Raw genomic sequence first — 144179 nt, forward strand, 5'->3', positions numbered from 1 at the left:
TTGATTCCACTTGGCGGCGCTGTGTGTATAACAAAATAATAACATTAAGATGTCTTCAGGTCGGGACGTTTTATTTACAGGTGAAGGTTTGGATTTTTAGGAGCATGTGCAGGGGAGTTATTAAGCATTCATTTATTTGTATTAGGTTCATTTTGTCTTCTTATTATTGATATTTGACTGATTCATTAAAAGCAGACAATTATGTTTTAGGTTAATTTTTTACCTGACATGTTTCGGCGAGTCTTTTGCCTTCTTCAGAGTGTCGCATGATGGTGTCTTGAGACCCGTCTTTATCAGCTGATGTTCCATGAGGGTGTGACTTACCTGTCAAAAAAATGAAAAAATCAGAGCAGTAAAAGAACAAGCACAACATGAACATTACAAATCAGCAATCACTGACCACTGCAAAAGGGAAAACCACATCATGGACCGGGAGAAGGGCAGGGTCATCCGCACCGAAGAGAACAAACAACAGCGCTGGATCAGAGAGGCCATTGAGATCTGCAAGCGAGGCATAAAAACCATGAACAGAGACAAGGGAGCCTTCATCCTCTCTACCACCTGGAGCAGCATTTTGGCGGAGTGAACGGACAGCGGGGGGCGTGACTTGCCTTCATTCTTGTGACAGGTAAGTCACGCCCTCATGGAACATCAGCTGATAAAGACGGGCCACAAGACACCATCATGTGACACTCTGAAGAAGGCGAAAGACTTTCGTATTGTGACATCCTCAAGGCCTAAACACTCATCCGAGCAAATGTAAGGTAGATTTTGTTAACCTGCCCGGAGAAAAAAATCAACGAAAATAATTTGTATTTGTTTTAACCAGTTGGTGGCGCTACCACTGCGATCAAAAATAAGTTGGCAGCCGTCTTCAGGGCCTGAATATCCTCAAATGTGAAAAATTTCGAGAAGATGGATCATCTGAATCATTTTGCAGGAACTTTTGTTGCCACGGAGAATAATCAGACTCTGCGGCACCGTAATAGCCACGCCCTTCGAAGGAAAGTCACAAAAATAGGGATAGAGTAAGATCAATGTCTTGAGTCTTTTCTAGCCAATTTTCAATCAGATTCGTTAAAAGGGCACCGTGCAGTACGTCAAAATGTAAAAAATGATATTGATTGGCGCAAGGTGTATAACTGAATATAAACATATAGATGTCTTCAGGTACAGACTCTTTATGTACATGTGAAGTTTTGGATTTTTAGCAGCATGTGCAGGAGAGTTATTAAGCATTTTGTCCATTGCGGCGAAGGAAATCTTAAGTGAAAACTTTGATGCCCCGCCCCCGTCATATAGTATTTCGGAAACAAAAAATTTTAGCCCCAGTGTTTGTCCCAGGTCTTCAGATGCTACAGACAGAATTTTAAGGCAATCAGATGAAGCCTTTAGGATCAGGGTGCAAAAGAATGACCCCTGTAAACATGCAAAAAAGGGCAAAAGTCGGACTTTCAAAAATTCATAACTCACTTCTTGTTCATATTAGACGTTAAAATATCAAATTTTTCGCCATGCCCGATGAGACTGCCAAGTTTGGTGAGTTTTTGTGCATGTTTCGGGGGTCAAAAATGCGATCGAACAATCGGAAAAATAATAATAATAATAATTTCTACAAAAACAATAGGGACTTCACAGCGGTCGCTGCTCAGGCCCTAATAATAATAATAATAATAATAATAATAAAAGTAATAATATTTTCTTCAAAAACAATAGGGACCTCGCCGCGGTCGCTGCTCGGGCCCCAATAATAATTTCTACACAAAGTCCATTGTGGTGACCCGCCCCCTTTTAAGTAAATTCAAAATGGCCGACTTCCTGTAAAACCTAGCTCATTGCTCCAAGAGACTTTTTTGTAGGTCTTGGTCTTATACATACAGTGAACCCTCGCTACTTCGCGGTTCACCTTTCGCGGGTTCAGTGCTTCGCGGGTCTAAAAAATATTCGGGGGCATTGTAGTTTCGCAGAGCGGCACGACGGGGCGCTGGAGCGGTTAGACGGCCGGCGTGCGCCGAAGAAGAGCGTGGGCGAAGAGGAGAGTGGACGAAGAAGAGCACGTTCCCCCGGACACGATCGGTGGCGACGTTTCGCGCGGTTCGGACCGTACCAGAGCTCCGGCCAGCGTGCGTGGCAGTTAAGCCGTAGAGGAGCACCTTCCCCGGGCACGGGCGGTGCCAAGCGGCCCCTAAGTTTAACCGAATGGAAGCTCCGGAGGAGGAGGGCATGCTCGCGTCACAGTAAGCCGAAGAGGAGCACCTTCCCCGGGCACGGGCGGTTCCAAGCGGCCCCTAAGTTTAACCGAATGGAAGCTCCGGAGGAGGAGGGCATGCTCGCGTCACAGTAAGCCGAAGGGGAGCACCTTCCCCGGGCACGGGCGGTTCCAAGCGGCCCCTAAGTTTAACCGAATGGAAGCTCCGGAGGAGGAGGGCATGCTCGCGTCACAGTAAGCCGAAGAGGAGCACCTTCCCCGGGCACGGGCGGTGCCAAGCGGCCCCTAAGTTTAACCGAATGGAAGCTCCGGGGGAGGAGGACGGGCGTGTGTCACAGTTAAGCCAAATTGGAGCACCTCTTCTGCCCGGGCACGAGCGGAGCGCGAGGCTGTCAGTTATGAATGAATAAATGAATAAATAAATAAAGAATGCTACCTTTCATTTCACAGGGCACACCGGACGGCGTACCAGCAGGTAAAAGTCGGAGTAATTAAATAAATACAAAAAGAATGGCTGGGGAATAAAAAAATAATACGTTTTAATAATAATTTGGTTTTTTTGTTATAACATGAATTTCACTCTCTCTCTCCCCGTATATATATATATATATATATATATATATATATATATTTATATATTTATTATATATATTGTATATTTTTTTTAAGCATTTTTGAAGGTGCGCCGCTACTTCGCGGATTTTCAGTTTTCGCGGGTGGTCTCGGTCCCCATTAACCGCGATAACCAAGGGTTCACTGTACTCCATAAAATTTACAAAAAGCGAGGTGAAACACTCAACCAGAGCTGCTTTTTTTTAACATTTCTCGAGGGCCATGGCGAGCCATTTCAAAAAAGCTGCACAACTAACTTATAAAATATTGATAAATTTGCTCGGCCTGATGTGTGTGTAAAGTTTTACGAGTTGTCGTTCATATTTAGAACCTCATAATCAGCTTTGTTTTATTGCCGAACAGTGCAATGCCACTCCCACAACTTTTCACGAAAAATCACGAATTTCGTATTGTGACATCCTCATGGCCGAAACAGTAATCCGAGCATATATGAGGGCGACCTTGTTGAGTTGCACGGAGAAAAACATCCAAGAAAATAACTTGTATTAGCTTTTACCAGTTGGTGGCGCTACTACTACGATGTAAAATAAGTTGGTAGATGTCTTCAGGGCTGAAGTATCCTCAAATGTGTACAACTTCGAGAAGATAGGATCATCTGAGTCATGTTGCCGGAGCTTTTGTTGCCACAGAGTACAATTGGACTTTTCAGCACCTTAATAGCCACGCCTTTTGCCAAAACGTCACAAAATTCGGCAGAGAGTAAGATCATTGTCTTGAGTCTTTTCTGACTAATTTTCAGTCGGATTCGTCAAAAGGGCACCGTGCAGTACGTGAAAATTAAAATAAAAACAAATTTTTGATTCCACTTGGCGGCACTGTGTGTATAACAAAATAATAACATTAAGATGTCTTCAGGTCGGGACGTTTTATTTACAGGTGAAGGTTTGGATTTTTAGGAGCATGTGCAGGGGAGTTATTAAGCATTCATTTATTTGTATTAGGTTCATTTTGTCTTCTTATTATTGATATTTGACTGATTCATTAAAAGCAGACAATTATGTTTTAGGTTAATTTTTTACCTGACATGTTTCGGCGAGTCTTTCGCCTTCTTCAGAGTGTCGCATGATGGTGTCTTGAGCTGATGTTCCATGAGGGTGTGACTTACCTGTCAAAAAAATGAAAAAATCAGAGCAGTAAAAGAACAAGCACAACATGAACATTACAAATCAGCAATCACTGACCACTGCAAAAGGGAAAACCACATCATGGACCGGGAGAAGGGCAGGGTCATCCGCACAGAAGAGAACAAACAACAGCGCTGGATCAGAGAGGCCATTGAGATCTGCAAGCGAGGCATAAAAACCATGAACAGAGACAAGGGAGCCTTCATCCTCTCTACCACCTGGACCAGCATCTTGGCGGAGTGAACGGACAGCGGGGGGCGTGACTTGCCTTCATTCTTGTGACAGGTAAGTCACGCCCTCATGGAACATCAGCTGATAAAGACGGGTCACAAGACACCATCATGTGACACTCTGAAGAAGGCGAAAGACTTTCGTATTGTGACATGCTCAAGGCCTAAACACTCATCCGAGCAAATATAAGGTAGATTTTGTTAACCTGCCCGGAGAAAAACATCAACGAAAATAATTTGTATTTGTTTTAACCAGTTGGTGGCGCTACCACTGCGATCAAAAATAAGTTGGCAGCCGTCTTCAGGGCCTGAATATCCTCAAATGTGAAAGATTTCCAGAAGATGGATCATCTGAATCATTTTGCAGGAACTTTTGTTGCCACGGAGAATAATCAGACTCTGCGGCACCGTAATAGCCACGCCCTTTGAAGGAAAGTCATAAAAATAGGGATAGAGTAAGATCAATGTCTTGAGTCTTTTCTAGCCAATTTTCAATCGGATTCGTTAAAAGGGCACCGTGCAGTACGTCAAAATGTAAAAATTTATATTGATTGGCGCAAGGTGTATAACTGAATATAAACATATAGATGTCTTCAGGTACCGACTCTTTATGTACATGTGAAGTTTTGGATTTTTAGCAGCACGTGCAGGAGAGTTATTAAGCATTTTGTCCATTGCGGCGAAGGAAATCTTAAGTGAAAACTTTGAAGCCCCGCCCCCGTCATATAGTATTTCGGAAACAAAAAATTTTAGCCCCAGTGTTTGTCCCAGGTCTTAAGATGCTCCAGACAGAACTTTAAGGCAATCAGATGAAGCCTTTAGGATCAGGGTGCAAAAGAATGACCCCTGTAAACATGCAAAAAAGGGCAAAAGTCGGACTTTCAAAAATTCATAACTCACTTCCTGTTCATATTAGACGTTAAAAAATATAAAATTTTTCGCCATGCCCGATGAGACTGCCAAGTTTGGTGAGTTTTTGTGCATGTTTCGGGGGTCAAAAATGCGATCGAACAATCGGAAAAATAATAATAATAATAATTTCTACAAAAACAATAGGGACTTCGCAGCGGTCGCTGCTCAGGCCCTAATAATAATAATAATAATAATAATAAAAGTAATAATAATTTCTACAAAAACAATAGGGACCTCGACGCGGTCGCTGCTCGGGCCCCAATAATAATTTCTACACAAAGTCCATTGTGGAGACCCGCCCCCTTTTAAGTAAATTCAAAATGGCCGACTTCCTGTAAAACCTAGCTCATTGCTCCAAGAGACTTTTTTGTAGGTCTTGGTCTTATACATACAGTGAACCCTAGCTACTTCGAGGTTCACCTTTCGCGGGTTCAGTGCTTCGCGGGTCTAAAAAATATTCGGGGGCATTGTAGTTTCGCCGAGCGGCACGACGGGGCGCTGGAGCGGTTAGACGGCCGGCGGGCGCCGAAGAAGAGCGTGGGCAAAGAGGAGAGTGGACGAAGAAGAGCACGTTCACCCGGACACGATCGGTGGCGACGTTTCGCGCGGTTCGGACCGTACCAGAGCACCGGCCGGCGTGCGTGGCAGTTAAGCCGTAGAGGAGCACCTTCCCCGGGCACGGGCGGTTCCAAGCGGCCCCTGAGTTTAACCGAATGGAAGCTCCGGAGGAGGAGGGCATGCTCGCGTCACAGTAAGCCGAAGAGGAGCACCTTCCCCGGGCACGGGCGGTTCCAAGCGGCCCCTAAGTTTAACCGAATGGAAGCTCCGGAGGAGGAGGGCATGCTCGCGTCACAGTAAGCCGAAGAGGAGCACCTTCCCCGGGCACGGGCGGTGCCAAGCGGCCCCTAAGTTTAACCGAATGGAAGCTCCGGGGGAGGAGGGCGGGCGTGTGTCACAGTTAAGCCGAATTGGAGCACCTCTTCTGCCCGGGCACGAGCGGAGCGCGAGGCTGTCAGTTATGAATGAATAAATGAATAAATAAATAAAGAATGCCACCTTTCATTTCACAGGGCACACCGGACGGCGTACCAGCAGGTAAAAGTCGGAGTAATTAAATAAATACAAAAAGAATGGTTGGGGAATAAAAAAATAATACGTTTTAATAATAATTTGTTTTTTTTGTTATAACATGAATTTCACTCTCTCTCTCTCTCTCTCCCCCCGTATATATATATATATATATATATATATATATATATATATATATATATATATATATATATATATTTATTATATATATTGTATATTTTTTTTAAGCATTTTTGAAGGTGCGCCGCTACTTCGCGGATTTTCAGTTTTCGCGGGTGGTCTCGGTCCCCATTAACCGCGATAACCGAGGGTTCACTGTACTCCATAAAATTTACAAAAAGCGAGGTGAAACACTCAACCAGGGCTGCTTTTTTGAACATTTCTCGAGGGCCATGGTGAGCCATTTCAAAAAAGCTGCACAACTCACGTATAAAATATTGATAAATTTGCTCGGCCTGATGTGTGTGTAAAGTTTCACGAGTTGTTGTTCATATTTAGAACCTCATAATCAGCGTTGTTTTATTGCCGAACAGTGCAATGCCACTCCCACAACTTTTCATGAAAAAGGACAAATTTCGTATTATGACATCCTCATGGCCCGAAACAGTCATCCGAGCATATATGAGGGCGACCTTGTTGAGTTGCACGGAGAAAAACATCCAAGAAAATAACTTGTATTAGCTATTAGCAGTTGGTGGCGCTACTACTACGATGAAAAATAAGTTGGTAGATGTCTTCAGGGCTTAAGTATCCTCAAATGTGTGCAACTTCGAGAAGATAGGATCATCTGAGTCATGTTGCTGGAGCTTTTGTTGCCACAGAGTACAATCGGACTTTTCAGCACCGTAATAGCCACGCCTTTTGCCAAAACGTCACAAAATTCGGCAGAGAGTAAGATCATTGTCTAGACTCTTTTCTGACTAATTTTCAGTCGGATTCGTCAAAAGGGCACCGTGCAGTACGTGAAAATTAAAATAAAAAAAATTTTTTGATTCCACTTGGCGGCACTGTGTGTATAACAAAATAATAACATTAAGATGTCTTCAGGTCGGGACGTTTTATTTACAGGTGAAGGTTTGGATTTTTAGGAGCATGTGCAGGGGAGTTATTAAGCATTCATTTATTTGTATTAGGTTCATTTTGTCTTCTTATTATTGATATTTGACTGATTCATTAAAAGCAGACAATTATGTTTTAGGATAATTTTTTACCTGACATGTTTTGGCGAGTCTTTCGCCTTCTTCAGAGTGTCGCATGATGGTGTCTTGAGCTGATGTTCCATGAGGGTGTGGCTTACCTGTCAAAAAAATGAAAAAAATCAGAGCAGTAAAAGAACAAGCACAACATGAACATTACAAATCAGCAATCACTGACCACTGCAAAAGGGAAAACCACATCATGGACCGGGAGAAGGGCAGGGTCATCCGCACAGAAGAGAACAAACAACAGCGCTGGATCAGAGAGGCCATTGAGATCTGCAAGCGAGGCATAAAAACCATGAACAGAGACAAGGGAGCCTTCATCCTCTCTACCACCTGGACCAGCATCTTGGCGGAGTGAACGGACAGCGGGGGGCGTGACTTGCCTTCATTCTTGTGACAGGTAAGTCACGCCCTCATGGAACATCAGCTGATAAAGACGGGTCACAAGACACCATCATGTGACACTCTGAAGAAGGCGAAAGACTTTTGTATTGTGACATGCTCAAGGCCTAAACACTCATCCGAGCAAATATAAGGTAGATTTTGTTAACCTGCCCGGAGAAAAACATCAACAAAAATAATTTGTATTTGTTTTAACCAGTTGGTGGCGCTACCACTGCGATCAAAAATAAGTTGGCAGCCGTCTTCAGGGCCTGAATATCCTCAAATGTGAAAAATTTCGAGAAGATGGATCATCTGAATCATTTTGCAGGAACTTTTGTTGCCACGGAGAATAATCAGACTCTGCGGCACCGTAATAGCCACGCCCTTCGAAGGAAAGTCACAAAAATAGGGATAGAGTAAGATCAATGTCTTGAGTCTTTTCTAGCCAATTTTCAATCAGATTCGTTAAAAGGGCACCGTGCAGTACGTCAAAATGTAAAAAATGATATTGATTGGCGCAAGGTGTATAACTGAATATAAACATATAGATGTCTTCAGGTACAGACTCTTTATGTACATGTGAAGTTTTGGATTTTTAGCAGCATGTGCAGGAGAGTTATTAAGCATTTTGTCCATTGCGGCGAAAGAAATCTTAAGTGAAAACTTTGAAGCCCCGCCCCTGTCATATAGTATTTCGGAAACAAAAAATTTTAGCCCCAGTGTTTGTCCCAGGTCTTCAGATGCTACAGACAGAATTTTAAGGCAATCAGATGAAGCCTTTAGGATCAGGGTGCAAAAGAATGACCCCTGTAAACATGCAAAAAAGGGCAAAAGTCGGACTTTCAAAAATTCATAACTCACTTCCTGTTCATATTAGACGTTAAAATATCAAATTTTTCGCCATGCCCGATGAGACTGCCAAGTTTGGTGAGTTTTTGTGCATGTTTCGGGGGTCAAAAATGCGATCGAACAATCGGAAAAATAATAATAATAATAATTTCTACAAAAACAATAGGGACTTCGCAGCGGTCGCTGCTCAGGCCCTAATAATAATAATAATAATAATATTATTAATAATAAAAGTAATAATATTTTCTACAAAAACAATAGGGACCTCGCAGCCGTCGCAGCTCGGGCCCTAATAACAATTTCTAGAAAAACAATAGGGACCTCGCAGCGGTCACTGCTCGGGCCCTAATAATAATAATAAAAATAATAATAATTTCCACAAAAACAATGGGGACCTCGTAGCGGTCGCTGCTCGGGCCCTAATAATAATTTCTTCAAAAACAATAGGGACCTCGCCGCCGTCGCTGCTCGGGCCCCAATAATAATTTCTACACAAAGTCCATTGTGGTGACCCGCCCCCTTTTAAGTAAATTAAAAATGGCCGACTTCCTGTAAAACCTAGCTCATTGCTCCAAGAGACTTTTTTGTAGGTCTTGGTCTTATACATACAGTGAACCCTCGCTACTTCGCGGTTCACCTTTCGCGGGTTCAGTGCTTCGCGGGTCTAAAAAATATTCGGGGGCATTGTAGTTTCGCCGAGCGGCACGACGGGGCGCTGGAGCAGTTAGACGGCCGGCGTGCGCCGAAGAAGAGCGTGGGCGAAGAGGAGAGTGGACGAAGAAGAGCACGTTCCCCCGGACACGATCGGTGGCGACGTTTCGCGCGGTTTGAACCGTACCAGAGCTCCGGCCGGCGTGCGTGGCAGTTAAGCCGTAGAGGAACACCTTCCCCGGGCACGGGCGGTGCCAAGCGGCCCCTAAGTTTAACCGAATGGAAGCTCCGGAGGAGGAGGGCATGCTCGCGTCACAGTAAGCCGAAGAGGAGCACCTTCCCCGGGCACGGGCGGTTCCAAGCGGCCCCTAAGGTTAACCGAATGGAAGCTCCGGAGGAGGAGGGCATGCTCGCGTCACAGTAAGCCGAAGAGGAGCACCTTCCACGGGCACGGGCGGTTCCAAGCGGCCCCTAAGTTTAACCGAATGGAAGCTCCGGAGGAGGAGGGGATGCTCGCGTCACAGTAAGCCGAAGAGGAGCACCTTCCCCGGGCACGGGCGGTTTCAAGCGGCCCCTAAGTTTAACTGAATGGAAGCTCCGGAGGAGGAGGGTATGCTCGCGTCACAGTAAGCCGAAGAGGAGCACCTTCCCCGGGCACGGGCGGTGCCAAGCGGCCCCTAAGTTTAACCGAATGGAAGTTCCGGGGGAGGAGGGCGGGCGTGTGTCACAGTTAAGCCGAATTGGAGCACCTCTTCCGCCCGGGCACGAGCGGAGCGCGAGGCTGTCAGTTATGAATGAATAAATGAATAAATAAATAAAGAATGCCACCTTTCATTTCACAGGGCACACCGGACGGCGTACCAGCAGGTAAAAGTCGGAGTAATTAAATAAATACAAAAAGAATGGCTGGGGAATTAAAAAATAATATGTTTTAATAATAATTTGTTTTTTTTTGTTGTAACATGAATTTCACTCTCTCTCTCCCCGTATATATATATATATATATATATATATATATATATATATATATATATATATATATATATATATATATATATAAATTTGCTCGGCCTGATGTGTGTGTAAAGTTTCACGAGTTGTCGTTCATATTTACAACCTCATAATCAGCGTTGTTTTATTGCCGAACAGTGCAATGCCACTCCCACAACCTTTCACGAAAAAGGACGAATTTCGTATTGTGACATCCTCATGGCCGAAACAGTAATCCGAGCATATATGAGGGCGACCTTGTTGAGTTGCACGGAGAAAAACATCCAAGAAAATAACTTGTATTAGCTTTTACCAGTTGGTGGCGCTACTACTACGATGAAAAATAAGTTGGTAGAAGTCTTCAGGGCTGAAGTATCCTCAAATGTGTACAACTTCGAGAAGATAGGATCATCTGAGTCATGTTGCCGGAGCTTTTGTTGTCACAAAGTACAATCGGACTTTTCAGCACCGTAATAGCCACGCCTTTTGCCAAAACGTCACAAAATTCGGCAGAGAGTAAGATCATTGTCTTGAGTCTTTTCTGACTAATTTTCAGTCGGATTCGTCAGAAGGGCACCGTGCAGTACGTGAAAATTAAAATAAAAACAAATTTTTGATTCCACTTGGCGGCGCTGTGTGTAAAACAAAATAATAACATTAAGATGTCTTCAGGTCGGGACGTTTTATTTACAGGTGAAGGTTTGGATTTTTAGGAGCATGTGCAGGGGAGTTATTAAGCATTCATTTATTTGTATTAGGTTCATTTTGTCTTCTTATTATTGATATTTGACTGATTCATTAAAAGCAGACATTTATGTTTTAGGTTAATTTTTTACCTGACATGTTTCGGCGAGTCTTTCGCCTTCTTCAGAGTGTCGCATGATGGTGTCTTGAGACCAGTCTTTATCAGCTGATGTTCCATGAGGGTGTGACTTACCTGTCAAAAAAATTAAAAAATCAGAGCAGTAAAAGAACAAGCACAACATGAACATTACAAATCAGCAATCACTGACCACTGCAAAAGGGAAAACCACATCATGGACCGGGAGAAGGGCAGGGTCATCCGCACAGAAGAGAACAAACTACAGCGCTGGATCAGAGAGGCCATTGAGATCTGCAAGCGAGGCATAAAAACCATGAACAGAGACAAGGGAGCCTTCATCCTCTCTACCACCTGGAGCAGCGTCTTGGCGGAGTGAATGGACAGCGGGGGGCGTGACTTGCCTTCATTCTTGTGACAGGTAAGGCACGCCTTCATGGAACATCAGCTGATAAAGACAGGTCACAAGACACCATCACAGGGTTCGAAGTTAACTTTAAAAACTGCTTGCCCATAGGGCAAGTGCCACTAAAATTTGCCTTGCCCGAGTGGCCAAATTACTTGCCCAACTTGGGCAAGTGACAATTTTTTTTCTCTTGCCCTGAGTGACTTTTTGTATGACAAAGTGTCTAATTACAAATTGCATGAATTTTTTGTTCGGACAGTTCCCGCCTAGAAAGAATTAAAAATACGTTACAATCATAAGGGTTGCTTATAGAAAAATGTATCATGTATTAACACATTAATTAGGTGTCTGCTGACCCAGGATTATGTTATTGTTATGTTATGTTATATATGAAAGAGAATGTGGAATGACACTGAACGATGGAAGGTGGAAGGATGTGGAAAGATTGTGAATGACATTGAATGATTTGGAATGACACTGAAAGATTTTGAATAATACTGAATGACACTGAATGAAGTAAAACTTTCTGGGAACGGGCCAATTCAAGATAGCTGCCGCACTGTGGGGGAGGCTTTGGTACCAAATTTGGAAAGAGACCCAAACGGTTGGGTCCATTTTATATCAGTGTGGGGGTGAAACGTTGGTCTCGGCGGAGCTGTCTGAATATTGGAGAAGTTAGAAGACAAAGTAAAACAGAACAATTAAAATCACTCTTCAAATACATATTGTTTGGTGGGCAGAGCATGATTTACAGCTCACCATTTTATTGCATGCACCAAGCATGTTATACATTTTTCTGTCCATGGGATGGCGTAGTCAAGAAAAATGAAGCATCTCGAAGCCCATTCGTGTGTGAAGTATTTCCCTGCAGGGCTTGGCTGCTTTATGGGGCTTCATTTTGCCATCACTAGTTTTAGATAGTTTTAATTTTTGAAAGAGCATTTTTGTTTTAGTATTAAGGTAGGCCAGAAATGGAATGAAATGCAGAGATAGAAATGACACAGGAAAAATTTGGCTAGAAGGGCTATAATTTTCATTAAAGCAGAGAAGAAAATAGAAACTACAAAAAACATTGATGTGTACTTGTCCACTTTAAGGTAGAACTGGTTGAAGTGAAATGAGTCACAAGATTGGAAAAATAGGAAATAAAATAGAATTAACATGTTCATTTTTGTGATAAGAAATTTGTGATTAGGTGAAAAGGGGGAAAAAAAGAGATTTACAGGCTTTTCAAATAAAACAACCTAATTTAAATTGGCCAACTTGTAAAATGGAAAAGAAAATTCTAAATTATGCACAGAAAGCATGAACGTGTTGGGCAGAAGGAAGGAAAAAGAAAAGAAAGAAAGGAGGAAGCAGTAAGTCTTGTTACAAAACATTAACTTTTCAGGACGAGTTGTGGTAGCAATGGAGGATCACGTGACGTAAAAAGTCAAACATAAAAGTGTGTGTAGAAGGAGTTCTACATCAACATGCGTTTTACTCATTAGGCCGTGATACACTGACAAAATTGGACTTCAATAGAATTAATAAGCACGGGCGAATTCAAACAAACGTCAAAACTTTAAAGGGGCGCATTGTCAGTGATAAGAAAGAGAAAAGATATTGCCAGACCACTTTTCTGTAAAAACTTTCCTTGGGACGCCTCGGTGACCCCCATTAAATCCCTGACCCTTCATAGATAAAGTTGAGGCCCAGTGCCTCTCAGGGCTGTAATTTATGTGGCAGAGAAAGGTCCAACAAGCCTTGGTAATCTTTAAAACAGTATCGTCATGGCCATGGAATGGGTTGTGTATGTTGGAACTTGTGAAGATACACTACAAGATTGTATCGACAAAGCATCTTAACGCACTACCAAATTATTATAAGCCATTTGAGCAAAACAGTGACTGCAAAAAATGACTTCATTAGCCTGGGTTACTGCAGGAACCAGGGCAAAATGAATTCATTTGCATATTTAGTCACAACAATTTGGATTTCGTGGCAGAGAACCACTTAGAGTGTGATTAAGAGCTTTCACTGCTGCTTTAAGGAATCAAAAAATTACATTCTTTTCCCACCACATTCACATTGCACGCCGGCCTAATTGTCACAGGGACACATTATACTGATAAGTTGCGGTGCATTTCAGCCCAGCGTCATTTTTTCCCCGCATCATCTAGGAGGCGCCACACGACTGTGGAGCCGTCCAAATTATCACCAAACCGCGACTTGACCTTCCTCCCGACTGGAGGAACTCAGACTTGTAACACAGACCAGGTGGGCATTCCAGACTGATAAGAAGTAAAAGTGTTTGAGAACCAAGGTCGCAGCCTGAAATCAAACTGACTTTTATGCGATGGGAGTACTAACATTGTGATACCAACGGATAAGAGATTGTTAGGATAAGCAGGAAGAGCGTAGGCGGGTGTGAGCTAATTAAAATTTGGGGTTTCCCATCTTGTATGAGTTGTATGGTTACAATGTGGACTGACAATCAAGATAAATGTTCATGCGTTCTGTCGACATTGGGCTTTAAAAACCACAACAGGAAAAGAAAAGTTGTGCATAAAGCACGTCTAAAATAGTTATTTGTGAACGCAAAATTCACTTAACAGAAAATGACACAATTACAATTGGAAACTGCCTCGCCTTTATATCGACACAGCGCAGCTAAAAGGGAAAATGAACACACCCCCACACGCAGAAAATCAACTTGACAATTTGATCCCACGCCAGGGAAAAAGGTACCAGTAATTGAACGCACACATTGGGAGAACAAAGGTGCAAACATTGCTGAGGACAGGATCAGCAAATTGGCAGATGGCAAATCCTGGCTGCCTAATTCATTGATTGGAAAAGTAATAAGAGTGACACACGAGCATAACCATGTGTCAAGAGAGGGGTAGTATGATATGAAATTGTTCCCACATACAGACTTTTCAACAAAAAACTTTTTTTTAGACAGTGTTATTTGTTTGAGATGCAATATTGTTTGGTTGTAATTCATATGTTTTCAAAATGGATTAAGTTGTTTCCGACAACATATGTTGATGCTAAAACAGTTGGAAAAAGTGTTGTGTAATCAAATTGTCAGGTTCAATCACCTAAGCATTCACTGAACATAGGCTAAATGAATGGAAGGAAGACAAGAGTTGATCTTTTACTCGCGAGGAGAACGAACGGAGGTGTGCTCAGTTACATCTCCAAATTCGTTCTGGAGCACACTCCGCCGAGCCCTCTATTTTATTAGGGAAGTCCCTAACAATACAATGTATTTGCACTAAGGGATGAAGGGGGGAGCACCAGCAGGAACATGTAAACATCTCAGACACAAGAGGAAAGACAGACATCAATGGCAGTCATCCACTGATTGAAAAGGCAGATATGCCCTTTTAGTGCTCTGGTACTAAAGTCTCAGTCCTTTTGTTTCAGAGGTGTGTCTCAGCACACCTCCTTTGATGTTGCAGACGTTGATCCAGTCTTCAGGCATCCGCTTCTCTGTGAAGTCTTCTCATCCATATGGTCAAACATGGGTCACGCTGTGGAACAATTCTTTTGCAATACTAATAGAGTAAAATATGGGATAAAATACATCTTCAACCTAACACAAATTATCCTGACATTTGGAATTTCAAGAAGTGATTTGAAGTGAAAATTATGCATTTGTGAATGATGTTGTAACAAGTGGGACAGTTGTTGCAAAATTGACTCAAAGCGTCATTGTGCATACAGTCTGCAGGACTTGTGGAACGCACTAATGGGACTGTTAAGGGCAGACTTATCAAGACAATGAGGGAAAAAAAGGAGACAATGACCAGACTGTGTTTCAATCACAGCAATGAGGATAGTGCCAGCCGAAGTTAGGACACTATCCCCTATCGACTCTCAGGTTCATCAGAACCACCAGCGACTGGCACATCAGTCCCAGTCCACATGGGAAACATGTTTTGACCAAAAAAAAAAAAAAAAAAAAAAGACGCAATTACTGGTCAGTGTGTTCTGATCCACAGAGAAATCACGTCCGTGTGGGAGACCAACTCTTCTTCAAGGTGCTGAAACGACTTCGTTGGGACAAGTGAATGCTGAGATGGCCCTCGCCAGATGATTGCAGTGACCCCGACGGCAGCAAAGGTCACGGGGCGTGGCAGCTGGATCCACCAGTTGCAGTACAAGCTTCTCCGGTTTCCAGCTAAAGGCCGAGCAACGCGAATCCCTCGAACAGGAGCCCACCTGAGTCACAATATCGGACCACACGCACATCGGAACCGCACAACCAGCCACAGATACGAATGTTGAAGCCACAGAACAAAAAGATTAGATATTGTTTGGAAATTAATGACGTACATAAAGAATTTTAGCCTTGATTGGAGAACATTACTGCATTTACATTTTTAATAAAATGAAACAATTATTGATGTTATGACCACTACGAAGAATTTGAAAGACAATATATCGGGATAATTATGGTTTTCATTTTTGTTATGTGTAGTCTGTTCATGTTGCATTATTCTTATGACAAAGATGATTATTAACTGCATGTTTGTTGCCCAAATGTACCATTACAACCTGATTGATGTTGAGAATGACGAATTCGAACTGGACAATGACAAACTCGAACTGGACACTGAAACCTAAATAACACATGGACCCTTTTGCCCCTGCCCCCACACATGCACACACATACACCACACACGAAGATCCGGGAGGTAAAGACGGCTGTCCCCTCCTACAACGAGGCAAGGGCCTCCATCAAGTCGCCGCAGAGACAAGCTCTGCGTGGAGACAAGCTCTGCGTGGAGACAGTTTTGTTATTTTTCACTAGGTATATTGAAGTTTTTTTATGTTTTATTCCCAAGTGACCAACATACCATGAGAATCTCGTTCCACGCCGGAAGGGAGGAGGGGAATTTTGTCCCTACTGAGGGTTTTCGCCCCTCCACGGATGACCACACTGTTGTATGATTTCATTATGATGATCTGTCTTAAAGCCGTAAGGACATGATTTAAACCCACAAACGGGGGAATGTGAGATGGGATGAGGATATGTAAATAGTTTGTGTATTTCTAATCATGTTTTTATACACTATTTGTATCAGTTATAATTGCGCACACACACACAGACACTCACATTATTGCTTTAGCACACACGCGCACAACTGGAACACACGCACACACTTTAGTTTCGAATTCCTGACTGACTACTGTGGTTGATTGCTTCCTGCCTGCCTGCTAGAATTTCAGACAGACCTCCATTGTCTGCTTAGGTTGCTGATAAAAGACCGAACGGGTGGTAGAGAGTGAGAGAGAGTGCGCGAGATTGAACTGGCAAGACGCCTGCTTCACCTCCTGACTTCCTCTCCCATTCGCGAATGGTCAAAAACAAAACTCTAACTGGTTTGGTCTGGATTTATGCCACCTTCAGTCTAAAAATGGCGTCAGGACGTTTTAAACCTGACAGTTGCCTTGAGATCTCCGAGCTCGAACTGCCCTATTCCCACCTTGATCACAAGCTCCCATGAACCACTTGGACAGGGTTGCCTGTGTCCTTCTCGTTGATGTCCTTTGTGGCTCCATTCCTTTTCAGTGCTCCTAAAACAAAAAAGACAAGAAGTCAACTTAGTAAAGCTATTTAATGATTGTGAAACCTTATGGGACATGCTGAAATGTCTTCACACCACAATCCCTTAAAAAAAAAAAAAATATATATATATATATTACCGTATAGAACATCAGAAAAAGGCAGGTCTCGGCGCTTGTTCTTGCTACGATGTCCAAAGAGATTGTACTTCAGAGACAGAGGATTTGTCATGATGAACGCCATCATTGTTCTGACACTATCGTCCAATCCACCAATACCTGCAACCATTATAACATGGGTGTCACTCGATCCAGATAATCATCACACACTTAAAAATATTTTGGCAGTTAAACTGGGTATGATAAACGTCACAGGAAAGGAATTGTCGATTAAGTGAACAGCTTCGGTAACGCCATATACACTCAAAGGGCAAGAGCCCAACATTCTACCAAAATGATTATGATTAGGGAGGTAACGATTCACTCTAGCCCCGATTCGATTTTTGATTTTCAGTTCCCGATTTCGATTCGATATTTTAATTGTTTTAAGTTGCTGCCACGTTTGTCTCTGTGCGCTCGTGTGATGCTGCAGCGATCCACAAACAAAATATGTCTATACGTCTTGTGCATTTTGAATGGAACCAAAAAACAATACACGATGCCAAATTGTACTATTATTATGAAACTGCCTATGAGTAGTAAAAGAAATACTTGTAAAAATATTTCACATTTTTAGAGCCCCAATACATTCTTTTAAATATAGAAGGGACTGAAATCATGTGAAAATTGAGTCTTTTTCTCAGTTTCCGACTTGGGGTGAACACATTCGGCTTATCATAGTTGCAGTTGACCATCTTGAACTCTGAAGTCTTTCAACTCGGCCTTCCGAATCAGGGTTTTAGAGGTGGGGCTATTTAGTGATACAGTAGGATGGTTTGATCTCTGTAGCTCCAGAATCAGGAATGTACTGGGACTGGGGTTCCTACTTGGGTTTAGGGTACCTAATTTTATATTTCAAGAAATTAAATAATTATTTTAATTTTGAAGATAATACATTAAAATTTCATCATTTTCATACCTGCATTAGATCCTGCAGTAGACTCACAGACTCAACACGTTGGACGTACTCAAGGACCTTCTGCAGCGCCTCTCTTGGTTAGGAAGCTTTTTCTCTGTGACAATCCATGGGGAGGTGTAGATGGTACTTCGTCATCACAGGCTTCAGACTCGTCACTTGAGAAAACATCCCTGCAATGGATGCATAGACACTTGGGCATGAATGTCATTTAACAACAAAAGCTAGAACAAAAAGCTTTGCATTTAAAAGAATACATCTGTGATGGGGAAGCCAGGTTAAAGTGTTCATTTTATAATTATGTAATTAGCTGCAGGTTAGTCTAGTGAAGGTGTAATCACTTCTATTTTGGAGCATAGCTTTTGCTCTGTCCAATCATTGCCTCACCGGCTGAAACCCACATTCGGGTATTTTACAAACCAAAAACTTAAATACCTGTACAGCTCTCATTTTTAACTTATTTTCTCTAACCTTTACCCACAAAATTTGAATATTCAAAATAAAAGTACACAAAGAAGTCACAATTTTTCCACATTAGTTACTTACGTAGTTCCTCTCAAATGCAGCTCAACACTGCATTGAATTAGAGCTTGATAAGCCTAAACACAAAACATACAAAGCACATTGTGGCATGATTCTGAATGAGCCAATCTAGCATTTCAACATCTGTTCAACTGTTGGAACTATTATCTGACTCTATTAACCAACATTCATCCAACAATTATGCGCGCTCGTTTTGGACACTGCATTGAATTAGAGCTTGATAAACCCACACACAAAACATACAAAGCACATTGTGGCATGATTCTGAATGAGCCAATCTAGCATTTCAATATCTGTTCAACTTTCATCTTGAATTTCTATTATTTAAATAACAGGCAACATTCAACAGTTAATATGTTTTGCTTTACTTACCCAAATCAAACACATCACAAAAAAGCCTTAAATGAGCTAGTGGAGTAGATTGTATTAATTTGAGTGAAAGCTTAAGTCTTTTGGAGAATTTTGGAGAGAGATCGAGGGACACTGTGTTTAGCGTCGTAGGCCCAATGCTAACAATATGTAGCTCGTTGTAAAGGTCCTCATAAAAATAAATAAAACACACAACGCTTATCAGTATTATTAAAAGGGTGATTATAATGTACTTAAGTTTTCCCCAAAATAATTCGAGTACGTACGTTGTTGATATACCCTCTGTGTTCTCGTCACTTATCATTTTAGCATACTGTGTTTTAGCTAACGCACCAAGCAGTTTTCCAACACAGGCAACCTTGAAAAATTACAAAACACATTGTAAAGTAAGTCTAAAAAATGAGAGCCAGACATTTACCCAAGATTAATTAATTAATTCAATTATCGTTCGGGACTCACCGTGCTTTCAGCTCTTCTGCCGCACCTCAAAGACCGCGTAGCTTGCATTCGCTCCTTTTCTCACAGTTTGAATATGCTGCCTTCAAAAGAATCTGTAATTTTGACAACTCCGAATTGAATCTACAAAAATCAAGCAATAAGGTAGAAATAACTTCAAATATACTTTGAATAAAGATCTTTCACAGCATACAGAATTAATAAAATAACATTAATTAATAATGTTGATTTTGTTTATTTAAAAAAAAGTAACTGTGTTGACTGTTGGATGTGGCTGACAATGCTGGACCTGCCTTGTCAAATAGTTCATAGATGACAATCTTAGCTGTCTGGTATATTATAAAATGTTATCTTGTCCCTTAAGGGTTATTAAGTCACAGTTGGGGGTACATGTAAATTCACAAAATATAACGTCCAGCCTTGTTAAATTTAGCATAGATAAATACATGAATTTAATTTTAATAAATCAATCAATCCTCTGTACTGCTTCTTGTCCTCACAAGGGTCCCCGGGAGTGCTGGAGCCTATCCCAGCTGTCTTCGGGCAGTCGACAGGGTACACCCTGAACTGGTTGCCAGTCAATCGCAGGGCACACAGAGACAAGCAACCATCCGCTCTCACACTCAGACCTTGGACCAGTGACCAATCAACCTATCATGGATGTTTTTGGAAAGTGGGAGGAAACCGGCGAAAACCCTAGCAGGCACAGGGAGAACCTTGCACTTCTGTACTGTGATGCGGACTTGCTAACCAGTCCGCCACCGTGCCGCTTGTTCTAAAGAGTCCCAGAAAATAAAAACACCCGTCCATTAGTCAAAAGCGGAAAAAGTCCAACAACAACCCGACCATAATTTGCATTGTTCCATAAGTTAAATCAATGTCAAACCTAATAAAAGCTGACTTCTGGTCCTCAAAAATCCTACACTTATTTTAGTCCTTTCACAATCTCGCAGCATAGGCTCCATGGCCATGTCTCTATCGTTTTGGCATCCATTGAATAGTTCTACTGAGAATAGTCTTCGGGTGGTTACTATTAGCATAGCATGCATTAAATATCAAAAAGGCTCCAGAACAAATTTTCAAACCCATGCCCGCTTAGCTCATCTATAACCCATAACAGGACCCAGACATGGTTGACCAGCTCTAACCTATGCCCACTTATCCCACACATAACCCAAACAGGACCGATAAATGGTGACCACTTCTAACCCATGCCCACTTAGCCCACACATAACCCAAATAGGACCCAGACATGGTTGACCAGCTCTAACCCACGCCCACTTGGCCCATATACAGCCCATATGAGACCCTCACATGGTTGACCAGTTCTAACCCATGCCCACTTAGCCCACACATAACCCAAATAGGACCTATAAATGGTTTCAGTAGTAGATTCAGTAGTTTTTATCATTACAGCATTTTCCCCTCTGTATAATGGACAGACATTAGGAGTCTTTCCTTACACTTAGATACGTTTATACTGTGTATATTTGCATGCTTTTTATGAATGTCTGCTGCTAATGTTATACATTAACGGCTACATTACGCCGCCGACTCTGTGTGAGCTATATCTTTGCTGCTGTAACACCTCAAATTTCCCCATTGTGGGACTAATAAAGGACATCTTTATCTTTATCTTTACCAGTTCTAACCCATGCCCACTTAGCCCATACACAACCCGTATTGCACCCACAACATTTGCCCAGTTTAAGCCCATGCCCACCAATCCCAGATGGCGCCCACATGGAACCCTGTACCATTGCCCACTTCTAGCCCATTCCCACTTGGTACCCAGGAATCCCGCATTTACCCCATTTGGGGCCCAGTTGGACATGTTGGCTGGGTACAGTACTTTTATTCTTGCAGTATTTTTATCATTGCAGTATTTTCAATCATTCAGTATTTTTTTTTATCATTGCAGCGTTTTTATTTATTTCCCCTCTGAACCATAGACAGGCATTAGGAGTGTTTCCTTACACTTGTATATGTTGTGGGCTGTAAGTGTGTATATACATGGGGATCTGTGTATATACGTATATACTGTGTATATTTGCATGCTTTTTATGAATGCCTGCTGCCAATGTTATACATTAACGGCTACATTACGTCGGTGCCACTGTGTGATGTATATCTTTGCTGCTGTAACACTGCAAATGTCCCCGTTATGGGACAATTAAAAGACATCTTTATCTTTAGAAATTGAAGATTCACTTGCGAGGCCATTTTCAACACGGACCTTTCAAGAGAAGCTATATCGTCCAACACTCGGTCAGTGCTGTCTAAGTGCTTTTCTGTATATTGTTTGTCCACCCGTGGTGTCATAAATTATGGTATTATGAGGGGGATTTATTCAAGTAGGACGAAGTAGGACTTCATTGAAGGCCCAGGTGTGAAATGCATGGCCCTCCACTGGTTCAAATAATATCTAAAACTAAATTACCAGTTACATGTGCAATTTCAATATTCAACAATTATCTCAACAAAAAAGGACAATCTGAATTTTTTTTAAATGCACAATAAAACAGAAAAGCCATTTCCGGGTATTTTACAATTCAGTCTTCATTGGGGAAAAAACATTCAACAATTTGCTTTTCTTATTTAATACATAGTTCAGCACAGCAGGTGGCGGACAAGCACCTTAAAACGTCATTCGCCTACACAAGGAAGAAGAACATGCCCGAGGCGCTCCCGTGTCCTCGTCTTTCGGTCAACCTGAGAATAATGTTCTTGAGGATTAAAGTTTATAAATGTAAGTATGATGTGATTTTTTATTTTATTTTATGTTGTTGAACAGTGTTTTTGTTTATTTTATAATTTCGTCATTAAAAGGCTGTGGCGGTTGGAGAGTCAGCTTCGTGTTAGGGCGTGTTAAAGATCCCGATACCCACACTACACCCTCATTGAAGTATATACGAGTAAAATTATTCGAGCGCGCAGCCAAAGTATATTGTTCACTATTATTTGCGGACTTAACCAAAATCCCATTGAACTGGCGATGTTCGGTGGAATTCTTGTGCCCATGCTGAAAAAAATTATACACACAGCGCCGCCAAGTGGAATCAAAAATTTTTTTTAATTTTAATTTTCACGTACTGCACGGTGCCCTTTTGACGAATCCGACTGAAAATTAGTCAGAAAAGACTCACTTACTCTCTGCCGAATTTTGTGACGTTTTGGCAAAAGGCGTGGCTATTACGGTGCTGAAAAGTCCGATTGTACTCTGTGGCAACAAAAGCTCCGGCAACATTACTCAGATGATACTATCTTCTCGAAGTTGTACACATTTGAGGATACTTCAGCCCTGAAGACATCCACCAACTTATTTTTCATCGTAGTAGTAGCGCCACCAACTGGTAAAAGCTAATACAAGTTATTTTTTTGGATGTTTTTCTCCGTGCAACTCAACAAGGTCGCCCTCATATATGCTCGGATGACTGTTTCGGCCATGAGGATGTCACAATACGAAATTCATCCTTTTTCGTGAAAAGTTGTGGGCAATAAAACAACGCTGATTATGAGGTTCTAAATATGAACGACAACTCGTGAAACTTTACACACACATCAGGGAGAGCAAATTTATCAATATTTTATACGTTAGTTGTGCAGCTATTTTGAAATGGCTCGCCATGGCCCTCGAGAAATGTTAAAAAAAGCAGCCCTGGTTGAGTGTTTCACCTCGCTTTTTGTAAATTTTATGGAGTACAGTGAACCCTCGGTTATCGCGGTTAATGGGGACCGAGACCACCCGCGAAAACTGAAAATCCGCGAAGTAGCGGCGCACCTTCAAAAATGCTTAAAAAAAAATACAATATATATAATAAATATATATATATATATATACGGGGAGAGAGAGAGAGAGTGAAATTCATGTTAGAACAAAAAAACCAAATTATTATTAAAACGTATTATTTTTTTATTCCCCAGCCATTCTTTTTGTATTTATTTAATTACTCAGACTTTTACCTGCTGGTACGCCGTCTGGTGTGCCCTGTGAAATGAAAGGTGCCATTCTTTATTTATTTATTTATTTATTCATTTATTCATTCATAACTGACAGCTTCGCGCTCCGCTCGTGCCCGGGCGGAAGAGGTGCTCCAATTCGGCTTAACTGTGACACACGCCCACCCTCCTCCCCCGGAGCTTCCATTCGGTTAAACTTAGGGGCCGCTTGGCACCGCCCGTGCCCGGGGAAGGTGCTCCTCTTCGGCTTACTGTGACGCGAGCATGCCCTCCTCCTCCGGAGCTTCCATTCGGTTAAACTTAGGGGCCGCTTGGAACCGCCCGTGGCCGGGGAAGGTGCTCCTCTTCGGCTTACTGTGACGCGAGCATGCCCTCCTCCTCCGGAGCTTCCATTCGGTTAAACTTAGGGGCCGCTTGGAACCGCCCGTGCCCGGGGAAGGTGCTCCTCTTCGGCTTACTGTGACGCGAGCATGCCCTCCTCCTCCGGAGCTTCCATTCGGTTAAACTTAGGGGCCGCTTGGCACCGCCCGTGCCCGGGGAAGGTGCTCCTCTACGGCTTAACTGCCACGCGAGCATGCCCTCCTCCTCCGGAGCTTCCAATCGGTTAAACTTAGGGGCCGCTTGGCACCGCCCGTGCCCGGGGAAGGTGCTCCTCTACGGCTTAACTGCCACGCACGCCGGCCGGAGCTCTGGTACTGTCCGAACCGCGCGAAACGTCGCCACCGATCGTGTCCGGGGGAACGTGCTCTTCTTCGTCCACTCTCCTCTTCGCCCACGCTCTTCTTTGGTGCACGCCGGCCGTCTAACCGCTCCAGCGCCCCGTCGTGCCGCTCGGCGAAACTACAATGCCCCCGAATATTTTTTAGACCCGCGAAGCACTGAACCCGCGAAAGGTGAACCGCCAAGTAGCGAGGGTTCACTGTATGTATAAGACCAAGACCTACAAAAAAGACTCTTGGAGCAATGAGCTAGGTTTTACAGGAAGTCGGCCATTTTGAATTTACTTAAAAGGGGGCGGGTCACCACAATGGACTTTGTGTAGAAATTATTATTGGGGCCCGAGCAGCGACCGCGGCGAGGTCCCTATTGTTTTTGTAGAAATTATTATTAGGGCCCGAGCAGCGACCGCTACGAGGTCCCCATTGTTTTTGTGGAAATTATTATTATTATTATTATTAGGGCCCGAGCAGTGACCTGTTTATTTTTTTTAAGCATTTTTGAAGGTGCGCCGCTACTTCGCGGATTTTCAGTTTTCGCGGGTGGTCTCGGTCCCCATTAACCGCGATAACCGAGGGTTCACTGTACTCCATAAAATTTACAAAAAGCGAGGTGAAACACTCAACCAGAGCTGCTTTTTTTAACATTTCTCGAGGGCCATGGCGAGCCATTTCAAAAAAGCTGCACAACTAACGTATAAAATATTGATAAATTTGCTCGGCCTGATGTGTGTGTAAAGTTTTACAAGTTGTCGTTCATATTTAGAACCTCATAATCAGCTTTGTTTTGTTGCCGAACAGTGCAATGCCACTCCCACAACTTTTCATGAAAAAGGACGAATTTCGTATTGTGACATCCTCATGGCCGAAACAGTCATCCGAGCATATATGAGGGCGACCTTGTTGAGTTGCACGGAGAAAAACATCCAAGAAAATAACTTGTATTAGCTTTTACCAGTTGGTTGCGCTACTACTACGATGTAAAATAAGTTGGTAGATGTCTTCAGGGCTGAAGTATCCTCAAATGTGTACAACTTCGAGAAGATAGGATCATCTGAGTCATGTTGCCGGAGCTTTTGTTGCCACAGAGTACAATCGGACTTTTCAGCACCTTAATAGCCACGCCTTTTGCCAAAACGTCACAAAATTCGGCAGAGAGTAAGATCATTGTCTTGAATCTTTTCTGACTCATTTTCAGTCGGATTCGTCAAAAGGGCACCGTGCAGTACGTGAAAATTAAAATAAAAACAAATTTTTGATTCCACTTGGCGGCACTGTGTGTATAACAAAATAATAACATTAAGATGTCTTCAGGTCGGGACGTTTTATTTACAGGTGAAGGTTTGGATTTTTAGGAGCATGTGCAGGGGAGTTATTAAGCATTCATTTATTTGTATTAGGTTCATTTTGTCTTCTTATTATTGATATTTGACTGATTCATTAAAAGCAGACAATTATGTTTTAGGTTAATTTTTTACCTGACATGTTTCGGCGAGTCTTTCGCCTTCTTCAGAGTGTCGCATGATGGTGTCTTGAGCTGATGTTCCATGAGGGTGTGACTTACCTGTCAAAACAATGAAAAAATCAGAGCAGTAAAAGAACAAGCACAACATGAACATTACAAATCAGCAATCACTGACCACTGCAAAAGGGAAAACCACATCATGGACCGGGAGAAGGGCAGGGTCATCCGCACAGAAGAGAACAAACAACAGCGCTGGATCAGAGAGGCCATTGAGATCTGCAAGCGAGGCATAAAAACCATGAACAGAGACAAGGGAGCCTTCATCCTCTCTACCACCTGGACCAGCATCTTGGCGGAGTGAACGGACAGCGGGGGGCGTGACTTGCCTTCATTCTTGTGACAGGTAAGTCACGCCCTCATGGAACATCAGCTGATAAAGACGGGTCACAAGACAGCATCATGTGACACTCTGAAGAAGGCGAAAGACTTTCGTATTGTGACATGCTCAAGGCCTAAACACTCATCCGAGCAAATATAAGGTAGATTTTGTTCACCTGCCCGGAGAAAAACATCAACGAAAATAATTTGTATTTGTTTTAACCAGTTGGTAGCACTACCACTGCGATCAAAAATAAGTTGGCAGCCGTCTTCAGGGCCTGAATATCCTCAAATGTGAAAGATTTCCAGAAGATGGATCATCTGAATCATTTTGCAGGAACTTTTGTTGCCACGGAGAATAATCAGACTCTGCGGCACCGTAATAGCCACGCCCTTTGAAGGAAAGTCGTAAAAATAGGGATAGAGTAAGATCAATGTCTTGAGTCTTTTCTAGCCAATTTTCAATCGGATTCGTTAAAAGGGCACCGAGCAGTACGTCAAAATGTAAAAATTGATATTGATTGGCGCAAGGTGTATAACTGAATATAAACATATAGATGTCTTCAGGTACCGACTCTTTATGTACATGTGAAGTTTTGGATTTTTAGCAGCATGTGCAGGAGAGTTATTAAGCATTTTGTCCATTGCGGCGAAGGAAATCTTAAGTGAAAACTTTGAAGCCCCGCCCCCGTCATATAGTATTTCGGAAACAAAAAATTTTAGCCCCAGTGTTTGTCCCAGGTCTTAAGATGCTCCAGACAGAACTTTAAGGCAATCAGATGAAGCCTTTAGGATCAGGGTGCAAAAGAATGACCCCTGTAAACATGCAAAAAAGGGCAAAAGTCGGACTTTCAAAAATTCATAACTCACTTCCTGTTCATATTAGACGTTAAAAAATATAAAATTTTTCGCCATGCCCGATGAGACTGCCAAGTTTGGTGAGTTTTTGTGCATGTTTCGGGGGTCAAAAATGCGATCGAACAATCGGAAAAATAATAATAATACTAATTTCTACAAAAACAATAGGGAATTCGCAGCGGTCGCTGCTCAGGCCCTAATAATAATAATAATAATAATAATAATAATAAAAGTAATAATATTTTCGACAAAAGCAATAGGGACCTCGCCGTGGTCGCTGCTCAGGCCCCAATAATAATTTCTACACAAAGTCCATTGTGGTGACCCGCCCCCTTTTAAGTAAATTCAAAATGGCCGACTTCCTGTAAAACCTAGCTCATTGCTCCAAGAGACTTTTTTGTAGGTCTTGGTCTTATACATACAGTGAACCCTCGCTACTTCGCGGTTCACCTTTCGCGGGTTCAGTGCTTCGCGGGTCTAAAAAATATTCGGGGGCATTGTAGTTTCGCCAAGCGGCACGACGGGGCGCTGGAGCGGTTAGACGGCCGGCGTGCGCCGAAGAAGAGCGTGGGCGAAGAGGAGAGTGGACGAAGAAGAGCACGTTCCCCCGGACACGATCGGTGGCGACGTTTCGCGCGGTTCGGACCGTACCAGAGCTCCGGCCGGCGTGCGTGGCAGTTAAGCCGTAGAGGAGCACCTTCCCCGGGCACGGGCGGTGCCAAGCGGCCCCTAAGTTTAACCGATTGGAAGCTCCGGAGGAGGAGGGCATGTTCGCGTCACAGTAAGCCGAAGAGGAGCACCTTCCCCGGGCACGGGCGGTTCCAAGCGGCCCCTAAGTTTAACCGAATGGAAGCTCCGGAGGAGGAGGGCATGCTCGCGTCACAGTAAGCCGAAGAGAAGCCCCTTCCCCGGGCACGGGCGGTTCCAAGCGGCCCCTAAGTTTAACCGAATGGAAGCTCCGGAGGAGGAGGGCATGCTCGCGTCACAGTAAGCCGAAGAGGAGCACCTTCCCCGGGCACGGCGGTGCCAAGCGGCCCCTAAGTTTAACCGAATGGAAGCTCCGGGGGAGGAGGGCGGGCGTGTGTCACAGTTAAGCCGAATTGGAGCACCTCTTCTGCCCGGGCACGAGCGGAGCGCGAGGCTGTCAGTTATGAATGAATAAATGAATAAATAAATAAAGAATGCCACCTTTCATTTCACAGGGCACACCGGACGGCGTACCAGCAGGTAAAAGTCGGAGTAATTAAATAAATACAAAAAGAATGGCTGGGGAATAAAAAAATAATACGTTTTAATAATAATTTGGTTTTTTTGTTATAACATGAATTTCACTCTCTCTCTCTCTCTCCCCCCGTATATATATATATATATATATATATATATATATATATATATATATATATATATATTTATATATTTATTATATATATTGTATTTTTTTTTAAGCATTTTTGAAGGTGCGCCGCTACTTCGCGGATTTTCAGTTTTCGCGGGTGGTCTCGGTCCCCATTAACCGCGATAACCGAGGGTTCACTGTACTCCATAAAATTTACAAAAAGCGAGGTGAAACACTCAACCAGAGCTGCTTTTTTTTTAACATTTCTCGAGGGCCATGGCGAGCCATTTAAAAAAAGCTGCACAACTAACGTATAAAATATTGATAAATTTGCTCGGCCTGATGTGTGTGTAAAGTTTTACGAGTTGTCGTTCATATTTAGAACCTCATAATCAGCTTTGTTTTATTGCCGAACAGTGCAATGCCACTCCCACAACTTTTCACGAAAAATCACGAATTTCGTATTGTGACATCCTCATGGCCGAAACAGTCATCCGAGCATATATGAGGGCGACCTTGTTGAGTTGCACGGAGAAAAACATCCAAGAAAATAACTTGTATTAGCTTTTACCAGTTGGTGGCGCTACTACTACGATGTAAAATAAGTTGGTAGATGTCTTCAGGGCTGAAGTATCCTCAAATGTGTACAACTTCGAGAAGATAGGATCATCTGAGTCATGTTGCCGGAGCTTTTGTTGCCACAGAGTACAATCGGACTTTTCAGCACCTTAATAGCCACGCCTTTTGCCAAAACGTCACAAAATTCGGCAGAGAGTAAGATCATTGTCTTGAGTCTATTCTGACTAATTTTCAGTCGGATTCGTCAAAAGGGCACCGTGCAGTACGTGAAAATTAAAATAAAAACAAATTTTTGATTCCACTTGGCGGCACTGTGTGTATAACAAAATAATAACATTAAGATGTCTTCAGGTCGGGACGTTTTATTTACAGGTGAAGGTGTCAGGATTGCCTTATGGCAAGGAGGAGGTGGACCCAATAGGCGAGGAGGCAGGGAAATGGATGATGTTAAGGGGAATTTATTGAAGGGATCAAACGAGGACAAACAGCGAGGCAGGATACAAACAACAAGGGCAAACAGGACGCGACTAACTGGGACAAGGATAAAGGGCCGGAACGAGGACGGAAACGAGAACCAGAGCAGGAACGAGATCTAGGAGCGGTCGTGACAGTCCGTGACGCAGCAACAGGGAGCCAAACGGGATAATGACCCGACACTGGGTTGAGGGCATGGGAGGTATAAATAGTCCGGTAATCAGGGGAGCAGATGGGGAGCAGGTGTGTGATCGTGAACTGGGAACAGGTGCGTGGCTGGTGAGAACGAAAACAATAACACAAAGCACATGGCAGGGAGGTGACGAAAACAATAACAAAAGACACATGGCAGGGAGGTGACGAAAACAATAACAAAAGGCTGTCATGCCCGACGCGTATCATGACAGTACCCCCCCTCAAGGGACGGATTCCAGCCGTCCCCAAGAATAACAAAAACGAAAAAACCATGTCCCAAAAACAAGGGTGGGCGGAAGGGGTCGGGAGGTGGGTCAACGACCCGTGATCGAGGCCGGTCTGGCGGATGCCCGGGGGGCCAGACCAGCGAGTCCTTTCGTGGCCCTTCAGGGGGCCGTGCGGGTGGCCAGACCAATACGTCCCGATGGGGCCATTCAGGCGGACGTCCGGGACGACCCGAACTCCACCTTGAGTCCGCTGATGGGGCTGAGACGAGGGGCGGCGGCGGGACGCTGGGTGCTGCAGAGGACGGAGCTTGGACCGGCGTTGAGGCGGGCGCAGCCGAGGCAGGAACTTGGAGTGATGGCGGGACGTCGGACGCCGCCGAGACGGAGACGAGGCATGGTGGAACGCCGGACCCCGCCGGAGCCGGGACGAGACGTGGCGGTGGGACGTCGACCGCCGTCGAGGCAGGCACTTGGTGCGGCGGCTGGTCGTCGACCGCCGTCGAGGCAGGCACTTGGTGCGGCGGCTGGTCGTCGAACCCCGCCGAGACCGGAACATGGAGCGGCGGCTGGTCGTCGAACCCCGCCGAGACAGGAACGTGGAGCGGCGGCGGCGGCTGGTCGTCGAACCCCGCCGAGACAGGAACGTGGAGCGGCGGCGGCGGCTGGTCGTCGAACCCCGCCGGGACAGGAACGCGGAGCGGCGGCTGGTCGTCGAACCACGCCGAGACAGGAACGTGGAGCGGCGGCTGGTCCTCGAACCCCGCCGAGACAGGAACGTGGAGCGGCGGCTGGTCCTCGAACCCCGCCGAGACAGGAACGTGGAGCGGCGGCTGGTCCTCGAACCCCGCCGAGACCGGAACGTGGAGCGGCGGCTGGTCGTCGAACCCCGCCGAGACAGGAACGTGGCATGGCGGCTGGTCCTCGAACCCTGCAGAGACAGGAAAGTGGAGCGGCGGCTGGTTGTCAAGCCCCGCCGGGACAGGAACGTGGAGTGGTGGCGGTTCGTCGGATGCCGCCGAGGCAAGGGCGGCAGGCGGCGGCTGGTCCTCCAACCCCGCTGAGACAGGAACGTGGCACGGCGGCTGGTCCTCCAACCCCGCCGAGACAGGAACGTGGAGCGGCGGCTGGTCCTCGAACCCCGCCGAGACAGGAACGTGGAGCGGCGGCTGGTCCTCGAACCCCGCCGAGACCGGAACGTGGCACGGCGGCTGGTCCTCCAACCCCGCTGAGACAGGAACGTGGAGCGGCGGCGCTTCGTCGGGAGCCGCTGTGACAGAGACGAGAAGCGACGGCGGGTCGTCGTCCACCGCCCAGGCAGGAAACTGGAGCGCCGGCGAATCGTCGAGTTCCGCCGAAAAAGGAGCTTGGGGCGACGGCGGATCGTCGAGCACCGCCGAGGGAGTGACGGGAAGCAATGGCGTGTCCTCGGGCGCCGCCGGGACAGGGAATTGGGTTGGCGGCGGGCCGTCTGGCACCGCCGAAGCAGGGATTTGTGGCGGACGCATGGCGTGCTCCGCCGGAACAGGGACTTGTGGCGGACGCAGGACGTGCTCCGCCAGAGCAGGGACTTGTGGCGGAGGCATGGCGTGCTCCGCCGGAACAGGGACTTGGGGCGGACGCATGGAGTGCTCCGCCGGAACAGGGACTTGGGGCGGACGCATGGAGTGCTCCGCCGGAACAGGGACTGGTGGCGGACGCAGGACGTGCTCCGCCAGAACAGGGACTTGTGGCGGACACAGAACGTGCTCCGCCAGAACAGGGACTTGTGGCGGACGCATGGCGTGCTCCGCAGGAACAGGGACTGGTGGCGGACGCAGGGCGTGCTCCGCCGGACCAGGGACTTGTGGCGGACGCCGAACGTGCTCCGCCAGAACTGGGACTGGTGGCGGACGCAGGGCGTGCTCCGCCGGAACAGGGACTTGTGGCGGACGCAGGACGTGCTCCGCCGGAACAGGGACTGATGGCGGACACCGGGCGTGCTCCGCCGGGATAGGGACTTGTGGCGGACGCAGGACGTGCTCCGCCGGAACAGGGACTTGTGGCGGACGCAGGACATGCTCCGCCGGAACAGGGACTGGTGGCGGACGCAGGGCGTGCTCCGCCGGACCAGGGACTTGTGGCGGACGCCGAACGTGCTCCGCCAGAACTGGGACTTGTGGCGGACGCATGGCGTGCTCCGCCGGAACAGGGACTGGTGGCGGACGCAGGGCGTGCTCCGCCGGAACAGGGACTTGTGGCGGACGCAGGGCGTGCTCCGCCGGAACAGGGGCTGGTGGCGGACGCAGGACGTGCTCCGCCAGAACAGGGACTTGTGGCGGTGGCGAGGCGCCGGAGGGGGGGTCAGCAGCTCTCAGGAGGCCAGAACGGGCCCCCCCAGCTTGGGGTGAGCCGGGACGGGGCGTATCAACTGGCGGGGAGCCGGAACGGGGTTCAGCAGCTGGCAGGAAGTCCGGACGGGACTCAACAGCTGGGGAGGAGCCGGAACAGGACTCATCCGCTGGCGGGGAGCCGGCACTTGACTCATCCGCTGGCGTGGAGCCGGAACGGGGCTCGGCAGCTGGCGGGGAGCCGGGAAGGGGCTCGGCAGCTGGCGGGGCGCCGGAATGGGGCTCAGCAGCTAGCGGGGAGCCGAGACGGGGCTCAGCAGCTGGCAGAGCGCCGGGACGGGGCTCGGCAGCTGGCGGGGAACCGGGAAGGGGCTCGGCAGCTGGCGGGGAGCCGGGAAGGGGCTCGGCAGCTACCGGGGAGCCGGAACAGGGTTCAGCAGCTGGCGAGGAGCCGGGATGGGACGCTGCGGCTGGGGGGCAGCCGGGAAGGGACGCTGCGGCTGGCGGGGAGCCGGGAAGGGACTCAGCAGCTGGCGGGCAGCCGGGAAGGGACGCTGCGGCTGGCGGGGAGCCGGGGAGGGACTCAGCCGCTGGCGGGCAGCCGGGAAGGGGCGCTGCGGCTGGCGGGGAGCCGGGAAGGGACTCAGCAGCTGGCGGGGAGCCGTGGCAGGGCTCAGCAGCTGGCGGGGAGACTGCATGGGCTGCTGCAGCTGGCGTGGAGGCGACATGGGTTGCGGCAGCTGACGTGGAGGCGTGACCCCTTTCAGCCTGCTTTCTGTCAGCCAGCTGGGCCTGCAGCGAGAGAGACTGCCTCATGCTCTCCACCGTCTGGACCTTCAGCGCCGCGATCTGGGCTGTCAGCTCCTTGAGAGTCTCCCGGGATGGTGCCTCGGCGGCGCCCTTCGCCGCTATCGAGGCCACCCGCTCCGCTATCTGGGCCATTTGTGCACTCAGCTCAGTGCGGCGGGAGTCCAGCATGTAGACGACACTTGCGAGCTCGTCCTCGTAAGCGGGGTAAGCGGGTAGCGTGGCAGACGTGGTGCTGAGCTGATCGGCGGGTTGGTGGGGGGGGTCCGTGCGGCGGTGTCCATGACGCCGCCGCGAGCCCCTCGCTGGGTCCTTTTTTCTGGGTCGGGTCATTCTGTCAGGATTGCCTTATGGCAAGGAGGAGGTGGACCCAATAGGCGAGGAGGCAGGGAAATGGATGATGTTAAGGGGAATTTATTGAAGGGATCAAACGAGGACAAACAGCGAGGCAGGATACAAACAACAAGGGCAAACAGGACGCGACTAACTGGGACAAGGATAAAGGGCCGGAACGAGGACGGAAACGAGAACCAGAGCAGGAACGAGATCTAGGAGCGGTCGTGACAGTCCGTGACGCAGCAACAGGGAGCCAAACGGGATAATGACCCGACACTGGGTTGAGGGCATGGGAGGTATAAATAGTCCGGTAATCAGGGGAGCAGATGGGGAGCAGGTGTGTGATCGTGAACTGGGAACAGGTGCGTGGCTGGTGAGAACGAAAACAATAACACAAAGCACATGGCAGGGAGGTGACGAAAACAATAACAAAAGACACATGGCAGGGAGGTGACGAAAACAATAACAAAAGGCTGTCATGCCCGACGCGTATCATGACAGAAGGTTTGGATTTTTAGGAGCATGTGCAGGGGAGTTATTAAGCATTCATTTATTTGTATTAGGTTAATTTTGTCTTCTTATTATTGATATTTGACTGATTCATTAAAAGCAGACAATTATGTTTTAGGTTAATTTTTTACCTGACATGTTTCGGCGAGTCTTTCGCCTTCTTCAGAGTGTCGCATGATGGTGTCTTGAGACCCGTCTTTATCAGCTGATGTTCCATGAGGGTGTGACTTACCTGTCAAAAAAATGAAAAATCAGAGCAGTAAAAGAACAAGCACAACATGAACATTACAAATCAGCAATCACTGACCACTGCAAAAGCGAAAACCACATCATGGACCGGGAGAAGGGCAGGGTCATCCGCACCGAAGAGAACAAACAACAGCGCTGGATCAGAGAGGCCATTGAGATCTGCAAGCGAGGCATAAAAACCATGAACAGAGACAAGGGAGCCTTCATCCTCTCTACCACCTGGAGCAGCATTTTGGCGGAGTGAACGGACAGCGGGGGGCGTGACTTGCCTTCATTCTTGTGACAGGTAAGTCACGCCCTCATGGAACATCAGCTGATAAAGACGGGTCACAAGACACCATCATGTGACACTCTGAAGAAGGCGAAAGACTTTCGTATTGTGACATGCTCAAGGCCTAAACACTCATCCGAGCAAATATAAGGTAGATTTTGTTCACCTGCCCGGAGAAAAACATCAACGAAAATAATTTGTATTTGTTTTAACCAGTTGGTGGCGCTACCACTGCGATCAAAAATAAGTTGGCAGCCGTCTTCAGGGCCTGAATATCCTCAAATGTGAAAGATTTCCAGAAGATGGATCATCTGAATCATTTTGCAGGAACTTTTTTTGCCACGGAGAATAATCAGACTCTGCGGCACCGTAATAGCCACGCCCTTTGAAGGAAAGTCATAAAAATAGGGATAGAGTAAGATCAATGTCTTGAGTCTTTTCTAGCCAATTTTCAATCGGATTCGTTAAAAGGGCACCGTGCAGTACGTCAAAATGTAAAAAATGATATTGATTGGCGCAAGGTGTATAACTGAATATAAACTTATAGATGTCTTCAGGTACAGACTCTTTATGTACATGTGAAGTTTTGGATATTTAGCAGCATGTGCAGGAGAGTTATTAAGCATTTTGTCCATTGCGGCGAAGGAAATCTTAAGTGAAAACTTTGAAGCCCCGCCCCCGTCATATAGTATTTCGGAAACAAAAAATTTTAGCCCCAGTGTTTGTCCCAGGTCTTCAGATGCTACAGACAGAATTTTAAGGCAATCAGATGAAGCCTTTAGGATCAGGGTGCAAAAGAATGACCCCTGTAAACATGCAAAAAAGGGCAAAAGTCGGACTTTCAAAAATTCATAACTCACTTCCTGTTCATATTAGACGTTAAAATATCAAATTTTTCGCCATGCCCGATGAGACTGCCAAGTTTGGTGAGTTTTTGTGCATGTTTCGGGGGTCAAAAATGCGATCGAACAATCGGAAAAATAATAATAATAATAATTTCTACAAAAACAATAGGGACTTCGCAGCGGTCGCTGCTCAGGCCCTAATAATAATAATAATAATAATAATAAAAGTAATAATGTTTTCTACAAAAACAATAGGGACCTCGCCGCGGTCGCTGCTCGGGCCCCAATAATAATTTCTACACAAAGTCCATTGTGGTGACCCGCCCCCTTTTAAGTAAATTCAAAATGGCCGACTTCCTGTAAAACCTAGCTCATTGCTCCAAGAGACTTTTTTGTAGGTCTTGGTCTTATACATACAGTGAACCCTCGCTACTTCGCGGTTCACCTTTCGCGGGTTCAGTGCTTCGCGGGTCTAAAAAATATTCTGGGGCATTGTAGTTTCGCCGAGCGGCACGACGGGTCGCTGGAGAGATTAGACGGCCGGCGTGCGCCGAAGAAGAGCGTGGGCGAAGAGGAGAGTGGACGAAGAAGAGCACGTTCCCCCGGACACGATCGGTGGCGACGTTTCGCGCGGTTCGGACCGTACCAGAGCTCCGGCCGGCGTGCGTGGCAGTTAAGCCGTAGAGGAGCACCTTCCCCGGGCACGGGCGGTTCCAAGCGGCCCCTAAGTTTAACCGAATGGAAGCTCCGGAGGAGGAGGGCATGCTCACGTCACAGTAAGCCGAAGAGGAGCACCTTCCCCGGGCACGGGCGGTGCCAAGCGGCCCCTAAGTTTAACCGAATGGAAGCTCCGGGGGAGGAGGGCGGGCGTGTGTCACAGTTAAGCCAAATTGGAGCACCTCTTCTGCCCGGGCACGAGCGGAGCGCGAGGCTGTCAGTTATGAATGAATAAATGAATAAATAAATAAAGAATGCCACCTTTCATTTCACAGGGCACACCGGACGGCGTACCAGCAGGTAAAAGTCGGAGTAATTAAATAAATACAAAAAGAATGGCTGGGGAATAAAAAAATAATACGTTTTAATAATAATTTGGTTTTTTTGTTATAACATGAATTTCACTCTCTCTCTCCCCGTATATATATATATATATATATTTATTATATATATTGTATATTTTTTTTAAGCATTTTTGAAGGTGCGCCGCTACTTCGCGGATTTTCAGTTTTCGCGGGTGGTCTCGGTCCCCATTAACCGCGATAACCGAGGGTTCACTGTACTCCATAAAATTTACAAAAAGCGAGGTGAAACACTCAACCAGAGCTGCTTTTTTTAACATTTCTCGAGGGCCATGGCGAGCCATTTCAAAAAAGCTGCACAACTAACGTATAAAATATTGATAAATTTGCTCGGCCTGATGTGTGTGTAAAGTTTTACGAGTTGTCGTTCATATTTAGAACCTAATAATCAGCTTTGTTTTATTGCCGAACAGTGCAATGCCACTCCCACAACTTTTCACGAAAAAGGACGAATTTCGTATTGTGACATCCTCATGGCCGAAACAGTCATCCGAGCATATATGAGGGCGACCTTGTTGAGTTGCACGGAGAAAAACATCCAAGAAAATAACTTGTATTAGCTTTTACCAGTTGGTGGCGCTACTACTACGATGTAAAATAAGTTGGTAGATGTCTTCAGGGCTGAAGTATCCTCAAATGTGTACAATTCGAGAAGATAGGATCATCTGAGTCATGTTGCCGGAGCTTTTGTTGCCACAGAGTACAATCGGACTTTTCAGCACCTTAATAGCCACGCCTTTTGCCAAAACGTCACAAAATTCGGCAGAGAGTAAGATCATTGTCTTGAGTCTTTTCTGACTAATTTTCAGTCGGATTCGTCAAAAGGGCACCGTGCAGTACGTGAAAATTAAAATAAAAACAAATTTTTGATTCCACTTGGCGGCACTGTGTGTATAACAAAATAATAACATTACGATGTCTTCAGGTCGGGACGTTTTATTTACAGGTGAAGGTTTGGATTTTTAGGAGCATGTGCAGGGGAGTTATTAAGCATTCATTTATTTGTATTAGGTTCATTTTGTCTTCTTATTATTGATATTTGACTGATTCATTAAAAGCAGACAATTATGTTTTAGGTTAATTTTTTACCTGACATGTTTCGGCGAGTCTTTCGCCTTCTTCAGAGTGTCGCATGATGGTGTCTTGAGCTGATGTTCCATGAGGGTGTGACTTACCTGTCAAAAAAATGAAAAAAATCAGAGCAGTAAAAGAACAAGCACAACATGAACATTACAAATCAGCAATCACTGACCACTGCAAAAGGGAAAACCACATCATGGACCGGGAGAAGGGCAGGGTCATCCGCACAGAAGAGAACAAACAACAGCGCTGGATCAGAGAGGCCATTGAGATCTGCAAGCGAGGCATAAAAACCATGAACAGAGACAAGGGAGCCTTCATCCTCTCTACCACCTGGACCAGCATCTTGGCGGAGTGAACGGACAGCGGGGGGCGTGACTTGCCTTCATTCTTGTGACAGGTAAGTCACGCCCTCATGGAACATCAGCTGATAAAGACGGGTCACAAGACACCATCATGTGACACTCTGAAGAAGGCGAAAGACTTTCATATTGTGACATGCTCAAGGCCTAAACACTCATCCGAGCAAATATAAGGTAGATTTTGTTAACATGCCCGGAGAAAAACATCAACGAAAATAATTTGTATTTGTTTTAACCAGTTGGTGGCGCTACCACTGCGATCAAAAATAAGTTGGCAGCCGTCTTCAGGGCCTGAATATCCTCAAATGTGAAAAACTTCGAGAAGATGGATCATCTGAATCATTTTGCAGGAACTTTTGTTGCCACGGAGAATAATCAGACTCTGCGGCACCGTAATAGCCACGCCCTTCGAAGGAAAGTCACAAAAATAGGGATAGAGTAAGATCAATGTCTTGAGTCTTTTCTAGCCAATTTTCAATCAGATCCGTTAAAAGGGCACCGTGCAGTACGTCAAAATGTAAAAAATGATATTGATTGGCGCAAGGTGTATAACTGAATATAAACATATAGATGTCTTCAGGTACAGACTCTTTATGTACATGTGAAGTTTTGGATTTTTAGCAGCATGTGCAGGAGAGTTATTAAGCATTTTGTCCATTGCGGCGAAGGAAATCTTAAGTGAAAACTTTGATGCCCCGCCCCCGTCATATAGTATTTCGGAAACAAAAAATTTTAGCCCCAGTGTTTGTGCCAGGTCTTCAGATGCTACAGACAGAATTTTAAGGCAATCAGATGAAGCCTTTAGGATCAGGGTGCAAAAGAATGACCCCTGTAAACATGCAAAAAAGGGCAAAAGTCGGACTTTCAAAAATTCATAACTCACTTCCTGTTCATATTAGACGTTAAAATATCAAATTTTTCGCCATGCCCGATGAGACTGCCAAGTTTGGTGAGTTTTTGTGCATGTTTCGGGGGTCAAAAATGCGATCGAACAATCGGAAAAATAATAATAATAATAATTTCTACAAAAACAATAGGGACTTCGCAGCGGTCGCTGCTCAGGCCCTAATAATAATAATAATAATAATAATAAAAGTAATAATATTTTCTACAAAAACAATTGGGACCTCGCCGCGGTCGCTGCTCGGGCCCCAATAATAATTTCTACACAAAGTCCATTGTGGTGACCCGCCCCCTTTTAAGTAAATTCAAAATGGCCGACTTCCTGTAAAACCTAGCTCATTGCTCCAAGAGACTTTTTTGTAGGTCTTGGTCTTATACATACAGTGAACCCTCGCTACTTCGCGGTTCACCTTTCGCGGGTTCAGTGCTTCGCGGGTCTAAAAAATATTCGGGGGCATTGTAGTTTCGCCGAGCGGCACGACGGGGCGCTGGAGCGGTTAGACGGCCGGCGTGCGCCGAAGAAGAGCGTGGGCGAAGAGGAGAGTGGACGAAGAAGAGCACGTTCCCCCGGACACGATCGGTGGCGACGTTTCGCGCGGTTCGGACCGTACCAGAGCTCCGGCCAGCGTGCGTGGCAGTTAAGCCGTAGAGGAGCACCTTCCCCGGGCACGGGCGGTGCAAAGCGGCCCCTAAGTTTAACCGAATGGAAGCTCCGGAGGAGGAGGGCATGCTCGCGTCACAGTAAGCCGAAGAGGAGCACCTTCCCCGGGCACGGGCGGTTCCAAGCGGCCCCTAAGTTTAACCGAATGGAAGCTCCGGAGGAGGAGGGCATGCTCGCGTCACAGTAAGCCGAAGAGGAGCACCTTCCCCGGGCACGGGCGGTGCCAAGCGGCCCCTAAGTTTAACCGAATGGAAGCTCCGGGGGAGGAGGACGGGCGTGTGTCACAGTTAAGCCAAATTGGAGCACCTCTTCTGCCCGGGCACGAGCGGAGCGCGAGGCTGTCAGTTATGAATGAATAAATGAATAAATAAATAAAGAATGCCACCTTTCATTTCACAGGGCACACCGGACGGCGTACCAGCAGGTAAAAGTCGGAGTAATTAAATAAATACAAAAAGAATGGCTGGGGAATAAAAAAATAATACGTTTTAATAATAATTTGGTTTTTTTGTTATAAAATGAATTTCACTCTCTCTCTCCCCGTATATATATATATATATATATATATATATATATTTATTATATATATTGTATATTTTTTTTAAGCATTTTTGAAGGTGCGCCGCTACTTCGCGGATTTTCAGTTTTCGCGGGTGGTCTCGGTCCCCATTAACCGCGATAACCGAGGGTTCACTGTACTCCATAAAATTTACAAAAAGCGAGGTGAAACACTCAATCAGGGCTGCTTTTTTTAACATTTCTCGAGGGCCATGGCGAGCCATTTAAAAAAAGCTGCACAACTAACGTATAAAATATTGATAAATTTGCTCGGCCTGATGTGTGTGTAAAGTTTCACGAGTTGTCGTTCATATTTAGAACCTCATAATCAGCGTTGTTTTATTGCCGAACAGTGCAATGCCACTCCCACAACTTTTCACGAAAAAGGACAAATTTCGTATTGTGACATCCTCATGGCCGAAACAGTCATCCGAGCATATATGAGGGCGACCTTGTTGAGTTGCACGGAGAAAAACATCCAAGAAAATAACTTGTATTAGCTTTTACCAGTTGGTGGCGCTACTACTACGATGAAAAATAAGTCGGTAGATGTCTTCAGGGCTGAATTATCCTCAAATGTGTACAACTTCGAGAAGATAGGATCATCTGAGTCATGTTGCCGGAGCTTTTGTTGCCACAGAGTACAATCGGACTTTTCAGCACCGTAATAGCCACGCCTTTTGCCAAAACGTCACAAAATTCGGCAGAGAGTAAGATCATTGTCTTGAGTCTTTTCTGACAAATTTTCAGTCGGATTCGTCAAAAGGGCACCGTGCAGTACGTGAAAATTAAAATAAAAACAAATTTTTGATTCCACTTGGCGGCGCTGTGTGTATAACAAAATAATAACATTAAGATGTCTTCAGGTCGGGACGTTTTATTTACAGGTGAAGGTTTGGATTTTTAGGAGCATGTGCAGGGGAGTTATTAAGCATTCATTTATTTGTATTAGGTTCATTTTGTCTTCTTATTATTGATATTTGACTGATTCATTAAAAGCAGACAATTATGTTTGAGGTTAATTTTTTACCTGACATGTTTCGGCGAGTCTTTTGCCTTCTTCAGAGTGTCGCATGATGGTGTCTTGAGACCCGTCTTTATCAGCTGATGTTCCATGAGGGTGTGACTTACCTGTCAAAAAAATGAAAAAATCAGAGCAGTAAAAGAACAAGCACAACATGAACATTACAAATCAGCAATCACTGACCACTGCAAAAGGGAAAACCACATCATGGACCGGGAGAAGGGCAGGGTCATCCGCACAGAAGAGAACAAACAACAGCGCTGGATCAGAGAGGCCATTGAGATCTGCAAGCGAGGCATAAAAACCATGAACAGAGACAAGGGAGCCTTCATCCTCTCTACCACCTGGACCAGCATCTTGGCGGAGTGAACGGACAGCGGGGGGCGTGACTTGCCTTCATTCTCGTGACAGGTAAGTCACGCCCTCATGGAACATCAGCTGATAAAGACGGGTCACAAGACACCATCATGTGACACTCTGAAGAAGGCGAAAGACTTTCGTATTGTGACATCCTCAAGGTCTAAACACTCATCCGAGCAAATATAAGGTAGATTTTGTTAACCTGCCCAAAGAAAAACATCAACGAAAATAATTTGTATTTGTTTTAACCAGTTGGTGGCGCTACCACTGCGATCAAAATTAAGTTGGCAGTCGTCTTCAGGGCCTGAATATCCTCAAATGTGAAAGATTTCCAGAAGATGGATCATCTGAATCATTTTGCAGGAACTTTTGTTGCCACGGAGAATAATCAGACTCTGCGGCACCGTAATAGCCACGCCCTTTGAAGGAAAGTCATAAAAATAGGGATAGAGTAAGATCAATGTCTTGAGTCTTTTCTAGCCAATTTTCAATCGGATTCGTTAAAAGGGCACCGTGCAGTACGTCAAAATGTAAAGATTTATATTGATTGGCGCAAGGTGTATAACTGAATATAAACATATAGATGTCTTCAGGTACCGACTCTTTATGTACATGTGAAGTTTTGGATTTTTAGCAGCACGTGCAGGAGAGTTATTAAGCATTTTGTCCATTGCGGCGAAGGAAATCTTAAGTGAAAACTTTGAAGCCCCGCCCCCGTCATATAGTATTTCGGAAACAAAAAATTTTAGCCCCAGTGTTTGTCCCAGGTCTTAAGATGCTCCAGACAGAACTTTAAGGCAATCAGATGAAGCCTTTAGGATCAGGGTGCAAAAGAATGACCCCTGTAAACATGCAAAAAAGGGCAAAAGTCGGACTTTCAAAAATTCATAACTCACTTCCTGTTCATATTAGACGTTAAAAAATATCAAATTTTTCGCCATGCCCGATGAGACTGCCAAGTTTGGTGAGTTTTTGTGCATGTTTCGGGGGTCAAAAATGCGATCGAACAATCGGAAAAATAATAATAATAATAATTCCTACAAAAACAATAGGGACTTCGCAGCGGTCGCTGCTCAGGCCCTAATAATAATAATAATAATAATAGTAATAATATTTTCTACAAAAACAATAGGGACCTCGCGGCGGTCGCTGCTCGGGCCCCAATAATAATTTCTACACAAAGTCCATTGTGGTGACCCGCCCCCTTTTAAGTAAATTCAAAATGGCCGACTTCCTGTAAAACCTAGCTCATTGCTCCAAGAGACTTTTTTGTAGGTCTTGGTCTTATACATACAGTGAACCCTCGCTACTTCGCGGTTCACCTTTCGCGGGTTCAGTGCTTCGCGGGTCTAAAAAATATTCGGGGGCATTGTAGTTTCGCCGAGCGGCTCGACGGGGCGCTGGAGCGGTTAGACGGCCGGCGTGCGCCGAAGAAGAGCGTGGGCGAAGAGGAGAGTGGACGAAGAAGAGCACGTTCCCCCGGACACGATCGGTGGCGACGTTTCGCGCGGTTCGGACCGTACCAGAGCTCCGGCCGGCGTGCGTGGCAGTTAAGCCATAGAGGAGCACCTTCCCCGGGCACGGGCGGTGCCAAGCGGCCCCTAAGTTTAACCGAATGGAAGCTCCGGAGGAGGAGGGCATGTTCGCGTCACAGTAAGCCGAAGAGGAGCACCTTCCCCGGGCACGGGCGGTTCCAAGCGGCCCCTGAGTTTAACCGAATGGAAGCTCCGGAGGAGGAGGGCATGCTCGCGTCACAGTAAGCCGAAGAGGAGCACCTTCCCCGGGCACGGGCGGTTCCAAGCGGCCCCTAAGTTTAACCGAATGGAAGCTCCGGAGGAGGAGGGCATGCTCGCGTCACAGTAAGCCGAAGAGTAGCACCTTCCCCGGGCACGGCGGTGCCAAGCGGCCCCTAAGTTTAACCGAATGGAAGCTCCGGGGGAGGAGGGCGGGCGTGTGTCACAGTTAAGCCGAATTGGAGCACCTCTTCTGCCCGGGCACGAGCGGAGCGCGAGGCTGTCAGTTATGAATGAATAAATGAATAAATAAATAAAGAATGCCACCTTTCATTTCACAGGGCACACCGGACGGCGTACCAGCAGGTAAAAGTCGGAGTAATTAAATAAATACAAAAAGAATGGCTGGGGAATAAAAAAAAATACGTTTTAATAATAATTTGGTTTTTTTGTTATAAAATGGATTTCACTCTCTCTCTCCCCGTATATATATATATATATATATATTTATTATATACATTGTATATTTTTTTTAAGCATTTTTGAAGGTGCGCCGCTACTTCGCGGATTTTCAGTTTTCGCGGGTGGTCTCGGTCCCCATTAACCGCGATAACCGAGGGTTCACTGTACTCCATAAAATTTACAAAAAGCGAGGTGAAACACTCAATCAGGGCTGCTTTTTTTAACATTTCTCGAGGGCCATGGCGAGCCATTTCAAAAAAGCTGCACAACTAACGTATAAAATATTGATAAATTTGCTCGGCCTGATGTGTGTGTTAAGTTTCACGAGTTGTCGTTCATATTTAGAACCTCATAATCAGCGTTGTTTTATTGCCGAACAGTGCAATGCCACTCCCAAAACTTTTCACGAAAAAGGACAAATTTCGTATTGTGACATCCTCATGGCCGAAACAGTCATCCGAGCATATATGAGGGCAACCTTGTTGAGTTGCACGGAGAAAAACATCCAAGAAAATAACTTGTATTAGCTTTTACCAGTTGGTGGCGCTACTACTACGATGAAAAATAAGTCGGTAGATGTCTTCAGGGCTGAAGTATCCTCAAATGTGTACAACTTCGAGATGATAGGATCATCTGAGTCATGTTGCCGGAGCTTTTGTTGCCACAGAGTACAATCGGACTTTTCAGCACCGTAATAGCCACGCCTTTTGCCAAAACGTCACAAAATTCGGCAGAGAGTAAGATCATTGTCTTGAGTCTTTTCTGACTAATTTTCAGTCGGATTCGTCAAAAGGGCACCGTGCAGTACGTGAAAATTAAAATAAAAACAAATTTTTGATTCCACTTGGCGGCACTGTGTGTATAACAAAATAATAACATTAAGATGTCTTCAGGTCGGGACGTTTTATTTACAGGTGAAGGTTTGGATTTTTAGGAGCATGTGCAGGGGAGTTATTAAGCATTCATTTATTTGTATTAGGTTCATTTTGTCTTCTTATTATTGATATTTGACTGATTCATTAAAAGCAGACAATTATGTTTTAGGTTAATTTTTTCACTGACATGTTTCGGCGAGTCTTTCGCCTTCTTCAGAGTGTCGCATGATGGTGTCTTGAGCTGATGTTCCATGAGGGTGTGACTTACCTGTCAAAAAAATGAAAAAAATCAGAGCAGTAAAAGAACAAGCACAACATGAACATTACAAATCAGCAATCACTGACCACTGCAAAAGGGAAAACCACATCATGGACCGGGAGAAGGGCAGGGTCATCCGCACAGAAGAGAACAAACAACAGCGCTGGATCAGAGAGGCCATTGAGATCTGCAAGCGAGGCATAAAAACCATGAACAGAGACAAGGGAGCCTTCATCCTCTCTACCACCTGGACCAGCATCTTGGCGGAGTGAACGGACAGCGGGGGGCGTGACTTGCCTTCATTCTTGTGACAGGTAAGTCACGCCCTCATGGAACATCATCTGATAAAGACAGGTCACAAGGCACCATCATGTGACACTCTGAAGAAGGCGAAAGACTTTCGTATTGTGACATGCTCAAGGCCTAAACACTCATCCGAGCAAATATAAGGTAGATTTTGTTAACCTGCCCGGAGAAAAACATCAACGAAAATAATTTGTATTTGTTTTAACCAGTTGGTGGCGCTACCACTGCGATCAAAAATAAGTTGGCAGCCGTCTTCAGGGCCTGAATATCCTCAAATGTGAAAAATTTCGAGAAGATGGATCATCTGAATCATTTTGCAGGAACTTTTGTTGCCACGGAGAATAATCAGACTCTGCGGCACCGTAATAGCCACGCCCTTCGAAGGAAAGTCACAAAAATAGGGATAGAGTAAGATCAATGTCTTGAGTCTTTTCTAGCCAATTTTCAATCAGATTCGTTAAAAGGGCACCGTGCAGTACGTCAAAATGTAAAAAATGATATTGATTGGCGCAAGGTGTATAACTGAATATAAACATATAGATGTCTTCAGGTACAGACTCTTTATGTACATGTGAAGTTTTGGATTTTTAGCAGCATGTGCAGGAGAGTTATTAAGCATTTTGTCCATTGCGGCGAAGGAAATCTTAAGTGAAAACTTTGAAGCCCCGCCCCCGTCATATAGTATTTCGGAAACAAAAAATTTTAGCCCCAGTGTTTGTCCCAGGTCTTCAGATGCTACAGACAGAATTTTAAGGCAATCAGATGAAGCCTTTAGGATCAGGGTGCAAAAGAATGACCCCTGTAAACATGCAAAAAAGGGCAAAAGTCGGACTTTCAAAAATTCATAACTCACTTCCTGTTCATATTAGACGTTAAAATATCAAATTTTTCGCCATGCCCGATGAGACTGCCAAGTTTGGTGAGTTTTTGTGCATGTTTCGGGGGTCAAAAATGCGATCGAACAATCGGAAAAATAATAATAATAATAATTTCTACAAAAACAATAGGGACTTCGCAGCGGTCGCTGCTCAGGCCCTAATAATAATAATAATAATAATAATAAAAGTAATAATATTTTCTACAAAAACAATAGGGACCTCGCCGCGGTCGCTGCTCGGGCCCCAATAATAATTTCTACACAAAGTCCATTGTGGTGACCCGCCCCCTTTTAAGTAAATTCAAAATGGCCGACTTCCTGTAAAACCTAGCTCATTGCTCCAAGAGACTTTTTTGTAGGTCTTGGTCTTATACATACAGTGAACCCTCGCTACTTCGCGGTTCACCTTTCGCGGGTTCAGTGCTTCGCGGGTATAAAAAATATTCGGGGGCATTGTAGTTTCGCCGAGCGGCACGACGGGGCGCTGGAGCGGTTAGACGGCCGGCGTGCGCCGAAGAAGAGCGTGGGCGAAGAGGAGAGTGGACGAAGAAGAGCACGTTCCCCCGGACACGATCGGTGGCGACGTTTCGCGCGGTTCGGACCGTACCAGAGCTCCGGCCGGCGTGCGTGGAAGTTAAGCCGTAGAGGAGCACCTTCCCCGGGCACGGGCGGTGCCAAGCGGCCCCTAAGTTTAACCGAATGGAAGCTCCGGAGGAGGAGGGCATGCTCGCGTCACAGTAAGCCGAAGAGGAGCACCTTCCCCGGGCACGGGCGGTTCCAAGCGGCCCCTAAGTTTAACCGAATGGAAGCTCCGCAGGAGGAGGGCATGCTCGCGTCACAGTAAGCCGAAGAGGAGCACCTTCCCCGGGCACGGGCGGTGCCAAGCGGCCCCTAAGTTTAACCGAATGGAAGCTCCGGGGGAGGAGGGCGGGCGTGTGTCACAGTTAAGCCAAAATGGAGCACCTCTTCTGCCCGGGCACGAGCGGAGCGCGAGGCTGTCAGTTATGAATGAATAAATGAATAAATAAATAAAGAATGCCACCTTTCATTTCACAGGGCACACCGGACGGCGTACCAGCAGGTAAAAGTCGGAGTAATTAAATAAATACAAAAAGAATGGCTGGGGAATAAAAAAATAATACGTTTTAATAATAATTTGGTTTTTTTGTTATAACATGAATTTCACTCTCTCTCTCTCTCTCCCCCCGTATATATATATATATATATATATATATATATATATATATATATATATATATATATATATATTTATATATTTATTATATATATTGTATATTTTTTTTTTGCATTTTTGAAGGTGCGCCGCTACTTCGCGGATTTTCAGTTTTCGCGGGTGGTCTCGGTCCCCATTAACCGCGATAACCAAGGGTTCACTGTACTCCATAAAATTTACAAAAAGCGAGGTGAAACACTCAACCAGAGCTGCTTTTTTTTAACATTTCTCGAGGGCCATGGCGAGCCATTTCAAAAAAGCTGCACAACTAACGTATAAAATATTGATAAATTTGCTCGGCCTGATGTGTGTGTAAAGTTTTACGAGTTGTCGTTCATATTTAGAACCTCATAATCAGCTTTGTTTTATTGCCGAACAGTGCAATGCCACTCCACAACTTTTCACGAAAAATCACGAATTTCGTATTGTGACATCCTCATGGCCGAAACAGTCATCCGAGCATATATGAGGGCGACCTTGTTGAGTTGCACGGAGAAAAACATCCAAGAAAATAACTTGTATTAGCTTTTACCAGTTGGTGGCGCTACTACTACGATGTAAAATAAGTTGGTAGATGTCTTCAGGGCTGAAGTATCCTCAAATGTGTACAACTTCGAGAAGATAGGATCATCTGAGTCATGTTGCCGGAGCTTTTGTTGCCACAGAGTACAATCGGACTTTTCAGCACCTTAATAGCCACGCCTTTTGCCAAAACGTCACAAAATTCGGCAGAGAGTAAGATCATTGTCTTGAGTCTTTTCTGACTAATTTTCAGTCGGATTCGTCAAAAGGGCACCGTGCAGTACGTGAAAATTAAAATAAAAACAAATTTTTGATTCCACTTGGCGGCACTGTGTGTATAACAAAATAATAACATTAAGATGTCTTCAGGTCGGGACGTTTTATTTACAGGTGAAGGTTTGGATTTTTAGGAGCATGTGCAGGGGAGTTATTAAGCATTCCTTTATTTGTATTAGGTTCATTTTGTCTTCTTATTATTGATATTTGACTGATTCATTAAAAGCAGACAATTATGTTTTAGGTTAATTTTTTACCTGACATGTTTCGGCGAGTCTTTCGCCTTCTTCAGAGTGTCGCATGATGGTGTCTTGAGCTGATGTTCCATGAGGGTGTGACTTACCTGTCAAAAAAATGAAAAAATCAGAGCAGTAAAAGAACAAGCACAACATGAACATTACAAATCAGCAATCACTGACCACTGCAAAAGGGAAAACCACATCATGGACCGGGAGAAGGGCAGGGTCATCCGCACAGAAGAGAACAAACAACAGCGCTGGATCAGAGAGGCCATTGAGATCTGCAAGCGAGGCATAAAAACCATGAACAGAGACAAGGGAGCCTTCATCCTCTCTACCACCTGGACCAGCATCTTGGCGGAGTGAACGGACAGCGGGGGGCGTGACTTGCCTTCATTCTTGTGACAGGTAAGTCACGCCCTCATGGAACATCAGCTGATAAAGACGGGTCACAAGACACCATCATGTGACACTCTGAAGAAGGCGAAAGACTTTCGTATTGTGACATGCTCAAGGCCTAAACACTCATCCGAGCAAATATAAGGTAGATTTTGTTAACCTGCCCGGAGAAAAACATCAACGAAAATAATTTGTATTTGTTTTAACCAGTTGGTGGCGCTACCACTGCGATCAAAAATAAGTTGGCAGCCGTCTTCAGGGCCTGAATATCCTCAAATGTGAAAGATTTCCAGAAGATGGATCATCTGAATCATTTTGCAGGAACTTTTGTTGCCACGGAGAATAATCAGACTCTGCGGCACCGTAATAGCCACGCCCTTTGAAGGAAAGTCATAAAAATAGGGATAGAGTAAGATCAATGTCTTGAGTCTTTTCTAGCCAATTTTCAGTCGGATTCGTTAAAAGGGCACCGTGCAGTACGTCAAAATGTAAAGATTTATATTGATTGGCGCAAGGTGTATAACTGAATATAAACATATAGATGTCTTCAGGTACAGACTCTTTATGTACATGTGAAGTTTTGGATTTTTAGCATCACGTGCAGGAGAGTTATTAAGCATTTTGTCCATTGCGGCGAAGGAAATCTTAAGTGAAAACTTTGAAGCCCCGCCCCCGTCATATAGTATTTCGGAAACAAAAAATTTTAGCCCCAGTGTTTGTCCCAGGTCTTAAGATGCTCCAGACAGAACTTTAAGGCAATCAGATGAAGCCTTTAGGATCAGGGTGCAAAAGAATGACCCCTGTAAACATGCAAAAAAGGGCAAAAGTCGGACTTTCAAAAATTCATAACTCACTTCCTGTTCATATTAGACGTTAAAATATCAAATTTTTAGCCATGCCCGATGAGACTGCCAAGTTTGGTGAGTTTTTGTGCATGTTTCGGGGGTCAAAAATGCGATCGAACAATCGGAAAAATAATAATAATAATAATTTCTACAAAAACAATAGGGACTTCGCAGCGGTCGCTGCTCAGGCCCTAATAATAATAATAATAATAATAATAATAAAAGTAATAATATTTTCTACAAAAACAATAGGGACCTCGCCGCGGTCGCTGCTCGGGCCCCAATAATAATTTCTACACAAAGTCCATTGTGGTGACCCGCCCCCTTTTAAGTAAATTAAAAATGGCCGACTTCCTGTAAAACCTAGCTCATTGCTCCAAGAGACTTTTTTGTAGGTCTTGGTCTTATACATACAGTGAACCCTCGCTACTTCGCGGTTCACCTTTCGCGGGTTCAGTGCTTCGCGGGTCTAAAAAATATTCGGGGGCATTGTAGTTTCGCCGAGCGGCACGACGGGGCGCTGGAGCGGTTAGACGGCCGGCGTGCGCCGAAGAAGAGCGTGGGCGAAGAGGAGAGTGGACGAAGAAGAGCACGTTCCCCCGGACACGATCGGTGGCGACGTTTCGCGCGGTTCGGACCGTACCAGAGCTCCGGCCAGCGTGCGTGGCAGTTAAGCCGTAGAGGAGCACCTTTCCCGGGCACGGGCGGTGCCAAGCGGCCCCTAAGTTTAACCGAATGGAAGCTCCGGAGGAGGAGGGCATGCTCGCGTCACAGTAAGCCGAAGAGGAGCACCTTCCCCGGGCACGGGCGGTTCCAAGCGGCCCCTAAGTTTAACCGAATGGAAGCTCCGCAGGAGGAGGGCATGCTCGCGTCACAGTAAGCCGAAGAGGAGCACCTTCCCCGGGCACGGGCGGTGCCAAGCGGCCCCTAAGTTTAACCGAATGGAAGCTCCGGGGGAGGAGGGCGGGCGTGTGTCACAGTGAAGCCGAATTGGAGCACCTCTTCTGCCCGGGCACGAGCGGAGCGCGAGGCTGTCAGTTATGAATGAATAAATGAATGAATAAATAAAGAATGCCACCTTTCATTTCACAGGGCACACCGGACGGCGTACCAGCAGGTAAAAGTCGGAGTAATTAAATAAATACAAAAAGAATGGTTGGGGAATAAAAAAATAATAAGTTTTAATAATAATTTGTTTTTTTTGTTATAACATGAATTTCACTCTCTGTCTCTCTCTCTCCCCCCGTATATATATATATATATATATATATATATATATATATATATATATATTTATTATATATATTGTATATTTTTTTTAAGCATTTTTGAAGGTGCGCCGCTACTTCGCGGATTTTCAGTTTTTGCGGGTGGTCTCGGTCCCCATTAACCGCGATAACCGAGGGTTCACTGTACTCCATAAAATTTACAAAAAGCGAGGTGAAACACTCAACCAGGGCTGCTTTTTTGAACATTTCTCGAGGGCCATGGCGAGCCATTTCAAAAAAGCTGCACAACTAACGTATAAAATATTGATAAATTTGCTCGGCCTGATGTGTGTGTAAAGTTTCACGAGTTGTCGTTCATATTTAGAACCTCATAATCAGCTTTGTTTTATTGCCGAACAGTGCAATGCCACTCCCACAACTTTTCATGAAAAAGGACGAATTTCGTATTGGGACATCCTCATGGCCGAAACAGTCATCCGAGCATATATGAGGGCGACCTTGTTGAGTTGCACGGAGAAAAACATCCAAGAAAATAACTTGTATTAGCTTTTACCAGTTGGTGGCGCTACTACTACGATGAAAAATAAGTTGGTAGATGTCTTCAGGGCTTAAGTATCCTCAAATGTGTGCAACTTCGAGAAGATAGGATCACCTGAGTCATGTTGCTGGAGCTTTTGTTGCCACAGAGTACAATCGGACTTTTCAGCACCGTAATAGCCACGCCTTTTGCCAAAACGTCACAAAATTCGGCAGAGAGTAAGATCATTGTCTTGAGTCTTTTCTGACTAATTTTCAGTCGGATTCGTCGAAAGGGCACCGTGCAGTACGTGAAAATTAAAATAAAAACTAATTTTTGATTCCACTTGGCGGCACTGTGTGTATAACAAAATAATAACATTAAGATGTCTTCAGGTCGGGACGTTTTATTTACAGGTGAAGGTTTGGATTTTTAGGAGCATGTGCAGGGGAGTTATTAAGCATTCATTTATTTGTATTAGGTTCATTTTGTCTTCTTATTATTGATATTTGACTGATTCATTAAAAGCAGACAATTATGTTTTAGGTTAATTTTTTCACTGACATGTTTCGGCGAGTCTTTCGCCTTCTTCAGAGTGTCGCATGATGGTGTCTTGAGCTGATGTTCCATGAGGGTGTGACTTACCTGTCAAAAAAATGAAAAAAATCAGAGCAGTAAAAGAACAAGCACAACATGAACATTACAAATCAGCAATCACTGACCACTGCAAAAGGGAAAACCACATCATGGACCGGGAGAAGGGCAGGGTCATCCGCACAGAAGAGAACAAACAACAGCGCTGGATCAGAGAGGCCATTGAGATCTGCAAGCGAGGCATAAAAACCATGAACAGAGACAAGGGAGCCTTCATCCTCTCTACCACCTGGACCAGCATCTTGGCGGAGTGAACGGACAGCGGGGGGCGTGACTTGCCTTCATTCTCGTGACAGGTAAGTCACGCCCTCATGGAACATCAGCTGATAAAGACGGGTCACAAGACACCATCATGTGAAACTCTGAAGAAGGCGAAAGACTTTCGTATTGTGACATCCTCAAGGCCTAAACACTCATCCGAGCAAATATAAGGTAGATTTTGTTAACCTGCCCGGAGAAAAACATCAACGAAAATAATTTGTATTTGTTTTAACCAGTTGGTGGCGCTACCACTGCGATCAAAAATAAGTTGGCAGCCGTCTTCAGGGCCTGAATATCCTCAAATGTGAAAAATTTCGAGAAGATGGATCATCTGAATCATTTTGCAGGAACTTTTGTTGCCACGGAGAATAATCAGACTCTGCGGCACCGTAATAGCCACGCCCTTCGAAGGAAAGTCACAAAAATAGGGATAGAGTAAGATCAATGTCTTGAGTCTTTTCTAGCCAATTTTCAATCAGATTCGTTAAAAGGGCACCGTGCAGTACGTCAAAATGTAAAAAATGATATTGATTGGCGCAAGGTGTATAACTGAATATAAACATATAGATGTCTTCAGGTACCGACTCTTTATGTACATGTGAAGTTTTGGATTTTTAGCAGCACGTGCAGGAGAGTTATTAAGCATTTTGTCCATTGCGGCGAAGGAAATCTTAAGTGAAAACTTTGAAGCCCCGCCCCCGTCATATAGTATTTCGGAAACAAAAATTTTTAGCCCCAGTGTTTGTCCCAGGTCTTAAGATGCTCCAGACAGAATTTTAAGGCAATCAGATGAAGCCTTTAGGATCAGGGTGCAAAAGAATGACCCCTGTAAACATGCAAAAAAGGGCAAAAATCGGACTTTCAAAAATTCATAACTCACTTCCTGTTCATATTAGACGTTAAAATATCAAATTTTTCGCCATGCCCGATGAGACTGCCAAGTTTGGTGAGTTTTTGTGCATGTTTCGGGGGTCAAAAATGCGATCGAACAATCGGAAAAATAATAATAATAATAATTTCTACAAAAACAATAGGGACCTCGCCGCGGTCGCTGCTCGGGCCCCAATAATAATTTCTACACAAAGTCCATTGTGGTGACCCGCCCCCTTTTAAGTAAATTCAAAATGGCCGACTTCCTGTAAAACCTAGCTCATTGCTCCAAGAGACTTTTTTGTAGGTCTTGGTCTTATACATACAGTGAACCCTCGCTACTTCGCGGTTCACCTTTCGCGGGTTCAGTGCTTCGCGGGTCTAAAAAATATTCGGGGGCATTGTAGTTTCGCCGAGCGGCACGACGGGGCGCTGGAGCAGTTAGACGGCCGGCGTGCGCCGAAGAAGAGCGTGGGCGAAGAGGAGAGTGGACGAAGAGAGCACGTTCCCCCGGACACGATCGGTGGCGACGTTTCGCGCGGTTCGGACCGTACCAGAGCTCCGGCCGGCGTGCGTGGCAGTTAAGCCGTAGAGGAGCACCTTTCCCGGGCACGGGCGGTGCCAAGCGGCCCCTAAGTTTAACCGAATGGAAGCTCCGGAGGAGGAGGGCATGCTCGCGTCACAGTAAGCCGAAGAGGAGCACCTTCCCCGGGCACGGGCGGTTCCAAGCGGCCCCTAAGTTTAACCGAATGGAAGCTCCGCAGGAGGAGGGCATGCTCGCGTCACAGTAAGCCGAAGAGGAGCACCTTCCCCGGGCACGGGCGGTGCCAAGCGGCCCCTAAGTTTAACCGAATGGAAGCTCCGGGGGAGGAGGGCGGGCGTGTGTCACAGTGAAGCCGAATTGGAGCACCTCTTCTGCCCGGGCACGAGCGGAGCGCGAGGCTGTCAGTTATGAATGAATAAATGAATGAATAAATAAAGAATGCCACCTTTCATTTCACAGGGCACACCGGACGGCGTACCAGCAGGTAAAAGTCGGAGTAATTAAATAAATACAAAAAGAATGGTTGGGGAATAAAAAAATAATAAGTTTTAATAATAATTTGTTTTTTTTGTTATAACATGAATTTCACTCTCTGTCTCTCTCTCTCCCCCCGTATATATATATATATATATATATATATATATATATATATATATTTATATATTTATTATATATATTGTATATTTTTTTTAAGCATTTTTGAAGGTGCGCCGCTACTTCGCGGATTTTCAGTTTTTGCGGGTGGTCTCGGTCCCCATTAACCGCGATAACCGAGGGTTCACTGTACTCCATAAAATTTACAAAAAGCGAGGTGAAACACTCAACCAGGGCTGCTTTTTTGAACATTTCTCGAGGGCCATGGCGAGCCATTTCAAAAAAGCTGCACAACTAACGTATAAAATATTGATAAATTTGCTCGGCCTGATGTGTGTGTAAAGTTTCACGAGTTGTCGTTCATATTTAGAACCTCATAATCAGCTTTGTTTTATTGCCGAACAGTGCAATGCCACTCCCACAACTTTTCATGAAAAAGGACGAATTTCGTATTGTGACATCCTCATGGCCGAAACAGTCATCCGAGCATATATGAGGGCGACCTTGTTGAGTTGCACGGAGAAAAACATCCAAGAAAATAACTTGTATTAGCTTTTACCAGTTGGTGGCGCTACTACTACGATGAAAAATAAGTTGGTAGATGTCTTCAGGGCTTAAGTATCCTCAAATGTGTGCAACTTCGAGAAGATAGGATCACCTGAGTCATGTTGCTGGAGCTTTTGTTGCCACAGAGTACAATCGGACTTTTCAGCACCGTAATAGCCACGCCTTTTGCCAAAACGTCACAAAATTCGGCAGAGAGTAAGATCATTGTCTTGAGTCTTTTCTGACTAATTTTCAGTCGGATTCGTCGAAAGGGCACCGTGCAGTACGTGAAAATTAAAATAAAAACAAATTTTTGATTCCACTTGGCGGCACTGTGTGTATAACAAAATAATAACATTAAGATGTATTCAGGTCGGGACGTTTTATTTACAGGTGAAGGTTTGGATTTTTAGGAGCATGTGCAGGGGAGTTATTAAGCATTCATTTATTTGTATTAGGTTCATTTTGTCTTCTTATTATTGATATTTGACTGATTCATTAAAAGCAGACAATTATGTTTTAGGTTAATTTTTTACCTGACATGTTTCGGCGAGTCTTTCGCCTTCTTCAGAGTGTCGCATGATGGTGTCTTGAGACCCGTCTTTATCAGCTGATGTTCCATGAGGGTGTGACTTACCTGTCAAAAAAATGAAAAATCAGAGCAGTAAAAGAACAAGCACAACATGAACATTACAAATCAGCAATCACTGACCACTGCAAAAGGGAAAACCACATCATGGACCGGGAGAAGGGCAGGGTCATCCGCACCGAAGAGAACAAACAACAGCGCTGGATCAGAGAGGCCATTGAGATCTGCAAGCGAGGCATAAAAACCATGAACAGAGACAAGGGAGCCTTCATCCTCTCTACCACCTGGAGCAGCATTTTGGCGGAGTGAACGGACAGCGGGGGGCGTGACTTGCCTTCATTCTTGTGACAGGTAAGTCACGCCCTCATGGAACATCAGCTGATAAAGACGGGCCACAAGACACCATCATGTGACACTCTGAAGAAGGCGAAAGACTTTCGTATTGTGACATCCTCAAGGCCTAAACACTCATCCGAGCAAATGTAAGGTAGATTTTGTTAACCTGCCCGGAGAAAAACATCAACGAAAATAATTTGTATTTGTTTTAACCAGTTGGTGGCGCTACCACTGCGATCAAAAATAAGTTGGCAGCCGTCTTCAGGGCCTGAATATCCTCAAATGTGAAAAATTTCGAGAAGATGGATCATCTGAATCATTTTGCAGGAACTTTTGTTGCCACGGAGAATAATCAGACTCTGCGGCACCGTAATAGCCACGCCCTTCGAAGGAAAGTCACAAAAATAGGGATAGAGTAAGATCAATGTCTTGAGTCTTTTGTAGCCAATTTTCAATCAGATTCGTTAAAAGGGCACCGTGCAGTACGTCAAAATGTAAAAAATGATATTGATTGGCGCAAGGTGTATAACTGAATATAAACATATAGATGTCTTCAGGTACAGACTTTTTATGTACATGTGAAGTTTTGGATTTTTAGCAGCATGTGCAGGAGAGTTATTAAGCATTTTGTCCATTGCGGCGAAGGAAATCTTAAGTGAAAACTTTGAAGCCCCGCCCCCGTCATATAGTATTTCGGAAACAAAAAATTTTAGCCCCAGTGTTTGTCCCAGGTCTTCAGATGCTACAGACAGAATTTTAAGGCAATCAGATGAAGCCTTTAGGATCAGGGTGCAAAAGAATGACCCCTGTAAACATGCAAAAAAGGGCAAAAGTCGGACTTTCAAAAATTCATAACTCACTTCCTGTTCATATTAGACGTTAAAATATCAAATTTTTCGCCATGCCCGATGAGACTGCCAAGTTTGGTGAGTTTTTGTGCATGTTTCGGGGTCAAAAATGCGATCGAACAATCGGAAAAATAATAATAATAATAATTTCTACAAAAACAATAGGGACTTCGCAGCGGTCGCTGCTCAGGCCCTAATAATAATAATAATAATATTAATAATAATAAAAGTAATAATATTTTCTACAAAAACAATAGGGACCTCGCAGCCGTCGCAGCTCGGGCCCTAATAACAATTTCTACAAAAACAATAGGGACCTCGCCGCGGTCGCTGCTCGGGCCCCAATAATAATTTCTACACAAAGTCCATTGTGGTGACCCGCCCCCTTTTAAGTAAATTAAAAATGGCCGACTTCCTGTAAAACCTAGCTCATTGCTCCAAGAGACTTTTTTGTAGGTCTTGGTCTTATACATACAGTGAACCCTCGCTACTTCGCGGTTCACCTTTCGCGGGTTCAGTGCTTCGCGGGTCTAAAAAATATTCGGGGGCATTGTAGTTTCGCCGAGCGGCACGACGGGGCGCTGGAGCGGTTAGACGGCCGGCGTGCGCCGAAGAAGAGCGTGGGCGAAGAGGAGAGTGGACGAAGAAGAGCACGTTCCCCCGGACACGATCGGTGGCGACGTTTCGCGCGGTTCGGACCGTACCAGAGCTCCGGCCAGCGTGCGTGGCAGTTAAGCCGTAGAGGAGCACCTTCCCCGGGCACGGGCGGTGCCAAGCGGCCCCTAAGTTTAACCGAATGGAAGCTCCGGAGGAGGAGGGCATGCTCGCGTCACAGTAAGCCGAAGAGGAGCACCTTCCCCGGGCACGGGCGGTTCCAAGCGGCCCCTAAGTTTAACCGAATGGAAGCTCCGCAGGAGGAGGGCATGCTCGCGTCACAGTAAGCCGAAGAGGAGCACCTTCCCCGGGCACGGGCGGTGCCAAGCGGCCCCTAAGTTTAACCGAATGGAAGCTCCGGGGGAGGAGGGCGGGCGTGTGTCACAGTGAAGCCGAATTGGAGCACCTCTTCTGCCCGGGCACGAGCGGAGCGCGAGGCTGTCAGTTATGAATGAATAAATGAATGAATAAATAAAGAATGCCACCTTTCATTTCACAGGGCACACCGGACGGCGTACCAGCAGGTAAAAGTCGGAGTAATTAAATAAATACAAAAAGAATGGTTGGGGAATAAAAAAATAATAAGTTTTAATAATAATTTGTTTTTTTTGTTATAACATGAATTTCACTCTCTGTCTCTCTCTCTCCCCCCGTATATATATATATATATATATATATATATATATATATATATATATATATATATATATATATATATATATATATATTTATATATTTATTATATATATTGTATATTTTTTTTAAGCATTTTTGAAGGTGCGCCGCTACTTCGCGGATTTTCAGTTTTTGCGGGTGGTCTCGGTCCCCATTAACCGCGATAACCGAGGGTTCACTGTACTCCATAAAATTTACAAAAAGCGAGGTGAAACACTCAACCAGGGCTGCTTTTTTGAACATTTCTCGAGGGCCATGGCGAGCCATTTCAAAAAAGCTGCACAACTAACGTATAAAATATTGATAAATTTGCTCGGCCTGATGTGTGTGTAAAGTTTCACGAGTTGTCGTTCATATTTAGAACCTCATAATCAGCTTTGTTTTATTGCCGAACAGTGCAATGCCACTCCCACAACTTTTCATGAAAAAGGACGAATTTCGTATTGTGACATCCTCATGGCCGAAACAGTCATCCGAGCATATATGAGGGCGACCTTGTTGAGTTGCACGGAGAAAAACATCCAAGAAAATAACTTGTATTAGCTTTTACCAGTTGGTGGCGCTACTACTACGATGAAAAATAAGTTGGTAGATGTCTTCAGGGCTTAAGTATCCTCAAATGTGTGCAACTTCGAGAAGATAGGATCACCTGAGTCATGTTGCTGGAGCTTTTGTTGCCACAGAGTACAATCGGACTTTTCAGCACCGTAATAGCCACGCCTTTTGCCAAAACGTCACAAAATTCGGCAGAGAGTAAGATCATTGTCTTGAGTCTTTTCTGACTAATTTTCAGTCGGATTCGTCGAAAGGGCACCGTGCAGTACGTGAAAATTAAAATAAAAACAAATTTTTGATTCCACTTGGCGGCACTGTGTGTATAACAAAATAATAACATTAAGATGTCTTCAGGTCGGGACGTTTTATTTACAGGTGAAGGTTTGGATTTTTAGGAGCATGTGCAGGGGAGTTATTAAGCATTCATTTATTTGTATTAGGTTCATTTTGTCTTCTTATTATTGATATTTGACTGATTCATTAAAAGCAGACAATTATGTTTTAGGTTAATTTTTTACCTGACATGTTTCGGCGAGTCTTTCGCCTTCTTCAGAGTGTCGCATGATGGTGTCTTGAGACCCGTCTTTATCAGCTGATGTTCCATGAGGGTGTGACTTACCTGTCAAAAAAATGAAAAATCAGAGCAGTAAAAGAACAAGCACAACATGAACATTACAAATCAGCAATCACTGACCACTGCAAAAGGGAAAACCACATCATGGACCGGGAGAAGGGCAGGGTCATCCGCACCGAAGAGAACAAACAACAGCGCTGGATCAGAGAGGCCATTGAGATCTGCAAGCGAGGCATAAAAACCATGAACAGAGACAAGGGAGCCTTCATCCTCTCTACCACCTGGAGCAGCATTTTGGCGGAGTGAACGGACAGCGGGGGGCGTGACTTGCCTTCATTCTTGTGACAGGTAAGTCACGCCCTCATGGAACATCAGCTGATAAAGACGGGTCACAAGACACCATCATGTGACACTCTGAAGAAGGCGAAAGACTTTCGTATTGTGACATCCTCAAGGCCTAAACACTCATCCGAGCAAATATAAGGTAGATTTTGTTAACCTGCCCGGAGAAAAACATCAACGAAAATAATTTGTATTTGTTTTAACCAGTTGGTGGCGCTACCACTGCGATCAAAAATAAGTTGGCAGCCGTCTTCAGGGCCTGAATATCCTCAAATGTGAAAAATTTCGAGAAGATGGATCATCTGAATCATTTTGCAGGAACTTTTGTTGCCACGGAGAATAATCAGACTCTGCGGCACCGTAATAGCCACGCCCTTCGAAGGAAAGTCACAAAAATAGGGATAGAGTAAGATCAATGTCTTGAGTCTTTTCTAGCCAATTTTCAATCAGATTCGTTAAAAGGGCACCGTGCAGTACGTCAAAATGTAAAAAATGATATTGATTGGCGCAAGGTGTATAACTGAATATAAACATATAGATGTCTTCAGGTACAGACTCTTTATGTACATGTGAAGTTTTGGATTTTTAGCAGCATGTGCAGGAGAGTTATTAAGCATTTTGTCCATTGCGGCGAAGGAAATCTTAAGTGAAAACTTTGATGCCCCGCCCCCGTCATATAGTATTTCGGAAACAAAAAATTTTAGCCCCAGTGTTTGTGCCAGGTCTTCAGATGCTACAGACAGAATTTTAAGGCAATCAGATGAAGCCTTTAGGATCAGGGTGCAAAAGAATGACCCCTGTAAACATGCAAAAAAGGGCAAAAGTCGGACTTTCAAAAATTCATAACTCACTTCCTGTTCATATTAGACGTTAAAATATCAAATTTTTCGCCATGCCCGATGAGACTGCCAAGTTTGGTGAGTTTTTGTGCATGTTTCGGGGGTCAAAAATGCGATCGAACAATCGGAAAAATAATAATAATAATTTCTACAAAAACAATAGGGACTTCGCAGCGGTCGCTGCTCAGGCCCTAATAATAATAATAATAATAATAATAAAAGTAATAATATTTTCTCCAAAAACAATAGGGACCTCGCCGCGGTCGCTGCTCGGGCCCCAATAATAATTTCTACACAAAGTCCATTGTGGTGACCCGCCCCCTTTTAAGTAAATTCAAAATGGCCGACTTCCTGTAAAACCTAGCTCATTGCTCCAAGAGACTTTTTTGTAGGTCTTGGTCTTATACATACAGTGAACCCTCGCTACTTCGCGGTTCACCTTTCGCAGGTTCAGTGCTTCGCGGGTCTAAAAAATATTCGGGGGCATTGTAGTTTCGCCGAGCGGCACGACGGGGCGCTGGAGCGGTTAGACGGCCGGCGTGCGCCGAAGAAGAGCGTGGGCGAAGAGGAGAGTGGACGAAGAAGAGCACGTTCCCCCGGACACGATCGGTGGCGACGTTTCGCGCGGTTCGGACCGTACCAGAGCTCCGGCCAGCGTGCGTGGCAGTTAAGCCGTAGAGGAGCACCTTCCCCGGGCACGGGCGGTGCCAAGCGGCCCCTAAGTTTAACCGAATGGAAGCTCCGGAGGAGGAGGGCATGCTCGCGTCACAGTAAGCCGAAGAGGAGCACCTTCCCCGGGCACGGGCGGTTCCAAGCGGCCCCTAAGTTTAACCGAATGGAAGCTCCGGAGGAGGAGGGCATGCTCGCGTCACAGTAAGCCGAAGAGGAGCACCTACCCCGGGCACGGGCGGTGCCAAGCGGCCCCTAAGTTTAACCGAATGGAAGCTCCGGACGGAGGAGGACGGGCGTGTGTCACAGTTAAGCCAAATTGGAGCACCTCTTCTGCCCGGGCACGAGCGGAGCGCGAGGCTGTCAGTTATGAATGAATAAATGAATAAATAAATAAAGAATGCCACCTTTCATTTCACAGGGCACACCGGACGGCGTACCAGCAGGTAAAAGTCGGAGTAATTAAATAAATACAAAAAGAATGGCTGGGGAATAAAAAAATAATACGTTTTAATAATAATTTGGTTTTTTTGTTATAACATGAATTTCACTCTCTCTCTCCCCGTATATATATATATATATATATATATATATATATATATTTATATATTTATGATATATATTGTATATTTTTTTTAAGCATTTTTGAAGGTGCGCCGCTACTTCGCGGATTTTCAGTTTTCGCGGGTGGTCTCGGTCCCCATTAACCGCGATAACCGAGGGTTCACTGTACTCCATAAAATTTACAAAAAGCGAGGTGAAACACTCAACCAGAGCTGCTTTTTTTTAACATTTCTCGAGGGCCATGGCGAGCCATTTCAAAAAAGCTGCACAACTAACGTATAAAATATTGATAAATTTGCTCGGCCTGATGTGTGTGTAAAGTTTTACGAGTTGTCGTTCATATTTAGAACCTCATAATCAGCTTTATTTTATTGCCGAACAGTGCAATGCCACTCCCACAACTTTTCACGAAAAATCACGAATTTCGTATTGTGACATCCTCATGGCCGAAACAGTCATCCGAGCATATATGAGGGCGACCTTGTTGAGTTGCACGGAGAAAAACATCCAAGAAAATAACTTGTATTAGCTTTTACCAGTTGGTGGCGCTACTACTACGATGTAAAATAAGTTGGTAGATGTCTTCAGGGCTGAAGTATCCTCAAATGTGTACAACTTCGAGAAGATAGGATCATCTGAGTCATGTTGCCGGAGCTTTTGTTGCCACAGAGTACAATCGGACTTTTCAGCACCTTAATAGCCACGCCTTTTGCCAAAACGTCACAAAATTCGGCAGAGAGTAAGATCATTGTCTTGAGTCTTTTCTGACTAATTTTCAGTCGGATTCGTCAAAAGGGCACCGTGCAGTATGTGAAAATTTAAATAAAAACACATTTTTGATTCCACTTGGCGGCACTGTGTGTATAACAAAATAATAACATTAAGATGTCTTCAGGTCGGGACGTTTTATTTACAGGTGAAGGTTTGGATTTTTAGGAGCATGTGCAGGGGAGTTATTAAGCATTCATTTATTTGTATTAGGTTCATTTTGTCTTCTTATTATTGATATTTGACTGATTCATTAAAAGCAGACAATTATGTTTTAGGTTAATTTTTTACCTGACATGTTTCGGCGAGTCTTTCGCCTTCTTCAGAGTGTCGCATGATGGTGTCTTGAGACCCGTCTTTATCAGCTGATGTTCCATGAGGGTGTGACTTACCTGTCAAAAAAATGAAAAATCAGAGCAGTAAAAGAACAAGCACAACATGAACATTACAAATCAGCAATCACTGACCACTGCAAAAGGGAAAACCACATCATGGACCGGGAGGAGGGCAGGGTCATCCGCACCGAAGAGAACAAACAACAGCGCTGGATCAGAGAGGCCATTGAGATCTGCAAGCGAGGCATAAAAACCATGAACAGAGACAAGGGAGCCTTCATCCTCTCTACCACCTGGAGCAGCATTTTGGCGGAGTGAACGGACAGCGGGGGGCGTGACTTGCCTTCATTCTTGTGACAGGCAAGTCACGCCCTCATGGAACATCAGCTGATAAAGACGGGCCACAAGACACCATCATGTGACACTCTGAAGAAGGCGAAAGACTTTCGTATTGTGACATCCTCAAGGCCTAAACACTCATCCGAGCAAATGTAAGGTAGATTTTGTTAACCTGCCCGGAGAAAAAAATCAATGAAAATGATTTGTATTTGTTTTAACCAGTTGGTGGCGCTACCACTGCGATCAAAAATAAGTTGGCAGCCGTCTTCAGGGCCTGAATATCCTCAAATGTGAAAAATTTCGAGAAGATGGATCATCTGAATCATTTTGCAGGAACTTTTGTTGCCACGGAGAATAATCAGACTCTGCGGCACCGTAATAGCCACGCCCTTCGAAGGAAAGTCACAAAAATAGGGATAGAGTAAGATCAATGTCTTGAGTCTTTTCTAGCCAATTTTCAATCAGATTCGTTAAAAGGGCACCGTGCAGTACGTCAAAATGTAAAAAATGATATTGATTGGCGCAAGGTGTATAACTGAATATAAACATATAGATGTCTTCAGGTACAGACTCTTTATGTACATGTGAAGTTTTGGATTTTTAGCAGCATGTGCAGGAGAGTTATTAAGCATTTTGTCCATTGCGGCGAAGGAAATCTTAAGTGAAAACTTTGATGCCCCGCCCCCGTCATATAGTATTTCGGAAACAAAAAATTTTAGCCCCAGTGTTTGTGCCAGGTCTTCAGATGCTACAGACAGAATTTTAAGGCAATCAGATGAAGCCTTTAGGATCAGGGTGCAAAAGAATGACCCCTGTAAACATGCAAAAAAGGGCAAAAGTCGGACTTTCAAAAATTCATAACTCACTTCCTGTTCATATTAGACGTTAAAATATCAAATTTTTCGCCATGCCCGATGAGACTGCCAAGTTTGGTGAGTTTTTGTGCATGTTTCAGGGGTCAAAAATGCGATCGAACAATCGGAAAAATAATAATAATAATAATTTCAACAAAAACAATAGGGACTTCGCAGCGGTCGCTGCTCAGGCCCTAATAATAATAATAATAATAATAATAAAAGTAATAATATTTTCTACAAAAACAATAGGGACCTCGCCACGGTCGCTGCTCGGGCCCCAATAATAATTTCTACACAAAGTCCATTGTGGTGACCCGCCCCCTTTTAAGTAAATTCAAAATGGCCGACTTCCTGTAAAACCTAGCTCATTGCTCCAAGAGACTTTTTTGTAGGTCTTGGTCTTATACATACAGTGAACCCTCGCTACTTCGCGGTTCACCTTTCGCGGGTTCAGTGCTTCGCGGGTCTAAAAAATATTCGGGGGCATTGTAGTTTCGCCGAGCGGCACGACGGGGCGCTGGAGCGGTTAGACGGCCGGCGTGCGCCGAAGAAGAGCGTGGGCGAAGAGGAGAGTGGACGAAGAAGAGCACGTTCCCCCGGACACGATCGGTGGCGACGTTTCGCGCGGTTCGGACCGTACCAGAGCTCCGGCCAGCGTGCGTGGCAGTTAAGCCGTAGAGGAGCACCTTCCCCGGGCACGGGCAGTGCCAAGCGGCCCCTAAGTTTAACCGAATGGAAGCTCCGGAGGAGGAGGGCATGCTCGCGTCACAGTAAGCCGAAGAGGAGCACCTTCCCCGGGCACGGGCGGTTCCAAGCGGCCCCTAAGTTTAACCGAATGGAAGCTCCGGAGGAGGAGGGCATGCTCGCGTCACAGTAAGCCGAAGAGGAGCACCTTCCCCGGGCACGGGCGGTGCCAAGCGGCCCCTAAGTTTAACCGAATGGAAGCTCCGGGGGAGGAGGACGGGCGTGTGTCACAGTTAAGCCAAATTGGAGCACCTCTTCTGCCCGGGCACGAGCGGAGCGCGAGGCTGTCAGTTATGAATGAATAAATGAATAAATAAATAAAGAATGCCACCTTTCATTTCACAGGGCACACCGGACGGCGTACCAGCAGGTAAAAGTCGGAGTAATTAAATAAATACAAAAAGAATGGCTGGGGAATAAAAAAATAATACGTTTTAATAATAATTTGTTTTTTTTGTTATAACATGAATTTCACTCTCTCTCTCCCCGTATATATATATATATATATATATATATATATATATATATTTATATATTTATTATATATATTGTATTTTTTTTTTAAGCATTTTTGAAGGTGCGCCGCTACTTCGCGGATTTTCAGTTTTCGCGGGTGGTCTCGGTCCCCATTAACCGCGATAACCGAGGGTTCACTGTACTCCATAAAATTTACAAAAAGCGAGGTGAAACACTCAACCAGAGCTGCTTTTTTTTAACATTTCTCGAGGGCCATGGCGAGCCATTTCAAAAAAGCTGCACAACTAACGTATAAAATATTGATAAATTTGCTCGGCCTGATGTGTGTGTAAAGTTTTACGAGTTGTCGTTCATATTTAGAACCTCATAATCAGCTTTGTTTTATTGCTGAACAGTGCAATGCCACTCCCACAACTTTTCACGAAAAATCACGAATTTCGTATTGTGACATCCTCATGGCCGAAACAGTCATCCGAGCATATATGAGGGCGACCTTGTTGAGTTGCACGGAGAAAAACATCCAAGAAAATAACTTGTATTAGCTTTTACCAGTTGGTGGCGCTACTACTACGATGTAAAATAAGTTGGTAGATGTCTTCAGGGCTGAAGTATCCTCAAATGTGTACAACTTCGAGAAGATAGGATCATCTGAGTCATGTTGCCGGAGCTTTTGTTGCCACAGAGTACAATCGGACTTTTCAGCACCTTAATAGCCACGCCTTTTGCCAAAACGTCACAAAATTCGGCAGAGAGTAAGATCATTGTCTTAAGTCTTTTCTGACTAATTTTCAGTCGGATTCGTCAAAAGGGCACCATGCAGTACGTGAAAATTAAAATAAAAACAAATTTTTGATTCCACTTGGCGGCACTGTGTGTATAACAAAATAATAACATTAAGATGTCTTCAGGTCGGGACGTTTTATTTACAGGTGAAGGTTTGGATTTTTAGGAGCATGTGCAGGGGAGTTATTAAGCATTCATTTATTTGTATTAGGTTCATTTTGTCTTCTTATTATTGATATTTGACTGATTCATTAAAAGCAGACAATTATGTTTTAGGTTAATTTTTTACCTGACATGTTTCGGCGAGTCTTTCGCCTTCTTCAGAGTGTCGCATGATGGTGTCTTGAGCTGATGTTCCATGAGGGTGTGACTTACCTGTCAAAAAAATGAAAAAATCAGAGCAGTAAAAGAACAAGCACAACATGAACATTACAAATCAGCAATCACTGACCACTGCAAAAGGGAAAACCACATCATGGACCGGGAGAAGGGCAGGGTCATCCGCACAGAAGAGAACAAACAACAGCGCTGGATCAGAGAGGCCATTGAGATCTGCAAGCGAGGCATAAAAACCATGAACAGAGACAAGGGAGCCTTCATCCTCTCTACCACCTGGACCAGCATCTTGGCGGAGTGAACGGACAGCGGGGGGCGTGACTTGCCTTCATTCTTGTGACAGGTAAGTCACGCCCTCATGGAACATCAGCTGATAAAGACGGGTCACAAGACACCATCATGTGACACTCTGAAGAAGGCGAAAGACTTTCGTATTGTGACATGCTCAAGGCCTAAACACTCATCCGAGCAAATATAAGGTAGATTTTGTTAACCTGCCCGGAGAAAAACATCAACGAAAATAATTTGTATTTGTTTTAACCAGTTGGTGGCGCTACCACTGCGATCAAAAATAAGTTGGCAGCCGTCTTCAGGGCCTGAATATCCTCAAATGTGAAAGATTTCCAGAAGATGGATCATCTGAATCATTTTGCAGGAACTTTTGTAGCCACGGAGAATAATCAGACTCTGCGGCACCGTAATAGCCACGCCCTTTGAAGGAAAGTCATAAAAATAGGGATAGAGTAAGATCAATGTCTTGAGTCTTTTCTAGCCAATTTTCAGTCGGATTCGTTAAAAGGGCACCGTGCAGTACGTCAAAATGTAAACATTTATATTGATTGGCGCAAGGTGTATAACTGAATATAAACATATAGATGTCTTCAGGTACCGACTCTTTATGTACATGTGAAGTTTTGGATTTTTAGCAGCACGGGCAGGAGAGTTATTAAGCATTTTGTCCATTGCGGCGAAGGAAATCTTAAGTGAAAACTTTGAAGCCCCGCCCCCGTCATATAGTATTTCGGAAACAAAAAATTTTAGCCCCAGTGTTTGTCCCAGGTCTTAAGATGCTCCAGACAGAACTTTAAGGCAATCAGATGAAGCCTTTAGGATCAGGGTGCAAAAGAATGACCCCTGTAAACATGCAAAAAAGGGCAAAAGTCGGACTTTCAAAAATTCATAACTCACTTCCTGTTCATATTAGACGTTAAAAAATATCAAATTTTTCGCCATGCCCGATGAGACTGCCAAGTTTGGTGAGTTTTTGTGCATGTTTCGGGGGTCAAAAATGCGATCGAACAATCGGAAAAATAATAATAATAATAATTTCTACAAAAACAATAGGGACTTCGCAGCGGTCGCTGCTCAGGCCCTAATAATAATAATAATAATAATAATAATAATAATAAAAGTAATAATATTTTCTACAAAAACAATAGGGACCTCGCCGCGGTCGCTGCTCGGGCCCCAATAATAATTTCTACACAAAGTCCATTGTGGAGACCCGCCCCCTTTTAAGTAAATTCAAAATGGCCGACTTCCTGTAAAACCTAGCTCATTGCTCCAAGAGACTTTTTTGTAGGTCTTGGTCTTATACATACAGTGAACCCTCGCTACTTCGAGGTTCACCTTTCGCGGGTTCAGTGCTTCGCGGGTCTAAAAAATATTCGGGGGCATTGTAGTTTCGCCGAGCGGCACGACGGGGCGCTGGAGCGGTTAGACGGCCGGCGTGCGCCGAAGAAGAGCGTGGGCGAAGAGGAGAGTGGGCGAAGAAGAGCACGTTCCCCCGGACACGATCGGTGGCGACGTTTCGCGCGGTTCGGACCGTACCAGAGCTCCGGCCGGCGTGCGTGGCAGTTAAGCCGTAGAGGAGCACCTTCCCCGGGCACGGGCGGTTCCAAGCGGCCCCTGAGTTTAACCGAATGGAAGCTCCGGAGGAGGAGGGCATGCTCGCGTCACAGTAAGCCGAAGAGGAGCACCTTCCCCGGGCACGGGCGGTTCCAAGCGGCCCCTAAGTTTAACCGAATGGAAGCTCCGGAGGAGGAGGGCATGCTCGCGTCACAGTAAGCCGAAGAGGAGCACCTTCCCCGGGCACGGGCGGTGCCAAGCGGCCCCTAAGTTTAACCGAATGGAAGCTCCGGGGGAGGAGGGCGGGCGTGTGTCACAGTTAAGCCGAATTGGAGCACCTCTTCTGCCGGGCACAAGCGGAGCGCGAGGCTGTCAGTTATGAATGAATAAATGAATAAATAAATAAAGAATGCCACCTTTCATTTCACAGGGCACACCGGACGGCGTACCAGCAGGTAAAAGTCGGAGTAATTAAATAAATACAAAAAGAATGGCTGGGGAATAAAAAAATAATACGTTTTAATAATAATTTGGTTTTTTTGTTATAAAATGAATTTCACTCTCTCTCTCCCCGTATATATATATATATATATATATATATATATATTTATTATATATATTGTATATTTTTTTTAAGCATTTTTGAAGGTGCGCCGCTACTTCGCGGATTTTCAGTTTTCGCGGGTGGTCTCGGTCCCCATTAACCGCGATAACCGAGGGTTCACTGTACTCCATAAAATTTACAAAAAGCGAGGTGAAACACTCAATCAGGGCTGCTTTTTTTAACATTTCTCGAGGGCCATGGCGAGCCATTTAAAAAAAGCTGCACAACTAACGTATAAAATATTGATAAATTTGCTCGGCCTGATGTGTGTGTAAAGTTTCACGAGTTGTCGTTCATATTTAGAACCTCATAATCAGCGTTGTTTTATTGCCGAACAGTGCAATGCCACTCCCACAACTTTTCACGAAAAAGGACAAATTTCGTATTGTGACATCCTCATGGCCGAAACAGTCATCCGAGCATATATGAGGGCGACCTTGTTGAGTTGCACGGAGAAAAACATCCAAGAAAATAACTTGTATTAGCTTTTACCAGTTGGTGGCGCTACTACTACGATGAAAAATAAGTCGGTAGATGTCTTCAGGGCTGAATTATCCTCAAATGTGTACAACTTCGAGAAGATAGGATCATCTGAGTCATGTTGCCGGAGCTTTTGTTGCCACAGAGTACAATCGGACTTTTCAGCACCGTAATAGCCACGCCTTTTGCCAAAACGTCACAAAATTCGGCAGAGAGTAAGATCATTGTCTTGAGTCTTTTCTGACAAATTTTCAGTCGGATTCGTCAAAAGGGCACCGTGCAGTACGTGAAAATTAAAATAAAAACAAATTTTTGATTCCACTTGGCGGCGCTGTGTGTATAACAAAATAATAACATTAAGATGTCTTCAGGTCGGGACGTTTTATTTACAGGTGAAGGTTTGGATTTTTAGGAGCATGTGCAGGGGAGTTATTAAGCATTCATTTATTTGTATTAGGTTCATTTTGTCTTCTTATTATTGATATTTGACTGATTCATTAAAAGCAGACAATTATGTTTGAGGTTAATTTTTTACCTGACATGTTTCGGCGAGTCTTTTGCCTTTTTCAGAGTGTCGCATGATGGTGTCTTGAGACCCGTCTTTATCAGCTGATGTTCCATGAGGGTGTGACTTACCTGTCAAAAAAATGAAAAAATCAGAGCAGTAAAAGAACAAGCACAACATGAACATTACAAATCAGCAATCACTGACCACTGCAAAAGGGAAAACCACATCATGGACCGGGAGAAGGGCAGGGTCATCCGCACAGAAGAGAACAAACAACAGCGCTGGATCAGAGAGGCCATTGAGATCTGCAAGCGAGGCATAAAAACCATGAACAGAGACAAGGGAGCCTTCATCCTCTCTACCACCTGGACCAGCATCTTGGCGGAGTGAACGGACAGCGGGGGGCGTGACTTGCCTTCATTCTCGTGACAGGTAAGTCACGCCCTCATGGAACATCAGCTGATAAAGACGGGTCACAAGACACCATCATGTGACACTCTGAAGAAGGCGAAAGACTTTCGTATTGTGACATCCTCAAGGTCTAAACACTCATCCGAGCAAATATAAGGTAGATTTTGTTAACCTGCCCAAAGAAAAACATCAACGAAAATAATTTGTATTTGTTTTAACCAGTTGGTGGCGCTACCACTGCGATCAAAATTAAGTTGGCAGTCGTCTTCAGGGCCTGAATATCCTCAAATGTGAAAGATTTCCAGAAGATGGATCATCTGAATCATTTTGCAGGAACTTTTGTTGCCACGGAGAATAATCAGACTCTGCGGCACCGTAATAGCCACGCCCTTTGAAGGAAAGTCATAAAAATAGGGATAGAGTAAGATCAATGTCTTGAGTCTTTTCTAGCCAATTTTCAATCGGATTCGTTAAAAGGGCACCGTGCAGTACGTCAAAATGTAAAGATTTATATTGATTGGCGCAAGGTGTATAACTGAATATAAACATATAGATGTCTTCAGGTACCGACTCTTTATGTACATGTGAAGTTTTGGATTTTTAGCAGCACGTGCAGGAGAGTTATTAAGCATTTTGTCCATTGCGGCGAAGGAAATCTTAAGTGAAAACTTTGAAGCCCCGCCCCCGTCATATAGTATTTCGGAAACAAAAAATTTTAGCCCCAGTGTTTGTCCCAGGTCTTAAGATGCTCCAGACAGAACTTTAAGGCAATCAGATGAAGCCTTTAGGATCAGGGTGCAAAAGAATGACCCCTGTAAACATGCAAAAAAGGGCAAAAGTCGGACTTTCAAAAATTCATAACTCACTTCCTGTTCATATTAGACGTTAAAATATCAAATTTTTCGCCATGCCCGATGAGACTGCCAAGTTTGGTGAGTTTTTGTGCATGTTTCGGGGGTCAAAAATGCGATCGAACAATCGGAAAAATAATAATAATAATAATTTCTACAAAAACAATAGGGACTTCGCAGCGGTCGCTGCTCAGGCCCTAATAATAATAATAATAATAATAAAAGTAATAATATTTTCTACAAAAACAATAGGGACCTCGCCGCGGTCGCTGCTCGGGCCCCAATAATAATTTCTACACAAAGTCCATTGTGGTGACCCGCCCCCTTTTAAGTAAATTCAAAATGGCCGACTTCCTGTAAAACCTAGCTCATTGCTCCAAGAGACTTTTTTGTAGGTCTTGGTCTTATACATACAGTGAACCCTCGCTACTTCGCGGTTCACCTTTCGCGGGTTCAGTGCTTCGCGGGTATAAAAAATATTCGGGGGCATTGTAGTTTCGCCGAGCGGCACGACGGGGCGCTGGAGCGGTTAGACGGCCGGCGTGCGCCGAAGAAGAGCGTGGGCGAAGAGGAGAGTGGACGAAGAAGAGCACGTTCCCCCGGACACGATCGGTGGCGACGTTTCGCGCGGTTCGGACTGTACCAGAGCTCCGGCCGGCGTGCGTGGAAGTTAAGCCGTAGAGGAGCACCTTCCCCGGGCACGGGCGGTGCCAAGCGGCCCCTAAGTTTAACCGAATGGAAGCTCCGGAGGAGGAGGGCATGCTCGCGTCACAGTAAGCCGAAGAGGAGCACCTTCCCCGGGCACGGGCGGTTCCAAGCGGCCCCTAAGTTTAACCGAATGGAAGCTCCGCAGGAGGAGGGCATGCTCGCGTCACAGTAAGCCGAAGAGGAGCACCTTCCCCGGGCACGGGCGGTGCCAAGCGGCCCCTAAGTTTAACCGAATGGAAGCTCCGGGGGAGGAGGGCGGGCGTGTGTCACAGTTAAGCCAAAATGGAGCACCTCTTCTGCCCGGGCACGAGCGGAGCGCGAGGCTGTCAGTTATGAATGAATAAATGAATAAATAAATAAAGAATGCCACCTTTCATTTCACAGGGCACACCGGACGGCGTACCAGCAGGTAAAAGTCGGAGTAATTAAATAAATACAAAAAGAATGGCTGGGGAATAAAAAAATAATACGTTTTAATAATAATTTGGTTTTTTTGTTATAACATGAATTTCACTCTCTCTCTCTCTCTCCCCCCGTATATATATATATATATATATATATATATATATATATATATATATATATATATATTTATATATTTATTATATATATTGTATATTTTTTTTTTGCATTTTTGAAGGTGCGCCGCTACTTCGCGGATTTTCAGTTTTCGCGGGTGGTCTCGGTCCCCATTAACCGCGATAACCGAGGGTTCACTGTACTCCATAAAATTTACAAAAAGCGAGGTGAAACACTCAACCAGAGCTGCTTTTTTTTAACATTTCTCGAGGGCCATGGCGAGCCATTTCAAAAAAGCTGCACAACTAACGTATAAAATATTGATAAATTTGCTCGGCCTGATGTGTGTGTAAAGTTTTACGAGTTGTCGTTCATATTTAGAACCTCATAATCAGCTTTGTTTTATTGCCGAACAGTGCAATGCCACTCCACAACTTTTCACGAAAAATCACGAATTTCGTATTGTGACATCCTCATGGCCGAAACAGTCATCCGAGCATATATGAGGGCGACCTTGTTGAGTTGCACGGAGAAAAACATCCAAGAAAATAACTTGTATTAGCTTTTACCAGTTGGTGGCGCTACTACTACGATGTAAAATAAGTTGGTAGATGTCTTCAGGGCTGAAGTATCCTCAAATGTGTACAACTTCGAGAAGATAGGATCATCTGAGTCATGTTGCCGGAGCTTTTGTTGCCACAGAGTACAATCGGACTTTTCAGCACCTTAATAGCCACGCCTTTTGCCAAAACGTCACAAAATTCGGCAGAGAGTAAGATCATTGTCTTGAGTCTTTTCTGACTAATTTTCAGTCGGATTCGTCAAAAGGGCACCGTGCAGTACGTGAAAATTAAAATAAAAACAAATTTTTGATTCCACTTGGCGGCACTGTGTGTATAACAAAATAATAACATTAAGATGTCTTCAGGTCGGGACGTTTTATTTACAGGTGAAGGTTTGGATTTTTAGGAGCATGTGCAGGGGAGTTATTAAGCATTCCTTTATTTGTATTAGGTTCATTTTGTCTTCTTATTATTGATATTTGACTGATTCATTAAAAGCAGACAATTATGTTTTAGGTTAATTTTTTACCTGACATGTTTCGGCGAGTCTTTCGCCTTCTTCAGAGTGTCGCATGATGGTGTCTTGAGCTGATGTTCCATGAGGGTGTGACTTACCTGTCAAAAAAATGAAAAAATCAGAGCAGTAAAAGAACAAGCACAACATGAACATTACAAATCAGCAATCACTGACCACTGCAAAAGGGAAAACCACATCATGGACCGGGAGAAGGGCAGGGTCATCCGCACAGAAGAGAACAAACAACAGCGCTGGATCAGAGAGGCCATTGAGATCTGCAAGCGAGGCATAAAAACCATGAACAGAGACAAGGGAGCCTTCATCCTCTCTACCACCTGGACCAGCATCTTGGCGGAGTGAACGGACAGCGGGGGGCGTGACTTGCCTTCATTCTTGTGACAGGTAAGTCACGCCCTCATGGAACATCAGCTGATAAAGACGGGCCACAAGACACCATCATGTGACACTCTGAAGAAGGCGAAAGACTTTCGTATTGTGACATCCTCAAGGCCTAAACACTCATCCGAGCAAATGTAAGGTAGATTTTGTTAACCTGCCCGGAGAAAAAAATCTACGAAAATAATTTGTATTTGTTTTAACCAGTTGGTGGCGCTACCACTGCGATCAAAAATAAGTTGGCAGCCGTCTTCAGGGCCTGAATATCCTCAAATGTGAAAAATTTCGAGAAGATGGATCATCTGAATCATTTTGCAGGAACTTTTGTTGCCACGGAGAATAATCAGACTCTGCGGCACCGTAATAGCCACGCCCTTCGAAGGAAAGTCATAAAAATAGGGATAGAGTAAGATCAATGTCTTGAGTCTTTTCTAGCCAATTTTCAGTCGGATTCGTTAAAAGGGCACCGTGCAGTACGTCAAAATGTAAACATTTATATTGATTGGCGCAAGGTGTATAACTGAATATAAACATATAGATGTCTTCAGGTACCGACTCTTTATGTACATGTGAAGTTTTGGATTTTTAGCAGCACGGGCAGGAGAGTTATTAAGCATTTTGTCCATTGCGGCGAAGGAAATCTTAAGTGAAAACTTTGAAGCCCCGCCCCCGTCATATAGTATTTCGGAAACAAAAAATTTTAGCCCCAGTGTTTGTCCCAGGTCTTAAGATGCTCCAGACAGAACTTTAAGGCAATCAGATGAAGCCTTTAGGATCAGGGTGCAAAAGAATGACCCCTGTAAACATGCAAAAAAGGGCAAAAGTCGGACTTTCAAAAATTCATAACTCACTTCCTGTTCATATTAGACGTTAAAAAATATCAAATCTTTCGCCATGCCCGATGAGACTTCCAAGTTTGGTGAGTTTTTGTGCATGTTTCGGGGGTCAAAAATGCGATCGAACAATCGGAAAAATAATAATAATAATAATTTCTACAAAAACAATAGGGACTTCGCAGCGGTCGCTGCTCAGGCCCTAATAATAATAATAATAATAATAATAAAAGTAATAATATTTTCTACAAAAACAATAGGGACCTCGCCGCGGTCGCTGCTCGGGCCCCAATAATATTTTCTACACAAAGTCCATTGTGGAGACCCGCCCCCTTTTAAGTAAATTCAAAATGGCCGACTTCCTGTAAAACCTAGCTCATTGCTCCAAGAGACTTTTTTGTAGGTCTTGGTCTTATACATACAGTGAACCCTCGCTACTTCGAGGTTCACCTTTCGCGGGTTCAGTGCTTCGCGGGTCTAAAAAATATTCGGGGGCATTGTAGTTTCGCCGAGCGGCACGACGGGGCGCTGGAGCGGTTAGACGGCCGGCGTGCGCCGAAGAAGAGCGTGGGCGAAGAGGAGAGTGGACGAAGAAGAGCACGTTCCCCCGGACACGATCGGTGGCGACGTTTCGCGCGGTTCGGACCGTACCAGAGCTCCGGCCGGCGTGCGTGGCAGTTAAGCCGTAGAGGAGCACCTTCCCCGGGCACGGGCGGTTCCAAGCGGCCCCTGAGTTTAACCGAATGGAAGCTCCGGAGGAGGAGGGCATGCTCGCGTCACAGTAAGCCGAAGAGGAGCACCTTCCCCGGGCACGGGCGGTTCCAAGCGGCCCCTAAGTTTAACCGAATGGAAGCTCCGGAGGAGGAGGGCATGCTCGCGTCACAGTAAGCCGAAGAGGAGCACCTTCCCCGGGCACGGGCGGTGCCAAGCGGCCCCTAAGTTTAACCGAATGGAAGCTCCGGGGGAGGAGGGCGGGCGTGTGTCACAGTTAAGCCGAATTGGAGCACCTCTTCTGCCGGGCACAAGCGGAGCGCGAGGCTGTCAGTTATGAATGAATAAATGAATAAATAAATAAAGAATGCCACCTTTCATTTCACAGGGCACACCGGACGGCGTACCAGCAGGTAAAAGTCGGAGTAATTAAATAAATACAAAAAGAATGGTTGGGGAATAAAAAAATAATAAGTTTTAATAATAATTTGTTTTTTTTGTTATAACATGAATTTCACTCTCTCTCTCCCCCCGTATATATATATATATATATATATATATATATATATATATATATATATATATATATATATATATATATATATATATATATATATATATTATTATATATTTTTTTTAAGCATTTTTGAAGGTGCGCCGCTACTTCGCGGATTTTCAGTTTTCGCGGGTGGTCTCGGTCCCCATTAACCGCGATAACCGAGGGTTCACTGTACTCCATAAAATTTACAAAAAGCGAGGTGAAACACTCAACCAGGGCTGCTTTTTTGAACATTTCTCGAGGGCCATGGCGAGCCATTTCAAAAAAGCTGCACAACTAACGTATAAAATATTGATAAATTTGCTCGGCCTGATGTGTGTGCAAAGTTTCACGAGTTGTCGTTCATATTTAGAACCTCATAATCAGCTTTGTTTTATTGCCGAACAGTGCAATGCCACTCCCACAACTTTTCATGAAAAAGGACGAATTTCGTATTGTGACATCCTCATGGCCGAAACAGTCATCCGAGCATATATGAGGGCGACCTTGTTGAGTTGCACGGAGAAAAACATCCAAGAAAATAACTTGTATTAGCTTTTACCAGTTGGGGGCGCTACTACTACGATGAAAAATAAGTTGGTAGATGTCTTCAGGGCTGAAGTATCCTCAAATGTGTGCAACTTCGAGAAGATAGGATCATCTGAGTCATGTTGCTGGAGCTTTTGTTGCCACAGAGTACAATCGGACTTTTCAGCACCGTAATAGCCACGCCTTTTGCCAAAACGTCACAAAATTCGGCAGAGAGTAAGATCATTGTCTTGAGTCTTTTCTGACTAATTTTCAGTCGGATTCGTCGAAAGGGCATCGTGCAGTACGTGACAATTAAAATAAAAACAAATTTTTGATTCCACTTGGCGGCACTGTGTGTATAACAAAATAATAACATTAAGATGTCTTCAGGTCGGGACGTTTTATTTACAGGTGAAGGTTTGGATTTTTAGGAGCATGTGCAGGGGAGTTATTAAGCATTCATTTATTTGTATTAGGTTCATTTTGTCTTCTTATTATTGATATTTGACTGATTCATTAAAAGCAGACAATTATGTTTTAGGTTAATTTTTTACCTGACATGTTTCGGCGAGTCTTTCGCCTACTTCAGAGTGTCGCATGATGGTGTCTTGAGCTGATGTTCCATGAGGGTGTGACTTACCTGTCAAAAAAATGAAAAAAATCAGAGCAGTAAAAGAACAAGCACAACATGAACATTACAAATCAGCAATCACTGACCACTGCAAAAGGGAAAACCACATCATGGACCGGGAGAAGGGCAGGGTCATCCACACAGAAGAGAACAAACAACAGCGCTGGATCAGAGAGGCCATTGAGATCTGCAAGCGAGGCATAAAAACCATGAACAGAGACAAGGGAGCCTTCATCCTCTCTACCACCTGGACCAGCATCTTGGCGGAGTGAACGGACAGCGGGGGGCGTGACTTGCCTTCATTCTTGTGACAGGTAAGTCACGCCCTCATGGAACATCAGCTGATAAAGGCGGGTCACAAGACACCATCATGTGACACTCTGAAGAAGGCGAAAGACTTTCGTATTGTGACATGCTCAAGGCCTAAACACTCATCCGAGCAAATATAAGGTAGATTTTGTTAACATGCCCGGAGAAAAACATCAACGAAAATAATTTATATTTGTTTTAACCAGTTGGTGGCGCTACCACTGCGATCAAAAATAAGTTGGCAGCCGTCTTCAGGGCCTGAATATCCTCAAATGTGAAAAATTTCGAGAAGATGGATCATCTGAATCATTTTGCAGGAACTTTTGTTGCCACGGAGAATAATCAGACTCTGCGGCACCGTAATAGCCACGCCCTTCGAAGGAAAGTCACAAAAATAGGGATAGAGTAAGATCAATGTCTTGAGTCTTTTCTAGCCAATTTTCAATCAGATTCGTTAAAAGGGCACCGTGCAGTACGTCAAAATGTAAAAAATGATATTGATTGGCGCAAGGTGTATAACTGAATATAAACATATAGATGTCTTCAGGTACAGACTCTTTATGTACATGTGAAGTTTTGGATTTTTAGCAGCATGTGCAGGAGAGTTATTAAGCATTTTGTCCATTGCGGCGAAGGAAATCTTAAGTGAAAACTTTGATGCCCCGCCCCCGTCATATAGTATTTCGGAAACAAAAAATTTTAGCCCCAGTGTTTGTCCCAGGTCTTCAGATGCTACAGACAGAATTTTAAGGCAATCAGATGAAGCCTTTAGGATCAGGGTGCAAAAGAATGACCCCTGTAAACATGCAAAAAAGGGCAAAAGTCGGACTTTCAAAAATTCAGAACTCACTTCCTGTTCATATTAGACGTTAAAATATCAAATTTTTCGCCATGCCCGATGAGACTGCCAGGTTTGGTGAGTTTTTGTGCATGTTTCGGGGGTCAAAAATGCGATCGAACAATCGGAAAAATAATAATAATAATTTCTACAAAAACAATAGGGACTTCGCAGCGGTCGCTGCTCAGGCCCTAATAATAATAATAATAATAATAATAAAAGTAATAATATTTTCTACAAAAACAATAGGGACCTCGCCGCGGTCGCTGCTCGGGCCCCAATAATAATTTCTACACAAAGTCCATTGTGGTGACCCGCCCCCTTTTAAGTAAATTCAAAATGGCCGACTTCCTGTAAAACCTAGCTCATTGCTCCAAGAGACTTTTTTGTAGGTCTTGGTCTTATACATACAGTGAACCCTCGCTACTTCGCGGTTCACCTTTCGCAGGTTCAGTGCTTCGCGGGTCTAAAAAATATTCGGGGGCATTGTAGTTTCGCCGAGCGGCACGACGGGGCGCTGGAGCGGTTAGACGGCCGGCGTGCGCCGAAGAAGAGCGTGGGCGAAGAGGAGAGTGGACGAAGAAGAGCACGTTCCCCCGGACACGATCGGTGGCGACGTTTCGCGCGGTTCGGACCGTACCAGAGCTCCGGCCAGCGTGCGTGGCAGTTAAGCCGTAGAGGAGCACCTTCCCCGGGCACGGGCGGTGCCAAGCGGCCCCTAAGTTTAACCGAATGGAAGCTCCGGAGGAGGAGGGCATGCTCGCGTCACAGTAAGCCGAAGAGGAGCACCTTCCCCGGGCACGGGCGGTTCCAAGCGGCCCCTAAGTTTAACCGAATGGAAGCTCCGGAGGAGGAGGGCATGCTCGCGTCACAGTAAGCCGAAGAGGAGCACCTTCCCCGGGCACGGGCGGTGCCAAGCGGCCCCTAAGTTTAACCGAATGGAAGCTCCGGACGGAGGAGGACGGGCGTGTGTCACAGTTAAGCCAAATTGGAGCACCTCTTCTGCCCGGGCACGAGCGGAGCGCGAGGCTGTCAGTTATGAATGAATAAATGAATAAATAAATAAAGAATGCCACCTTTCATTTCACAGGGCACACCGGACGGCGTACCAGCAGGTAAAAGTCGGAGTAATTAAATAAATACAAAAAGAATGGCTGGGGAATAAAAAAATAATACGTTTTAATAATAATTTGGTTTTTTTGTTATAACATGAATTTCACTCTCTCTCTCCCCGTATATATATATATATATATATATATATATATATATATATATATATATATATATATATATTTATTATATATATTGTATATTTTTTTTAAGCATTTTTGAAGGTGCGCCGCTACTTCGCGGATTTTCAGTTTTCGCGGGTGGTCTCGGTCCCCATTAACCGCGATAACCGAGGGTTCACTGTACTCCATAAAATTTACAAAAAGCGAGGTGAAACACTCAACCAGAGCTGCTTTTTTTTAACATTTCTCGAGGGCCATGGCGAGCCATTTCAAAAAAGCTGCACAACTAACGTATAAAATATTGATAAATTTGCTCGGCCTGATGTGTGTGTAAAGTTTTACGAGTTGTCGTTCATATTTAGAACCTCATAATCAGCTTTGTTTTATTGCCGAACAGTGCAATGCCACTCCCACAACTTTTCACGAAAAATCACGAATTTCGTATTGTGACATCCTCATGGCCGAAACAGTCATCCGAGCATATATGAGGGCGACCTTGTTGAGTTGCACGGAGAAAAACATCCAAGAAAATAACTTGTATTAGCTTTTACCAGTTGGTGGCGCTACTACTACGATATAAAATAAGTTGGTAGATGTCTTCAGGGCTGAAGTATCCTCAAATGTGTACAACTTCGAGAAGATAGGATGATCTGAGTCATGTTGCCGGAGCTTTTGTTGCCACAGAGTACAATCGGACTTTTCAGCACCTTAATAGCCACGCCTTTTGCCAAAACATCACAAAATTCGGCAGAGAGTAAGATCATTGTCTTGAGTCTTTTCTGACTAATTTTGAGTCGGATTCGTCAAAAGGGCACCGTGCAGTACGTGAAAATTAAAATAAAAACAAATTTTTGATTCCACTTGGCGGCACTGTGTGTATAACAAAATAATAACATTAAGATGTCTTCAGGTCGGGACGTTTTATTTACAGGTGAAGGTTTGGATTTTTAGGAGCATGTGCAGGGGAGTTATTAAGCATTCATTTATTTGTATTAGGTTCATTTTGTCTTCTTATTATTGATATTTGACTGATTCATTAAAAGCAGACAATTATGTTTTAGGTTAATTTTTTACCTGACATGTTTCGGCGAGTCTTTCGCCTACTTCAGAGTGTCGCATGATGGTGTCTTGAGCTGATGTTCCATGAGGGTGTGACTTACCTGTCAAAAAAATGAAAAAAATCAGAGCAGTAAAAGAACAAGCACAACATGAACATTACAAATCAGCAATCACTGACCACTGCAAAAGGGAAAACCACATCATGGACCGGGAGAAGGGCAGGGTCATCCACACAGAAGAGAACAAACAACAGCGCTGGATCAGAGAGGCCATTGAGATCTGCAAGCGAGGCATAAAAACCATGAACAGAGACAAGGGAGCCTTCATCCTCTCTACCACCTGGACCAGCATCTTGGCGGAGTGAACGGACAGCGGGGGGCGTGACTTGCCTTCATTCTTGTGACAGGTAAGTCACGCCCTCATGGAACATCAGCTGATAAAGGCGGGTCACAAGACACCATCATGTGACACTCTGAAGAAGGCGAAAGACTTTCGTATTGTGACATGCTCAAGGCCTAAACACTCATCCGAGCAAATATAAGGTAGATTTTGTTAACATGCCCGGAGAAAAACATCAACGAAAATAATTTATATTTGTTTTAACCAGTTGGTGGCGCTACCACTGCGATCAAAAATAAGTTGGCAGCCGTCTTCAGGGCCTGAATATCCTCAAATGTGAAAAATTTCGAGAAGATGGATCATCTGAATCATTTTGCAGGAACTTTTGTTGCCACGGAGAATAATCAGACTCTGCGGCACCGTAATAGCCACGCCCTTCGAAGGAAAGTCACAAAAATAGGGATAGAGTAAGATCAATGTCTTGAGTCTTTTCTAGCCAATTTTCAATCAGATTCGTTAAAAGGGCACCGTGCAGTACGTCAAAATGTAAAAAATGATATTGATTGGCGCAAGGTGTATAACTGAATATAAACATATAGATGTCTTCAGGTACAGACTCTTTATGTACATGTGAAGTTTTGGATTTTTAGCAGCATGTGCAGGAGAGTTATTAAGCATTTTGTCCATTGCGGCGAAGGAAATCTTAAGTGAAAACTTTGATGCCCCGCCCCCGTCATATAGTATTTCGGAAACAAAAAATTTTAGCCCCAGTGTTTGTCCCAGGTCTTCAGATGCTACAGACAGAATTTTAAGGCAATCAGATGAAGCCTTTAGGATCAGGGTGCAAAAGAATGACCCCTGTAAACATGCAAAAAAGGGCAAAAGTCGGACTTTCAAAAATTCAGAACTCACTTCCTGTTCATATTAGACGTTAAAATATCAAATTTTTCGCCATGCCCGATGAGACTGCCAGGTTTGGTGAGTTTTTGTGCATGTTTCAGGGGTCAAAAATGCGATCGAACAATCGGAAAAATAATAATAATAATTTCTACAAAAACAATAGGGACTTCGCAGCGGTCGCTGCTCAGGCCCTAATAATAATAATAATAATAATAATAAAAGTAATAATATTTTCTACAAAAACAATAGGGACCTCGCCGCGGTCGCTGCTCGGGCCCCAATAATAATTTCTACACAAAGTCCATTGTGGTGACCCGCCCCCTTTTAAGTAAATTCAAAATGGCCGACTTCCTGTAAAACCTAGCTCATTGCTCCAAGAGACTTTTTTGTAGGTCTTGGTCTTATACATACAGTGAACCCTCGCTACTTCGCGGTTCACCTTTCGCAGGTTCAGTGCTTCGCGGGTCTAAAAAATATTCGGGGGCATTGTAGTTTCGCCGAGCGGCACGACGGGGCGCTGGAGCGGTTAGACGGCCGGCGTGCGCCGAAGAAGAGCGTGGGCGAAGAGGAGAGTGGACGAAGAAGAGCACGTTCCCCCGGACACGATCGGTGGCGACGTTTCGCGCGGTTCGGACCGTACCAGAGCTCCGGCCAGCGTGCGTGGCAGTTAAGCCGTAGAGGAGCACCTTCCCCGGGCACGGGCGGTGCCAAGCGGCCCCTAAGTTTAACCGAATGGAAGCTCCGGAGGAGGAGGGCATGCTCGCGTCACAGTAAGCCGAAGAGGAGCACCTTCCCCGGGCACGGGCGGTTCCAAGCGGCCCCTAAGTTTAACCGAATGGAAGCTCCGGAGGAGGAGGGCATGCTCGCGTCACAGTAAGCCGAAGAGGAGCACCTTCCCCGGGCACGGGCGGTGCCAAGCGGCCCCTAAGTTTAACCGAATGGAAGCTCCGGACGGAGGAGGACGGGCGTGTGTCACAGTTAAGCCAAATTGGAGCACCTCTTCTGCCCGGGCACGAGCGGAGCGCGAGGCTGTCAGTTATGAATGAATAAATGAATAAATAAATAAAGAATGCCACCTTTCATTTCACAGAGCACACCGGACGGCGTACCAGCAGGTAAAAGTCGGAGTAATTAAATAAATACAAAAAGAATGGCTGGGGAATAAAAAAATAATACGTTTTAATAATAATTTGGTTTTTTTGTTATAACATGAATTTCACTCTCTCTCTCCCCGTATATATATATATATATATATATATATATATATATATATATATTTATTATATATATTGTATATTTTTTTTAAGCATTTTTGAAGGTGCGCCGCTACTTCGCGGATTTTCAGTTTTCGCGGGTGGTCTCGGTCCCCATTAACCGCGATAACCGAGGGTTCACTGTACTCCATAAAATTTACAAAAAGCGAGGTGAAACACTCAACCAGAGCTGCTTTTTTTTAACATTTCTCGAGGGCCATGGCGAGCCATTTCAAAAAAGCTGCACAACTAACGTATAAAATATTGATAAATTTGCTCGGCCTGATGTGTGTGTAAAGTTTTACGAGTTGTCGTTCATATTTAGAACCTCATAATCAGCTTTGTTTTATTGCCGAACAGTGCAATGCCACTCCCACAACTTTTCACGAAAAATCACGAATTTCGTATTGTGACATCCTCATGGCCGAAACAGTCATCCGAGCATATATGAAGGGCGACCTTGTTGAGTTGCACGGAGAAAAACATCCAAGAAAATAACTTGTATTAGCTTTTACCAGTTGGTGGCGCTACTACTACGATATAAAATAAGTTGGTAGATGTCTTCAGGGCTGAAGTATCCTCAAATGTGTACAACTTCGAGAAGATAGGATGATCTGAGTCATGTTGCCGGAGCTTTTGTTGCCACAGAGTACAATCGGACTTTTCAGCACCTTAATAGCCACGCCTTTTGCCAAAACGTCACAAAATTCGGCAGAGAGTAAGATCATTGTCTTGAGTCTTTTCTGACTAATTTTCAGTCGGATTCGTCAAAAGGGCACCGTGCAGTACGTGAAAATTAAAATAAAAACAAATTTTTGATTCCACTTGGCGGCACTGTGTGTATAACAAAATAATAACATTAAGATGTCTTCAGGTCGGGACGTTTTATTTACAGGTGAAGGTTTGGATTTTTAGGAGCATGTGCAGGGGAGTTATTAAGCATTCATTTATTTGTATTAGGTTCATTTTGTCTTCTTATTATTGATATTTGACTGATTCATTAAAAGCAGACAATTATGTTTTAGGTTAATTTTTTACCTGACATGTTTCGGCGAGTCTTTCGCCTTCTTCAGAGTGTCGCATGATGGTGTCTTGAGACCCGTCTTTATCAGCTGATGTTCCATGAGGGTGTGACTTACCTGTCAAAAAAATGAAAAATCAGAGCAGTAAAAGAACAAGCACAACATGAACATTACAAATCAGCAATCACTGACCACTGCAAAAGGGAAAACCACATCATGGACCGGGAGAAGGGCAGGGTCATCCGCACCGAAGAGAACAAACAACAGCGCTGGATCAGAGAGGCCATTGAGATCTGCAAGCGAGGCATAAAAACCATGAACAGAGACAAGGGAGCCTTCATCCTCTCTACCACCTGGAGCAGCATTTTGGCGGAGTGAACGGACAGCGGGGGGCGTGACTTGCCTTCATTCTTGTGACAGGTAAGTCACGCCCTCATGGAACATCAGCTGATAAAGACGGGCCACAAGACACCATCATGTGACACTCTGAAGAAGGCGAAAGACTTTCGTATTGTGACATCCTCAAGGCCTAAACACTCATCCGAGCAAATGTAAGGTAGATTTTGTTAACCTGCCCGGAGAAAAAAATCAACGAAAATGATTTGTATTTGTTTTAACCAGTTGGTGGCGCTACCACTGCGATCAAAAATAAGTTGGCAGCCGTCTTCAGGGCCTGAATATCCTCAAATGTGAAAAATTTCGAGAAGATGGATCATCTGAATCATTTTGCAGGAACTTTTGTTGCCACGGAGAATAATCAGACTCTGCGGCACCGTAATAGCCACGCCCTTCGAAGGAAAGTCACAAAAATAGGGATAGAGTAAGATCAATGTCTTGAGTCTTTTCTAGCCAATTTTCAATCAGATTCGTTAAAAGGGCACCGTGCAGTACGTCAAAATGTAAAAAATGATATTGATTGGCGCAAGGTGTATAACTGAATATAAACATATAGATGTCTTCAGGTACAGACTCTTTATGTACATGTGAAGTTTTGGATTTTTAGCAGCATGTGCAGGAGAGTTATTAAGCATTTTGTCCATTGCGGCGAAGGAAATCTTAAGTGAAAACTTTGATGCCCCGCCCCCGTCATATAGTATTTCGGAAACAAAAAATTTTAGCCCCAGTGTTTGTGCCAGGTCTTCAGATGCTACAGACAGAATTTTAAGGCAATCAGATGAAGCCTTTAGGATCAGGGTGCAAAAGAATGACCCCTGTAAACATGCAAAAAAGGGCAAAAGTCGGACTTTCAAAAATTCATAACTCACTTCCTGTTCATATTAGACGTTAAAATATCAAATTTTTCGCCATGCCCGATGAGACTGCCAAGTTTGGTGAGTTTTTGTGCATGTTTCAGGGGTCAAAAATGCGATCGAACAATCGGAAAAATAATAATAATAATAATTTCAACAAAAACAATAGGGACTTCGCAGCGGTCGCTGCTCAGGCCCTAATAATAATAATAATAATAATAATAAAAGTAATAATATTTTCTACAAAAACAATAGGGACCTCGCCGCGGTCGCTGCTCGGGCCCCAATAATAATTTCTACACAAAGTCCATTGTGGTGACCCGCCCCCTTTTAAGTAAATTCAAAATGGCCGACTTCCTGTAAAACCTAGCTCATTGCTCCAAGAGACTTTTTTGTAGGTCTTGGTCTTATACATACAGTGAACCCTCGCTACTTCGCGGTTCACCTTTCGCGGGTTCAGTGCTTCGCGAGTCTAAAAAATATTCGGGCGCATTGTAGTTTCGCCGAGCGGCACGACGGGGCGCTGGAGCGGTTAGACGGCCGGCGTGCGCCGAAGAAGAGCGTGGGCGAAGAGGAGAGTGGACGAAGAAGAGCACGTTCCCCCGGACACGATCGGTGGCGACGTTTCGCGCGGTTCGGACCGTACCAGAGCTCCGGCCAGCGTGCGTGGCAGTTAAGCCGTAGAGGAGCACCTTCCCCGGGCACGGGCAGTGCCAAGCGGCCCCTAAGTTTAACCGAATGGAAGCTCCGGAGGAGGAGGGCATGCTCGCGTCACAGTAAGCCGAAGAGGAGCACCTTCCCCGGGCACGGGCGGTTCCAAGCGGCCCCTAAGTTTAACCGAATGGAAGCTCCGGAGGAGGAGGGCATGCTCGCGTCACAGTAAGCCGAAGAGGAGCACCTTCCCCGGGCACGGGCGGTGCCAAGCGGCCCCTAAGTTTAACCGAATGGAAGCTCCGGGGGAGGAGGACGGGCGTGTGTCACAGTTAAGCCAAATTGGAGCACCTCTTCTGCCCGGGCACGAGCGGAGCGCGAGGCTGTCAGTTATGAATGTATAAATGAATAAATAAATAAAGAATGCCACCTTTCATTTCACAGGGCACACCGGACGGCGTACCAGCAGGTAAAAGTCGGAGTAATTAAATAAATACAAAAAGAATGGCTGGGGAATAAAAAAATAATACGTTTTAATAATAATTTGTTTTTTTTGTTATAACATGAATTTCACTCTCTCTCTCCCCGTATATATATATATATATATATATATATATATATATATTTATATATTTATTATATATATTGTATATTTTTTTTAAGCATTTTTGAAGGTGCGCCGCTACTTCGCGGATTTTCAGTTTTCGCGGGTGGTCTCGGTCCCCATTAACCGCGATAACCGAGGGTTCACTGTACTCCATAAAATTTACAAAAAGCGAGGTGAAACACTCAACCAGAGCTGCTTTTTTTTAACATTTCTCGAGGGCCATGGCGAGCCATTTCAAAAAAGCTGCACAACTAACGTATAAAATATTGATAAATTTGCTCGGCCTGATGTGTGTGTAAAGTTTTACGAGTTGTCGTTCATATTTAGAACCTCATAATCAGCTTTGTTTTATTGCTGAACAGTGCAATGCCACTCCCACAACTTTTCACGAAAAATCACGAATTTCGTATTGTGACATCCTCATGGCCGAAACAGTCATCCGAGCATATATGAGGGCGACCTTGTTGAGTTGCACGGAGAAAAACATCCAAGAAAATAACTTGTATTAGCTTTTACCAGTTGGTGGCGCTACTACTACGATGTAAAATAAGTTGGTAGATGTCTTCAGGGCTGAAGTATCCTCAAATGTGTACAACTTCGAGAAGATAGGATCATCTGAGTCATGTTGCCGGAGCTTTTGTTGCCACAGAGTACAATCGGACTTTTCAGCACCTTAATAGCCACGCCTTTTGCCAAAACGTCACAAAATTCGGCAGAGAGTAAGATCATTGTCTTAAGTCTTTTCTGACTAATTTTCAGTCGGATTCGTCAAAAGGGCACCATGCAGTACGTGAAAATTAAAATAAAAACAAATTTTTGATTCCACTTGGCGGCACTGTGTGTATAACAAAATAATAACATTAAGATGTCTTCAGGTCGGGACGTTTTATTTACAGGTGAAGGTTTGGATTTTTAGGAGCATGTGCAGGGGAGTTATTAAGCATTCATTTATTTGTATTAGGTTCATTTTGTCTTCTTATTATTGATATTTGACTGATTCATTAAAAGCAGACAATTATGTTTTAGGTTAATTTTTTACCTGACATGTTTCGGCGAGTCTTTCGCCTTCTTCAGAGTGTCGCATGATGGTGTCTTGAGCTGATGTTCCATGAGGGTGTGACTTACCTGTCAAAAAAATGAAAAAATCAGAGCAGTAAAAGAACAAGCACAACATGAACATTACAAATCAGCAATCACTGACCACTGCAAAAGGGAAAACCACATCATGGACCGGGAGAAGGGCAGGGTCATCCGCACAGAAGAGAACAAACAACAGCGCTGGATCAGAGAGGCCATTGAGATCTGCAAGCGAGGCATAAAAACCATGAACAGAGACAAGGGAGCCTTCATCCTCTCTACCACCTGGACCAGCATCTTGGCGGAGTGAACGGACAGCGGGGGGCGTGACTTGCCTTCATTCTTGTGACAGGTAAGTCACGCCCTCATGGAACATCAGCTGATAAAGACGGGTCACAAGACACCATCATGTGACACTCTGAAGAAGGCGAAAGACTTTCGTATTGTGACATGCTCAAGGCCTAAACACTCATCCGAGCAAATATAAGGTAGATTTTGTTAACCTGCCCGGAGAAAAACATCAACGAAAATAATTTGTATTTGTTTTAACCAGTTGGTGGCGCTACCACTGCGATCAAAAATAAGTTGGCAGCCGTCTTCAGGGCCTGAATATCCTCAAATGTGAAAGATTTCCAGAAGATGGATCATCTGAATCATTTTGCAGGAACTTTTGTTGCCACGGAGAATAATCAGACTCTGCGGCACCGTAATAGCCACGCCCTTTGAAGGAAAGTCATAAAAATAGGGATAGAGTAAGATCAATGTCTTGAGTCTTTTCTAGCCAATTTTCAGTCGGATTCGTTAAAAGGGCACCGTGCAGTACGTCAAAATGTAAACATTTATATTGATTGGCGCAAGGTGTATAACTGAATATAAACATATAGATGTCTTCAGGTACCGACTCTTTATGTACATGTGAAGTTTTGGATTTTTAGCAGCACGGGCAGGAGAGTTATTAAGCATTTTGTCCATTGCGGCGAAGGAAATCTTAAGTGAAAACTTTGAAGCCCCGCCCCCGTCATATAGTATTTCGGAAACAAAAAATTTTAGCCCCAGTGTTTGTCCCAGGTCTTAAGATGCTCCAGACAGAACTTTAAGGCAATCAGATGAAGCCTTTAGGATCAGGGTGCAAAAGAATGACCCCTGTAAACATGCAAAAAAGGGCAAAAGTCGGACTTTCAAAAATTCATAACTCACTTCCTGTTCATATTAGACGTTAAAAAATATCAAATTTTTCGCCATGCCCGATGAGACTGCCAAGTTTGGTGAGTTTTTGTGCATGTTTCGGGGGTCAAAAATGCGATCGAACAATCGGAAAAATAATAATAATAATAATTTCTACAAAAACAATAGGGACTTCGCAGCGGTCGCTGCTCAGGCCCTAATAATAATAATAATAATAATAATAATAATAATAAAAGTAATAATATTTTCTACAAAAACAATAGGGACCTCGCCGCGGTCGCTGCTCGGGCCCCAATAATAATTTCTACACAAAGTCCATTGTGGAGACCCGCCCCCTTTTAAGTAAATTCAAAATGGCCGACTTCCTGTAAAACCTAGCTCATTGCTCCAAGAGACTTTTTTGTAGGTCTTGGTCTTATACATACAGTGAACCCTCGCTACTTCGAGGTTCACCTTTCGCGGGTTCAGTGCTTCGCGGGTCTAAAAAATATTCGGGGGCATTGTAGTTTCGCCGAGCGGCACGACGGGGCGCTGGAGCGGTTAGACGGCCGGCGTGCGCCGAAGAAGAGCGTGGGCGAAGAGGAGAGTGGACGAAGAAGAGCACGTTCCCCCGGACACGATCGGTGGCGACGTTTCGCGCGGTTCGGACCGTACCAGAGCTCCGGCCGGCGTGCGTGGCAGTTAAGCCGTAGAGGAGCACCTTCCCCGGGCACGGGCGGTTCCAAGCGGCCCCTGAGTTTAACCGAATGGAAGCTCCGGAGGAGGAGGGCATGCTCGCGTCACAGTAAGCCGAAGAGGAGCACCTTCCCCGGGCACGGGCGGTTCCAAGCGGCCCCTAAGTTTAACCGAATGGAAGCTCCGGAGGAGGAGGGCATGCTCGCGTCACAGTAAGCCGAAGAGGAGCACCTTCCCCGGGCACGGGCGGTGCCAAGCGGCCCCTAAGTTTAACCGAATGGAAGCTCCGGGGGAGGAGGGCGGGCGTGTGTCACAGTTAAGCCGAATTGGAGCACCTCTTCTGCCGGGCACAAGCGGAGCGCGAGGCTGTCAGTTATGAATGAATAAATGAATAAATAAATAAAGAATGCCACCTTTCATTTCACAGGGCACACCGGACGGCGTACCAGCAGGTAAAAGTCGGAGTAATTAAATAAATACAAAAAGAATGGTTGGGGAATAAAAAAATAATAAGTTTTAATAATAATTTGTTTTTTTTGTTATAACATGAATTTCACTCTCTCTCTCTCTCTCTAACCCCGTATATATATATATATATATATATATATATATATATATATATATATATATATATATATATATATATATATATATTTATATATTTATTATATATTTTTTTTAAGCATTTTTGAAGGTGCGCCGCTACTTCGCGGATTTTCAGTTTTCGCGGGTGGTCTCGGTCCCCATTAACCGCGATAACCGAGGGTTCACTGTACTCCATAAAATTTACAAAAAGCGAGGTGAAACACTCAACCAGGGCTGCTTTTTTGAACATTTCTCGAGGGCCATGGCGAGCCATTTCAAAAAAGCTGCACAACTAACGTATAAAATATTGATAAATTTGCTCGGCCTGATGTGTGTGTAAAGTTTCACGAGTTGTCGTTCATATTTAGAACCTCATAATCAGCTTTGTTTTATTGCCGAACAGTGCAATGCCACTCCCACAACTTTTCATGAAAAAGGACGAATTTCGTATTGTGACATCCTCATGGCCGAAACAGTCATCCGAGCATATATGAGGGCGACCTTGTTGAGTTGCACGGAGAAAAACATCCAAGAAAATAACTTGTATTAGCTTTTACCAGTTGGGGGCGCTACTACTACGATGAAAAATAAGTTGGTAGATGTCTTCAGGGCTGAAGTATCCTCAAATGTGTGCAACTTCGAGAAGATAGGATCATCTGAGTCATGTTGCTGGAGCTTTTGTTGCCACAGAGTACAATCGGACTTTTCAGCACCGTAATAGCCACGCCTTTTGCCAAAACGTCACAAAATTCGGCAGAGAGTAAGATCATTGTCTTGAGTCTTTTCTGACTAATTTTCAGTCGGATTCGTCGAAAGGGCACCGTGCAGTACGTGACAATTAAAATAAAAACAAATTTTTGATTCCACTTGGCGGCACTGTGTGTATAACAAAATAATAACATTAAGATGTCTTCAGGTCGGGACGTTTTATTTACAGGTGAAGGTTTGGATTTTTAGGAGCATGTGCAGGGGAGTTATTAAGCATTCATTTATTTGTATTAGGTTCATTTTGTCTTCTTATTATTGATATTTGACTGATTCATTAAAAGCAGACAATTATGTTTTAGGTTAATTTTTTACCTGACATGTTTCGGCGAGTCTTTCGCCTACTTCAGAGTGTCGCATGATGGTGTCTTGAGCTGATGTTCCATGAGGGTGTGACTTACCTGTCAAAAAAATGAAAAAAATCAGAGCAGTAAAAGAACAAGCACAACATGAACATTACAAATCAGCAATCACTGACCACTGCAAAAGGGAAAACCACATCATGGACCGGGAGAAGGGCAGGGTCATCCGCACAGAAGAGAACAAACAACAGCGCTGGATCAGAGAGGCCATTGAGATCTGCAAGCGAGGCATAAAAACCATGAACAGAGACAAGGGAGCCTTCATCCTCTCTACCACCTGGACCAGCATCTTGGCGGAGTGAACGGACAGCGGGGGGCGTGACTTGCCTTCATTCTTGTGACAGGTAAGTCACGCCCTCATGGAACATCAGCTGATAAAGGCGGGTCACAAGACACCATCATGTGACACTCTGAAGAAGGCGAAAGACTTTCGTATTGTGACATGCTCAAGGCCTAAACACTCATCCGAGCAAATATAAGGTAGATTTTGTTAACATGCCCGGAGAAAAACATCAACGAAAATAATTTATATTTGTTTTAACCAGTTGGTGGCGCTACCACTGCGATCAAAAATAAGTTGGCAGCCGTCTTCAGGGCCTGAATATCCTCAAATGTGAAAAATTTCGAGAAGATGGATCATCTGAATCATTTTGCAGGAACTTTTGTTGCCACGGAGAATAATCAGACTCTGCGGCACCGTAATAGCCACGCCCTTCGAAGGAAAGTCACAAAAATAGGGATAGAGTAAGATCAATGTCTTGAGTCTTTTCTAGCCAATTTTCAATCAGATTCGTTACAAGGGCACCGTGCAGTACGTCAAAATGTAAAAAATGATATTGATTGGCGCAAGGTGTATAACTGAATATAAACATATAGATGTCTTCAGGTACAGACTCTTTATGTACATGTGAAGTTTTGGATTTTTAGCAGCATGTGCAGGAGAGTTATTAAGCATTTTGTCCATTGCGGCGAAGGAAATCTTAAGTGAAAACTTTGATGCCCCGCCCCCGTCATATAGTATTTCGGAAACAAAAAATTTTAGCCCCAGTGTTTGTCCCAGGTCTTCAGATGCTACAGACAGAATTTTAAGGCAATCAGATGAAGCCTTTAGGATCAGGGTGCAAAAGAATGACCCCTGTAAACATGCAAAAAAGGGCAAAAGTCGGACTTTCAAAAATTCATAACTCACTTCCTGTTCATATTAGACGTTAAAATATCAAATTTTTCGCCATGCCCGATGAGACTGCCAGGTTTGGTGAGTTTTTGTGCATGTTTCGGGGGTCAAAAATGCGATCGAACAATCGGAAAAATAATAATAATAATTTCTACAAAAACAATAGGGACTTCGCAGCGGTCGCTGCTCAGGCCCTAATAATAATAATAATAATAATAATAAAAGTAATAATATTTTCTACAAAAACAATAGGGACCTCGCCGCGGTCGCTGCTCGGGCCCCAATAATAATTTCTACACAAAGTCCATTGTGGTGACCCGCCCCCTTTTAAGTAAATTCAAAATGGCCGACTTCCTGTAAAACCTAGCTCATTGCTCCAAGAGACTTTTTTGTAGGTCTTGGTCTTATACATACAGTGAACCCTCGCTACTTCGCGGTTCACCTTTCGCAGGTTCAGTGCTTCGCGGGTCTAAAAAATATTCGGGGGCATTGTAGTTTCGCCGAGCGGCACGACGGGGCGCTGGAGCGGTTAGACGGCCGGCGTGCGCCGAAGAAGAGCGTGGGCGAAGAGGAGAGTGGACGAAGAAGAGCACGTTCCCCCGGACACGATCGGTGGCGACGTTTCGCGCGGTTCGGACCGTACCAGAGCTCCGGCCAGCGTGCGTGGCAGTTAAGCCGTAGAGGAGCACCTTCCCCGGGCACGGGCGGTGCCAAGCGGCCCCTAAGTTTAACCGAATGGAAGCTCCGGAGGAGGAGGGCATGCTCGCGTCACAGTAAGCCGAAGAGGAGCACCTTCCCCGGGCACGGGCGGTTCCAAGCGGCCCCTAAGTTTAACCGAATGGAAGCTCCGGAGGAGGAGGGCATGCTCGCGTCACAGTAAGCCGAAGAGGAGCACCTTCCCCGGGCACGGGCGGTGCCAAGCGGCCCCTAAGTTTAACCGAATGGAAGCTCCGGGGGAGGAGGACGGGCGTGTGTCACAGTTAAGCCAAATTGGAGCACCTCTTCTGCCCGGGCACGAGCTGAGCGCGAGGCTGTCAGTTATGAATGAATAAATGAATAAATAAATAAAGAATGCCACCTTTCATTTCACAGGGCACACCGGACGGCGTACCAGCAGGTAAAAGTCGGAGTAATTAAATAAATACAAAAAGAATGGCTGGGGAATAAAAAAATAATACGTTTTAATAATAATTTGGTTTTTTTGTTATAACATGAATTTCACTCTCTCTCTCCCCGTATATATATATATATATATATATATATATATATATATATATATATATATATTTATTATATATATTGTATATTTTTTTTAAGCATTTTTGAAGGTGCGCCGCTACTTCGCGGATTTTCAGTTTTCGCGGGTGGTCTCGGTCCCCATTAACCGCGATAACCGAGGGTTCACTGTACTCCATAAAATTTACAAAAAGCGAGGTGAAACACTCAACCAGAGCTGCTTTTTTTTAACATTTCTCGAGGGCCATGGCGAGCCATTTCAAAAAAGCTGCACAACTAACGTATAAAATATTGATAAATTTGCTCGGCCTGATGTGTGTGTAAAGTTTTACGAGTTGTCGTTCATATTTAGAACCTCATAATCAGCTTTGTTTTATTGCCGAACAGTGCAATGCCACTCCCACAACTTTTCACGAAAAATCACGAATTTCGTATTGTGACATCCTCATGGCCGAAACAGTCATCCGAGCATATATGAGGGCGACCTTGTTGAGTTGCACGGAGAAAAACATCCAAGAAAATAACTTGTATTAGCTTTTACCAGTTGGTGGCGCTACTACTACGATATAAAATAAGTTGGTAGATGTCTTCAGGGCTGAAGTATCCTCAAATGTGTACAACTTCGAGAAGATAGGATGATCTGAGTCATGTTGCCGGAGCTTTTGTTGCCACAGAGTACAATCGGACTTTTCAGCACCTTAATAGCCACGCCTTTTGCCAAAACGTCACAAAATTCGGCAGAGAGTAAGATCATTGTCTTGAGTCTTTTCTGACTAATTTTCAGTCGGATTCGTCAAAAGGGCACCGTGCAGTACGTGAAAATTAAAATAAAAACAAATTTTTGATTCCACTTGGCGGCACTGTGTGTATAACAAAATAATAACATTAAGATGTCTTCAGGTCGGGACGTTTTATTTACAGGTGAAGGTTTGGATTTTTAGGAGCATGTGCAGGGGAGTTATTAAGCATTCATTTATTTGTATTAGGTTCATTTTGTCTTCTTATTATTGATATTTGACTGATTCATTAAAAGCAGACAATTATGTTTTAGGTTAATTTTTTACCTGACATGTTTCGGCGAGTCTTTCGCCTTCTTCAGAGTGTCGCATGATGGTGTCTTGAGACCCGTCTTTATCAGCTGATGTTCCATGAGGGTGTGACTTACCTGTCAAAAAAATGAAAAATCAGAGCAGTAAAAGAACAAGCACAACATGAACATTACAAATCAGCAATCACTGACCACTGCAAAAGGGAAAACCACATCATGGACCGGGAGAAGGGCAGGGTCATCCGCACCGAAGAGAACAAACAACAGCGCTGGATCAGAGAGGCCATTGAGATCTGCAAGCGAGGCATAAAAACCATGAACAGAGACAAGGGAGCCTTCATCCTCTCTACCACCTGGAGCAGCATTTTGGCGGAGTGAACGGACAGCGGGGGGCGTGACTTGCCTTCATTCTTGTGACAGGTAAGTCACGCCCTCATGGAACATCAGCTGATAAAGACGGGCCACAAGACACCATCATGTGACACTCTGAAGAAGGCGAAAGACTTTCGTATTGTGACATCCTCAAGGCCTAAACACTCATCCGAGCAAATGTAAGGTAGATTTTGTTAACCTGCCCGGAGAAAAAAATCAACGAAAATGATTTGTATTTGTTTTAACCAGTTGGTGGCGCTACCACTGCGATCAAAAATAAGTTGGCAGCCGTCTTCAGGGCCTGAATATCCTCAAATGTGAAAAATTTCGAGAAGATGGATCATCTGAATCATTTTGCAGGAACTTTTGTTGCCACGGAGAATAATCAGACTCTGCGGCACCGTAATAGCCACGCCCTTCGAAGGAAAGTCACAAAAATAGGGATAGAGTAAGATCAATGTCTTGAGTCTTTTCTAGCCAATTTTCAATCAGATTCGTTAAAAGGGCACCGTGCAGTACGTCAAAATGTAAAAAATGATATTGATTGGCGCAAGGTGTATAACTGAATATAAACATATAGATGTCTTCAGGTACAGACTCTTTATGTACATGTGAAGTTTTGGATTTTTAGCAGCATGTGCAGGAGAGTTATTAAGCATTTTGTCCATTGCGGCGAAGGAAATCTTAAGTGAAAACTTTGATGCCCCGCCCCCGTCATATAGTATTTCGGAAACAAAAAATTTTAGCCCCAGTGTTTGTGCCAGGTCTTCAGATGCTACAGACAGAATTTTAAGGCAATCAGATGAAGCCTTTAGGATCAGGGTGCAAAAGAATGACCCCTGTAAACATGCAAAAAAGGGCAAAAGTCGGACTTTCAAAAATTCATAACTCACTTCCTGTTCATATTAGACGTTAAAATATCAAATTTTTCGCCATGCCCGATGAGACTGCCAAGTTTGGTGAGTTTTTGTGCATGTTTCAGGGGTCAAAAATGCGATCGAACAATCGGAAAAATAATAATAATAATAATTTCAACAAAAACAATAGGGACTTCGCAGCGGTCGCTGCTCAGGCCCTAATAATAATAATAATAATAATAATAAAAGTAATAATATTTTCTACAAAAACAATAGGGACCTCGCCGCGGTCGCTGCTCGGGCCCCAATAATAATTTCTACACAAAGTCCATTGTGGTGACCCGCCCCCTTTTAAGTAAATTCAAAATGGCCGACTTCCTGTAAAACCTAGCTCATTGCTCCAAGAGACTTTTTTGTAGGTCTTGGTCTTATACATACAGTGAACCCTCGCTACTTCGCGGTTCACCTTTCGCGGGTTCAGTGCTTCGCGAGTCTAAAAAATATTCGGGCGCATTGTAGTTTCGCCGAGCGGCACGACGGGGCGCTGGAGCGGTTAGACGGCCGGCGTGCGCCGAAGAAGAGCGTGGGCGAAGAGGAGAGTGGACGAAGAAGAGCACGTTCCCCCGGACACGATCGGTGGCGACGTTTCGCGCGGTTCGGACCGTACCAGAGCTCCGGCCAGCGTGCGTGGCAGTTAAGCCGTAGAGGAGCACCTTCCCCGGGCACGGGCAGTGCCAAGCGGCCCCTAAGTTTAACCGAATGGAAGCTCCGGAGGAGGAGGGCATGCTCGCGTCACAGTAAGCCGAAGAGGAGCACCTTCCCCGGGCACGGGCGGTTCCAAGCGGCCCCTAAGTTTAACCGAATGGAAGCTCCGGAGGAGGAGGGCATGCTCGCGTCACAGTAAGCCGAAGAGGAGCACCTTCCCCGGGCACGGGCGGTGCCAAGCGGCCCCTAAGTTTAACCGAATGGAAGCTCCGGGGGAGGAGGACGGGCGTGTGTCACAGTTAAGCCAAATTGGAGCACCTCTTCTGCCCGGGCACGAGCGGAGCGCGAGGCTGTCAGTTATGAATGTATAAATGAATAAATAAATAAAGAATGCCACCTTTCATTTCACAGGGCACACCGGACGGCGTACCAGCAGGTAAAAGTCGGAGTAATTAAATAAATACAAAAAGAATGGCTGGGGAATAAAAAAATAATACGTTTTAATAATAATTTGTTTTTTTTGTTATAACATGAATTTCACTCTCTCTCTCCCCGTATATATATATATATATATATATATATATATATATATATATATATTTATATATTTATTATATATATTGTATATTTTTTTTAAGCATTTTTGAAGGTGCGCCGCTACTTCGCGGATTTTCAGTTTTCGCGGGTGGTCTCGGTCCCCATTAACCGCGATAACCGAGGGTTCACTGTACTCCATAAAATTTACAAAAAGCGAGGTGAAACACTCAACCAGAGCTGCTTTTTTTTAACATTTCTCGAGGGCCATGGCGAGCCATTTCAAAAAAGCTGCACAACTAACGTATAAAATATTGATAAATTTGCTCGGCCTGATGTGTGTGTAAAGTTTTACGAGTTGTCGTTCATATTTAGAACCTCATAATCAGCTTTGTTTTATTGCTGAACAGTGCAATGCCACTCCCACAACTTTTCACGAAAAATCACGAATTTCGTATTGTGACATCCTCATGGCCGAAACAGTCATCCGAGCATATATGAGGGCGACCTTGTTGAGTTGCACGGAGAAAAACATCCAAGAAAATAACTTGTATTAGCTTTTACCAGTTGGTGGCGCTACTACTACGATGTAAAATAAGTTGGTAGATGTCTTCAGGGCTGAAGTATCCTCAAATGTGTACAACTTCGAGAAGATAGGATCATCTGAGTCATGTTGCCGGAGCTTTTGTTGCCACAGAGTACAATCGGACTTTTCAGCACCTTAATAGCCACGCCTTTTGCCAAAACGTCACAAAATTCGGCAGAGAGTAAGATCATTGTCTTAAGTCTTTTCTGACTAATTTTCAGTCGGATTCGTCAAAAGGGCACCATGCAGTACGTGAAAATTAAAATAAAAACAAATTTTTGATTCCACTTGGCGGCACTGTGTGTATAACAAAATAATAACATTAAGATGTCTTCAGGTCGGGACGTTTTATTTACAGGTGAAGGTTTGGATTTTTAGGAGCATGTGCAGGGGAGTTATTAAGCATTCATTTATTTGTATTAGGTTCATTTTGTCTTCTTATTATTGATATTTGACTGATTCATTAAAAGCAGACAATTATGTTTTAGGTTAATTTTTTACCTGACATGTTTCGGCGAGTCTTTCGCCTTCTTCAGAGTGTCGCATGATGGTGTCTTGAGCTGATGTTCCATGAGGGTGTGACTTACCTGTCAAAAAAATGAAAAAATCAGAGCAGTAAAAGAACAAGCACAACATGAACATTACAAATCAGCAATCACTGACCACTGCAAAAGGGAAAACCACATCATGGACCGGGAGAAGGGCAGGGTCATCCGCACAGAAGAGAACAAACAACAGCGCTGGATCAGAGAGGCCATTGAGATCTGCAAGCGAGGCATAAAAACCATGAACAGAGACAAGGGAGCCTTCATCCTCTCTACCACCTGGACCAGCATCTTGGCGGAGTGAACGGACAGCGGGGGGCGTGACTTGCCTTCATTCTTGTGACAGGTAAGTCACGCCCTCATGGAACATCAGCTGATAAAGACGGGTCACAAGACACCATCATGTGACACTCTGAAGAAGGCGAAAGACTTTCGTATTGTGACATGCTCAAGGCCTAAACACTCATCCGAGCAAATATAAGGTAGATTTTGTTAACCTGCCCGGAGAAAAACATCAACGAAAATAATTTGTATTTGTTTTAACCAGTTGGTGGCGCTACCACTGCGATCAAAAATAAGTTGGCAGCCGTCTTCAGGGCCTGAATATCCTCAAATGTGAAAGATTTCCAGAAGATGGATCATCTGAATCATTTTGCAGGAACTTTTGTTGCCACGGAGAATAATCAGACTCTGCGGCACCGTAATAGCCACGCTCTTTGAAGGAAAGTCATAAAAATAGGGATAGAGTAAGATCAATGTCTTGAGTCTTTTCTAGCCAATTTTCAGTCGGATTCGTTAAAAGGGCACCGTGCAGTACGTCAAAATGTAAACATTTATATTGATTGGCGCAAGGTGTATAACTGAATATAAACATATAGATGTCTTCAGGTACCGACTCTTTATGTACATGTGAAGTTTTGGATTTTTAGCAGCACGGGCAGGAGAGTTATTAAGCATTTTGTCCATTGCGGCGAAGGAAATCTTAAGTGAAAACTTTGAAGCCCCGCCCCCGTCATATAGTATTTCGGAAACAAAAAATTTTAGCCCCAGTGTTTGTCCCAGGTCTTAAGATGCTCCAGACAGAACTTTAAGGCAATCAGATGAAGCCTTTAGGATCAGGGTGCAAAAGAATGACCCCTGTAAACATGCAAAAAAGGGCAAAAGTCGGACTTTCAAAAATTCATAACTCACTTCCTGTTCATATTAGACGTTAAAAAATATCAAATTTTTCGCCATGCCCGATGAGACTGCCAAGTTTGGTGAGTTTTTGTGCATGTTTCGGGGGTCAAAAATGCGATCGAACAATCGGAAAAATAATAATAATAATAATTTCAACAAAAACAATAGGGACTTCGCAGCGGTCGCTGCTCAGGCCCTAATAATAATAATAATAATAATAATAATAATAATAAAAGTAATAATATTTTCTACAAAAACAATAGGGACCTCGCCGCGGTCGCTGCTCGGGCCCCAATAATAATTTCTACACAAAGTCCATTGTGGAGACCCGCCCCCTTTTAAGTAAATTCAAAATGGCCGACTTCCTGTAAAACCTAGCTCATTGCTCCAAGAGACTTTTTTGTAGGTCTTGGTCTTATACATACAGTGAACCCTCGCTACTTCGAGGTTCACCTTTCGCGGGTTCAGTGCTTCGCGGGTCTAAAAAATATTCGGGGGCATTGTAGTTTCGCCGAGCGGCACGACGGGGCGCTGGAGCGGTTAGACGGCCGGCGTGCGCCGAAGAAGAGCGTGGGCGAAGAGGAGAGTGGACGAAGAAGAGCACGTTCCCCCGGACACGATCGGTGGCGACGTTTCGCGCGGTTCGGACCGTACCAGAGCTCCGGCCAGCGTGCGTGGCAGTTAAGCCGTAGAGGAGCACCTTCCCCGGGCACGGGCGGTGCCAAGCTGCCCCTAAGTTTAACCGAATGGAAGCTCCGGAGGAGGAGGGCATGCTCGCGTCACAGTAAGCCGAAGAGGAGCACCTTCCCCGGGCACGGGCGGTTCCAAGCGGCCCCTAAGTTTAACCGAATGGAAGCTCCGGAGGAGGAGGGCATGCTCGCGTCACAGTAAGCCGAAGAGGAGCACCTTCCCCGGGCACGGGCGGTGCCAAGCGGCCCCTAAGTTTAACCGAATGGAAGCTCCGGGGGAGGAGGACGGGCGTGTGTCACAGTTAAGCCAAATTGGAGCACCTCTTCTGCCCGGGCACGAGCGGAGCGCGAGGCTGTCAGTTATGAATGTATAAATGAATAAATAAATAAAGAATGCCACCTTTCATTTCACAGGGCACACCGGACGGCGTACCAGCAGGTAAAAGTCGGAGTAATTAAATAAATACAAAAAGAATGGCTGGGGAATAAAAAAATAATACGTTTTAATAATAATTTGGTTTTTTTGTTATAACATGAATTTCACTCTCTCTCTCCCCGTATATATATATATATATATATATATATATATATATATATATATATATATTTATATATTTATTATATATATTGTATATTTTTTTTAAGCATTTTTGAAGGTGCGCCGCTACTTCGCGGATTTTCAGTTTTCGCGGGTGGTCTCGGTCCCCATTAACCGCGATAACCGAGGGTTCACTGTACTCCATAAAATTTACAAAAAGCGAGGTGAAACACTCAACCAGAGCTGCTTTTTTTTAACATTTCTCGAGGGCCATGGCGAGCCATTTCAAAAAAGCTGCACAACTAACGTATAAAATATTGATAAATTTGCTCGGCCTGATGTGTGTGTAAAGTTTTACGAGTTGTCGTTCATATTTAGAACCTCATAATCAGCTTTGTTTTATTGCTGAACAGTGCAATGCCACTCCCACAACTTTTCACGAAAAATCACGAATTTCGTATTGTGACATCCTCATGGCCGAAACAGTCATCCGAGCATATATGAGGGCGACCTTGTTGAGTTGCACGGAGAAAAACATCCAAGAAAATAACTTGTATTAGCTTTTACCAGTTGGTGGCGCTACTACTACGATGTAAAATAAGTTGGTAGATGTCTTCAGGGCTGAAGTATCCTCAAATGTGTACAACTTCGAGAAGATAGGATCATCTGAGTCATGTTGCCGGAGCTTTTGTTGCCACAGAGTACAATCGGACTTTTCAGCACCTTAATAGCCACGCCTTTTGCCAAAACGTCACAAAATTCGGCAGAGAGTAAGATCATTGTCTTAAGTCTTTTCTGACTAATTTTCAGTCGGATTCGTCAAAAGGGCACCATGCAGTACGTGAAAATTAAAATAAAAACAAATTTTTGATTCCACTTGGCGGCACTGTGTGTATAACAAAATAATAACATTAAGATGTCTTCAGGTCGGGACGTTTTATTTACAGGTGAAGGTTTGGATTTTTAGGAGCATGTGCAGGGGAGTTATTAAGCATTCATTTATTTGTATTAGGTTCATTTTGTCTTCTTATTATTGATATTTGACTGATTCATTAAAAGCAGACAATTATGTTTTAGGTTAATTTTTTACCTGACATGTTTCGGCGAGTCTTTCGCCTTCTTCAGAGTGTCGCATGATGGTGTCTTGAGCTGATGTTCCATGAGGGTGTGACTTACCTGTCAAAAAAATGAAAAATCAGAGCAGTAAAAGAACAAGCACAACATGAACATTACAAATCAGCAATCACTGACCACTGCAAAAGGGAAAACCACATCATGGACCGGGAGAAGGGCAGGGTCATCCGCACCGAAGAGAACAAACAACAGCGCTGGATCAGAGAGGCCATTGAGATCTGCAAGCGAGGCATAAAAACCATGAACAGAGACAAGGGAGCCTTCATCCTCTCTACCACCTGGAGCAGCATTTTGGCGGAGTGAACGGACAGCGGGGGGCGTGACTTGCCTTCATTCTTGTGACAGGTAAGTCACGCCCTCATGGAACATCAGCTGATAAAGACGGGCCACAAGACACCATCATGTGACACTCTGAAGAAGGCGAAAGACTTTCGTATTGTGACATCCTCAAGGCCTAAACACTCATCCGAGCAAATGTAAGGTAGATTTTGTTAACCTGCCCGGAGAAAAAAATCAACGAAAATGATTTGTATTTGTTTTAACCAGTTGGTGGCGCTACCACTGCGATCAAAAATAAGTTGGCAGCCGTCTTCAGGGCCTGAATATCCTCAAATGTGAAAAATTTCGAGAAGATGGATCATCTGAATCATTTTGCAGGAACTTTTGTTGCCACGGAGAATAATCAGACTCTGCGGCACCGTAATAGCCACGCCCTTCGAAGGAAAGTCACAAAAATAGGGATAGAGTAAGATCAATGTCTTGAGTCTTTTCTAGCCAATTTTCAATCAGATTCGTTAAAAGGGCACCGTGCAGTACGTCAAAATGTAAAAAATGATATTGATTGGCGCAAGGTGTATAACTGAATATAAACATATAGATGTCTTCAGGTACAGACTCTTTATGTACATGTGAAGTTTTGGATTTTTAGCAGCATGTGCAGGAGAGTTATTAAGCATTTTGTCCATTGCGGCGAAGGAAATCTTAAGTGAAAACTTTGATGCCCCGCCCCCGTCATATAGTATTTCGGAAACAAAAAATTTTAGCCCCAGTGTTTGTGCCAGGTCTTCAGATGCTACAGACAGAATTTTAAGGCAATCAGATGAAGCCTTTAGGATCAGGGTGCAAAAGAATGACCCCTGTAAACATGCAAAAAAGGGCAAAAGTCGAACTTTCAAAAATTCATAACTCACTTCCTGTTCATATTAGACGTTAAAATATCAAATTTTTCGCCATGCCCGATGAGACTGCCAAGTTTGGTGAGTTTTTGTGCATGTTTCGGGGGTCAAAAATGCGATCGAACAATCGGAAAAATAATAATAATAATAATTTCTACAAAAACAATAGGGACTTCGCAGCGGTCGCTGCTCAGGCCCTAATAATAATAATAATAATAATAATAAAAGTAATAATATTTTCTACAAAAACAATAGGGACCTCGCCGCGGTCGCTGCTCGGGCCCCAATAATAATTTCTACACAAAGTCCATTGTGGTGACCCGCCCCCTTTTAAGTAAATTCAAAATGGCCGACTTCCTGTAAAACCTAGCTCATTGCTCCAAGAGACTTTTTTGTAGGTCTTGGTCTTATACATACAGTGAACCCTCGCTACTTCGCGGTTCACCTTTCGCGGGTTCAGTGCTTCGCGGGTCTAAAAAATATTCGGGGGCATTGTAGTTTCGCCGAGCGGCACGACGGGGCGCTGGAGCGGTTAGACGGCCGGCATGCGCCGAAGAAGAGCGTGGGCGAAGAGGAGAGTGGACGAAGAAGAGCACGTTCCCCCGGACACGATCGGTGGCGACGTTTCGCGCGGTTCGGACCGTACCAGAGCTCCGGCCAGCGTGCGTGGCAGTTAAGTCGTAGAGGAGCACCTTCCCCGGGCACGGGCGGTGCCAAGCGGCCCCTAAGTTTAACCGAATGGAAGCTCCGGAGGAGGAGGGCATGCTCGCGTCACACTAAGCCGAAGAGGAGCACCTTCCCCGGGCACGGGCGGTTCCAAGCGGCCCCTAAGTTTAACCGAATGGAAGCTCCGGAGGAGGAGGGCATGCTCGCGTCACAGTAAGCCGAAGAGGAGCACCTTCCCCGGGCACGGGCGGTGCCAAGCGGCCCCTAAGTTTAACCGAATGGAAGCTCCGGGGGAGGAGGACGGGCGTGTGTCACAGTTAAGCCAAATTGGAGCACCTCTTCTGCCCGGGCACGAGCGGAGCGCGAGGCTGTCAGTTATGAATGAATAAATGAATAAATAAATAAAGAATGCCACCTTTCATTTCAGAGGGCACACCGGACGGCGTACCAGCAGGTAAAAGTCGGAGTAATTAAATAAATACAAAAAGAATAGCTGGGGAATAAAAAAATAATACGTTTTAATAATAATTTGTTTTTTTTGTTATAACATGAATTTCACTCTCTCTCTCCCCGTATATATATTTATATATATATATATATATATATATATATATTTATATATTTATTATATATATTGTATATTTTTTTTAAGCATTTTTGAAGGTGCGCCGCTACTTCGCGGATTTTCAGTTTTCGCGGGTGGTCTCGGTCCCCATTAACCGCGATAACCGAGGGTTCACTGTACTCCATAAAATTTACAAAAAGCGAGGTGAAACACTCAACCAGAGCTGCTTTTTTTTAACATTTCTCGAGGGCCATGGCGAGCCATTTCAAAAAAGCTGCACAACTAACTTATAAAATATTGATAAATTTGCTCGGCCTGATGTGTGTGTAAAGTTTTACGAGTTGTCGTTCATATTTAGAACCTCATAATCAGCTTTGTTTTATTGCCGAACAGTGCAATGCCACTCCCACAACTTTTCACGAAAAATCACGAATTTCGTATTGTGACATCCTCATGGCCGAAACAGTCATCCGAGCATATATGAGGGCGACCTTGTTGAGTTGCACGGAGAAAAACATCCAAGAAAATAACTTGTATTAGCTTTTACCAGTTGGTGGCGCTACTACTACGATGTAAAATAAGTTGGTAGATGTCTTCAGGGCTGAAGTATCCTCAAATGTGTACAACTTCGAGAAGATAGGATCATCTGAGTCATGTTGCCGGAGCTTTTGTTGCCACAAAGTACAATCGGACTTTTCAGCACCTTAATAGCCACGCCTTTTGCCAAAACGTCACAAAATTCGGCAGAGAGTAAGATCATTGTCTTGAGTCTTTTCTGACTAATTTTCAGTCGGATTCGTCAAAAGGGCACCGTGCAGTACGTGAAAATTAAAATAAAAACAAATTTTTGATTCCACTTGGCGGCACTGTGTGTATAACAAAATAATAGCATTAAGATGTCTTCAGGTCGGGACGTTTTATTTACAGGTGAAGGTTTGGATTTTTAGGAGCATGTGCAGGGGAGTTATTAAGCATTCATTTATTTGTATTAGGTTCATTTTGTCTTCTTATTATTGATATTTGACTGATTCATTAAAAGCAGACAATTATGTTTTAGGTTAATTTTTTACCTGACATGTTTCGGCGAGTCTTTCGCCTTCTTCAGAGTGTCGCATGATGGTGTCTTGAGACCCGTCTTTATCAGCTGATGTTCCATGAGGGTGTGACTTACCTGTCAAAAAAATGAAAAATCAGAGCAGTAAAAGAACAAGCACAACATGAACATTACAAATCAGCAATCACTGACCACTGCAAAAGGGAAAACCACATCATGGACCGGGAGAAGGGCAGGGTCATCCGCACCGAAGAGAACAAACAACAGCGCTGGATCAGAGAGGCCATTGAGATCTGCAAGCGAGGCATAAAAACCATGAACAGAGACAAGGGAGCCTTCATCCTCTCTACCACCTGGAGCAGCATTTTGGCGGAGTGAACGGACAGCGGGGGCGTGACTTGCCTTCGTTCTTGTGACAGGTAAGTCACGCCCTCATGGAACATCAGCTGATAAAGACGGGCCACAAGACACCATCATGTGACACTCTGAAGAAGGCAAAAGACTTTCGTATTGTGACATCCTCAAGGCCTAAACACTCATCCGAGCAAATGTAAGGTAGATTTTGTTAACCTGCCCGGAGAAAAAAATCAACGAAAATAATTTGTATTTGTTTTAACCAGTTGGTGGCGCTACCACTGCGATCAAAAATAAGTTGGCAGCCGTCTTCAGGGCCTGAATATCCTCAAATGTGAAAAATTTCGAGAAGATGGATCATCTGAATCATTTTGCAGGAACTTTTGTTGCCACGGAGAATAATCAGACTCTGCGGCACCGTAATAGCCACGCCCTTCGAAGGAAAGTCACAAAAATAGGGATAGAGTAAGATCAATGTCTTGAGTCTTTTCTAGCCAATTTTCAATCAGATTCGTTAAAAGGGCACCGTGCAGTACGTCAAAATGTAAAAAATGATATTGATTGGCGCAAGGTGTATAACTGAATATAAACATATAGATGTCTTCAGGTACAGACTCTTTATGTACATGAATAGAATAGAAATAGAAATCCCTTTATTGTCATTGTACACAAGTGTGCAACGAGATTAGAGGGCTCCCCTCTCCAGTGCAATACAACTGTAATACAGACAAATATATAAATTAGATGAATAAATAAGAATGGAATAAGAAGTTTTGGATTTTTAGCAGCATGTGCAGGAGAGTTATTAAGCATTTTGTCCATTGCGGCGAAGGAAATCTTAAGTGAAAACTTTGATGCCCCGCCCCCGTCATATAGTATTTCGGAAACAAAAAATTTTAGCCCCAGTGTTTGTGCCAGGTCTTCAGATGCTCCAGACAGAACTTTAAGGCAATCAGATGAAGCCTTTAGGATCAAGGTGCAAAAGAATGACCCCTGTAAACATGCAAAAAAGGGCAAAAGTCGGACTTTCAAAAATTCATAACTCACTTCCTGTTCATATTAGACGTTAAAAAATATCAAATTTTTCGCCATGCCCGATGAGACTGCCAAGTTTGGTGAGTTTTTGTGCATGTTTCGGGGGTCAAAAATGCGATCGAACAATCGGAAAAATAATAATAATAATAATTTCTACAAAAACAATAGGGACTTCGCAGCGGTCGCTGCTCAGGCCCTAATAATAATAATAATAATAATAATAATAAAAGTAATAATAATTTCTACAAAAACAATAGGGACCTCGCCGCGGTCGCTGCTCGGGCCCCAATAATAATTTCTACACAAAGTCCATTGTGGAGACCCGCCCCCTTTTAAGTAAATTCAAAATGGCCGACTTCCTGTAAAACCTAGCTCATTGCTCCAAGAGACTTTTTTGTAGGTCTTGGTCTTATACATACAGTGAACCCTCGCTACTTCGAGGTTCACCTTTCGCGGGTTCAGTGCTTCGCGGGTCTAAAAAATATTCGGGGGCATTGTAGTTTCGCCGAGCGGCACGACGGGGCGCTGGAGCGGTTAGACGGCCGGCGGGCGCCGAAGAAGAGCGTGGGCGAAGAGGAGAGTGGACGAAGAAGAGCACGTTCCCCCGGACACGATCGGTGGCGACATTTCGCGCGGTTCGGACCGTACCAGAGCTCCGGCCGGCGTGCGTGGCAGTTAAGCCGTAGAGGAGCACCTTCCCCGGGCACGGGCGGTTCCAAGCGGCCCCTGAGTTTAACCGAATGGAAGCTCCGGAGGAGGAGGGCATGCTCGCGTCACAGTAAGTCGAAGAGGAGCACCTTCCCCGGGCACGGGCGGTTCCAGGCGGCCCCTAAGTTTAACCGAATGGAAGCTCCGGAGGAGGAGGGCATGCTCGCGTCACAGTAAGCCGAAGAGGAGCACCTTCCCCGGGCACGGGCGGTGCCAAGCGGCCCCTAAGTTTAACCGAATGGAAGCTCCGGGGGAGGAGGGCGGGCGTGTGTCACAGTTAAGCCGAATTGGAGCACCTCTTCTGCCCGGGCACGAGCGGAGCGCGAGGCTGTCAGTTATGAATGAATAAATGTAATAAATAAATAAAGAATGCCACCTTTCATTTCACAGGGCACACCGGACGGCGTACCAGCAGGTAAAAGTCGGAGTAATTAAATAAATACAAAAAGAATGGTTGGGGAATAAAAAAATAATAAGTTTTAATAATAATTTGTTTTTTTTGTTATAACATGAATTTCACTCTCTCTCTCTCTCTCTCCCCCCGTATATATATATATATATATATATATATATATATATATATATATATATATATATATATATATTATATATTTATTATATATATTGTATATTTTTTTAAAGCATTTTTGAAGGTGCGCCGCTACTTCGCGGATTTTCAGTTTTCGCGGATGGTCTCGGTCCCCATTAACCGCGATAACCGAGGGTTCACTGTACTCCATAAAATTTACAAAAAGCGAGGTGAAACACTCAACCAGGGCTGCTTTTTTGAACATTTCTCGAGGGCCATGGTGAGCCATTTCAAAAAAGCTGCACAACTAACGTATAAAATATTGATAAATTTGCTCGGCCTGATGTGTGTGTAAAGTTTCACGAGTTGTTGTTCATATTTAGAACCTCATAATCAGCGTTGTTTTATTGCCGAACAGTGCAATGCCACTCCCACAACTTTTCATGAAAAAGGACAAATTTCGTATTATGACGTCCTCATGGCCCGAAACAGTCATCCGAGCATATATGAGGGCGACCTTGTTGAGTTGCACGGAGAAAAACATCCAAGAAAATAACTTGTATTAGCTATTAGCAGTTGGTGGCGCTACTACTACGATGAAAAATAAGTTGGTAGATGTCTTCAGGGCTTAAGTATCCTCAAATGTGTGCAACTTCGAGAAGATAGGATCATCTGACTCATGTTGCTGGAGCTTTTGTTGCCACAGAGTACAATCGGACTTTTCAGCACCGTAATAGCCACGCCTTTTGCCAAAACGTCACAAAATTCGGCAGAGAGTAAGATCATTGTCTAGAGTCTTTTCTGACTAATTTTCAGTCGGATTCGTCAAAAGGGCACCGTGCAGTGCGTGAAAATTAAAATAAAAAAAATTTTTTGATTCCACTTGGCGGCACTGTGTGTATAACAAAATAATAACATTAAGATGTCTTCAGGTCGGGACGTTTTATTTACAGGTGAAGGTTTGGATTTTTAGGAGCATGTGCAGGGGAGTTATTAAGCATTCATTTATTTGTATTAGGTTCATTTTGTCTTCTTATTATTGATATTTGACTGATTCATTAAAAGCAGACAATTATGTTTTAGGATAATTTTTTACCTGACATGTTTCGGCGAGTCTTTCGCCTTCTTCAGAGTGTCGCATGATGGTGTCTTGAGACCAGTCTTTATCAGCTGATGTTCCATGAGGGTGTGACTTACCTGTCAAAAAAATTAAAAAATCAGAGCAGTAAAAGAACAAGCACAACATGAACATTACAAATCAGCAATCACTGACCACTGCAAAAGGGAAAACCACATCATGGACCGGGAGAAGGGCAGGGTCATCCGCACAGAAGAGAACAAACTACAGCGCTGGATCAGAGAGGCCATTGAGATCTGCAAGCGAGGCATAAAAACCATGAACAGAGACAAGGGAGCCTTCATCCTCTCTACCACCTGGAGCAGCGTCTTGGCGGAGTGAATGGACAGCGGGGGGCGTGACTTGCCTTCATTCTTGTGACAGGTAAGGCACGCCTTCATGGAACATCAGCTGATAAAGACAGGTCACAAGACACCATCACAGGGTTCGAAGTTAACTTTAAAAACTGCTTGCCCATAGGGCAAGTGCCACTAAAATTTGCCTTGCCCGAGTGGCCAAATTACTTGCCCAACTTGGGCAAGTGACAATTTTTTTTCTCTTGCCCTGAGTGACTTTTTGTATGACAAAGTGTCTAATTACAAATTGCATGAATTTTTTGTTCGGACAGTTCCCGCCTAGAAAGAATTAAAAATACGTTACAATCATAAGGGTTGCTTATAGAAAAATGTATCATGTATTAACACATTAATTAGGTGTCTGCTGACCCAGGATTATGTTATTGTTATGTTATGTTATATATGAAAGAGAATGTGGAATGACACTGAACGATGGAAGGTGGAAGGATGTGGAAAGATTGTGAATGACATTGAATGATTTGGAATGACACTGAAAGATTTTGAATAATACTGAATGACACTGAATGAAGTAAAACTTTCTGGGAACGGGCCAATTCAAGATAGCTGCCGCACTGTGGGGGAGGCTTTGGTACCAAATTTGGAAAGAGACCCAAACGGTTGGGTCCATTTTATATCAGTGTGGGGGTGAAACGTTGGTCTCGGCGGAGCTGCATGCACCAAGCATGTTATACATTTTTCTGTCCATGGGATGGCGTAGTCAAGAAAAATGAAGCATCTCGAAGCCCATTCGTGTGTGAAGTATTTCCCTGCAGGGCTTGGCTGCTTTATGGGGCTTCATTTTGCCATCACTAGTTTTAGATAGTTTTAATTTTTGAAAGAGCATTTTTGTTTTAGTATTAAGGTAGGCCAGAAATGGAATGAAATGCAGAGATAGAAATGACACAGGAAAAATTTGGCTAGAAGGGCTATAATTTTCATTAAAGCAGAGAAGAAAATAGAAACTACAAAAAACATTGATGTGTACTTGTCCACTTTAAGGTAGAACTGGTTGAAGTGAAATGAGTCACAAGATTGGAAAAATAGGAAATAAAATAGAATTAACATGTTCATTTTTGTGATAAGAAATTTGTGATTAGGTGAAAAGGGGAAAAAAAAGAGAATTACAGGCTTTTCAAATAAAACAACCTAATTTAAATTGGCCAACTTGTAAAATGGAAAAGAAAATTCTAAATTATGCACAGAAAGCATGAACGTGTTGGGCAGAAGGAAGGAAAAAGAAAAGAAAGAAAGGAGGAAGCAGTAAGTCTTGTTACAAAACATTAACTTTTCAGGACGAGTTGTGGTAGCAATGGAGGATCACGTGACGTAAAAAGTCAAACATAAAAGTGTGTGTAGAAGGAGTTCTACATCAACATGCGTTTTACTCATTAGGCCGTGATACACTGACAAAATTGGACTTCAATAGAATTAATAAGCACGGGCGAATTCAAACAAACGTCAAAACTTTAAAGGGGCGCATTGTCAGTGATAAGAAAGAGAAAAGATATTGCCAGACCACTTTTCTGTAAAAACTTTCCTTGGGACGCCTCGGTGACCCCCATTAAATCCCTGACCCTTCATAGATAAAGTTGAGGCCCAGTGCCTCTCAGGGCTGTAATTTATGTGGCAGAGAAAGGTCCAACAAGCCTTGGTAATCTTTAAAACAGTATCGTCATGGCCATGGAATGGGTTGTGTATGTTGGAACTTGTGAAGATACACTACAAGATTGTATCGACAAAGCATCTTAACGCACTACCAAATTATTATAAGCCATTTGAGCAAAACAGTGACTGCAAAAAATGACTTCATTAGCCTGGGTTACTGCAGGAACCAGGGCAAAATGAATTCATTTGCATATTTAGTCACAACAATTTGGATTTCGTGGCAGAGAACCACTTAGAGTGTGATTAAGAGCTTTCACTGCTGCTTTAAGGAATCAAAAAATTACATTCTTTTCCCACCACATTCACATTGCACGCCGGCCTAATTGTCACAGGGACACATTATACTGATAAGTTGCGGTGCATTTCAGCCCAGCGTCATTTTTTCCCCGCATCATCTAGGAGGCGCCACACGACTGTGGAGCCGTCCAAATTATCACCAAACCGCGACTTGACCTTCCTCCCGACTGGAGGAACTCAGACTTGTAACACAGACCAGGTGCGCATTCCAGACTGATAAGAAGTAAAAGTGTTTGAGAACCAAGGTCGCAGCCTGAAATCAAACTGACTTTTATGCGATGGGAGTACTAACATTGTGATACCAACGGATAAGAGATTGTTAGGATAAGCAGGAAGAGCGTAGGCGGGTGTGAGCTAATTAAAATTTGGGGTTTCCCATCTTGTATGAGTTGTATGGTTACAATGTGGACTGACAGTCAAGATAAATGTTCATGCGTTCTGTCGACATTGGGCTTTAAAAACCACAACAGGAAAAGAAAAGTTGTGCATAAAGCACGTCTAAAATAGTTATTTGTGAACGCAAAATTCACTTAACAGAAAATGACACAATTACAATTGGAAACTGCCTCGCCTTTATATCGACACAGCGCAGCTAAAAGGGAAAATGAACACACCCCCACACGCACACACACGCAGAAAATCAACTTGACAATTTGATCCCACGCCAGGGAAAAAGGTACCAGTAATTGAACGCACAAATTGGGAGAACAAAGGTGCAAACATTGCTGAGGACAGGATCAGCAAATTGGCAGATGGCAAATCCTGGCTGCCTAATTCATTGATTGGAAAAGTAATAAGAGTGACACACGAGCATAACCATGAGTCAAGAGAGGGGTAGTATGATATGAAATTGTTCCCACATACAGACTTTTCAACAAAAAACTTTTTTTTAGACAGTGTTATTTGTTTGAGATGCAATATTGTTTGGTTGTAATTCATATGTTTTCAAAATGGATTAAGTTGTTTCCGACAACATATGTTGATGCTAAAACAGTTGGAAAAAGTGTTGTGTAATCAAATTGTCAGGTTCAATCACCTAAGCATTCACTGAACATAGGCTAAATGAATGGAAGGAAGACAAGAGTTGATCTTTTACTCGCGAGGAGAACGAACAGAGGTGTGCTCAGTTACATCTCCAAATTCGTTCTGGAGCACACTCCGCCGAGCCCTCTATTTTATTAGGGAAGTCCCTAACAATACAATGTATTTGCACTAAGAGATGAAGGGGGGAGCACCAGCAGGAACATGTAAACATCTCAGACACAAGAGGAAAGACAGACATCAATGGCAGTCATCCACTGATTGAAAAGGCAGATATGCCCTTTTAGTGCTCTGGTACTAAAGTCTCAGTCCTTTTGTTTCAGAGGTGTGTCTCAGCACACCTCCTTTGATGTTGCAGACGTTGATCCAGTCTTCAGGCATCCGCTTCTCTGTGAAGTCTTCTCATCCATATGGTCAAACATGGGTCACGCTGTGGAACAATTCTTTTGCAATACTAATAGAGTAAAATATGGGATAAAATACATCTTCAACCTAACACAAATTATCCTGACATTTGGAATTTCAAGAAGTGATTTGAAGTGAAAATTATGCATTTTGTGAATGATGTTGTAACAAGTGGGACAGTTGTTGCAAAATTGACTCAAAGCGTCATTGTGCATACAGTCTGCAGGACTTGTGGAACGCACTAATGGGACTGTTAAGGGCAGACTTATCAAGAATATGAGGGAAAAAAAGGAGACAATGACCAGACTGTGTTTCAATCACAGCAATGAGGATAGTGCCAGCCGAAGTTAGGACACTATCCCCTATCGACTCTCAGGTTCATCAGAACCACCAGCGACTGGCACATCAGTCCCAGTCCACATGGGAAACATGTTTTGCCCAAAAAAAAAAAAAAAAAAAAAAAAGACGCAATTACTGGCCAGTGTGTTCTGATCCACAGAGAAATCACGTCCGTGTGGGAGACCAACTCTTCTTCAAGGTGCTGAAACGACTTCGTTGGGACAAGTGAATGCTGAGATGGCCCTCGCCAGATGATTGCAGTGACCCCGACGGCAGCAAAGGTCGCGGGGCGTGGCAGCTGGATCCACCAGTTGCAGTACAAGCTTCTCCGGTTTCCAGCTAAAGGCCGAGCAACGCGAATCCCTCGAACAGGAGCCCACCTGAGTCACAATATCGGACCACACGCACATCGGAACCGCACAACCAGCCACAGATACGAATGTTGAAGCCACAGAACAAAAAGATTAGATATTGTTTGGAAATTAATGACGTACATAAAGAATTTTAGCCTTGATTGGAGAACATTACTGCATTTACATTTTTAATAAAATGAAACAATTATTGATGTTATGACCACTACGAAGAATTTGAAAGACAATATATCGGGATAATTATGGTTTTCATTTTTGTTATGTGTAGTCTGTTCATGTTGCATTATTCTTATGACAAAGATGATTATTAACTGCATGTTTGTTGCCCAAATGTACCATTACAACCTGATTGATGTTGAGAATGACGAATTCGAACTGGACAATGACAAACTCGAACTGGACACTGAAACCTAAATAACACATGGACCCTTTTGCCCCTGCCCCCACACATGCACACACATACACCACACACGAAGATCCGGGAGGTAAAGACGGCTGTCCCCTCCTACAACGAGGCAAGGGCCTCCATCAAGTCGCCGCAGAGACAAGCTCTGCGTGGAGACAAGCTCTGCGTGGAGACAGTATTGTTATTTTTCACTAGGTATATTGAAGTTTTTTTATGTTTTATTCCCAAGTGACCAACATACCATGAGAATCTCGTTCCACGCCGGAAGGGAGGAGGGGAATTTTGTCCCTACTGAGGGTTTTCGCCCCTCCACGGATGACCACACTGTTGTATGATTTCATTATGATGATCTGTCTTAAAGCCGTAAGGACATGATTTAAACCCACAAACGGGGGAATGTGAGATGGGATGAGGATATGTAAATAGTTTGTGTATTTCTAATCATGTTTTTATACACTATTTGTATCAGTTATAATTGCGCACACACACACAGACACTCACATTATTGCTTTAGCACACACGCGCACAACTGGAACACACGCACACACTTTAGTTTCGAATTCCTGACTGACTACTGTGGTTGATTGCTTCCTGCCTGCCTGCTAGAATTTCAGACAGACCTCCATTGTCTGCTTAGGTTGCTGATAAAAGACCGAACGGGTGGTAGAGAGTGAGAGAGAGTGCGCGAGATTGAACTGGCAAGACGCCTGCTTCACCTCCTGACTTCCTCTCCCATTCGCGAATGGTCAAAAACAAAACTCTAACTGGTTTGGTCTGGATTTATGCCACCTTCAGTCTAAAAATGGCGTCAGGACGTTTTAAACCTGACAGTTGCCTTGAGATCTCCGAGCTCGAACTGCCCTATTCCCACCTTGATCACAAGCTCCCATGAACCACTTGGACAGGGTTGCCTGTGTCCTTCTCGTTGATGTCCTTTGTGGCTCCATTCCTTTTCAGTGCTCCTAAAACAAAAAAGACAAGAAGCCAACTTAGTAAATCTATTTAATGATTGTGAAACCTTATGGGACATGCTGAAATGTCTTCACACCACAATCCCTTAAAAAAAAAAAAAAAAAAAAAATATATTACCGTATAGAACATCCGAAAAAGGCAGGTCTCGGCGCTTGTTCTTGCTACGATGTCCAAAGAGATTGTACTTCAGAGACAGAGGATTTGTCATGATGAACGCCATCATTGTTCTGACACTATCGTCCAATCCACCAATACCTGCAACCATTATAACATGGGTGTCACTCGATCCAGATAATCATCACACACTTAAAAATATTTTGGCAGTTAAACTGGGTATGATAAACGTCACAGGAAAGGAATTGTCGATTAAGTGAACAGCTTCGGTAACGCCATATACACTCAAAGGGCAAGAGCCCAACATTCTACCAAAATGATTATGATTAGGGAGGTAACGATTCACTCAAGCCCCGATTCGATTTTTGATTTTCAGTTCTCGATTTCGATTCGATATTTTAATTGTTTTAAGTTGCTGCCACGTTTGTCTCTGTGCACTCGTGTGATGCTGCAGCGATCCACAAACAAAATATGTCTATACGTCTTGTGCATTTTGAATGGAACCAAAAAACAATACACGATGCCAAATTGTACTATTATTATGAAACTGCCTATGAGTAGTAAAAGAAATACTTGTAAAAATATTTCACATTTTTAGAGCCCCAATACATTCTTTTAAATATAGAAGGGACTGAAATCATGTGAAAATTGAGTCTTTTTCTCAGTTTCCGACTTGGGGTGAACACATTCGGCTTATCATAGTTGCAGTTGACCATCTTGAACTCTGAAGTCTTTCAACTCGGCCTTCCGAATCAGGGTTTTAGAGGTGGGGCTATTTAGTGATACAGTAGGATGGTTTGATCTCTGTAGCTCCAGAATCAGGAATGTACTGGGACTGGGGTTCCTACTTGGGTTTAGGGTACCTAATTTTATATTTCAAGAAATTAAATAATTATTTATAATTTTGAAGATAATACATTAAAATTTCATCATTTTCATACCTGCATTAGATCCTGCAGTAGACTCACAGACTCAACACGTTGGACGTACTCAAGGACCTTCTGCAGCGCCTCTCTTGGTTAGGAAGCTTTTTCTCTGTGACAATCCATGGGGAGGTGTAGATGGTACTTCGTCATCACAGGCTTCAGACTCGTCACTTGAGAAAACATCCCTGCAATGGATGCATAGACACTTGGGCATGAATGTCATTTAACAACAAAAGCTAGAACAAAAAGCTTTGCATTTAAAAGAATACATCTGTGATGGGGAAGCCAGGTTAAAGTGTTAATTTTATAATTATGTAATTAGCTGCAGGTTAGTCTAGTGAAGGTGTAATCACTTCTATTTTGGAGCATAGCTTTTGCTCTGTCCAATCATTGCCTCACCTGCTGAAACCCACATTCGGGTATTTTACAAACCAAAAACTTAAATACCTGTACAGCTCTCATTTTAAACTTATTTTCTCTAACCTTTACCCACAAAATTTGAATATTCAAAATAAAAGTACACAAAGAAGTCACAATTTTTCCACATTAGTTACTTACGTAGTTCCTCTCAAATGCAGCTCAACACTGCATTGAATTAGAGCTTGATAAGCCTACACACAAAACATACAAAGCACATTGTGGCATGATTCTGAATGAGCCAATCTAGCATTTCAACATCTGTTCAACTGTTGGAATTTTAACTATTATCTGACTCTATTAACCAACATTCATCCAACAATTATGCGCGCTCGTTTTGGACACTGCATTGAATTAGAGCTTGATAAACCCACACACAAAACATACAAAGCACATTGTGGCATGATTCTGAATGAGCCAATCTAGCATTTCAATATCTGTTCAACTTTCATCTTGAATTTCTATTATTTAAATAACAGGCAACATTCAACAGTTAATATGTTTTGCTTTACTTACCCAAATCAAACACATCACAAAAAAGCCTTAAATGAGCTAGTGGAGTAGATTGTATTAATTTGAGTGAAAGCTTAAGTCTTTTGGAGAATTTTGGAGAGAGATCGAGGGACACTGTGTTTAGCGTCGTAGGCCCAATGCTAACAATATGTAGCTCGTTGTAAAGGTCCTCATAAAAATAAATAAAACACACAACGCTTATCAGTATTATTAAAAGGGTGATTATAATGTACTTAAGTTTTCCCCAAAATAATTCGAGTACGTACGTTGTTGATATACCCTCTGTGTTCTCGTCACTTATCATTTTAGCATACTGTGTTTTAGCTAACGCACCAAGCAGTTTTCCAACACAGGCAACCTTGAAAAATTACAAAACACATTGTAAAGTAAGTCTAAAAAATGAGAGCCAGACATTTACCCAAGATTAATTAATTAATTCAATTATCGTTCGGGACTCACCGTGCTTTCAGCTCTTCTGCCGCACCTCAAAGACCGCGTAGCTTGCATTCGCTCCTTTTCTCACAGTTTGAATATGCTGCCTTCAAAAGAATCTGTAATTTTGACAACTCCAACTTGAATCTACAAAAATCAAGCAATAAGGTAGAAATAACTTCAAATATACTTTGAATAAAGATCTTTCACAGCATACAGAATTAATAAAATAACATTAATTAATAATGTTGATTTTGTTTATTAAAAAAAAAGTAACTGTGTTGACTGTTGGATGTGGCTGACGATGCTGGACCTGCCTTGTCAAATAGTTCATAGATGACAATCTTAGCTGTCTGGAATATTATAAAATGTTATCTTGTCCCTTAAGGGTTATTAAGTCACAGTTGGGGGTACATGTAAATTCACAAAATATAACGTCCAGCCTTGTTAAATTTAGCATAGATAAATACATGAATTTAATTTTAATTTTAATAAATCAATCAATCCTCTGTACTGCTTCTTGTCCTCACAAGGGTCCCCGGGAGTGCTGGAGCCTATCCCAGCTGTCTTCGGGCAGTCGACAGGGTACACCCTGAACTGGTTGCCAGTCAATCGCAGGGCACACAGAGACAAGCAACCATCCGCTCTCACACTCAGACCTTGGACCAGTGACCAATCAACCTATCATGAATGTTTTTGGAAAGTGGGAGGAAACCGGCGAAAACCCTAGCAGGCACAGGGAGAACCTTGCACTTCTGTACTGTGATGCGGACTTGCTAACCAGTCCGCCACCGTGCCGCTTGTTCTAAAGAGTCCCAGAAAATAAAAACACCCGTCCCTTAGTCAAAAGCGGAAAAAGTCCAACAACAACCCGACCATAATTTGCATTGTTCCATAAGTTAAATCAATGTCAAACCTAATAAAAGCTGACTTCTGGTCCTCAAAAATCCTACACTTATTTTAGTCCTTTCACAATCTCGCAGCATAGGCTCCATGGCCATGTCTCTATCGTTTTGGCATCCATTGAATAGTTCTACTGAGAATAGTCTTCGGGTGGTTACTATTAGCATAGCATGCATTAAATATCAAAAAGGCTCCAGAACAAATTTTCAAACCCATGCCCGCTTAGCTCATCCATAACCCATACAGGACCCAGACATGGTTGACCAGCTCTAACCTATGCCCACTTATCCCACACATAACCCAAACAGGACCGATAAATGGTGACCACTTCTAACCCATGCCCACTTAGCCCACACATAACCCAAATAGGACCCAGACATGGTTGACCAGCTCTAACCCATGCCCACTTGGCCCATATACAGCCCATATGAGACCCTCACATGGTTGACCAGTTCTAACCCATGCCCACTTAGCCCACACATAACCCAAATAGGACCTATAAATGGTTTCAGTAGTAGATTCAGTAGTTTTTATCATTACAGCATTTTCCCCTCTGTATAATGGACAGACATTAGGAGTGTTTCCTTACACTTAGATACGTTTATACTGTGTATATTTGCATGCTTTTTATGAATGTCTGCTGCTAATGTTATACATTAACGGCTACATTACGCCGCCGACTCTGTGTGAGCTATATCTTTGCTGCTGTAACACCTCAAATTTCCCCATTGTGGGACTAATAAAGGACATCTTTATCTTTATCTTTACCAGTTCTAACCCATGCCCACTTAGCCCATACACAACCCGTATTGCACCCACAACATTTGCCCAGTTTAAGCCCATGCCCACCAATCCCAGATGGCGCCCACATGGAACCCTGTACCATTGCCCACTTCTAGCCCATTCCCACTTGGTACCCAGGAATCCCGCATTTACCCCATTTGGGGCCCAGTTGGACATGTTGGCTGGGTACAGTACTTTTATTCTTGCAGTATTTTTATCATTGCAGTATTTTCAATCATTCAGTATTTTTTTTTATCATTGCAGCGTTTTTATTTATTTCCCCTCTGAACCATAGACAGGCATTAGGAGTGTTTCCTTACACTTGTATATGTTGTGGGCTGTAAGTGTGTATATACATGGGGATCTGTGTATATACGTATATACTGTGTATATTTGCATGCTTTTTATGAATGCCTGCTGCCAATGTTATACATTAACGGCTACATTACGTCGGTGCCACTGTGTGATGTATATCTTTGCTGCTGTAACACTGCAAATGTCCCCGTTATGGGACAATTAAAAGACATCTTTATCTTTAGAAATTGAAGATTCACTTGCGAGGCCATTTTCAACACGGACCTTTCAAGAGAAGCTATATCGTCCAACACTCGGTCAGTGCTGTCTAAGTGCTTTTCTGTATATTGTTTGTCCACCCGTGGTGTCATAAATTATGGTATAATGAGGGGGATTTATTCAAGTAGGACGAAGTAGGACTTCATTGAAGGCCCAGGTGTGAAATGCATGGCCCTCCACTGGTTCAAATAATGTCTAAAACTAAATTACCAGTTACATGTGCAATTTCAATATTCAACAATTATCTCAACAAAAAAGGACAATCTGAATTTTTTTTAAATGCACAATAAAACAGAAAAGCCATTTCCGGGTATTTTACAATTCAGTCTTCATTGGGGAAAAAACATTCAACAATTTGCTTTTCTTATTTAATACATAGTTCAGCACAGCAGGTGGCGGACAAGCACCTTAAAATGTCATTCGCCTACACAAGGAAGAAGAACATGCCCGAGGCGCTCCCGTGTCCTCGTCTTTCGGTCAACCTGAGAATAATGTTCTTGAGGATTAAAGTTTATAAATGTAAGTATGATGTGATTTTTTATTTTATTTTATGTTGTTGAACAGTGTTTTTGTTTATTTTATAATTTCGTCATTAAAAGGCTGTGGCGGTTGGAGAGTCAGCTTCGTGTTAGGGCGTGTTAAAGATCCCGATACCCACACTACACCCTCATTGAAGTATATACGAGTAAAATTATTCGAGCGCGCAGCCAAAGTATATTGTCCACAATTATTTGCGGACTTAACCAAAATCCCATTGAACTGGCGATGTTCGGTGGAATTCTTGTGCCCATGCTGAAAAAAATTCTCTTCAAATGTACATATCGAATTATGACATTATGATAAACAGTTGCATGTGTGCAATTTCGGTCACTCTTTTAAAGTCACCTACGTGTTTTGTCCGAGTGCAGCTAGCGTACTTAGCGACCTTGTGTGCATGCGCCGCAGATTGTGAGAGCGCCTCAAATAGTACAAATGAAGCTATAGCTTGTTCCGGTGGGTCCCAAGCCAGGGTTTTTTCCTAACTACCACATTACTTAAGTTTTAATATCACTCTCAACGTCAAAATTGTTACAAATAAATACATAATATAACGTGCCGCCAAGCTCGATGACATAGGAGGCGGAAGTTGGTGTCGTCACACGCATTGTCCCAATTTTGCAATATCGGTACGCTTGGAACCTGTGCTCTGCAACACCCCATGTACACGTCAACGAGGAACGTATGGTGTAGAGTGTTTATTGCGATTGGGCCATTCTTTGTCACGGTCTTCTCTCTGACAAATTGGCATATTTAGCAGCCAAAATATAATGAGCCGTTGCTGTGATAGTAGTTGCAGCCCAAGGTTATTTTAGTAAACGAAAATGAACTCAAAACTTGAATAGAAAAAAATAAAATTCGATAATGAAAAAAATACAGTGAACCCTCGGTTATCGCGGTTAATGGGGACCGAGACCACCCGCGAAAACTGAAAATCCGCGAAGTAGCGGCGCACCTTCAAAAATGCTTAAAAAAAAAGTGCGAAGTAGTGGTGCACCTTCAAAAATGTTTAAAAAAAAAAAATTAATAAATATATATATATATATATATATATATATATATATATATATACACACGGGTAGAGAGAGAGAGAGTGAAATTCATGCTATAACAAAAAAAAAAAAATTATTATTAAAACTTATTATTTTTTTATTCCCCAGCCATTATTTTTGTATTTATTCAATTACTTCTTTTTGTATTTTTTTAATTGCTTCGACCTTTACCTGCTGGTACGCCGTCCGGTGTGCCCTGTGAAATGAAAGGTGGCATTCTTCATTTATTTTTTTTATTCATTTATTCATTCATAACTGACAGCCTCGCGCTCCGCTCGTGCTCGGGCGGAAGAGGTGCTCCTCTTCGGCTTAATTGTCATGCACGCCGGACCTGCTCCCCCGAAGCGTGTCTCCGTTCGATTGAACTCGGTTTCATTTCGCCCCGCCCGTGCCCGGGGAAGGTGCTCCTATTCGGCTTAACTGTGACACACGCCCGCCCTCCTCCCCCGGAGCTTCCATTCGGTTAAACTTAAGGGCCGTTTGGCACCGCCCGTGCCCGGGGAAGGTGCTTCTCTTCGGCTTAACTGTGACGCGAGCATGCCCTCCTCCTCCGGAGCTTCCATTCGGTTAAACTTAGGGGCCGCTTGACACCGCCCGTGCCCGGGGAAGGTGCTCCTCTTCGGCTTAACTGCCACGCACGCCGGCCGGCCTCCTCCGGAGCTCTCGTACGCTCCCGAACAGAGCGAAATGTCGCCCCGCTAGTGCCCGGGCGGAAGTTGTTCCTCTTCGGCTTAACTGCCACGCACGCTGGCCGGAGCTCTGGTACGGTCCGAACCGCGCGAAACGTCGCCCCAAATCGTGCCCGGGGGAACGTGCTCTTCTTCGTCCACTCTCCTCTTCGCCCACGCTCTTCTTCGGCGCATGCCGGCCGTCTAACAGCTCCAGCGCCCCGTCGTGCCGCTCGGCGAAACTACAATGTCCCCGAATATTTTTTAGACCCGCGAAGCACTGAACCCGCGAAAGGTGAACCGCGAAGTAGCGAGGGTTCACTGTAAAATGAAAATGCTCTTTCAAAAATTAAAACTATCTAAAACTAGTGATGGCAAAATGAAGCCCCATAAAGCAGCCAAGCCCTGCAGGGAAATACTTCACACACGAATGGGCTTCGAGATGCTTCATTTTTCTTGACTACGCCATCCCGTGGACAGAAAAATGTATAACATGCTTGGTGCATGCAATAAAATGGTGAGCTGTAAATCATGCTCTGCTTACCAAACAATATGTATTTGAAGAGTGATTTTAATTGTTCTGTTTTACTTTGTCTTCTCACTTCTCCAATATTCAGACAGCTCCGCCAAGACCAACGTTTCACCCCCACACTGATATAAAATGGACCCAACCGTTTGGGTCTCTTTCCAAATTTGGTACCAAAGCCTCCCCCACAGTGCGGCAGCTATCTTGAATTGGCCCGTTCCCAGAGAGTTTTACTTCATTCAGTGTCATTCAGTATTATTCAAAATCTTTCAGTGTCATTCCAAATCATTCAATGTCATTCACGATCTTTCCACATCCTTCCACCTTCCATCGTTCAGTGTCATTCCACATTCTCTTTGATATATAACATAACATAACAATAACATAATCCTGGGTCAGCAGACACCTAATTAATGTGTTAATACATGATACATTTTTATATAAGCAACACTTATGATTGTAACGTATTTTTAATTCTTTCTAGGCGGGAACTGTCCGAACAAAAAATTCATGCAATTTGTAATTAGACACTTTGTCATACAAAAAGTCACTCAGGGCAAGAGAAAAAAAATTGTCACTTGCCCTAGTTGGGCAAGTAATTTGGCCACTCGGGCAAGGCAAATTTTAGTGGCACTTGCCCTATGGGGAAGCAGTTTTTAAAGTTAACTTCGAACCCTGTGATGGTGTCTTGTGACCAGTCTTTATCAGCTGATGTTCCATGAAGGCGTGCCTTACCTGTCACAAGAATGAAGGCAAGTCACACCCCCCGCTGTCCATTCACTCCGCCAAGATGCTGCTCTAGGTGGTAGAGAGGATGAAGGCTCCCTTGTCTCTGTTCATGGTTTTTATGCCTCGCTTGCAGATCTCAATGGCCTCTCTGATCCAGCGCTGTTGTTTGTTCTCTTCGGTGCGGATGACCCTGCCCTTCTCCCAGTCCATGATGTGGTTTTCCCTTTTGCAGTGGTCAGTGATTGCTGATTTGTAATGTTCATGTTGTGCTTGTTCTTTTACTGCTCTGATTTTTCATTTTTTTAACAGGTAAGTCACACCCTCATGGAACATCAGCTGATAAAGACGGGTCTCAAGACACCATCATGCGACACTCTGAAGAAGGCGAAAGACTCGCCGAAACATGTCAGGTAAAAAATTAACCTAAAACATAATTGTCTGCTTTTAATGAATCAGTCAAATATCAATAATAAGAAGACAAAATGAACCTAATACAAATAAATGAATGCTTAATAACTCCCCTGGACATGCTCCTAAAAATCCAAACCTTCACCTGTAAATAAAACGTCCCGACCTGAAGACATCTTAATGTTATTATTTTGTTATACACACAGCGCCGCCAAGTGGAATCAAAAATTTGTTTTTATTTTAATTTTCACGTACTGCACGGTGCCCTTTTGACGAATCCGACTGAAAATTAGTCAGAAAAGACTCACTTACTCTCTGCCGAATTTTGTGACGTTTTGGCAAAAGGCGTGGCTATTACGGTGCTGAAAAGTCAGATTGTACTCTGTGGCAACAAAAGCTCCGGCAACATGACTCAGATGATCCTATCTTCTCGAAGTTGTACACATTTGAGGATACTTCAGCCCTGAAGACATCTACCAACTTATTTTTCATCGTAGTAGTAGCGCCACCAACTGGTAAAAGCTAATACAAGTTATTTTCTTGGATGTTTTTCTCCGTGCAACTCAACAAGGTCGCCCTCATATATGCTCGGATGACTGTTTCGGCCATGAGGATGTCACAATACGAAATTCGTCCTTTTTCGTGTAAAGTTGTGGGAGTGGCATTGCACTGTTCGGCAATAAAACAACGCTGATTATGAGGTTCTAAATATGAACGACAACTCGTGAAACTTTACACACACATCAGGCCGAGCAAATTTATCAATATTTTATACGTTAGTTGTGCAGCTTTTTTGAAATGGCTCGCCATGGCCCTCGAGAAATGTTAAAAAAAGCAGCCCTGGTTGAGTGTTTCACCTCGCTTTTTGTAAATTTTATGGAGTACAGTGAACCCTCGGTAATCGCGGTTAATGGGGACAGAGACCACCCGCGAAAACTGAAAATCCGCGAAGTAGCGGCGCACCTTCAAAAATGCTTAAAAAAATATACAATATATATAATAAATATATAAATATATATATATATATATATATATATATATATATATATATATATATATATATATATATATATATATATATATACGGGGAGAGAGAGAGTGAAATTCATGTTATAACAAAAAAACCAAATTATTATTAAAACGTATTATTTTTTTATTCCCCAGCCATTCTTTTTGTATTTATTTAATTACTCCGACTTTTATCTGCTGGTACGCCGTCCGGTGTGCCCTGTGAAATGAAAGGTGGCATTCTTTATTCATTTATTTATTTATTCTTTTATACATTCATAACTGACAGCTTCGCGCTCCGCTCGTGCCCGGGCGGAAGAGGTGCTCCAATTCGGCTTAACTGTGACACACACCCGCCCTCCTCCCCCGGAGCTTCCATTCGGTTAAACTTAGGGGCCGCTTGGCACCGCCCGTGCCCGGGGAAGGTGCTCCTCTTCGGCTTACTGTGACGCGAGCATGCCCTCCTCCTCCGGAGCTTCCATTCGGTTAAACTTAGGGGCCGCTTGGAATCGCCCGTGCCCGGGGAAGGTGCTCCTCTTCGGCTTACTGTGACGCGAGCATGCCCTCCTCCTCCGGAGCTTCCATTCGGTTAAACTTAGGGGCCGCTTGGCACCGCCCGTGCCCGGGGAAGGTTCTCCTCTACGGCTTAACTGCCACGCACGCCGGCCGGAGCTCTGGTACTGTCCGAACCGCGCGAAACGTCGCCACCGATCGTGTCCGGGGGAACGTGCTCTTCTTCGTCCACTCTCCTCTTCGCCCACGCTCTTCTTCGGCGCACACCGGCCGTCTAACCGCTCCAGCGCCCCGTCGTGCCGCTCGACGAAACTACAATGCCCCCGAATATTTTTTAGACCCGCGAAGCACTGAACCCGCGAAAGGTGAACCGCCAAGTAGCGAGGGTTCACTGTATGTATAAGACCAAGACCTACAAAAAAGTCTCTTGGAGCAATGAGCTAGGTTTTACAGGAAGTCGGCCATTTTGAATTTACTTAAAAGGGGGCGGGTCACCACCATGGACTTTGTGTAGAAATTATAATTGGGGCCCGAGCAGCGACCGCGGCGAGGTCCCTATTGTTTTTGTAGAAATTATTATTATTATTATTATTAGGGCCCGAGCAGTGACCGCTGCGAGGTCCCTATTGTTTTTCTAGAAATTGTTATTAGGGCCCGAGCTGCGACGGCTGCGAGGTCCCTATTGTTTTTGTAGAAAATATTATTACTTTTATTATTATTATTATTATTATTATTAGGGCCTGAGCAGCGACCGCTGCGAAGTCCCTGTTGTTTTTGTAGAAATTATTATTATTATTATTTTTCCGATTGTTCGATTGCATTTTTGACCCCCGAAACATGCACAAAAACTCACCAAACTTGGCAGTCTCATCGGGCATGGCGAGAAATTTGATATTTTAAACGTCTAATATGAACAGGAAGTGAGTTATGAATTTTTGAAAGTCCGACTTTTGCCCTTTTTTGCATGTTTACAGGGGTCATTCTTTTGCACCCTGATCCTAAAGGCTTCATCTGATTGCCTTAAAAATTCTGTCTGTAGCATCTTAAGACCTGGGACAAACACTGGGGCTAAAACTTTTTGTTTCCGAAATACAATATGACGGGGGCGGGGCTTCGAAGTTTTCACTTAAGATTTCCTTCGCCGCAATGGACAAAATGCTTAATAACTCTCTTGCACATGCTGCTAAAAATCCAAAACTTCACATGTACATAAAGAGTCGGTACCTGAAGACATCTATATGTTTATATTCAGTTATACACCTTGCGCCAATAAATATCATTTTTTACATTTTGACGTACTGCACGGTGCCCTTTTAACGAATCCGATTGAAAATTGGCTAGAAAAGACTCAAGACATTGATCTTACTCTATCCCTATTTTTGTGACTTTCCTTCGAAGGGCGTGGCTATTACGGTGCCGCAGAGTCTGATTATTCTCCGTGGCAACAAAAGTTCCTGCAAAATGATTCAGATGATCCATCTTCTCGAAATTTTTCACATTTGAGGATATTCAGGCCCTGAAGACGGCTGCCAACTTATTTTTGATCGCAGTGGTAGCGCCACCAACTGGTTAAAACAAATACAAATTATTTTCGTTGATGTTTTTCTCCGGGCAGGTTAACAAAATCTACCTTATATTTGCTCGGATGAGTGTTTAGGCCTTGAGGATGTCACAATACGAAAGTCTTTCGCCTTCTTCAGAGTGTCACATGATGGTGTCTTGTGGCCCGTCTTTATCAGCTGATGTTCCATGAGGGCGTGACTTACCTGTCACAAGAATGAAGGCAAGTCACGCCCCCCGCTGTCCGTTAACTCCGCCAAGATGCTGGTCCAGGTGGTAGAGAGGATGAAGGCTCCCTTGTCTCTGTTCATGGTTTTTATGCCTTGCTTGCAGATCTCAATGGCCTCTCTGATCCAGCGCTGTTGTTTGTTCTCTTCTGTGCGGATGACCCTGCCCTTCTCCCGGTCCATGATGTGGTTTTCTCTTTTGCAGTGGTCAGTGATTGCTGATTTGTAATGTTCATGTTGTGCTTGTTCTTTTACTGCTCTGATTTTTCATTTTTTTGACAGGTAAGTCACACCCTCATGGAACATCAGCTGATAAAGACGGGTCTCAAGACACCATCATGCGACACTCTGAAGAAGGCGAAAGACTCGCCGAAACATGTCAGGTAAAAAATTTACCGAAAACATAATTGTCTGCTTTTAATGAATCTGTCAAATATCAATAATAAGAAGACAAAATGAACCTAATACAAATAAATGAATGCTTAATAACTCCCCTGCACATGCTCCTAAAAATCCAAACCTTCACCTGTAAATAAAATGTCCCGACCTGAAGACATCTTAATGTTATTATTTTGTTATACACACAGCGCCGCCAAGTGGAATCAAAAATTTGTTTTTATTTTAATTTTCACGTACTGCACCGTGCCCTTTTGACGAATCCGACTGAAAATTAGTCAGAAAAGACTCAAGACAATGATCTTACTCTCTGCCGAGTTTTGTGACGTTTTGGCAAAAGGCGTGGCTATTACGGTGCTGAAAAGTCCGATTGTACTTTGTGGCAACAAAAGCTCCGGCAACATGACTCAGATGATCCTATCTTCTCGAAGTTGTACACATTTGAGGATACTTCAGCCCTGAAGACATCTACCAACTTATTTTTCATCGTAGTAGTAGCGCCACCAACTGGTAAAAGCTAATAAAAGTTATTTTCTTGGATGTTTTTCTCCGTGCAACTCAACAAGGTCGCCCTCATATATGCTCGGAGGACTGTTTCGGCCATGAGGATGTCACAATACGAAATTCATCCTTTTTCGTGAAAAGTTGTGGGAGTGGCATTGCACTGTTTGGCAATAAAACAACGCTGATTATGAGGTTCTAAATATGAACGACAACTCGTGAAACTTGACACACACATCAGGCAGAGCAAATTTATCAATATTTTATACGTTAGTTGTGCAGCTTTTTTGAAATGGCTCGCCATGGCCCTCGAGAAATGTTCAAAAAAGCAGCCCTGGTTGAGTGTTTCACCTCGCTTTTTGTAAATTTTATGGAGTACAGTGAACCCTCGGTTATCGCGGTTAATGGGGACCGAGACCACCCGCGGAAACTGAAAATCCGCGAAGTAGCGGCGCACCTTCAAAAATGCTTAAAAGAAAATACAATATATATAATAAATATATATATATATATATATATATATATATATATATATATATATATATATATATATACGGGGATAGAGAGAGAGAGAGAGTGAAATTCATGTTATAACAAAAAAACCAAATTATTATTAAAACGTATTATTTTTTTATTCCCCAGCCATTCTTTTTGTATTTATTTAATTACTCCGACATTTACCTGCTGGTACGTCGTCCGGTGTTCCCTGTGAAATGAAAGGTGGCATTCTTTAATTATTTATTTATTTATTCATTTATTCATTCATAACTGACAGCTTCGCGCTCCGTTCGTGTCCGGGCGGAAGAGGTGTTCCAATTCGGCTTAACTGTGACACACGCCCGCCCTCCTCCCCCGGAGCTTCCATTCGGTTAAACTTAGGGGCCGCTTGGCACCGCCCGTGCCCGGGGAAGGTGCTCCTCTTCGGCTTACTGTGACGCGAGCATGCCCGCCTCCTCCGGAGCTTCCATTCGGTTAAACTTAGGGGCCGCTTGGAACCGCCCGTGCCCGGCAAAGGTGCTCCTCTTCGGCTTACTGTGACGCGAGCATGCCCTCCTCCTCCGGAGCTTCCATTTGGTTAAACTTAGGGGCCGCTTGGAACCGCCCGTGCCTGGGGAAGGTGCTCCTCTTCGGCTTATTGTGACGCGAGCATGCCCTCCTCCTCCGGAGCTTCCATTCGGTTAAACTTAGGGGCCGCTTGGCACCGCTCGTGCCCGGGGACGGTGCTCCTCTACGGCTTAACTGCCACGCACGCCGGCCGGAGCCCTGGTACGGTCCGAACCGCGCGAAACGTCGCCACCGATCGTGTCCGGGGGAACGTGCTCTTCTTCGTCCACTCTCCTCTTCGCCCACGCTCTTCTTCGGCGCACGCCGGCCGTCTAACCGCTCCAGCGCCCGTCGTGCCGCTCGGCGAAACTACAATGCCCCCGAATATTTTTTATACCCGCGAAGCACTGAACCCGCGAAAGGTGAACCGCGAAGTAGCGAGGGTTCACTGTATGTATAAGACCAAGACCTACAAAAAAGTCTCTTGGAGCAATGAGCTAGGTTTTACAGGAAGTCGGCCATTTTGAATTTACTTAAAAGGGGCGGGTCACCACAATGGACTTTGTGTAGAAATTATTATTGGGGCCCGAGCAGCGACCGTGGCGAGGTCCCTATTGTTTATGTAGAAATTATTATTAGGGCCCGAGCAGCGACCGCTACGAGGTCCCCATTGTTTTTGTGGAAATTATTATTATTATTATTATTAGGGCCCGAGCAGTGACCGCTGCGAGGTCCCTATTGTTTTTCTAGAAATTGTTATTAGGGCCCGAGCTGCGACGGCTGCGAGGTCCCTATTGTTTTTGTAGAAAATATTATTACTTTTATTATTATTATTATTATTATTATTAGGGCCTGAGCAGCGACCGCTGCGAAGTCCCTGTTGTTTTTGTAGAAATTATTATTATTATTATTTTTCCGATTGTACGATCGCATTTTTGACCCCGAAACATGCACAAAAACTCACCAAACTTGGCAGTCTCATCGGGCATGGCGAGAAATTTGATATTTTAACGTCTAATATGAACAGGAAGTGAGTTATGAATTTTTGAAAGTCCGACTTTTGCCCTTTTTTGCATGTTTACAGGGGTCATTCTTTTGCACCCTGATCCTAAAGGCTTCATCTGATTGCCTTAAAATTCTGTCTGTAGCATCTTAAGACCTGGGACAAACACTGGGGCTAAAATCTTTTGTTTCCGAAATACTATATGACGGGGGCGGGGCTTCAAAGTTTTCACTTAAGATTTCCTTCGCCGCAATGGACAAAATGCTTAATAACTCTCCTGCACATGCTGCTAAAAATCCAAAACTTCACATGTACATAAAGAGTCGGTACCTGAAGACATCTATATGTTTATATTCTGTTATACACCTTGCGCCAATCAATAACATTTTTTACATTTTGACGTACTGCACGGTGCCCTTTTAACGAATCCGATTGAAAATTGGCTAGAAAAGACTCAAGACATTGATCTTACTCTATCCCTATTTTTGTGACTTTCCTTCGAAGGGCGTGGCTATTACGGTGCCGCAGAGTCTGATTATTCTCCGTGGCAACAAAAGTTCCTGCAAAATGATTCAGATGATCCATCTTCTCGAAATTTTTCACATTTGAGGATATTCAGGCCCTGAAGACGGCTGCCAACTTATTTTTGATCGCAGTGGTAGCGCCACCAACTGGTTAAAACAAATACAAATTATTTTCGTTGATGTTTTTCTCCGGGCAGGTTCACAAAATCTACCTTATATTTGCTCGGATGAGTGTTTAGGCCTTGAGGATGTCACAATACGAAAGTCTTTCGCCTTCTTCAGAGTGTCACATGATGGTGTCTTGTGACCCGTCTTTATCAGCTGATGTTCCATTAGGGCGTGACTTACCTGTCACAAGAATGAAGGCAAGTCACGCCCCCCGCTGTCCGTTCACTCCGCCAAGATGCTGCTCCAGGTGGTAGAGAGGATGAAGGCTCCCTTGTCTCTGTTCATGGTTTTTATGCCTCGCTTGCAGATCTCAATGGCCTCTCTGATCCAGCGCTGTTGTTTGTTCTCTTCGTTGCGGATGACCCTGCCCTTCTCCCGGTCCATGATGTGGTTTTCCCTTTTGCAGTGGTCAGTGATTGCTGATTTGTAATATTCATGTTGTTCTTGTTCTTTTACTGCTCTGATTTTTCATTTTTTTGACAGGTAAGTCACACCCTCATGGAACATCAGCTGATAAAGACGGGTCTCAAGACACCATCATGCGACACTCTGAAGAAGGCGAAAGACTCGCCGAAACATGTCAGGTAAAAAATTAACCTAAAACATAATTGTCTGCTTTTAATGAATCTGTCAAATATCAATAATAAGAAGACAAAATGAACCTAATACAAATAAATGAATGCTTAATAACTCCCCTGCACATGCTCCTAAAAATCCAAACCTTCACCTGTAAATAAAACGTCCCGACCTGAAGACATCTTAATGTTATTATTTTGTTATACACACAGCGCCGCCAAGTGGAATCAAAAATGTGTTTTTATTTTAATTTTCACGTACTGCACGGTGCCCTTTTGACGAATCCGACTGAAAATTTGTCAGAAAAGACTCAAGACAATGATCTTACTCTCTGCCGAATTTTGTGACGTTTTGGCAAAAGGCGTGGCTATTACGGTGCTGAAAAGTCCGATTGTACTTTGTGGCAACAAAAGCTCCGGCAACATGACTCAGATGATCCTATCTTCTCGAAGTTGTACACATTTGAGGATACTTCAGCCCTGAAGACATCTACCAACTTATTTTTCATCGTAGTAGTAGCGCCACCAACTGGTAAAAGCTAATACAAATTATTTTCTTGGATGTTTTTCTCCGTGCAACTCAACAAGGTCGCCCTCATATATGCTCGGATGACTGTTTCGGCCATGAGGATGTCACAATACGAAATTCATCCTTTTTCGTGAAAAGTTGTGGGAGTGGCATTGCACTGTTCGGCAATAAAACAACGCTGATTATGAGGTTCTAAATATGAACGACAACTCGTGAAACTTTACACACACATCAGGCAGAGCAAATTTATCAATATTTTATACGTTAGTTGTGCAGCTTTTTTGAAATGGCTCGCCATGGCCCTCGAGAAATGTTCAAAAAAGCAGCCCTGGTTGAGTGTTTCACCTCGCTTTTTGTAAATTTTATGGAGTACAGTGAACCCTCGGTTATCGCGGTTAATGTTAAAATGGTCGAATGGTCAATGACAAGAATTGCAGTGCAAGCACGTATTATCGGCGCGGGTTCGATCCCCACCTGATGTGCCTCGCATGATTTCTTTGGCTGCCAGGATGGCCGAGTGGTCTAAGGCGCCGCGTTCAGGACCCAGTCTCCCCACGAGGCCTGGGTTCGAATCTCAAATTTCCCCATTGTGGGACTAATAAAGGGAATATTATATTATTATTATTATATTATAATGGGGACCGAGACCACCCGCAAAAACTGAAAATCCGCGAAGTAGCGGCGCACCTTCAAAAATGCTTAAAAAAAAATACAATATATATAATAAATATATAAATATATATATATATATATATTTATATATATATATATATATATATATACGAGGAGAGAGAGAGAGAGTGAAATTCATGTTATAACAAAAAAACCAAATTATTATTAAAACGTATTATTTTTTTATTCCCCAGCCATTCTTTTTGTATTTATTTAATTACTCCGACTTTTACCTGCTGGTACGCCGTCCGGTGTGCCCTGTGAAATGAAAGGTGGCATTCTTTATTTATTTATTTATTTATTCATTTATTCATTCATAACTGACAGCTTCGCGCTCCGTTCGTGCCCGGGCGGAAGAGGTGTTCCAATTCGGCTTAACTGTGACACACGCCCGCCCTCCTCCCCCGGAGCTTCCATTCGGTTAAACTTAGGGGCCGCTTGGCACCGCCCGTGCCCGGGGAAGGTGCTCCTCTTCGGCTTACTGTGTCGCGAGCATGCCCTCCTCCTCCGGAGCTTCCATTCGGTTAAACTTAGGGGCCGCTTGGAACCGCCCGTGCCCGGCGAAGGTGCTCCTCTTCGGCTTACTGTGACGCGAGCATGCCCTCCTCCTCCGGAGCTTCCATTCGGTTAAACTTAGGGGCCGCTTGGAACCGCCCGTGCCCGGGGAAGGTGCTCCTCTTCGGCTTACTGTGACGCGAGCATGCCCTCCTCCTCCGGAGCTTCCATTCGGTTAAACTTAGGGGCCGCTTGGCACCGCCCGTGCCCGGGGAAGGTGCTCCTCTACGGCTTAACTGCCACGCACGCCGGCCGGAGCTCTGGTACGGTCCGAACCGCGCGAAACGTCGCCACCGATCGTGTCCGGGGGAACGTGCTCTTCTTCGTCCAATCTCCTCTTCGCCCACGCTCTTCTTCGGCGCACGCCGGCCGTTTAACCGCTCCAGCGCCCGTCGTGCCGCTCGGCGAATCTACAATGCCCCCGAATATTTTTTATACCCGCGAAGCACTGAACCCGCGAAAGGTGAACCGCGAAGTAGCGAGGGTTCACTGTATGTATAAGGCCAAGACCTACAAAAAAGTCTCTTGGAGCAATGAGCTAGGTTTTACAGGAAGTCGGCCATTTTGAATTTACTTAAAAGGGGGCGGGTCACCACAATGGACTTTGTGTAGAAATTATTATTGGGGCCCGAGCAGCGACCGCGGCGAGGTCCCTATTGTTTATGTAGAAATTATTATTAGGGCCCGAGCAGCGACCGCTACGAGGTCCCCATTGTTTTTGTGGAAATTATTATTATTATTATTATTAGGGCCCGAGCAGTGACCGCTGCGAGGTCCCTATTGTTTTTCTAGAAATTGTTATTAGGGCCCGAGCTGCGACGGCTGCGAGGTCCCTATTGTTTTTCTAGAAAATATTTTTACTTTTTTTATTATTATTATTATTATTATTATTAGGGCCTGAGCAGCGACCGCTGCGAAGTCCCTGTTGTTTTTGTAGAAATTATTATTATTATTATTTTTCCGATTGTTCGATCGCATTTTTGACCCCCGAAACATGCACAAAAACTCACCAAACTTGGCAGTCTCATCGGGCATGGCGAGAAATTTGATATTTTAACGTCTAATATGAACAGGAAGTGAGTTTTGAATTTTTGAGAGTCCGACTTTTGCCCTTTTTTGCATGTTTACTGGGGTCATTCTTTTGCACCCTGATCCTAAAGGCTTCATCTGATTGCCTTAAAATTTTGTCTGTAGCATCTTAAGACCTGGGACAAACACTGGGGCTAAAATCTTTTGTTTCCGAAATACTATATGACGGGGGCGGGGCTTCAAAGTTTTCACTTAAGATTTCCTTCGCCGCAATGGACAAAATGCTTAATAACTCTCCTGCACATGCTGCTAAAAATCCAAAACTTCACATGTACATAAAGAGTCGGTACCTGAAGACATCTATATGTTTATATTCTGTTATACACCTTGCGCCAATCAATATCATTTTTTACGTTTTGACATACTGCACGGTGCCCTTTTAACGAATCCGATTGAAAATTGGCGAGAAAAGACTCAAGACATTGATCTTACTCTATCCCTATTTTTGTGACTTTCCTTCGAAGGGCGTGGCTATTGCGGTGCCGCAGAGTCTGATTATTCTCCGTGGCAACAAAAGTTCCTGCAAAATGATTCAGATGATCCATCTTCTCGAAATTTTTCACATTTGAGGATATTCAGGCCCTGAAGACGGCTGCCAACTTATTTTTGATCGCAGTGGTAGCGCCACCAACTGGTAAAACAAATACAAATTATTTTCGTTGATGTTTTTCTCCGGGCAGGTTCACAAAATCTACCTTATATTTGCTCGGATTAGTGTTTAGGCCTTGAGGATGTCACAATACGAAAGTCTTTCGCCTTCTTCAGAGTGTCACATGATGGTGTCTTGTGACCCGTCTTTATCAGCTGATGTTCCATGAGGGCGTGACTTACCTGTCACAAGAATGAAGGCAAGTCACACCCCCCGCTGTCCGTTCACTCCGCCAAGATGCTGCTCCAGGTGGTAGAGAGGATGAAGGCTCCCTTGTCTCTGTTCATGGTTTTTATGCCTCGCTTGCAGATCTCAATGGCCTCTCTGATCCAGCGCTGTTGTTTGTTCTCTTCGGTGCGGATGACCCTGCCCTTCGCCCGGTCCATGATATGGTTTTCCCTTCTGCAGTGGTCAGTGATTGCTGATTTGTAATATTCATGTTGTGCTTGTTCTTTTACTGCTATGATTTTTCATTTTTTTGACAGGTAATTCACACCCTCATGGAACATAAGCTGATAAAGACGGGTCTCAAGACACCATCATGCGACACTCTGAAGAAGGCGAAAGACTCGCCGAAACATGTCAGGTAAAACATTTACCTAAAACATAATTGTCTGCTTTTAATGAATCTGTCAAATATCAATAATAAGAAGACAAAATGAACCTCATACAAATAAATGAATGCTTAATAACTCCCCTGCACATGCTCCTAATAATCCAAACCTTCACCTGTCAATAAAATGTCCCGACCTGAAGACATCTTAATGTTATTATTTTGTTATACACACAGCGCCGCCAAGTGGAATCAAAAATTTGTTTTTATTTTAATTTCCACGTACTGCACGGTGCCCTTTTGACGAATCCGACTGAAAATTAGTCAGAAAAGACTCAAGACAATGATCTTACTCTCTGCCGAATTTTGTGACGTTTTGGCAAAAGGCGTGGCTATTACGGTGCTGAAAAGTCCGATTGTACTCTGTGGCAACAAAAGCTCCGGCAACATGACTCAGATGATCCTATCTTCTCGAAGTTGTACACATTTGAGGATACTTCAGCCCTGAAGACATCTACCAACTTATTTTTCATCGTAGTAGTAGCGCCACCAACTGGTAAAAGCTAATACAAGTTATTTTCTTGGATGTTTTTCTCCGTGCAACTCAACAAGGTCGCCCTCATATATGCTCCGAGGACTGTTTCGGCCATGAGGATGTCACAATACGAAATTCATCCTTTTTCGTGAAAAGTTGTGGGAGTGGCATTGCACTGTTTGGCAATAAAACAACGCTGATTATGAGGTTCTAAATATGAACGACAACTCGTGAAACTTGACACACACATCAGGCAGAGCAAATTTATCAATATTTTATACGTTAGTTGTGCAGCTTTTTTGAAATGGCTCGCCATGGCCCTCGAGAAATGTTCAAAAAAGCAGCCCTGGTTGAGTGTTTCACCTCGCTTTTTGTAAATTTTATGGAGTACAGTGAACCCTCGGTTATCGCGGTTAATGGGGACCGAGACCACCCGCGGAAACTGAAAATCCGCGAAGTAGCGGCGCACCTTCAAAAATGCTTAAAAGAAAATACAATATATATAATAAATATATATATATATATATATATATATATATATATATATATATATATATATATATATATATATATATATATATATACGGGGAGAGAGAGAGAGAGAGAGAGAGAGAGAGAGAGTGAAATTCATGTTATAACAAAAAAACCAAATTATTATTAAAACGTATTATTTTTTTATTCCCCAGCCATTCTTTTTGTATTTATTTAATTACTCCGACTTTTACCAGCTGGTACGCCGTCCGGTGTTCCCTGTGAAATGAAAGGTGGCATTCTTTAATTATTTATTTATTTATTCATTTATTCATTCATAACTGACAGCTTCGCGCTCCGTTCGTGTCCGGGCGGAAGAGGTGTTCCAATTCGGCTTAACTGTGACACACGCCCGCCCTCCTCCCCCGGAGCTTCCATTCGGTTAAACTTAGGGGCCGCTTGGCACCGCCCGTGCCCGGGGAAGGTGCTCCTCTTCGGCTTACTGTGACGCGAGCATGCCCGCCTCCTCCGGAGCTTCCATTCGGTTAAACTTAGGGGCCGCTTGGAACCGCCCGTGCCCGGCAAAGGTGCTCCTCTTCGGCTTACTGTGACGCGAGCATGCCCTCCTCCTCCGGAGCTTCCATTTGGTTAAACTTAGGGGCCGCTTGGAACCGCCCGTGCCTGGGGAAGGTGCTCCTCTTCGGCTTACTGTGACGCGAGCATGCCCTCCTCCTCCGGAGCTTCCATTCGGTTAAACTTAGGGGCCGCTTGGCACCGCCCGTGCCCGGGGACGGTGCTCCTCTACGGCTTAACTGCCACGCACGCCGGCCGGAGCCTTGGTACGGTCCGAACCGCGCGAAACGTCGCCACCGATCGTGTCCGGGGGAACGTGCTCTTCTTCGTCCACTCTCCTCTTCGCCCACGCTCTTCTCCGGCGCACGCCGGCCGTCTAACCGCTCCAGCGCCCGTCGTGCCGCTCGGCGAAACTACAATGCCCCCGAATATTTTTTATACCCGCGAAGCACTGAACCCGCGAAAGGTGAACCGCGAAGTAGCGAGGGTTCACTGTATGTATAAGACCAAGACCTACAAAAAAGTCTCTTGAAGCAATGAGCTAGGTTTTACAGGAAGTCGGCCATTTTGAATTTACTTAAAAGGGGCGGGTCACCACAATGGACTTTGTGTAGAAATTATTATTGGGGCCCGAGCAGCGACCGCGGCGAGGTCCCTATTGTTTATGTAGAAATTATTATTAGGGCCCGAGCAGCGACCGCTACAAGGTCCCCATTGTTTTTGTGGAAATTATTATTATTATTATTATTAGGGCCCGAGCAGTGACCGCTGCGAGGTCCCTATTGTTTTTCTAGAAATTGTTATTAGGGCCCGAGCTGCGACGGCTGCGAGGTCCCTATTGTTTTTGTAGAAAATATCATTACTTTTATTATTATTATTATTATTATTATTAGGGCCTGAGCAGCGACCGCTGCGAAGTCCCTGTTGTTTTTGTAGAAATTATTATTATTATTATTTTTCCGATTGTACGATCGCATTTTTGACCCCGAAACATGCACAAAAACTCACCAAACTTGGCAGTCTCATCGGGCATGGCGAGAAATTTGATATTTTAACGTCTAATATGAACAGGAAGTGAGTTATGAATTTTTGAAAGTCCGACTTTTGCCCTTTTTTGCATGTTTACAGGGGTCATTCTTTTGCACCCTGATCCTAAAGGCTTCATCTGATTGCCTTAAAATTCTGTCTGTAGCATCTTAAGACCTGGGACAAACACTGGGGCTAAAATCTTTTGTTTCCGAAATACTATATGACGGGGGCGGGGCTTCAAAGTTTTCACTTAAGATTTCCTTCGCCGCAATGGACAAAATGCTTAATAACTCTCCTGCACATGCTGCTAAAAATCCAAAACTTCACATGTACATAAAGAGTCGGTACCTGAAGACATCTATATGTTTATATTCTGTTATACACCTTGCGCCAATCAATAACATTTTTTACATTTTGACGTACTGCACGGTGCCCTTTTAACGAATCCGATTGAAAATTGGCTAGAAAAGACTCAAGACATTGATCTTACTCTATCCCTATTTTTGTGACTTTCCTTCGAAGGGCGTGGCTATTGCGGTGCCGCAGAGTCTGATTATTCTCCGTGGCAACAAAAGTTCCTGCAAAATGATTCAGATGATCCATCTTCTCGAAATTTTTCACATTTGAGGATATTCAGGCCCTGAAGACGGCTGCCAACTTATTTTTGATCGCAGTGGTAGCGCCACCAACTGGTTAAAACAAATACAAATTATTTTCGTTGATGTTTTTCTCCGGGCAGGTTCACAAAATCTACCTTATATTTGCTCGGATGAGTGTTTAGGCCTTGAGGATGTCACAATACGAAAGTCTTTCGCCTTCTTCAGAGTGTCACATGATGGTGTCTTGTGACCCGTCTTTATCAGCTGATGTTCCATGAGGGCGTGACTTACCTGTCACAAGAATGAAGGCAAGTCACACCCCCCGCTGTCCGTTCACTCCGCCAAGATGCTGCTCTAGGTGGTAGAGAGGATGAAGGCTCCCTTGTCTCTGTTCATGGTTTTTATGCCTCGCTTGCAGATCTCAATGGCCTCTCTGATCCAGCGCTGTTGTTTGTTCTCTTCGGTGCGGATGACCCTGCCCTTCTCCCGGTCCATGATGTGGTTTTCCCTTTTGCAGTGGTCAGTGATTGCTGATTTGTAATGTTCATGTTGTGCTTGTTCTTTTACTGCTCTGATTTTTCATTTTTTTGACAGGTAAGTCACACCCTCATGGAACATCAGCTGATAAAGACGGGTCTCAAGACACCATCATGCGACACTCTGAAGAAGGCGAAAGACTCGCCGAAACATGTCAGGTAAAAAATTAACCTAAAACATAATTGTCTGCTTTTAATGAATCAGTCAAATATCAATAATAAGAAGACAAAATGAACCTAATACAAATAAATGAATGCTTAATAACTCCCCTGCACATGCTCCTAAAAATCCAAACCTTCACCTGTAAATAAAATGTCCCGACCTGAAGACATCTTAATGTTATTATTTTGTTATACACACAGCGCCGCCAAGTGGAATCAAAAATTTGTTTTTATTTTAATTTTCACGTACTGCAACGTGCCCTTTTGACGAATCCGACTGAAAATTAGTCAGAAAAGACTCAAGACAATGATCTTACTCTCTGCCGAGTTTTGTGACGTTTTGGCAAAAGGCGTGGCTATTACGGTGCTGAAAAGTCCGATTGTACTTTGTGGCAACAAAAGCTCCGGCAACATGACTCAGATGATCCTATCTTCTCGAAGTTGTACACATTTGAGGATACTTCAGCCCTAAAGACATCTACCAACTTATTTTTCATCGTAGTAGTAGCGCCACCAACTGGTAAAAGCTAATACAAGTTATTTTCTTGGATGTTTTTCTCCGTGCAACTCAACAAGGTCGCCCTCATATATGCTCGGAGGACTGTTTCGGCCATGAGGATGTCACAATACGAAATTCATCCTTTTTCGTGAAAAGTTGTGGGAGTGGCATTGCACTGTTTGGCAATAAAACAACGCTGATTATGAGGTTCTAAATATGAACGACAACTCGTGAAACTTGACACACACATCAGGCAGAGCAAATTTATAAATATTTTATACGTTAGTTGTGCAGCTTTTTTGAAATGGCTCGCCATGGCCCTCGAGAAATGTTCAAAAAAGCAGCCCTGGTTGAGTGTTTCACCTCGCTTTTTGTAAATTTTATGGAGTACAGTGAACCCTCGGTTATCGCGGTTAATGGGGACCGAGACCACCCGCGGAAACTGAAAATCCGCGGAGTAGCGGCGCACCTTCAAAAATGCTTAAAAGAAAATACAATATATAGAATATATATATATATATATATATATATATATATATATATATATATATATATATATATATATATATATATATATATATATATATATATATACGGGGGAGAGAGAGAGAGAGAGAGAGAGAGAGAGAGTGAAATTCATGTTATAACAAAAAAAACAAATTATTATTAAAACGTATTATTTTTTTATTCCCCAGCCATTCTTTTTGTATTTATTTAATTACTCCGACTTTTACCTGCTGGTACGCCGTCCGGTGTGCCCTGTGAAATGAAAGGTGGCATTCTTTATTTATTTATTTATTTATTCTTCTATACATTCATAACTGACAGCTTCGCGCTCCGCTCGTGCCCGGGCGGAAGAGGTGCTCCAATTCGGCTTAACTGTGACACACACCCGCCCTCCTCCCCCGGAGCTTCCATTCGGTTAAACTTAGGGGCCGCTTGGCACCGCCCGTGCCCGGGGAAGGTGCTCCTCTTCGGCTTACTGTGACGCGAGCATGCCCTCCTCCTCCGGAGCTTCCATTCGGTTAAACTTAGGGGCCGCTTGGAACCGCCCGTGCCCGGGGAAGGTGCTCCTCTTCGGCTTACTGTGACGCGAGCATGCCCTCCTCCTCCGGAGCTTCCATTCGGTTAAACTTAGGGGCCGCTTGGCACCGCCCGTGCCCTGGGAAGGTTCTCCTCTACGGCTTAACTGCCACGCACGCCGGCCGGAGCTCTGGTACTGTCCGAACCGCGCGAAACGTCGCCACCGATCGTGTCCGGGGGAACGTGCTCTTCTTCGTCCACTCTCCTCTTCGCCCACGCTCTTCTTCGGCGCACACCGGCCGTCTAACCGCTCCAGCGCCCCGTCGTGCCGCTCGGCGAAACTATAATGCCCCCGAATATTTTTTAGACCCGCGAAGCACTGAACCCACGAAAGGTGAACCGCCAAGTAGCGAGGGTTCACTGTATGTATAAGACCAAGACCTACAAAAAAGTCTCTTGGAGCAATGAGCTAGGTTTTACAGGAAGTCGGCCATTTTGAATTTACTTAAAAAGGGGCGGGTCACCACAATGGACTTTGTGTAGAAATTATTATTGGGGCCCGAGCAGCGACCGCGGCGATGTCCCTATTGTTTTTGTAGAAATTATTATTCGGGCCCGAGCAGCGACCGCTACGAGGTCCCCATTGTTTTTGTGGAAATTATTATTATTATTATTATTAGGGCCCGAGCAGTGACCGCTGCGAGGTCCCTATTGTTTTTCTAGAAATTGTTATTAGGGCCCGAGCTGCGACGGCTGCGAGGTCCCTATTGTTTTTGTAGAAAATATTATTACTTTTATTCTTATTATTATTATTATTATTAGGGCCTGAGCAGCGACCACTGCGAAGTCCCTGTTGTTTTTGTAGAAATTATTATTATTATTATTTTTCCGATTGTTCGATTGCATTTTTGACCCCCGAAACATGCACAAAAACTCACCAAACTTGGCAGTCTCATCGGGCATGGCGAGAAATTTGATATTTTAAACGTCTAATATGAACAGGAAGTGAGTTATGAATTTTTGAAAGTCCGACTTTTGCCCTTTTTTGCATGTTTACAGGGGTCATTCTTTTGCACCCTGATCCTAAAGGCTTCATCTGATTGCCTTAAAATTCTGTCTGTAGCATCTTAAGACCTGGGACAAACACTGGGGCTAAAATTTTTTGTTTCCAAAATACTATATGACGGGGGCGGGGCTTCGAAGTTTTCACTTAAGATTTCCTTCGCCGCAATGGACAAAATGCTTAATAACTCTCTTGCACATGCTGCTAAAAATCCAAAACTTCACATGTACATAAAGAGTCGGTACCTGAAGACATCTATATGTTTATATTCTGTTATACACCTTGCGCCAATCAATATCATTTTTTACATTTTGACGTCCTGCACGGTGCCCTTTTAACGAATCCGATTGAAAATTGGCTAGAAAAGACTCAAGACATTGATCTTACTCTATCCCTATTTTTGTGACTTTCCTTCGAAGGGCGTGGCTATTACGGTGCCGCAGAGTCTGATTATTCTCCGTGGCAACAAAAGTTCCTGCAAAATGATTCAGATGATCCATCTTCTCGAAATTTTTCACATTTGAGGATATTCAGGCCCTGAAGACGGCTGCCAACTTATTTTTGATCGGATGAGTGTTTAGGCCTTGAGGATGTCACAATACGAAAGTCTTTCGCCTTCTTCAGAGTGTCACATGATGGTGTCTTGTGGCCCGTCTTTATCAGCTGATGTTCCATGAGGGCGTGACTTACCTGTCACAAGAATGAAGGCAAGTCACGCCCCCGCTGTCCGTTCACTCCGCCAAGATGCTGCTCCAGGTGGTAGAGAGGATGAAGGCTCCCTTGTCTCTGTTCATGGTTTTTATGCCTCGCTTGCAGATCTCAATGGCCTCTCTGATCCAGCGCTGTTGTTTGTTCTCTTCGGTGCGGATGACCCTGCCCTTCTCCCGGTCCATGATGTGGTTTTCCCTTTTGCAGTGGTCAGTGATTGCTGATTTGTAATGTTCATGTTGTGCTTGTTCTTTTACTGCTCTGATTTTTCATTTTTTTGACAGGTAAGTCACACCCTCATGGAACATCAGCTGATAAAGACGGGTCTCAAGACACCATCATGCGACACTCTGAAGAAGGCGAAAGACTCGCCGAAACATGTCAGGTAAAAAATTAACCTAAAACATAATTGTCTGCTTTTAATGAATCAGTCAAATATCAATAATAAGAAGACAAAATGAACCTAATACAAATAAATGAATGCTTAATAACGCCCCTGCACATGCTCCTAAAAATCCAAACCTTCACCTGTAAATAAAAGGTCCCGACCTGAAGACATCTTAATGTTATTATTTTGTTATACACACAGCGCCGCCAAGTGGAATCAAAAATTTGTTTTTATTTTAATTTTCACGTACTGCACGGTGCCCTTTTGACGAATCCGACTGAAAATTAGTCAGAAAAGACTCAAGACAATGATCTTACTCTCTGCCGAATTTTGTGACGTTTTGGCAAAAGGCGTGGCTATTACGGTGCTGAAAAATCCGATTGTACTTTGTGGCAACAAAAGCTCCGGCAACATGACTCAGATGATCCTATCTTCTCGAAGTTGTACACATTTGAGGATACTTCAGCCCTGAAGACATCTACCAACTTATTTTTCATCGTAGTAGTAGCGCCACCAACTGGTAAAAGCTAATACAAGTTATTTTCTTGGATGTTTTTCTCCGTGCAACTCAACAAGGTCGCCCTCATATATGCTCGGATGACTGTTTCGGCCATGAGGATGTCACAATACGAAATTCATCCTTTTTCGTGAAAAGTTGTGGGAGTGGCATTGCACTGTTCGGCAATAAAACAACGCTGATTATGAGGTTCTAAATATGAACGACAACTCGTGAAACTTTACACACACATCAGGCAGAGCAAATTTATCAATATTTTATACGTTAGTTGTGCAGCTTTTTTTAAATGGCTCGCCATGGCCCTCGAGAAAAGTTAAAAAAAGAATAGAATAGAAATAGAAATCCCTTTATTGTCATTGTACTCAAGTGTGCAACGAGATTAGAGGGCTCCCCTCTCCAGTGCAATACAACAATAATACAGACAATATATAAATTAGATAAATAAATAAGACAGTGCAATGGAATTCAGTACTAAATAGGGCATATAGAAACACATCACAATGCTGTTTTGCAAGGTTAGGGTGGTCTCGTGTGTGTGTGAGAGTTCAGTATGTAGATGGCTCTCGGAAAGAAACTGTTTCTCAGTCTATTGGTCCTTGATTTGATGCATCTGTAGCGCCTGCCAGAGGGCAACAGGTCGAACAGGTGTGAGTTTGGGTGGGTATTGTCTTTGACGATGTTGAGAGCCCTTCTGAGGCACCGGGCGGTGTAGATGTCCGACAGCGAGGGGAGAGGGCAGCCAATAATCCTTTGCGCTGTTTTGACTGTCCTCTGGAGCCTCACTCTGTCCGCCTCAGTGCAGCCGCTGTACCAGGTGGAGACACAGTACGTCAGCTGGCTCTCGATGGACGAGTGGTAGAAGGCCAGCAGCAGCTTCCTGTCCAGGTTGAATTTCCTGAGGACTCTCAGGAAGTGCAGACGTTGGCGGACCTTCTTTACCACTGCTGTGGTGTTGTGACTCCAAGAAAGGTCATCGGAGATCTGTACTCCCAGGAACTTGAACGTGTGGACCCTCTCCACACACACGCCTTCGATGCAGAGGGGGGGCGGCAGCGTCTTGTTCCTCCTGAAGTCGACGACAATCTCCTTTGTTTTAGCAGAGTTAAGGTGCAGTCTGTTCTCCTTGCACCAAGTTGTCAGTCTCCCTACCTCCTCTCTGTAGGCTGTCTCGTCACCTTCCGAGATCAGACCGACCACTGTCGTGTCGTCAGCAAACTTGACGATGGTGTTGTTGCCGTGGGCCGGGCTGCAGTCGTAGGTGTAGAGGGCGTACAGGAGAGGGCTCAGCACGCATCCTTGGGGGGAACCGGTGCTCAGCATGAGGGTGGAGGACGTGTAGGGGCCGAGCAACACAGTCTGGGGTCTGTTGGTCAGAAAGTCCTTAATCCAGATGCGTGTGAGGGCAGGGAGGCCGAGAGTGTCCAGTTTGGCGACGAGGATGTCTGGGATGATCGTGTTGAATGCCGAGCTGTAGTCCACAAAGAGCATCCTTGCATAGCTCCGCTGTTGTTCCAGGTGGCCCAGCACAACATGCAGAGCAGCCCTGGTTGAGTGTTTCACCTCGCTTTTTGTAAATTTTATGGAGTACAGTGAACCCTCGGTTATCGCGGTTAATGGGGACCGAGACCACCCGCGAAAACTGAAAATCCGCGAAGTAGCGGCGCACCTTCAAAAATGCTTAAAAAAAAAATACAATATATATATATATATATATATATATATATATATATATATATATATATATATATATATATATATACGGGGAGAGAGAGAGTGAAATTCATGTTATAACAAAAAAAACAAATTATTATTAAAACGTATTATTTTTTTATTCCCCAGCCATTCTTTTTGTATTTATTTAATTACTCAGACTTTTACCTGCTGGTACGCCGTCTGGTGTGCCCTGTGAAATGAAAGGTGCCATTCTTTATT

This window comes from Idiotropiscis lumnitzeri, unplaced genomic scaffold (genome assembly GCF_059441095.1).
Source record: "Idiotropiscis lumnitzeri isolate Australia: NSW breed Sydney's pygmy pipehorse unplaced genomic scaffold, RoL_Ilum_1.0 HiC_scaffold_25, whole genome shotgun sequence".
In the NCBI taxonomy this organism is placed as follows: domain Eukaryota; kingdom Metazoa; phylum Chordata; class Actinopteri; order Syngnathiformes; family Syngnathidae; genus Idiotropiscis; species Idiotropiscis lumnitzeri.